This window comes from Ctenopharyngodon idella, chromosome 2 (genome assembly GCF_019924925.1).
Source record: "Ctenopharyngodon idella isolate HZGC_01 chromosome 2, HZGC01, whole genome shotgun sequence".
Taxonomy (NCBI): Eukaryota; Metazoa; Chordata; class Actinopteri; order Cypriniformes; family Xenocyprididae; genus Ctenopharyngodon; species Ctenopharyngodon idella.
In genome coordinates, this window is record NC_067221.1 from 35,582,221 (window position 1) to 35,725,609 (window position 143,389).

The 143,389-nt window shown below is 37.7% G+C and overlaps 9 protein-coding genes, 2 long non-coding RNA genes and 1 pseudogene across 24 annotated transcripts in view; 9 read left to right on the plus strand and 3 right to left on the minus strand.

Moving 5' to 3' along the window:
• The first annotated feature begins 5,265 nt into the window (after window positions 1–5,265).
• On the plus strand, window positions 5,266–6,207 carry LOC127523108 (E3 ubiquitin/ISG15 ligase TRIM25-like). The gene is made up of 2 exons (XM_051913554.1): window positions 5,266–5,863; window positions 6,080–6,207. The coding sequence occupies exons 1-2, from the start codon at window positions 5,300–5,302 to the stop codon at window positions 6,170–6,172; spliced, it is 657 nt and encodes a 218-aa protein (XP_051769514.1). The 5' UTR covers window positions 5,266–5,299; the 3' UTR covers window positions 6,173–6,207.
• Window positions 6,208–6,773: 566 nt separating this feature from the next.
• On the plus strand, window positions 6,774–8,676 carry LOC127501171 (NACHT, LRR and PYD domains-containing protein 1 homolog; annotated as a pseudogene).
• A 1,616-nt stretch (window positions 8,677–10,292) lies between these two features.
• Window positions 10,293–83,471, minus strand: gpsm2 (G protein signaling modulator 2). 5 transcript variants are annotated; one of them, XM_051913483.1, is made up of 15 exons: window positions 68,003–68,199; window positions 64,783–65,110; window positions 62,496–62,717; window positions 61,475–61,610; window positions 60,793–60,932; window positions 60,577–60,700; window positions 60,382–60,497; window positions 59,209–59,364; window positions 58,989–59,097; window positions 58,730–58,859; window positions 58,489–58,571; window positions 57,458–57,631; window positions 54,397–54,568; window positions 54,066–54,304; window positions 10,293–10,592 (listed from the first exon to the last, which is right to left on the minus strand). In XM_051913483.1, the coding sequence occupies exons 2-15, from the start codon at window positions 64,842–64,844 to the stop codon at window positions 10,443–10,445; spliced, it is 2,013 nt and encodes a 670-aa protein (XP_051769443.1). In that variant the 5' UTR covers window positions 64,845–65,110; window positions 68,003–68,199; the 3' UTR covers window positions 10,293–10,442. The 5 variants fall into 5 exon arrangements, with proteins under 5 accessions (XP_051769443.1, XP_051769457.1, XP_051769427.1 ...); XM_051913497.1 differs by lacking the exons at window positions 10,293–10,592; window positions 64,783–65,110; window positions 68,003–68,199 and adding exons at window positions 53,167–53,918; window positions 81,001–81,094; window positions 83,323–83,471; XM_051913467.1 differs by lacking the exon at window positions 10,293–10,592 and adding an exon at window positions 53,167–53,918 and having other exon boundaries at window positions 68,003–68,195.
• LOC127523124 (uncharacterized) lies at window positions 12,673–13,361 on the minus strand. Its single transcript, XR_007932821.1, has 2 exons — window positions 13,174–13,361; window positions 12,673–12,969 (listed from the first exon to the last, which is right to left on the minus strand). It is a non-coding gene; the product is annotated as an uncharacterized LOC127523124 (long non-coding RNA).
• Window positions 22,416–25,812, plus strand: LOC127523021 (NACHT, LRR and PYD domains-containing protein 1 homolog). The gene is made up of 4 exons (XM_051913451.1): window positions 22,416–23,073; window positions 23,312–23,386; window positions 23,655–23,805; window positions 24,062–25,812. The coding sequence occupies exons 1-4, from the start codon at window positions 23,011–23,013 to the stop codon at window positions 25,810–25,812; spliced, it is 2,040 nt and encodes a 679-aa protein (XP_051769411.1). The 5' UTR covers window positions 22,416–23,010.
• On the plus strand, window positions 26,179–35,108 carry LOC127523054 (NACHT, LRR and PYD domains-containing protein 1 homolog). The gene is made up of 6 exons (XM_051913508.1): window positions 26,179–26,299; window positions 26,415–26,489; window positions 26,652–26,792; window positions 26,891–27,046; window positions 32,857–32,946; window positions 33,350–35,108. The coding sequence occupies exons 1-6, from the start codon at window positions 26,199–26,201 to the stop codon at window positions 34,641–34,643; spliced, it is 1,857 nt and encodes a 618-aa protein (XP_051769468.1). The 5' UTR covers window positions 26,179–26,198; the 3' UTR covers window positions 34,644–35,108.
• LOC127523081 (PYD and CARD domain containing) lies at window positions 42,932–47,663 on the plus strand. Of its 2 annotated transcripts, XM_051913552.1 has the most exons (5): window positions 42,933–43,131; window positions 43,777–44,022; window positions 44,103–44,159; window positions 44,879–44,980; window positions 46,908–47,663. In XM_051913552.1, exons 1-5 carry the CDS (start codon window positions 43,095–43,097, stop codon window positions 47,429–47,431), a joined length of 966 nt encoding a protein of 321 aa, XP_051769512.1. In that variant the 5' UTR covers window positions 42,933–43,094; the 3' UTR covers window positions 47,432–47,663. The 2 variants fall into 2 exon arrangements, with proteins under 2 accessions (XP_051769513.1, XP_051769512.1); XM_051913553.1 differs by lacking the exon at window positions 43,777–44,022 and having other exon boundaries at window positions 42,932–43,131.
• Window positions 68,338–73,706, plus strand: aknad1 (AKNA domain containing 1). The gene is made up of 4 exons (XM_051913535.1): window positions 68,338–68,712; window positions 68,945–69,205; window positions 70,416–71,554; window positions 73,248–73,706. Exons 2-4 carry the CDS (start codon window positions 68,947–68,949, stop codon window positions 73,350–73,352), a joined length of 1,503 nt encoding a protein of 500 aa, XP_051769495.1. The 5' UTR covers window positions 68,338–68,712; window positions 68,945–68,946; the 3' UTR covers window positions 73,353–73,706.
• Window positions 73,831–94,029, plus strand: LOC127523011 (uncharacterized). 2 transcript variants are annotated; one of them, XM_051913430.1, is made up of 16 exons: window positions 73,831–74,018; window positions 75,031–75,090; window positions 75,241–75,374; window positions 79,120–79,288; window positions 79,627–79,733; window positions 80,412–80,546; window positions 81,042–81,135; window positions 82,080–82,174; window positions 82,948–83,283; window positions 83,367–83,543; window positions 84,408–84,484; window positions 84,867–84,998; window positions 85,090–85,227; window positions 85,486–85,606; window positions 85,840–85,981; window positions 86,750–94,029. In XM_051913430.1, exons 1-16 carry the CDS (start codon window positions 74,010–74,012, stop codon window positions 86,912–86,914), a joined length of 2,091 nt encoding a protein of 696 aa, XP_051769390.1. In that variant the 5' UTR covers window positions 73,831–74,009; the 3' UTR covers window positions 86,915–94,029. The 2 variants fall into 2 exon arrangements, with proteins under 2 accessions (XP_051769390.1, XP_051769399.1); XM_051913439.1 differs by having other exon boundaries at window positions 84,873–84,998.
• LOC127523135 (uncharacterized) lies at window positions 85,439–86,743 on the minus strand. The gene is made up of 3 exons (XR_007932822.1): window positions 86,133–86,743; window positions 85,818–86,003; window positions 85,439–85,599 (listed from the first exon to the last, which is right to left on the minus strand). It is a non-coding gene; the product is annotated as an uncharacterized LOC127523135 (long non-coding RNA).
• Window positions 94,030–95,245: 1,216 nt separating the features above from the next.
• Window positions 95,246–109,467, plus strand: fndc7a (fibronectin type III domain containing 7a). The gene is made up of 14 exons (XM_051913417.1): window positions 95,246–95,433; window positions 95,820–95,838; window positions 96,277–96,534; window positions 97,052–97,309; window positions 98,528–98,785; window positions 100,941–101,192; window positions 101,293–101,547; window positions 101,677–101,934; window positions 102,452–102,703; window positions 102,811–103,065; window positions 104,682–104,942; window positions 105,248–105,277; window positions 105,384–105,424; window positions 108,831–109,467. Exons 1-13 carry the CDS (start codon window positions 95,374–95,376, stop codon window positions 105,413–105,415), a joined length of 2,448 nt encoding a protein of 815 aa, XP_051769377.1. The 5' UTR covers window positions 95,246–95,373; the 3' UTR covers window positions 105,416–105,424; window positions 108,831–109,467.
• A 13,966-nt stretch (window positions 109,468–123,433) lies between these two features.
• Window positions 123,434–143,389, plus strand: part of fndc7rs1 (fibronectin type III domain containing 7, related sequence 1) — a 31,673-nt gene continuing 11,717 nt past the window's right edge. Inside the window, exons 1-23 of one of the 8 annotated variants that reach the window (XM_051912228.1) lie at window positions 123,434–123,680; window positions 123,815–124,075; window positions 125,304–125,908; window positions 127,012–127,272; window positions 127,456–127,719; window positions 127,848–128,111; window positions 128,521–128,784; window positions 129,508–129,768; window positions 130,457–130,720; window positions 130,849–131,112; window positions 131,736–131,993; window positions 133,645–133,914; window positions 134,068–134,331; window positions 135,287–135,547; window positions 136,243–136,506; window positions 136,635–136,898; window positions 138,013–138,273; window positions 138,454–138,714; window positions 140,437–140,703; window positions 141,358–141,609; window positions 141,827–142,087; window positions 142,408–142,668; window positions 142,754–143,017. In XM_051912228.1, the coding sequence (XP_051768188.1) occupies window positions 125,746–125,908; window positions 127,012–127,272; window positions 127,456–127,719; window positions 127,848–128,111; window positions 128,521–128,784; window positions 129,508–129,768; window positions 130,457–130,720; window positions 130,849–131,112; window positions 131,736–131,993; window positions 133,645–133,914; window positions 134,068–134,331; window positions 135,287–135,547; window positions 136,243–136,506; window positions 136,635–136,898; window positions 138,013–138,273; window positions 138,454–138,714; window positions 140,437–140,703; window positions 141,358–141,609; window positions 141,827–142,087; window positions 142,408–142,668; window positions 142,754–143,017 (5,413 nt within the window). In that variant the 5' untranslated portion in view covers window positions 123,434–123,680; window positions 123,815–124,075; window positions 125,304–125,745. Of the gene's footprint in view, window positions 124,076–125,303; window positions 125,909–126,727; window positions 127,273–127,455; window positions 127,720–127,847; window positions 128,112–128,520; window positions 128,785–129,507; window positions 129,769–130,456; window positions 130,721–130,848; window positions 131,113–131,735; window positions 131,994–133,644; window positions 133,915–134,067; window positions 134,332–134,786; window positions 135,548–136,242; window positions 136,507–136,634; window positions 136,899–138,012; window positions 138,274–138,453; window positions 138,715–140,436; window positions 140,704–141,357; window positions 141,610–141,826; window positions 142,088–142,407; window positions 142,669–142,753; window positions 143,018–143,389 lie in introns of those variants that run through there. The other 7 variants (XM_051912237.1, XM_051912247.1, XM_051912271.1 and 4 more) reach the window with 7 other exon arrangements.

A 143,389-nucleotide genomic window follows, 5' to 3' on the forward strand; every position in this document is an offset into this window, starting at 1 on the left:
TAAAATGGCAGTTGTCAAGCTCCTGAAAGGACAAATACTATAACCACTAGAAAGGCACCATAAAACAGTCCATATTCTGCACTACATTCTAAGTCTTACTTAGAACTTAGGACTGATTTAATTGTAGGTATTGAACTTAAGTTAAAGAAGGATGCCAGTCATATTAACGATAAGCATTTCAATAATAATAATAAAAAATAGCATTTATATTTCTGTATAAATAGCATTTATATTTATATGTTATAAAAAGTGGTGTAAAAAAAATTGCTCTGTGCATAATGAGTTGAGAGGTGACATCGAGCCTAACTCTGGTAAGTGACATCAATATGACTCTCAGCCGAGTGGATGATCAGAAATCAGTATGAACTGCAACAATTTGGAAAGAAGAACTAGCTGAAACAAAAGCAAGCAAAGTCGAGTCTAGTTTGTTACAACATGGAGAAATACAAATGCTATACCAGTGCCTGTCAACTTTGATAGGTTTTTGATAATAATTGGTGTGGTCTTATTAAAAACATTAAGAATGTGAATGCAGTTGAAGACAAACTGCTTCAGAAACAAATAATTAATGAAGAAATATATTCTGAAATTACACATCTGACTGAGAAGAAAGCATGAGAAAGATCGGTAACGCTTTAAATTACAGCCCGGAAAGTACTGCATAATTACAATGTATTTAAAGTGTAACTTCCAGTAATTATAGTGTACCTATAAAGTACATGTAAGTATAGGGGAACAATATGTAAAGTCTTGGGAATAAAGGGGTAACAACCAGGAAAATAACAAATTATTTATAGTGTAAGTATTTTAGAACTAACGGTATCTACTATTATGATAGACAACAATCTTACATTTGGGAGCAATTTAGTGAGAACATACACTGCACAACTTTTTGTAATAATAGTGTACAAATATATAAAGGATTTTTTAAAATTTACGGGGTATGCTACATATCAGTGCATTTATACAGTATTTTGTTTTTATTGCAAAAGTGCACTGATTTAAGCTGAACTATATAACTTTTTTGTGTTCAAATTTTACAAAATTTATATACTGAGCAAGTACATCATGAATCCATTTTCCAAACCATGTTTTTGTTTTATCCTGAATCACTACGGTACACCTATAAAAGGTAAACACCTTAATATAAGAATATAACCTTAAGAATATAAACATATTCTGTCATAAATGTCATCTCTAGCAGTAGACAAGTCCGAGGAGCTTCCATCCCCTTTTGTGAACGTTTCTGCACTTGTGTATGACCACAGCTACCTGCCAACCCGCTTTGGTAGCCTTGTGGACAATGCCCTTGTGTACATTTCTGGTTTTGTGGTGCGTCAGATTTTTAGAAAGCTTCCCTGTGGTGTGTGCCATGCTAGCTTGGTGGCAGATGCTATACCTGGTTTATTTGACCAGAACTACCACTTACTTACTTTGAAAAACAATGGAGGGCAGGAGCACATTCAGGAAACACAGTTTGGAATTGACAACTATCATTTTTCTCTCTTGTCATTACACTGTAAACCCGAATAAGTTGGGCTAACTCAAAAAATTTGAGGTAATCAGTTACATCAAATTTTTTGAGTTATGATGTTCCCAATTTTAAGCAAAACTATCAAGTTTTGTGTTTGTAGTACTCATGCATGTTAATTAGCTAACTCATACATTTTGATAGCAATTAATATAAAATATTTAGTTAATTAACTTTTTTATTTTGAGTTCTTACAAATCAAATGAGTTATTTCACTGTAGAAAATACAAAAAAAAAAAAAAAAAAAAAAAAATGCCAACTTGCTAATTTGCTAACATGTTAACAATAGCATGGTATAACACTTACTGAATGAGTACAGCAACTTAAAACATGTACTGTAAGTTGTCTGCTCTCATACTAAGCCGTATGCACTACTTGTCAACATTGATTGTAACTCTTCAAAAACCCACATTAACAGAAACTCTTCTAAATTAGCATAACAAAACATTAATCACTACTAAATCTCCCCTACTATTAATCTTGTGCAAAAAACATTATATAGCACTTAATTTTAGCATTTACTCTCCCTTTCGAGTGCCATGGGCAAAGCATGCTGGGGAATAGAAATCCCAGCCCAGTTTCAGTTAAACTTAAGAAAGTCTAAATTAAAAGAAATGAGTTCATACAACTTAAAACAATGAAACAGTTCAGTTTACTTGAAATATGTCAGTGCTGTGAACTCTAAAAGAAAGTTCTAAATACTCATAGCAGTTCATTTAACTGAACTAATTTGTTTAATTTAAGTTTGTCCTACTCAAACCAATTAAGTATTTTGAGCATTAGGGTTTACAGTGTAGTTGTGTCTGTCTTTCACAAACTATTTTTATTGTTGTCTATATTATTCTGCAATTGATATTACATTGTATTTGCTATTATTATTATTATTATTATTATTATTATTATACCAATACTATTATATTATACCACTTGAGATTATCAATCTATTATAGTTAGGTTGTTATATTATTGTCTATATTCTGTAAATGATACTACATATTCTATTGCTATTATAGTATTATTATAATATATGCTATTATCAATATATTATTATGATATTGTATTGTACTTATACTATTATATAATTGTACTATTCATTACTATTTCATTGACTGTATACTGTTTGTTTATTGACAATATTATATACTTTATTATCGACTATATTATTATATATACAACATAAACTATTTCTTATATATAGTGTATAACAAACTATTTACTATGCTCACTTTATCTTATATTTACTATTTGCATTGCACTGTAGTTGTACCATATAATATGTATTGCCATAAAGGATCCATCAATTATCTTTGTTGTTGTATGTTTTGGAGTATCTATGTGTAAATATCTGTATCATTTTAGTGCTATAAAAATACAGAAAGCAGCCTGTGTGATTTGTATTTGATGATTTGTTTCATTTTATCAATGGTGGTCAATTCTAAGCTCAAGAAAAGCTAAAATTGGGTTAAAGACAGAAAATGCCTTTTCCACAATAAGAAAACTTTATTTCATTTAATGTGAAAATTTTTATTTTTTTTTAGATATATTTTATATATCTAACTATAGAGATTTTAAGTAACTAGAACTTTTTGTACACCACGTACATTATAAACCACTGAAATCGGTTGATAAATGTAAACGTTATTTTTGTTTTAATCCAGAAAAACCGCAGCTCGCCCGTTTACTTGCATTTTTTACAGTGCAGTCTTGCCCCGCACAATATGGTGGACTCGTTGACGTGCCGCAGCAACAGTCCAAAGAGGCCAATAGGGCGTCTAGTGTTTATTATAATGTCTGGTTCAAATGACAATAGAGACAGCGGTCTAGAATAAAGGTAAAATATATGAAAAATATGGTGTGTTTTTTTTTTTAAAACGAAGCATTAAGACATGTTAAACTGTGCCCCATAAACACAATCAGGCCTAGAAAAAACAGTGAACCACCCCTTTAATAAATAGGTGAATGTGATTTAAACCCACAAGTGCAGAGAGAAATGCATTTATATATTTTATATATTTCATTATATAATGCTGAAAAGATCAGAAGTTCATGTACATTGTAAGAATGTTTATATGAGGAGTGGGATACAATGTACATCACCCCTCGATCTAGGAAACTTTTTTGTTTTATATGTATGTTTTAAAGGGATAGTTCACCCAAAGAAGAAAATTTGACGTTTATCTGCTTACCCCCAGGGCCTCCAACCGTTGCAGTCTGTCAGTCTTATAATGCATGTCAATGGTAACGAAATCTATGAGAGTAAAAAAAACATGCACAGACAAATCCAAATTAAACCCTGCGGCTCGTAACGACACATTGATGTCCTAAGACACGAAACGATCGGTTTGTGCGAGAAACCGAACAGCATTTATATCATTTTTTACCTCTAATACACCACTATGTCCAACTGCCTTGAGCGCGCGCACGGCATTCGGTGCGTGAGGTGTGTACGCGCTCTGGCGTAGTTTATGCAAGTGCTGGAAGGGATCTCTCGCGCGTATACATCACTCATTGTTTACACAGTGCACAAACATTGTAGGTACGACAGCTAATCAAACTGGTACTTACTTGCGCTTATCCAGATTGTTCAAACCCACTTAAAACTAAAAGATTACGTTCTCTCGCACGAACTCATTCGGGAGTGGTGACTTTCGTATTCCCAACTTCTGAGCCTGCTCGCCTGAAGTTATGGTTGATTGCTCTTCGGCTGGATATCAACACACCTGTTAACGTAAGTTGTTGAGGGTCTGCAGCGATCATTTTTCCCCTGATGATTTTACATACCCAGGAGAGGATCACGTACGACTTAAACCATCAGCTGTGCCAATGGTTTTTCCACATCCAACTGAGGTATGTGAACAAGATCTTTGTATGTGTCCTTTTTATTTGTAAAGCTGCCCTTATGAAAAGTAACAAAATAAAAAAGTTTTGATGTAATAAAACCATGTTTTTTAGTGGTTTACTTCCATTTGTATAACAACTGTTGTACTACATGCATCATGTTTAAACTACGCCAGAGCACCGGACACACCTCACACACCTCACCTGCGCTCAAGGCAGTTGGACATAGTGGTGTATTAGAGGTAAAAAATGATATAAATACTGTTCGGTTTCTCGCTCAAACCGATTGTTTCGTGGCTTAGGACATCAATGTGTCGTCACGAGCCGCAGGGTTTAATTTGGATTTGTCTGTGCATGTTTTTTTTACTCTCATAGATTTTGTTACCATTTTGTTAAGCAGATAAACATCAAATTTTCATTTTTGGGTGAACTATCCCTTTAAAGGATCACGCTGCCTGTAATTAAAAGGAGCACGATAAAGGTTTTAAGCATATTTTATTTATGTTATGTCAAAGTAATCATCTTAATCTAAAAATATTCAAGTTTTTAAACTACCAGTTTAACTTTTTTCAGCTCAATACATTTTTCTCTTTAATTCTCTCTTTCTCTCTCTCTCTCTCTCACACACACACACACACACACACATTTTCAAAATCATCAATTGTCAATAGTAGAATTGTGTAGTTATGGCATCTATTAGTAGGGACAGTCTTCTGAAGTCAAACCTTTAGTCCTTGGACACACCCATTTTGCCCACGTCTTAAGAATACCATTTCTGGAAACACCCAGTGACTGAACACATTTTTCAGGGAGTGTCTTACCGGGATTTACTAAGTATTTAAGTATAAAGCGGTGTTAGTTGCAATGGTTGACTGTGACAGTGTTTAGGCTGTTGTTTGTTTTGCTGTGTGCATTTGTGTTCACAGAAAAATGGCAGAAGCCAGTATGTCATGGCTTGAGGATCACTTCAGCTGTTCAGTCTGTCTGGATCTACTGAAGGATCCAGTGACCTTTCCCTGTGGACACAGTTACTGTATGAGCTGTATTACAGACTGCTGGGATCAGGATGATCAGGAGGGAGTCTACAGCTGCCCTCAGTGCAGACAGACCTTCACTCCAAGACCTGTTTTAGGTAAAAACACCATGCTGGCTGAAGTGCTGGAGAAACTCAAGAAGACAAAACTACAAGCTAATTGTCCTGTTTGGTGTGAGTGTGACGTCTGTACTTGGGATAAAAACAAAGCCATCAAGTCTTGTCTGGTGTGTCGGATCTCTTTTTGCCAAAATCACCTCAAAGAACATGACAGTTTCTTTCAACAACACGATATGACAGATGTCACGGGGCGACTGCAGGAGATGATCTGCTCTCAACATGATAAACCGCTGGAATTTTTTTGTCATACTGACCAGCAGTATATCTGTTATCTGTGTATGATGGACGAGCACAAAAACCATGTGGCTGTATCAGCTGCAGCAGAGAGGAGTAAGAAACTGGTATGAGCTGAATGTGGATATGACCTGAACACCTGAACATGTTGTTTCTCATTCATTTTTGATCACTTTTATCATATTAAAACTATTATCTTCTACAATATTTCTAGAAAGTAAATACCAAGTTTAGTCTAAGGCTGATTTTTTTTTTTTTGCTCACTGTCCATACATTTGGATGACTTTGTCATAGCTGATTATAACCTACATTGTTCCACACAGAGACAATTCCATCAGGATATCCAGGACGAAAAGGAGGGGGTTATGCGTTTTAAAGCAGCTTCAGCTGACGTGGTGAGTTTTGAAAAGATCTGAAAGAACAGTTGCAGAACTGCTCCAGTCAGTCAGTGAGGAATCCAGTGCTGGGCCACTTTAGTTCCTTTGAACCCCACTGGAAACAGGCTGTCTGAGGCACTGGAAGATCTTTTTACTCACTGAGTGAAAGGACTTAGTATAATTGTTAATTTATGTTTAACATATGATATTCCAAAATAATTGTTTGTATTGTATGTATTAATGTATCTCTGAAGCTTATTGTCTTTGTGAATGTATTTTTTCTTCATGTAGAGTTTCAGGCCTCTTATTTTCCCTTTTGGACCAGACTCACCGAGCACCACTGTCAGTTATCCACTCTCTTCTGATGCACATGCATCTGCCTCTCAGCCGAAAGGGAAACTAGATAGATGGCAAATAGAGAAGATATATGGAAAGGGTAAAGTTGTCATTGCTTATTGATATTTAGAAAGGAGTCTTGTATTGTACAATACTATTATACTGTTAAAACAATAAGGCTCCACAGTTCACAAATAACTACACAAATAACTAGTCATGAAAGTATCAGTTACAGCATTTCATTTTAGGTCTGTTGTTGTTGCATCAGATTTTTCTATTCACAAAGTATGTCTAGCATTGTTGCATGGAAAGGGAGAGTGCAACATATGCATTCAACAACTTCCTCATTCTACTTAATACGCCGCAGGGGTTTTCAGTGACAACATTCAGCGCACCTATTTTACCTGTTGTATTTTTTTCATGTAGATTGGAGCAGCATGAATCTTCAGTACAGGAAGACAGTGATTGACAGGTGCAAGTTTGTGACAGAGTATAACCCTCCATCTAATGAACGTGTGGAACTGGGCGCTCGTTACACTGAACCAGTGATCATTCAGAGGAGCAAAGAGCAGAATGAGAAATACTATCATGAACATGTGAGGTCTGCTCAAGCTTCTGAAACAAAAGCATCATCTCAACTGTTATCAAATGACAAGAATCACAGCATCAGAATAGACCAGCTGTTCAGTCCCGACAGTGATGGAAACACACCGAAAACTGTTATTCTCAGTGGTGATTCTGGAAGAGGTAAATCCTTCACGTTACAGAAGATCATGTTGGACTGGGCTTCTGGAGAACTTTACTCTGAAAACTTTGCTGTAGTTTTTCTGTTGAAGTGTGAAGAGTTGAAGTGTATTTCTGATGTGAAGAGCTTGATTGAGCTCTTGAGCTGCAGTAGCAGTTTTACATCAGATCAGATCTCACAGATACTAGAGTTAACACCAGAGAAAGTCCTCTTCCTCATTGATGGATTGGTTGAGTATGAGTCTTGTTCACTCATTCATTTCGTTCCTTCATACACTAATCCATCCAAGAGAGCGTCACCTATGGTTATTCTTAGGAACCTGTTGAGAGGAGTCTTGCTACCTGAATCATTCATGCTTGTAACTATGAGATCTATAGCTGCTGATACAGTGATGAATCTCCTTGAGGGACCTCTGCGTTTCACTGAGATTGTGGGCTTCTCTGAGAGAGGGGTGCAGGAGTACTTCCACAAGTTCTTTCAGGATGAGCAACCCTTCAGGAAAACATATGAAAGTGTGAAAGCAAATGAAACCCTCCTGACTACTTGCTCTGTGCCTTTGCTGTGTTGGATGGTATGTTTTTGTCTGAAGAAATACTCAACTGATAGTCAGGTTATGGTGAAAAAACTAAAGACAACCACCTCCATATATGTGCACTTTGTGTCCGCTCTACTGGAGCATCATGGCCAGAGTAAGTATGTCCTCGCCACGCTGAGGAGTCTAGGTCAGCTGGCACAAAGAGGAATACAAAATCAGCAAGTCTTTTTTGATGATAAGGATGTGGCAGAGACTGGCTTAGTTGCCGCCAAGTGTCTGTTCTTGTATAAAGATTATGTTAATGGAAAGAAAAACCAGAACCAGTTTTCAAGTTCATGCACTTCAGCTTTCAGTGGTTCTTTGCTGCTCTTTGGGTCTTGCTTGATGAAGAAGAGTCCTGGTGGAAAGTCAGTGAGCTGTTGAACTTGATGGGCTCAGCTATAGTTGAATGCCTATCTCTAGAAAGAAGATCAAATCCCATCCCATCAGTTTTGCTGTTCTTCTATGGTCTCTTAAATGAGGAGGTGATCAGCTCACTTTTAAAAAAAATCAAATTAACTGTCTCTCACACCATAAAACTGAGGAAAAGAAAACTGAAGAAAACACTGAAGCAAAGAATTCTTACAATGACAACATGGTATGGATGTGAACTATATGTTCTCCACTGTCTGTATGAGCTCCAAAATGTGGGGTTTGAAAGGAAAGTTCTGGAAGCTCACAGCTTCATGGATCTGTCTAATATTTCCCTGAGGAGCACAGACTGTTGGGTGCTGCTGTACTGTCTTCAGTGCTGTCCACACATCAGAGATGCAGCTCCTGTCAACAAAGGAGTGTGTTTTTGGTTGTGAGGGAAAGATCACCTTTTTCAGCTTCCCAAAGAACCCAGCGTTAAGGGAACAGTGGATGAAGTTTGTTTTTCCAGGGCAGCAACGAAGTTGTGCACGTATGTTTGTTGCTGGATTCTGTTGTTTGTTGCTGGATTCTGTAGGCAAGTGCATAAAATGTAAACAACACAAATGTTTTTGTTCCCTTCTTTTTATAATGATGTCACAGCTTGCAAACGATCTCTATGCAAAAGCTGCACACGCTCGTGACTCTTTAGCTCTGCCCACGGCACTGACGGTAGGCACGCCTCCAGGAGCTCGGCTTTTTTCGGAAAGACTCGGTACAGCGTATCTATCTTTTATAAATATGATAAAACTAAAGACTTTATATGAAGGATGCATTGTTACTCTATATGTACTTAAGATTAACATGAGATTGGCAGAAACTGTGTGATCCCCCCCTTTAATCACTTTAGCTTTAAAAAAAAAAAAAAATACAGCTTTCAACTTTATCAGTGTTAAAAGGAAAGATTCTCCAAGTCTTTAAAGAAGCAGGCAACAAGTTATTTATTAAATTACATGTTTAAATACAGGCAGTAGAATGGAACAACATACTGTGTAGAAAAACTTAGCTGTAACCATCAATGCACTGCTGTGCAGAAGAAGCAGGGTAAAGCCTTTCTTCTAGTATGAAGTTACTCACTAGTGTGCGGGAATAGTAGATCAGCAGTTAACTTTCCTTCTTATACCTTGAACAAAGGATTGTTAAACGAGTGCAATACAAACACCAAAACCAACTGACAGGAAATCAAAAGATAAGGCAAATGGGTGGTGATCAAGAGGGGAGAAAAGCATTGATATATTCTCCTCAATGCATGTTTAAGCAATAGTTCCTATATTGTAAATTAATATCTCTATTAGGTTCACCACAATTCTACACATTTTATCATTATCATCTCTGTTCTCTAGGCTGAATATCTCTGCTCCTGAACCTTCTGAGATGAATCTTCACTGTCAGTCTTGTGTTCACATTGTTGATTGTGATCAGTGGGTTCAGGTGGAGCCGTCAGTCTGTATAGATGAAGGAGGGTCAAAGTTCAGGATCAGCACTCCGGCGGGTCGATTCGAGCGCAGCAGGACCAGAATGCGATGGGTCTGTGCTGGTGACGTCACTCTCCAGTACCGTGCAGTGGATGGACGTTTCCTCAGTGCAGAGCTGAAGAGGCTTCAGTGTGAGCGAATTGGTCCAGTGATTGATGTGACCGTGATCTCAGGGAAACTGGAGGAGGCCCATCTGCCTCACTACGCCTGTTTAGCAGAGTCTGACCCCTCTCTCAAAGATGCTGTAAAGGTCCTCAGTTTTGAAAATGAGGGAATAACATTGGAATCAGTGGAGTTGACCTGTTATCATGCCAGAATACTCAAACCATGTTTTTCTCCTAAAACAGTACTTATGAAACTAGGGATACCAGTGAAAGTACACTGTGATCTACTAATCTTCATGATTCCATGTGTATTCTCCATGTGTATTTCTCATGGTTACTACTTTTGTGTGATTCATTATGGTGATCATAATCAAAGCAATACATCCTAAACTAAAACAACCTTTAAAATTCTTGCAAATGTACAAAGAGCTTAAATCCTGTAAAAAAAATTTAAATGTGTTATTTACATCAAAAGTATTTTTTGCTCAGTACAGCTGTACACAAAATGCCATCCATAATCATTTCGCAGACAGGATCAGTTCAGACTGATGGCATGTTACCTGACCATCATTGTGTATTACCAGCGTGAGGTTTGTAGCACTCGAGTGCATTAAAATGAGCTCATTTCTGCATATGAAGTTCAGAAGTGGGAGTGCATGTTTGATCAGCGGCAGGAGGGCAGCGTGACTCTCTGCTCGTCCATCCTCTTGGCCTGTGAGCGCATGATGAGGCTGAAGAAGTCTTCATCTGGGACGGTGGGGCCACGGGTGGAGGGCAGAGGAGGGGCACACCGCTGATCGTCCAGACGGGACCCCTCCCATACGGAAATGTAATATATGTGCATATATGAAATATCAATATATGTAATATATGCTCATATAAAGTAAAAACGTATATGAAACCTATTAGAAATTGGAACAATTCCATACGTTGACATATACATTTATCCCATATATTATATATGTTTATGTATGTGTAATACATATTTTAACATATGTCTCATATATGAAATGTCCTAATATGCTCATGTAGAGTAAAAACATAAATACACATATATGCACAGCTATATATGAAACCTATTAGAAATTGGAACAATTCCATATATTGACATATACATTTATCCCATATATGTTTATGTATGTTTAATACATAATTTGACATATATGTCTCATATATGAACTGTCCTATTATGCTCATGTAGAATAAAAACCTAAATACACATATATGCAGCTATATATGAAACCTATTAGAAATTAGAATAATTTTATATATTTACATCAACTTTATCCCATATATTATATATGTTAATGTATGTATAATACACTCCTGAACAAAATCTTAAGACCGGGGGAAACATTACAAGTATTCGCATTTTGCGCTATTGGATCATAACCAGGTTGTAAGTACTGCTTCAAAATGCCAAAAGAAGAAACAGGAACAAGAGACAAAAAATAGAGAGTATGCAATTTATTGAAAATTGCATTTAAACTTAAAGAGGCTGTTTATCAGCTGATCAAAAGTTTAAGACCATAGCCTAAAAACCCCCCACAACAGAACTAAAAGTGTCAAAAAAGGACACTTTTTTAGTGTAGCCCCACTGTTCTTGTTGATCATCTCAAACACTTGTTTCGGCATACTTGATGTGACTGTTTCCAGGAGGCTGGTGGGAGCCTTTCTCCATGTGGTGAAGATGGCTTCACAAAGGGCATCCACGGTCTGGAACTGACATTCGTTTTGTAAACTTGCCTGGCCATCCATCCCCAAACATTCTCAATGGGATTTAGATCAGGGGAACACACAGGATGGTCCAAAAGAGCTCTGGGAGAAATCCTTTGTCAGGCGGGCATTGTGAACTGCAGCATTGTTCTGTTGAATGACCTAGTCATTACCGCACAGACGAGGGCCATCAGTCAAGAGGGATGCCAGCTGCAACATGTCCACATAACCAGCTGCCATTTGACGCCCCTGCACAACATGAAGCTCCATTTTCCATTGAAGGAAAAAGCACCACAGATCATGATGGAGCCTCCTCCACTGTGCCAAACAGAAAACATCTCCCGTGGGATCTCCTTGTCATGCCAGTAGTGTTGGAAGCAACCAGGACCATCCAGGTTAATTTTTTTCTCGTCAGAGAATAAAACTTTCTTCCACCTTTCAATGTCCCATGTTTGGTGCTCCCTTGCAAATTCCAAACGGGCAGGTTTGTGGCATGGGAGGAGACGTGGTCTTTGAAGACATTTTTTGTTCTTTAAGCCCTTCTCTCGCAGAAGCATCAGTAAGGGCCTTAATTTGGGGCGAGGATCAGCCTGTGTCTTCACGGACAGCCCGTCGGATCCTCCAACCCAGTGCAGGTGAAATCTTTTTGGGTCTACCACTTGACTTTTTTGTCCTGTAATTCTCAGGATCTTTTAAGAAATGTAAAATGACCGTCTTACTGTGTCCAACCTCGGCAGTGATGGCGCATTGCGAGAGCCCTTGCTTGTGCAGCTCAACAATCCTGCCACGTTCAAAGACAGAAGGCCTTTTTGCCTTTGCCATCAGGAGATCAAGACAGTGTGAAGTCTGAAGGAGAATGACATGAAAGCCCTATTTTTGCACAGATTTTAACTTTTTAAGGCTATGGTCATAAACTTTTGATCAGCTGATGAACAGCCTGTTTGAGTTTAAATGCAGTTTTCAATAAATTGCATACTCTCTATTTTTTGTCTCTTGTTCCTGTTTCTTCTTTTGGCATTTTGAAGCAGTACTTACAACCTGGTTACGATCTAATAGCACGAAATGCAAATACTTGTAATGTTTCCCCCGGTCTTAAGATTTTGTTCAGGAGTGTACATATTTTGACATATATATTACTTATTGTCAGGTGAGGCAAGGGATGAAGAAGGACTCAATGATCCAGAGATTAAAGGGCTTTTTATTAGACTGCAAAAATACATACAAAGAAAAACAGTCCAAGCAGTGGCAGGACTGGTGCTCACACAGTATGACATAAGAACACGCAGCCAATGAGAACTCCCACTGACTGCATGTCCAAACATCACATGACATAAAAACACGCAGTCGATGAAAAACACCAGCCACATGCTACACAGAACTTAAACAACAAAAAGCATGCTGTTGTCCCTTTTTCCATTTATTAACCTTGTTTAACTCCACAATACACCTTATTCGACTCCACAACACCGTAAGAGCTGCAACAAACAAACAAAACAACATCAGTATTTGCAAGGAATTCACAGAAATGAAAAGAAACAATTGGCTATAACAACAATTTAACAAAAATTAGGACTAACATCAATGATAAACAACTTCAAGTTAATTATCCAAACACAAATAAGCATAAAAATAAGCATAAAAACAAATTATGCCATATATAAATGCTTAAATATACGTACCTGACCTTGTGCTAATTTTCAACCAGGTACTAAAACAGCCAAAGACAAAAATAAAACAACAAACAGCAACTAAATGTCCTAAATTTACGTTGAAACTGCCATTTAACACTCTATTTTTAACACTCTATGACCGCATGGTTCCATCTATGAGCGATCTCCGTGCATTTCTAGTGAGCTGCATTTCATAAAGTTTCTTCTTCTTCTGGATTTTATGGCAGTTGCAGACCAAACCAGCTTTGGTGCATTTCTGCCACCTACTGGGGTGGAGTGTGAAGCATTGATGTAGAAAAAAACAAAACAAAAACTAAATTCTTCTAATTAATCTTGTTTTCTTAAGATATTCTAATAATGCTGTTGTTAGTTTTGGATTATTATTCAGTAGGTTCTTTAATGTTATTCATTCTTAATTTGGTTAGTCATTCAATACGATACTAGAATAATAGGTCATTCTGTGTCATAATATATTTAAATCCCTCTACCGCACGCATTTTGATAGACCTATAGAAAAAAAATATTTGACTATTTTTCTTTTCTTAGAATGGTTTAACTTGGTGTTAAAAAAAAATGGAAAAAAATATTATTTTAATGTACTTTATGATATGTTGCCATATGGCAACAACATACAATAGTGGAAATAACTTAGAATAAGTGTAAGTATATATACAGTGGTATGCGAAAGTTTGTGAACCCCTTGCAGAATCTGTGAAAATGTGAATAATTTTAAGAGAGGTCATACAAAATGCATGTTATTTTTTATTTAGTACTGTCCTGAGTAAGATATTTTACATAAAAGACATTTACATATAGTCCACAAGACAAAAAAAATAGCTGAATTTATGAAAATAACCCTGTTCAAAAGTTTGGGAACCCTTGATTCTTAATACTGTGTGTGGTCACCTGGATGATCTACGACTGTTTTTTTGTTTTGTGATGGTTGTTTATGAGTCCGTTGTATTTTCTGAGCAGTTAAACTGAGCTCTGTTCTTCAGAAAAATCCTCTAGGTCCTGCAGATTCTTCAGTTTTCAAGGATTTTTTGCATATTTGAACCCTTTCCAGCAGTGACTGAATGATTTTGAGATCCTTCTTTTCACACTGGGGACAACTGAGGGACTCAAACACAACTATTACAAAAGGTTCAAACATTCACTGATGCTCCAGAAGGAAGCATGATGCATTAAGAGCCGGGGGGTGAAAACTTTTTGAATTTGAAGTTCAAGGTATATTGTACTTAATTTGTCTTCAGGGAAACATGTAAGTATCTTCTGTTGCTTCCGAAGGGCAGTACTCAATGAAAAAAATGATATTTCAACAAAAAAAGAAAAATTTGGACATCCGCATCCTGTTAAAAAGTTTAGTCCTTTCTTTTTTGCTGAATAATGCTGTATATTCTTTGCATTTCATTACATTTTTCATGAATATTATTTAAATTGCAAATTTATACAGTTAAAAACAAATATAATACTGTTCATCATGTATCATAAAACATTGACATAAAACCAAAAACATTGCAGTTCATGAAAATTTAACATTGCGCAATCTTATGAGAGGAAGATTATGAACATGAACCCCCCATAATCCTTGAAAGTTCACCTTTTTTCTGTACGAAACTTAAAAAAGCAGTTTTTTTCAGAGGTGAGGCACAGGTACACATCACATTCAGTGCACTTCACTCTAACAATACACTTACAGCCACTTGCACCTGCCTTTTTGAGACACCATGGTAGACCAGTGGTTGGTCTGGTCCAGTAGTACTGGCTGTGGTGGCAGTGGGCAGGCAGGTCTCCAATGTTGATTTAATCCATAATACAAATGCCATGGCAGCCCTTAACATACAACTAATCAACATTATATCACTAGCATTAGTGTTGTTATTGTTACAGCTTAACAGACTGCAGCTGACCTTTGATAGCTAGCTAAACTATTACAATAATGCCATTCCATTATTGCACAGTGTTGCCGTTTGGCAACACAGACATTTTATTGATTTACCAAAAACTAATTTCATAAAAACTTTTTTGAGTGGTGAATATGTCATCATAACTTATGTGAGGTGATGTTACCAATTTTTTTTGTGAATGTGACATGGGCTGGTCCTTGTTTGTTACTGACGTTTTATTTTGCTTTTAGCAACTTATCTTCTTATAGCCTATGCCATCTTTATGTAGAGCAACAATTCTTTTTTTCAGATCCTCAGAGAGTTCTTTGCCATGAGGTGCCATGTTGAACTTCCAGTGACCAGTATGAGAGAGTGAGAGCGATAACACCAAATTTAACACACCTGCTCCCCATTCACACCTGAGACCTTGTAACACTAACAAGTCACATGACACTGGGGAGAGAAAATGGCTAATTGGGCCCAGTTTGGACATTTTCACTCAGGGGTGTACTCACTTTTGCAGTCAGCGATTTAGACATTAATGGCTGTGTGTTGAGTTATTTTGAGGGGACAGCAAATTTACACTGTTATACAAGCTGTACACTCACTACTTTACATTGCAACAAAGTGTCATTTCTTCAGTGTTCTCACATGAAAAGATATAATAAAATATTTACAAAAATGTGAGGGGTATATATATATATATATATATATGGACATACTTTAGCAAATCAAAAATTGGAAAAAGATCTTGTGTTTTTCTGAAACTCAAGACATATTAAAGATATCTTAATATCCCAGGTGTACACTTCCATAATGTACTAAAAGTGGTCTATTTTCTCTGACTAATTTTGTACTAAAGATTCTTCTTTAGTACTTCTGAGGATAATCTTAAGAACATCTAAGTGTACTCAACTGTGTTTAAATACACTTGCAAATATAAATTAGACATATATTGATCACATACTGTATATGGTCTTAACATACAGTATCATATAAAAAGTTATCATATAAATAATTTTAGTATATGTAATAATTCTATGGTATAAACGTATATAAAATCCTATATAAGCATACTGAATATTTGCATACATGTTGTTTAAATATACTTGCATATATAATTTAGACATATATTGTTCACATATATGAACTTAACATACAGTACCATATAAAAATCCATCATATAAATAATTTTAATATATGTATATATAATAATTTAATATAATAATAAGTTTCTCTGTGGTCTCTTAAATGAGAAGGTGAGCAGCTCACTCTTTAAAAAGATCAAGTGGACTGTTCCTCACAACATAAAACTGAAGAAAGACCTACAGGATAGTATCTTTACCATGAAAAAACTACACGGATGTGAACTGTTTGCTCTTCACTGTCTGTATGAGCTCCAAGATGAGGTGTTCATGACGAGAACTTTGGCAGATTGGGTATCCATGGATCTGTCAAACATTTCCCTGAGGAGCACAGACTGTTGGGTACTGCTGTACTGTCTTCAGTGCTGTCCACACATCAGAGAACTGAACCTCATGTACTGTGATCTAACAGCTGATAAACTCAAGATTCTTCAGCCAGCACTCTGTATGTGTGAGACTCTGAGGTCAGTGTGATGCATGGAGAAACTCTTGTAGATTGAAATGTAATTATTGATTGAAACTTCCTAAAATACAAATGCAGAATATTTTTATTTAAATTACTTTTATGTCAGTGACAAGACATAATAATAATAATAATAATAATAATAAAACAGGAAATATAAAAGAGAGAACCTCTAAAGACCTTCAAAACTGTGGGTTTCTTAAAATATGAGACAGATATTTTGTCTCTGATGACATAGCAAGTTTAGTTTAGATTGTAGTTATTTTAAAATTTCATATTTATGAATTGAAAATATGAAATTGAATATGACAATAGTAATATTTGCAAAGACAGCTCTGAAAGCTCTAAAGATATTTATACATTACAACATACCTTAGTAATAAAAAAAAAACATAGATATACAGTATCAAAGTGCACACTCACTTGAACTCAAGTTGCAAGAATATGTTTTGCCTTTTTACTTTACATTTTTAGTCATTAAATCAGAAAATTTGCCAAAATTTTTGAAACCATGTGAAAACATAATGAATAGAAAGATGAGATTTCTATGCACAACAAGTTTAAACTAGATTTTAAATAGATTTCTCCTTTCCTTTATCTTGGACATGCTTATTTGACATTGACCCATTTATTATATTTATGTCATGGCTTAAATGTTTTACTCAGTAAAAGATTTAATTTCTAAATGACTTTTGTTTTTGGCTCAAGGTTGTCAGTGAAAAAACCTTCCAGAAGTTGGAGATTTGATCCAGATTCTTGGTGATTCAGAAATCTTGAAAAAACTAAAGTAATTTTAACAAACATCCTAATTCCAATAAAGCCATTTGAAATATTTAGAAAACTAATAAATTATTGAATTTAAGGGAATTGTTGAAAAGTTATCTGGTCCTATGACTTGGTAGAGTTCAAGAGGATGAATCACTTGCTGCATAAATGAACAGCCAGGGAATTGTGAACTGAATTGAAATATTAATTGAAAAATACATTAGCCTACCAAATTAACTCAAGATGACTTATTTAGTACTAGTATTTGTGCAAACTAAATAAATTCATTATTGAAATGGTCAGTTTGAACTTTGAACTTTGAACTGCTGAAATATATTTTATCGTCTAATAAGGTCATTGGATTAGGTAAATGGATTTTTTTGTTTTTTTTTTGTTCTGTAGTCGAGTCCTAAAACATGTTGCTGTATTGTACAGTATGACATCATATTGTTTAGTTACATTAATAGTTTATCTACTTCTTTTGTTTATTTTTTATTTTTGTATTTACACGTGCCTCAAATTTTGGTAACAAGTCTGAAATGCAACAGAAAATGAACAGACAAAAACAGCACATAGGCTATTAGCTGAACCTCCTGAGTCTGACTGTAAAGTGCAGACAGTTTGTTAAAAAGATGAATGTAATTTCCACTCTGTTAGTGCACTCTAAAAATGCTGCATTAAAAACAACCCAATTTGGGTTATTTGGCAACCCAGCACTGGGTAAATATTGCACAGAACACATGCTGGGTTATTTTTAACCAGCTTGGTGGGTTGTGTACATGAAACCATTTGCTGGGTTGTTTTTTTTCATTGCCTGTTTTATATAAAAACATTGGGGGAAAGTCTCACGTGACTTTCCCCCATTCATTCTCAATTACCCCCCACAAAATCCATCGCATGCTTTAGAGGCTCTGTTGATTCTCTTTGAGGGGAGAGGAGACACAAGAGATGCGGACTCCCACTGTAACTAGTGACTTATACACTTTTTAACATCACATTTTGTAATATTTGCGTTGTTTTATTTTTGTAATATGGATTATTTTCTCATCCTATGTTTTGAGGAGACACTGCACCTCGAGTACCTTATTGCTTTTATAAAACGGTTACCACACAATACAAATATTAAAGCCAAAAATATGTATCAATGCAACTTTCATGAAGTAAACTTTCACTAAAAGCCTTCCCTCTGCCAGAAAAAATAGTCCCTAACTGTGAACAGAATTGTGAACACAGAACAAGACGCAACTGACAAATGCTTTGACTAGTGCTGTCACGTGATTTTTTCCCCCAAACCATTTCAGCGGAAATCCCGCCCTGAAACCGATTCTAAACATTTAATTGGCCATGTCAATCACAATAACGATTGCCTACACCCAACCCTGATCCCTAAACCTACCTGTCACTGTAACCTGAGCCAATGAAATTGGTTGCAGGGCGGGGATTTCTGCTGAACCGTTTGGGAAAAAAAATCACGCAGCGCTGTCAGTCATGAGAAAACCCCTTAACTGTTAAAAGGACAAGATAATACATCAGACATTTATGGTGCGTTCACACTTGTCATGTTTGGTTCGATTAAAACGAACCCTGGTGCGATTGTCTGTTAGTGCGGTTCATTTGAGCATCTGTGAATGCTGCCATCCGAACCCTGGTGCGCACCAAACAAGCGGACCGAGACCGCTGAAAAGATGGGTCTCGGTCCGCTTCCAAACGAACTCTGGTGCGATTCGAATGATACAAACCCGATTCCAAAAAAGTTGGGACACTGTTCAAATTGTGAATAAAAAAGGAATGCAATAATTTACAAATCTCATAAACTTATATTTTATTCACAATAGAATATAGATAACATATCAAATGTTGAAAGTGAGACATTTTGAAATGTCATGCCAAATATTGGCTCATTTTGGATTTCATGAGAGCTACACATTCCAAAAAAGTTGGGACAGGTAGCAATAAGAGGCCGGAAAAGTTAAATGTACATATAAGGAACAGCTGGAGGACCAATTTGCAACTTATTAGGTCAACTGGCAACATGATTGGGTATAAAAAGAGCCTCTCAGAGTGGCAGTGTCTCTCAGAAGTCAAAATGGGCAGAGGATCGTCAATTCCCCCAATGCTGCGGCGAAAAATAGTGGAGCAATATCAGAAAGGAGTTTCTCAGAGAAAAATTGCAAAGAGTTTGAAGTTATCATCATCTACAGTGCAGAATATCATCCAAAGATTCAGAGAATCTGGAACAATCTCTGTGCGTAAGGGTCAAGGCCGGAAAACCATACTGGATGCCCGTGATCTTCGGGCCCTTAGACAGCACTGCATCACATACAGGAATGCTACTGTAATGGAAATCACAACATGGGCTCAGGAATAATTCCAGAAAACATTGTCGGTGAACACAATGCACCGTGCCATTCGCCGTTGCCGGCTAAAACTCTATAGGTCAAAAAAGAAGGCATATCTAAACATGATCCAGAAGCGCAGGCGTTTTCTCTGGGCCAAGGCTCATTTAAAATGGACTGTGGCAAAGTGGAAAACTGTTCTGTGGTCAGACGAATCAAAATTTGAAGTTCTGAAAGAGGACAAGGACAACCCAAGTTGTTATCAGCGCTCAGTTCAGAAGCCTGCATCTCTGATGGTATGGGGTTGCATGAGTGCGTGTGGCATGGGCAGCTTACACATCTGGAAAGGTACCATCAATGCAGAAAGGTATATCCAAGTTCTAGAACAACATATGCTCCCATCCAGACATTGTCTCTTTCAGGGAAAACCTTGCATTTTCCAACAAGACAATGCCAGACCACATACTGCATCAATTACAACATCATGGCTGCGTAGAAGAAGGATCCGGGTACTGAAATGTCCAGCCTGCAGTCCAGATCTTTCACCAATAGAAAACATTTGGCGCATCATAAAGAGGAAGATGCGACAAAGAAGACCTAAGACAGTTGAGCAACTAGAAGCCTGTATTAGACAAGAATGGGACAACATTCCTATTCCTAAACTTGAGCAACTTGTCTCCTCAGTCCCCAGACGTTTGCAGACTGTTATAAAAAGAAGAGGGGATGCCACACAGTGGTAAACATGGCCTTGTCCCAACTTTTTTGAGATGTGTTGATGCCATGAAATTTAAAATCAACTTATTTTTCCCTTAAAATGATACATTTTTTTCAGTTTAAACCTTTGATATGTCATCTATGTTGTATTCTGAATAAAATATTGAAATTTGAAACTTCCACATCATTGCATTCCTTTTTTATTCACAATTTGTACAGTGTCCCAACTTTTTTGGAATCGGGTTTGTATATGAACGCAACACAGACCGAACCAAAAACAGGAAGATGAGACCCTAAAAAGTACAGAATCCTCACGCATATCGTTTTTTCTTGTCATAGTCGCAAGTTTGCCCATCACAGGCATCAGACGTGCGTCTCCTCACAGCAGATCGTTTATCTCAGCACACAGCATTGTTTTGGATGTTCGGTAAGTTCTGTCTCAAAAAAAGCAATACGTCATAAAATCCGACCAATCAGGTTGTGAATGTATCCCTATGCCTTTAGGTTCGGTATCTTTTGGTTCGGTGATAAAATTGCCAATCTGAACGCTAATCAAACTAGGACTAAATGTTTTTTTTTTCTTTTTTGGTCCGGACCAAATGAACCAAACGAACCGAACTACAAGTGTGAACGCACCCTTAAACAGATTTTTTATTATGAACATAGGACTGACCTGAAAGAAAATGCTAAATCTAAATGCAGGTAATAAACTCGCTCACTCGATCTCCTTCTCACAATACTCTTCTACATAATACAGTACGTTGCTAAGAGTGGTTGCTAAGGGTGTTGTGTAGTGACACACAGAACCGTTGGGTGAATCGGTCATAGCCGTGTTTGATCGTGAAAAAAACAAGATAAAATAAGATATTTATAGTTTGTTAAATTCAAATTCAATACACTGATATGGAAGCTGCAATAATTCTTTCAATTATAATTTGACGGAGTGATTTATTTATATTAGATACATTGTACAATAAAATTTACTCTATTCTTCTCCCAGTTCACCAGCCACTTACTTTATTGTAGGCCTATTTCGGAAAAAATGGATGAATTTACGTGATGTAAATCAAACAGATTCTCTGAATTGCGGTGCAGACTCATTGTGCGTTATATAAACTAACATGATCATTATTAAGTGGTTAAAACGACAAAACACATTCACTTCCACATATGTGACAATCGGAATATATAATATAATGTATGATATCGTTAACAAGTTTGTGAATATTTTAAATAAAATAGGAAAAACTAAATATAGGCTACGCGATACACACCTGTCATAGTGTAGCTGCATGACACGTTGCCAAGGAATTAATAGCCGTTTTAAAATAATGTTCTAAAATAACGGTCGCCTTAAAAAAATCTTATAATATAGGTAAGTTATAATATAGAGCCCCTATATAGATACCCCAACACCACCATATCACCATATCTTTTTTTTTTGTCATGTATGTTTTTAGGAAAGGACCATCACATGCTGCCTATAATTGAAAGGAGCACATGAGAAAGGTTTTAAGCATATTTTATTCATTTTATGTCAAAGTAATCATATCTTCTAAAATCTAAAGAATATTTTTATGTCAATCTAAAAATATTTGTGTTGTTGAACTACTAATTTAACTTTTTTCATCTCAATATATTTTTCTATTTAATTCTCTATCTCTCACTCTCTATCACACACACATACACATACACACACACACGCACACACACACACACACACACACACACACACACACACACACACACACACACACACACACACACACACACACATTTCAGCAACAGAATTGTGTAGTTACAGGATCTACCAGTAGGGACAATCTTCTGAAATTAACAAGTCAAACATTCAGTCCTTGGACACACCCATTTTGCCAACGTCTTAAGAATACCATTTCTGGAAACACCCAGTGACTGAACACATTTTGCAGGGAGTGTCTTACTGGGATTTTCACTTTATTTAACAAATATAAAGTGGTGTTAATGGTTGACTGTGACAGTGTTTAGGCTGTTGTTTGTTTTGCTGTGTGCATTTGTGTTCACAGAAAAATGGCAGAAGCCACTATTTCATGGGTTGAGGATCCAGTCATCTGTCTGATCTGTCTGGATCTACTGAAGGATCCAGTGATCATTCCCTGTGGACACAGTTACTGTATGAGCTGTATTACAGACTGCTGGGATCAGGATGATCAGGAGGGAGTCTACAGCTGTCCTCAGTGCAGACAGACCTTCACTCCAAGATGTGTTTTAGGTAAAAACACCATGCTGGCTGAAGTGCTGGAGAAACTCAAGAAGACAAAACTACAAGCTACTTGTCCTGTTTGGTGTGAGTGTGACGTCTGTACTTGGGATAAAAACAAAGCCATCAAGTCTTGTCTGGTGTGTCGGATCTCTTTTTGCCAAAATCACCTCAAAGAACATGACAGTTTCTTTCAACAACACGATATGACAGATGTCACGGGGCGACTGCAGGAGATGATGATAAACCGCTGGAATTTTTTTGTCATACTGACCAGCAGTATATCTGTTATCTGTGTATGATGGACGAGCACAAAAACCATGTGGCTGTATCAGCTGCAGCAGAGAGGAGTAAGAAACTGGTATGAGCTGAATGTGGATATGACCTGAACACCTGAACATGTTGTTTCTCATTCATTTTTGATCACTTTTATCATATTAAAACTATTATCTGCTACAATATTTCTAGAAAGTAAAAACCAAGTGTAGTCTATGGATGATTTTTTTATTTTATTTTTTTTGTTTTGTTTTTGCTCACTGTCCATAAATTTGGGCGATTTTGTCATTAAAACTGATTAAAACCTACATTGTTCCACACAGAGACAATTTCATCAGAAAATCCAGGAGAAAAAGATGGGCGGTTTTCGTTTTAAAGCAGCTTTAGCTTTTGACATGGTAAGTTTTGAAAAGATCTGAAAGAACAGTTGCAGAACTACTCCAGTCAGTCAGTGAGGAATCCAGTGCACTTTAGTTCCTTTGAACCCCACTGGAAACAGGCTGTCTGAGGTACTGGAAAGATCTTTTCACTCACTGAGTGAAAGGACTTACTATAATTGTTAATTTATGTTTAATATATGATATTCCAAAATAATTGTATTTATTGTATGTATTAATGTATCTCTGAAACAGATTGTCTTTGTGAATGTATTTTTTCTTCATGTAGAGTTTCCGGTCTCTCATTTTCCCTTTTGGACCAGACTCACCGAGCACCACTGTCAGTTATCCCTTCTTTTCTGATGCACAAAAATCTGCCTCTCAGCTGAAAGAGAAACCAGATAGATGGCAAATAGAGAAGATATATGGAAAGGGAAAGGGTAAAGTTGTTATTGTTTATTTATATTTAGAAAAGAGTCTTGTATTGTACAAATAACTAGTCATGAAAGAGTCAAGTACAGCATTTAATTTTAGGTCTACTGTTGTTGCATCGGATTTTTCTATTCACAAAGTATGTCTAGCGTTCTTGCAAGGAAAGGGAGTGTGCAACTTCCTCATTTTCCTTATTACGCTGCAGGGGTTTCCAGTAACAGCATTCAGCACACCTATTTTCCCTGTTGTATTTTTTTCATGTAGATTGGAGCAGCATGAATCTTTGGTACAGGACAACAGTCACTGACAGATGCAAGTTTGTGACAGAGTATAACCCTCCATCTAATGAACGTGTGGAACTGGGCGCTCGTTACACTGAACCAGTGATCATTCAGAGGAGCAAAGAGCAGAATGAGAAATACTATCATGAACATGTGAGGTCTGCTCAAGCTTCTGAAACAAAAACATCATCTCAACTGTTATCAAATGACAAGAATCACAGCATCAAAATAGACCAGCTGTTCAGTCCCGACAGTGATGGAAACACGCCGAAAACTGTTATTCTCAGTGGTGATTCTGGAAGAGGTAAGTCCTTCACGTTACAGAAGATCATGTTGGACTGGGCTTCTGGAGAACTTTACTCTGAAAACTTTGCTGTAGTTTTTCTGTTAAGGTGTGAAGAGTTGAAGTGTATTTCTGATGTGAAGAGCTTGATTGAGCTCTTGAGCTGCAGTAGCAGTTTTACATCAGATCAGATCTCACAGATACTAGAGTTAACACCAGAGAAAGTCCTTATCCTCATTGATGAATTGGTTGAGTATGAGTCTTGTTCACTCATTAATTTCATACCACACACTAATCCATCCAAGAGAGCGCCACCTATGGTTATTCTTGGGCTCCTGTTGAAGGGAGTCTTGCTACCTGAATCATTCATGCTTGTAACTATGAGATCTATAGCTGCTGATACAGTGATGAATCTCCTCAAGGGACCTCTGCGTTTCACTGAGATTGTGGGCTTCTCTGAGAGAGGGGTGCAGGAGTACTTCCACAAGTTCTTTCAGGATGAGCAACTCTTCAAGAATACATATGAGAGTGTGAAGACAAATGAAAGCCTCCTTACTTCCTGCTCTGTGCCTTTGCTATGTTGGATGGTCTGTTTTTGTCTGAAGAAATACTCAACTGATAGTCAGGTTATGGTGAAAAAACTAAAGACAACCACCTCCATATATGTGCACTTTGTGTCTGCTCTACTGGAGCATCATGGACAGAGTAAGTATGTCCTCACCACGCTGAGGAATCTAGGTCAGCTGGCACAAAGAGGAATACAAAATCAGCAAGTCTTTTTTGATGAAAAGGATGTGGCAGAGACTGGCTTAGTTGCCACCAAGTGTCTGTTCTTGTATAAAGATTATGTTAATGGAAAAGAAAAACCAGAACCAGTTTTCAAGTTCATGCACTTCAGCTTTCAGTGGTTCTTTGCTGCTCTTTGGGTCTTGCTTGATGAAGAAGAGTCCTGGTGGAAAGTCAGTGAGCTGTTGAACTTGATGGGCTCAGCTATAGTTGAATGCCTATCTCTAGAAAGAAGATCAAATCCCATCCCATCAGTTTTGCTGTTCTTCTATGGTCTCTTAAATGAGGAGGTGATCAGCTCACTTTTTAAAAAAATCAAATTAACTGTCTCTCACACCATAAAACTGAGGAAAAGAAAACTGAAGAAAACACTGAAGCAAAGAATTCTTACAATGACAACATGGCATGGATGTGAACTATATGTTCTCCACTGTCTGTATGAGCTCCAAAATGTGGGGTTTGAAAGGAAAGTTCTGGAAGCTCACAGCTTCATGGATCTGTCTAACATTTCCCTGAGGAGCACAGACTGTTGGGTGCTGCTGTACTGTCTTCAGTGCTGTCCACACATCAGAGAACTGAACCTCATGTACTGTGATCTAACAGCTGATAAACTCAAGATTCTTCAGCCAGCACTCTGTATGTGTGAGACTCTGAGGTCAGTGTGATGCATGGAGAAACTCTTGTAGATTGAAATGTAATTCATGACTGGTGGAAACTCTTCTAAAAATACAAAATTATTATTTTTACTTATATTGTGACTTGCAAGTGTTTTTGTGGTATATGGGTCAGTGACATGACAACAACAATAACAGCAACAATGTTAACTGGAAATGGTTTGATTTTTTTAATTGACTTTTTTTTTTTACCTTAAATAAGAAAATTTGCTGAAATTTTCAAAAATCATATGAAATCAACATAAGATCTCTATGCAGAAGTATTTTAAACTAGATTTTTAAGAGATTTCTCCTTTATCTTGGACATGCTTATTTGACATAGACCCAAATATCATATTCATGTCATGGGTAAAACATTACTGAGTAAAAAATTCTAAATGAATTTTGTTTTTGAGTCAAGGTTGTCAGTGAAAAACCTTCCAGAAGTTGGAGATTTCATCCAGGTTTTTGGTCAACCAGAAATCTTGAAAAAACTAAAGTAATTTTAACAAACACATACTTCCAATAAAGCCATATGAAATGTTTAAACAACTAATAAATTATTGAATTTAAATAAATTGTTTGAAAAGTGATCTGGTCCTATGACTTGGTAGAGTTCAAGAGGATGAATACAGCGCTGAGAGTCCCAGATGGGCGTTTGATCTGTCAGTCACTCCTGGAGAAATCTTGTAAGAAAATATTGCACATAAACTATAATCTTTCTTAATCAAGAATAATTCATAGAATATACTTATATAATATAATTTATGTTTTGGAATACAACAGATATCCTTCATAGTGAGTGTACGCTGCTGTTATAAAATGTTCCTCTGTGTCTCTGTCTGTTTCAGGTTGTCTTTGAGCTCCTCAGTGAAGAATCCATTTCCAGCAGTCTTAAACATCAGTTTTACATGTTCACACTCAGAGATATCCAACACTGACTGGACACTCTTCTTACAGACACTCAGCAAGGCAGGAAAATTAGCAGAAGAGTAAGAAAATGTTAATTTTGGCATAATTCTCATCAGTAGCTATACTGTTATTAAAAAATTTTTGTGGAAATTTTTTGTTGTGGAACATATTTTTGCAGCTCTTCAGCTCTTGAGGATCATGTCAGTTTGCTGCTGTCTTCATTTCACTCAGTGGGTTTGAAGAAGTTGGATCTGAAGGTGTTCAGTCTGAATGAGAGCTGGGCTTCTGGGATCATTTCCCTCGTCCAGACCTGCACCAGTCTACAGGAGCTCAGGTAAGAGCATTTGCTGTTATTTATGAAATTGATGTCTGTCATGCCCTGTCATGTTGTGATACCAGGTACAGTGGCCCTAAAAAGATGCTGAAGTTCACACTTTAGTGGACAGTTGTGTTTGCATTTGATATCAACATGTCATCCTCTTTTCGTCTTCGGAGACTGTTATGTGTGAAGCACTATCAACTGGCAACGAAACGCACAGAGAAATCTAGAAGGTTTACTAAGTGTGTGGATCCGTGTCCTAGATATCTGACACCAGATGACACACACTTCTCTGTCTGGGGGAAGAGCACGCACAGGAAGTTCTCGAGGGAGCGGCCTGTGCAAATTGTGAGTGTTTTCCTTTAAAAAAAATGCTCGGTCGCCGGCAGATTCGGCAACTCGTGAGAGTGAGCTGAGTTTACTGAATCCTCTCAGCCACTCTGCCCCGCGCATGCTGAGCTGTTAGAGATTATGGAACGTGCTGCCGGCAGATTACAGTTGCTGTAGCAGCGTGTTAGGAGTGAGACTGCGTGTGATAAAAAGAGTGATAATCGTTTTCTCTCTGGCCATAATCCTACAGCTTCAGTGAGCCTTCCATTCCTTCCTGACCTCATACTGAGGTTGAGGGGGCATGGAAGAACCCATATTCTGCAAAAAGAAAAATGCCCTTTCAGGTTTGAAAGGGTGGTAGACCTCACATTTTCCATGGTGGTAGGTCGCCACACTGTGGCCGTAGGTGGAACTGTTCCAGGTATTTGTTAAACTAATAAAATACTAATATATATTTTTTGTAGACTGCTTTTTCCTGCGTAGGGTGTGTGTGGGGATTCATCTAAAAATAGGAAGGAATTTTTATTTCATCTACTTTGTAACGTTAGGGCCCTGAAGTTCCCTGTAGGTTGGCTAGAATGATTTTCAGAAGAGAGTACCATTTGGGTTTTCTTTGGTGAGTGTGCTGGTTTTGCTTATTGTATGTTCTCTGGCGAGACTACTGTTCTTTTGTATCTCTCTTATTGGTATCGAGTGAGCTGGCCTCCTCCTACGTTGGGAGTGGTTTTGGGGCCGCCGCTCTGTTTTGGGCTGGCCCTCGTCAGGCCTGCCTTGAGAGCCACCTCAGGGTAGAGTAGTTTGTCTCCTCTCTTACAAGGTTTGGAGGGCTGTTGTAATTAAAGAGACGAGAGCTTTGACTTCAGAAAGATTAAATGTCTAGCGTCGGCCCACAGGGCCACCTGACATTGTTACCTGGTTAGCATCACTCTTCTTAATTCTAATTAAGATAGCTAAGGCTTTCATAGTAGTTTTAGCCACCTTAGCGGTTTCAGATTGAGTGATTATGCCTCCTCTCCTTTAAGAGTTGTTCTGTAGAGGCTGCTGCTCCGAGGAGTGCCAGGTAGATCTATGCTTTGTGGGCTGGCCCTCACCAGGGCCACCCTGACAGCTGGCCTAGGCTAAGCGCTAGGGGTGTAAATCACCAGAGGCCCCACAATACGATATTATTGCAATTTTAAATATATTGCGATATTCTGCGATATATTGCAATTTATTACCAAATTATGTCCCCATCTATTTGCTGGCCTCCTCTCTATTGAGAGTTGTCTGACCAAGGCCCGCCCCTTTCTGCATTGGGGCATAATGCAGGTTGGTGTAGAGGCAGAATAGGTAGCGACTAGGGTTGTAGGCCGCTGGATAGGCCACCCCGGTGCAGTTGTCTCCTGGGTGGTCTTAGGCCCCTTTTACTTTGTGAGTAGAATGCTCTTTGCTGTGTCCCCACATTTCAGAAGCTAGTCTCTGTTAGGCCCTCACTAGGCTCTCTCTTAAGCCCGCTGAACTAACATTCAAGCGTTGGGTTGATTGTGGGTAGCTTTTCTATGAAACGCCCCCGTTCCCCTAGGGCTGAGTACAGATATAATTTTTGTCATGATAGAGTCTTTGTGGTAGGCCTCCACCCTGCAGCTTTCTCAGGGTCAGGCAGATAGTACTTCCTTGTAAAACAAGGTGTTATCTGAGTGCTTTGCTTATAGCTCTGTTTTTATGTGCCCTGCACCATCGTGACTCAGGTCGAGCAGTATTTGACCTTCACTTCAGGCTGGTCATTTAGCACACTCCCTTGTAGCCCGAGCATTGCCATGAGCCGACGCCCGTGTTCGCCTGGAGTAGTAGGCCCAGGTCGGCCTTTTACTGAGTACACTGCTTGTCGGCGATGTGATAGGTCCCAGGTTTAGGCACTGTTAAAACAGTCTATCTCTGCTACTAGACTTGCTATAAGGTAGCCGACCTTAGCAGGCCTCCCTTCAGAGTCCCCACCATGTTGGGCTCTTAGCAGCCAGCAGATGTGCTGTCGGGTAGCTGGCCTTAGCAGGCCTCCCTGTGAGCAGCCCGCAATAAATGGGTTTCTGGTAGCTATATTCATTGCCATCAGATAGTAGGCCTTAGCAGGCCTCTCTGTGGCAAGCCCCCATTAGTGTGGATGTTGTAGCAACAAGACACGCTCCGGGTAGCTGGCCTTAGCTTAGAGTCCCCAGCACTTTAGGTATGTGACAGCTAGCAGAAGTTTGCTGTCAGGTAGCAAGCCTTGGTGGGCAAACCCCCTATGTTTTGGGGTTCTTAGCAGCTAGCAATGACTTGCTATTGGATAAGTAGGCCTTAGAAGGCCTCTTTGTGAGCAAGTCCCCTATAGTGTGGATAATTTTTAGCAGCAAGACTTGCCCTGGGCTAAGGTAAGCGAGTCCCCATCTTGAGGCCTTTCTGAAGGCAAGCCCCAACAGTGTGGGTGCTGTATCTAGCCACTTAGAACTGGCTACCAGGCAGCTGGCCCTAGAGGGCCGCCCTGGAGGCTAGTCCCCAGCAATAATGGGTTTTTCTGGTAGACGTGCATAGATTTGCCTCAGATAGTAGGCCTTAGCAGGCCTCTCTGAGGGCAAGTCCCCAGCAATGTGGGTACCTGGCAGCTAGCGAATGCTTGTTCTCAGTTGTTGGCTCTAGCAGGCCTCTCTGAGAATTAGCAGGCCTCCCTGTGGGCAAGCCCCAGTGTTGCAGGCCCTGGACAGCTAGCTAGACTTGCTATCAGGTAGCTGGCCTCAGCAGACCTCCCTGAGAATTAGCAGGCCTCCCTGTGGGTGAGCCCCAGTGTTGCAGGCCTTAGACAGCTAGCTAGCAGGTAGCTGGCCTTAGCAGGCCTCCCTGAGAGTCAGCCCCCAATAAGCGGGTGCATGCCGGCTAGCAATGACTACTTCAGCCAGTGAACTTTTGCCATTGATGTGTTTGGCCTTACTGGGCCTCTCTGAAGGCGAATTCCCCACAGTGCGGGTATTTCTCTGCCAGTTAAGACTCGATACCAGGTAGTTGGCCACTGTAGGCCTCCCTGCTGCAAGTCCCCAGCAGTTAGGTATCAGTCAGCAAGGTCTTGTTGTCAGGTGATTGGCCTTTCTGGCTCCCCTGAGACCACACGTTACTATGTGTAGCTGGCTTGGCTTTCTAGTTCACCTTCGCATTCTAGCCTATAGCCTGATCAACCTAATAGGTCGAGCTTGTGACTCCCCTCATTCTGAGGGTGAATTTGAGTACTTAGCTCCCTAAGTCTGGTCAGAGGTTGAAGGCTTCTCTCGAGGCCTCCCAGTTAGCCCTCACTAGGGTCCCCTTTAGAGTGCACGGCCTCCTTAGCACCTTGAAACATAGGTGCTTTGTAGATCCTAGGATCGAGCAGATTAACTCCCCTCGCTTGCAAGGGTCAACAGCGCTTTGCTGAGTCCTGCTTTCCAGGATGCCAGTCTCTAAGATCTGGTCTGAGTTGGTGTACTGCCCTTTTTCAAGTCCCTCTTTCTGGATGTCTCTTTGTGAGACTTATGTATCTAGAGACTCTGTTTCTGAAGGAAACAGACAAGTTGTTGGCCAGACTAGGTTACTAGTAGAGTAAGAAACCAGGTCGGCCTCCCTGGTGGCATTCGGGGTTGACGATGTTCCCCTGAGAAGTGACTGGCTGTCACTGACAGCCTAATTGTGACTCATAGGAAGAGTGGGTCTGGCATTTCAGTTCAAATTGCTTGATTCTGACAGGTGTCACCACCAATCTTGGCATGCACTCCCCTCAGCATGGCGGCGTGGGTATATACCATTTGATTCATCATTTTCTTTTTGTTCAATGGAAAGTCAAACACGTCTGAAACTACAAATCAGTATGCTGCAATTCCACATTATATATTTCTTTATCATAATTAATAGTTTAAATCTGTGCTGCAGGGAAACAGAACAGTCACTAATTATGATTAAAGAATTCAATGTTTTGCTATGAAAGCAGTGCAAAACATTTTAATAGTGTTACGTTCTTCCCAGTCTAGGATGGGGAAGCAACATTATAGTAACGATAACTAAAGCATTAACATATAGGTAAAGTTTGGCTCCATAAGTTACATGCCAAAAACATAAGTGGTACAACAAGCAGGGGTGCCGTTGGGCCCTATGAAAGAATAAGAGGTTGGGCCCCTTACCGCACCCATTCTGCACCAAACATACAAGCCAACTTAGCTATCCAAAATCTTTGTCTGCAATTTAATAATATTGACGTATTACTTTTGCAATTGCTTTTGACCACTAGGTATCAGTATTTAGTCAGAGACCTACCATGGCTGTAGCTGGCAGATGATGTATTATGCAAATGTAATAGAAAAATACAGTACAGTAATCAAATATTCATAGAAACTGCAACATTCTTAAACAAAACCAACTGTTTTGTCAAAAATTCAAGAAGGTCCATATTTTAAAGTTCTTTCCAACTTGTACTCGGCCTTAAAAATAACAGTTCTTGTATTTGTATAACTATAGCATTTGTTACAATAAGGATATAATTACAGGTAAGACCATTGATGGCTCCTCATTACCATTTTTTCTTTCTTTTTATCTATATTTGTTATGAAAAATAGCAACAGAGTTAGACGCTTTAGCTACAACATGCCACAGTTGTAATATAAATCTTTAGTGAAAAATCTATTCCCTTAACAGATTATCTATTATAAATTCTACAACCAGTCAAAATTTGCCATAAATACAATAAAATGTGATGAATTCTAGTAAAAGTGGTCATCATGAGTTTAAAAAGCTTTTCCACTCTTTTCATCAGTCATTTTAGTGGTTGTTTTAGATCATGTTCAACTTTCTCCACAGTGTTTTACTTTTCTCAGTACAATCCAAATGGGTCGCACATTTTACTGTCAGCGTCGCATAGGAACGGCTTGTGCCAACACTTTTGGAGCACGCTGGTGAACGTGCCTAAGCTGATTCTATGTTTCGGTGTCGGTGCTCAGAACAGGCTGCCCTGACTATTACTACTAATAAAACTGATCTCCTAACTCCACCAAAAATTACCAAACTTTAACAACATTAGGCCAGATCCCTTGAGCGCAGCTGATGATGCTTTGAAGTGACGCTCGAGTGATCAAGAACATTCCAATATACAAAAAACATTTCCTTCGATTCCTCCGTCCTCGTCTTCTTTCCTTCCATCCTCCCCTCACATCCTATGGGGGGGTGGAGCTGAGATGCAATCGAGGAAAGGAAGCGAGGATGCACAAATAAGAAAAGAGAAGCAGCCCAGGAGTGTCTTTTTGAGGACCAGTCAGCAGATGATGAGCACTCTCACCTGGCTGTTCTTGCTCAGACAACGGAGAAGAAGAAGGGGGAAAGAAAACAACCACTACTGACACCTAGTGGACTAAGCCCCACATGACATACAAAAGAAAAAAATAAAAGATATTACATCCTAGGATGTAACAATAGCATGTTCTTATGATGGTTCTTTGCCTGTTGATGTTTGTGTAACATTAATATTGTAGTGTCAGTGTCACTGGATTGCTGCTTGAGGAGGGACTCGAGTTACTGCAAAAATCAATGACGGATCCACACTGCACTGTGACCATTGAAGGGTATGTGTGCTCAATGTACTTTTTTTCTAATGCCTTGTTTAGATGCATTTTTTTTAAAGTAAATTAAAACAACAAAACAAATGATAAATTACTTAGTGAGGATAGAAATTAAAAATCTACAGAACTTTTATTGCTGAAAATACAGTACATGTTATAATTTCAGATCTGTTATTTCATTTAGTGGGTATTGAGTTAATTAAGTCTTTTTAAAATTTAGTTTGTAAAATAAATGTGAATTATCCTTTTGTTATAGGTTAAGGATGATTTGTTACCAGCTATTTATTAGCTGTGATGTAAAGCTAATAGAGTCTCCATTTTAGGTTCACCAATTGCATATTTTCAATATCATGGTTTCTTAAAAAAAGATTCATTACTTATTCTGGTTTCCTGCATTCTTATCAAGGTGGAAGTGCACTAAACTCACTGACCAGTGCACAGAACAAGACTGGACACACAGCTGTAATGAGAAAGTGGAGATTCACTTCACACCATCATCATCTCTGTTCTCTAGGCTGAACATCTTTGACTCTGAACAGTCTGGACTGGATCTTCACTGTCAGTCTTGTGTTCACATTGTTGATAGTGATCAGTGGGTTCAGGTAGAGCCGTCAGTCTGTAGAGATGAAGCAGGGTCAAAGTTCAGGATCAGCACTCAGGCGGGTCGATTCGAGTGCAGCAGGACCAGAATGCGATGGGTCTGTGCTGGTGACGTCACTCTCCAGTACCGTGCAGTGGATGGACGTTTCCTCAGTGCTGAGCTGAAGAGGCTTCAGTGTGAGCGAATTGGTCCAGTGATTGATGTGACCGTGATCTCAGGGAAACTGGAGGAGGCTCATCTACCTCACTACGCCTGTTTAGCAGAGTCTGACCCCTCTCTCAATGATGCTGTGAAGCTCCTGAGCAAAAGAAATGAAGGAGTATCTTTACAATCTGTAGAGTTGACCCGTTATCATGCCAAAATACTCCAACCATCCTTCTCTCTTACAACTCTAATTATAAGCTGGATCATGAAGTGGGAAGAACACTGCAGTCTTCTTCTCTACATGCGCTGTAAAGATCCTCTCATTCTTCACATCTACTTTTTTCCAGTGAATGACACTTGTTCAAAAGAGAAAGTTGAGCATATTGAAAAATCAAGTCATCCGATCAGCCATCCCAGACCAAACAGACCATTTCGGATGAAAACACCGCACCTTCTTGAGGTTCCTGGTGCTTCTGTCCATCCTGTAGAAGGGATTTCATTTAGAACAGATGTTGATCCAAACTTCTTCAAGGTCAAACAGCTTCAGGATGGTGACGTACAAATGAATCTTATCAGAGAGGAGGACAAGAAATCTGTGTGGACTGCCACAATATGGAAAGACGAACTTGTTCAGTTAAATCAAAAGAAAGTACAAGATGAGCCGCAACTGAATTCTGAGATTGATAAAGCTAAATTTTTTGATAAACACAGATCAGCTCTCATTCAAAGGGTTAAAAATGTGAAGAGCATTGCAGATAAACTGCGTGAGCAGAGAATAATTCATGAGGAATTATATTCTGAAATCACACATTGTAATTTAAGCAGTCAGGATAGTATGAGAAAGATCTGTTACACAGTGCATTCAAGTGGTGTGATTGCAAAAGCTCAATTCATCATGATTCTTCAGGAAGAAGAGCCCTACCTCTCTGAAGAACTGGTGCGTTCAGATTCTTAATGATTCTCTTGGTGAATATATTGCTTTAGCTGGGCAACTGCATAGATGAACAGCCAGTAAATTAAATGATAAAATCACGTAACTGTTAAATTGATTTGTGAACTGAATTGAAATATTAATTAAAAAAAAAAAAAACATTACTAAATTAACTCAGGATGACTCATTTACTAGTCCTACTAGTATTTGTGCAAATTAAATTTATTGAAGATAAAGAACACATTGAAATGGTCAATTTGTACTTCTGGACTGTTGAAATATATTTTGTCATCTGATAAGGACATTGAATAAGGTAAATGGATTTTTTTTTGTTCTGTACAGATTTTATTTCTATAGCCTACAGCTGAGTCGAGTCCTAAATAAATTTTGCTGTATTGTACAGTTTGACATCATATTGTTTACTTACATTAATAGTTCATTTTGTAAACTGAATTTTGGCATTGCAAAATAAATAAATAATAAACACAATGCTATTTTATTTTTTATTTTTCTATTTACATATGCCTCAAATTGTGGTAACAAGACTGAAACGCAACAGAAAATGAACAGACGAAAACTGCACATAGGCTATTAGCTAAACCTCCTGAGTCTGACTGTAAAGCGCAGACAGTTTGTTAAAAAGATGAATGTAATTTGCACTCTGGAAGCATCCATTTACAAATACCGTTGTACTCTATAGGTTATCTTTGTGATAAATATCTGTTGCGATAAAACACATCAAATGAACACGTCCGTTCTGTCCTGTATTAAATGATTAGTTCACTTCAGAATTAAAATTTCCTGATAATTTAGTCACCCCCATGTCATCCAAGATGTTTAGGACTTTCTTTCTTCAGTTGAAAAGAAATTAAAGGTTTTTAAGGAAAACAGTCCAGGATTGTTTTCCATATAGTGGACTTCATTGGGGTACAACAGGCTGAAGGTCCAAATTGCAGTTTCAGTGCAGTTTCAAAAGGCTCTACACATTCCCAGCTCAGGAATAAGGGTCTTATCTAGTGAAACGATCTGTCACTTTCTTAAAAAAATAAAATAAAATAAAAATGTATATACATTTTAACCACAAATGCTCATCTTGCACTGCTCTCTTTTGCCTTTCTTTTCTTTACAAAGAACGATAATTTCTGTTAGTTTTCCACTGAATTATGCAATCTTTTTAAAAAATGCATTTAATGAGTTACTGTTCTTTATATTTATAAAATAAACCTGTGGTATTGAAGTTGTCAGTTCTATTTTTCCGAACATCTGCACAATTGCAAATGTGACATTGATTTAATACAGCAGTTCAATAAAGAACAAGTTATAGACAGTTGTGACAGTTGTTAACGTTCAAGGGCCGATGTGCATATGTGCATATTTTTCTGTCCGAGTGCATTATTTCCTTTTAAAATAATTTGATAAATTCATGACATATATAATTTTATTCTATAAAACCTATTTAGTTTGAATTCATTTTTAGTACATTTAAATAATAGGCTACATATTATTTTGTTTTGTTATCTTAAAATGTCAGGCGGTGCAACTGTCCGAACAAATGAAAAGAAAACTATTTAAAATGGTGTCTTAATAATAAAAAAAAAATGTAAAAAACGAAATATGGCATCATTTTAGGTTTGAAACCTTTCATATAGACACATTTTATAAATAGCTTGTAACATACATCGACTCGATGCACCCTGGACACATCATCAGTGATGTTACCTGGGGTCACTGAGTGTTTCGGGTCTTTCAAGCATCATACACTCTCACCCAGGCGACCCAGCTGGGGTTGATCAGGCCCCAGCTTGTGTCCAGGTAGCCCTACCCCACCCATGGTTCTCCTCTCCTTATCCACAGCCACCTTGAGGCAACTTCTGCTGACTCCGTGACCTCCTTGATGGCCTTTCGCTTACTGGCTCCTATGATGCCCAGGATGTTATAGGCCCTGCAGAGAGACTGGCCAGCAAACCCTCTGCATCCCACCTCGATGGGCTCACACCGAGCACCGAGTAGCATGTCAGGCCGCAGTGTTGAGGTGGCGACAGCTTCTGGGAATTTCAGTTGCTTCCCCAGGTCAACTTTCAACTCCCAGTCTCGTGCTGTTGCTAGCAGGCCAGATGAGGTGGCCCTGGCAGCTAATGATGGCTTCTCCCCAGCCCGGATGAAAGCAATGGTGTTCTTCACTGGGCGGAGGCGCTTACAGTGGCCAATTCCACAGCTGATGGTATTCGCTATGGCCTTCAGAACTTGGTCATGGCGCCAACGGTAGCGCCCCTCGCCCAGGGCCTTCGGACAGCAGCTGAGGATGTGCTCCAGGGTCCCCCTCTTTAGACAGAGGCTGCAGGCTGGTGACTCCACCAATCCCCAGCTGAACAGGTTGGATGGGCTCGGCAGTACATCGTAGACAGCCTGGATCAGGAACCGTATGCGATGGGGGTCTGCTTTCCACAGCTCTGCCCATGAGATTTTACGGTCCACTGCATGCTCCCATCTTGTCCAGGCTCCCTGCTGCCACATCCCAACCATCCTGCTGGCCCGCTCCTCCTCTACTGCTACCCGCACCTCTTGCTGCACCAGTGATCTCCTCTCCTTCCCCTGTGCCTTGTTGTAGCAAGATGTTGTGCCACTACCCAGGCCAGCTCTTCCACGAGTCACTGCTCCTATCAGTGCCCTGTGCCGTAGTCGTGACTCAGCCACATCCACCGCCTCTGCTGCCCTCCACTTCCGCCCTGTCCTCACCTCGATCCCAGCCTGGGAGACCTTCGGGTCTTGTGACTCTCTGTATTGCAGCACCTCCCTAGCACGGCTTACCTTGAACTCCTCATTCAAACTGCTGATGGGGAGCTTCAGCTTGTTGTTCTGGCCATACAGAGCAATGCTGCTCAGGCTTCGAGGTAGGCCCAGCCACTTCCGTAGAAACCTACTGACTCTCCTCTCAAAGCCCTCGATGGTGGAGATTGGAACCTCGTAAATCAGGAGGGGCCAGAGAATCCTTGGGAGGATGCCGTATTGGTAAATCCAGGCCTTGAACTTACCAGGTAGGCCTGACTTATCCACTACAGATAGCCAGCCTTCCAGTTCGAGGTTGGTTGCATGGATGGCTGCTGTATCTTTTAGGCTGCAGTCGAACACCTTTCCCAAGCTCTTCACTGGTTTCTCAGTGATTGATGGTATCTGGGTCGTGCCAAGTGTGAAGCGGAACTTGTTGGTAACCTTTACTTTCTTCAACACCAGAGATCTAGACTTTGCTGGCTTGAAGCACATACGAGCCCAGGTGATCATCTCTTCCAAGCCCTTCAGGATCCACCTGCCCCCTGGGACGTGTGGTGTTGTCACCGTCAGGTCATCCATAAAAGCCATCCATAATAGCAGTAGTTTTAAAGCTTTTGAGATCATTGAAAATCTTTTGTCCAGCAAGTATATTCTCAAATGTCACAACTGCGAACCTGGCTCTTTTGTTATGAAATGACAAGGTAATAACAACAAACATGATAATGCATCATCCAGAGGAGAATGAAAAGACTTGCAGATCTCTCTCAAATACTGGTAAAAACTGCTAATTTCAAGTAGGCCTATGGGTAGGCTGGTTCCATGTCAGGTGGTCCAACTTACAGTATACAAGGATTTGTTTTGTGCCCCACAGTCTATGTTGTACCGCCTGACATAAAACCAGTCAAAAAATGAATTTAAACACCCTAATACATCTTATGAGTCTTGTACTTTCTGCGCGAGGGCGCCCTCTGGCTTCGACTATGAATTAAAACATACTTTACCGCAATAATCGAATTCAGTTTTAATGATAATTAAAATGTGAAACGGTAACCTGGAACTTTATAGTGAAAGCGCCAACAGTTTCATCCCTATTGTAGTGTGTAAGACATGCCCTATGTTTCATGATTGAAATTTCAGTTAATTATTCATAACTATAGCCTATTTATTTTCAACCAAACCTTTTAACACACATTTACGTAAGTGTCTTTATCTTAGGCTACTTTAAATTTGAATAAAATGCCTCAGTTTTTCTACCTGTCGATAATTCTCAAAGAAAACGCGCCTGGAACCTAATGTTGCAATAGGCTATGCATATAACGCAACTTCCGCTCGCACCTGTTTTAAAGATAAACCGCACGCACTTACTTTAGCGAAAGGCTTTGTAAAGTAGGTTCAGCAGCGTTTAGTGAAAGAGCGCCAACTTTATTATTCAACTGAACTATTCATTAGACACACACTTGCTCTTGCGCCGTCCGTGCTATAAACCCACGTCTTTGAATGAGCGGTGTTTACATGGGTTCAATATATTTAGGGTGAATTCAGGTTGTTTGGGACACTTTTCACTTCATTTCAATGGCAAAAAGTGTCCCAATCACCCTGAATTCACCCTACATCAGAGATGAGTGACAGCGCAGGGGCACTTCAGGGGCTGGATTCCCGCATCTATGCATTAAACTGTGTATAATATGCTTTAATAGTGTGTACACTCAAGGTCCAAAATGAACACTCGCCGAACTCCAAATAAGATGGGCTATTTATTTATTATTTTTTTAAGTTACAAAAACGAGTCTGACTCTCGGTCTATCAAAAGCGTATGCCTACCGTTTCAGCATTTAGTAGACTAAAGAAAGCCAAATCATTTCTTATAGCCTGTAGGACCAAAATATAGCCTGTTTTAATGAAAATGTAATGTAAGTGCTGGTGAGAAATATTTAGGATATTATAGGTTATTCTTGTAAATGCAGACCCTTGACACTTACATGTGAACGAAACTCCGCCTGTCTGGAATTAGTTTAAAAACATTGTATGATTCTATTCTAGACCAAACGCAAATCATTCACTCTCTTATTTTATTGCTAGGCTGTATACAGTGTAGCCTAAATTGGCTACTAATATGTACAAAGCGTGATGCTGTATAGGGTGATGGTCTTATGGTATATAGGCCTACGCCCATCCCAAGTTATTTATGTTGAAAAGTGCTTTCGTTTTTCACGTCCGGGACTCCTGCACCTCTTTTTTTTTTAACGTGAAACTACTTCAGTTGAAATAGAATTTTGCGAACGCGTGTTCGATACAGCAGATTTAAAAAGTAAAAAAAAAGTTATAGCCTAAGTAGGGAGGCTGATCGGCATATTTTAATTCGCGGATCAAGATCTGTTGTTGAAAACACGATGAGCAGTTTTGGTAAGTGAAAGACACGGCGCAATCTGATACTTAGCCTATACCAAACTCAAATAGTTTTAAACAAATCTAAATCCCTATTTTGTACAATTAAACAATTAACCTGTTTATTTTTTTATAATAATGAGTTACGAAAACTTTGAAATAGGCCTATAGGCTTGCTTCTCTGTATTGGCTACAAATAACCGTAACCTAAGCTACAAATTGCTATAGGTTAATGCATTCTTTTATGTCCAGCGGCCCAGTTTGTGGATAAGAACGAGGCAGCGCTTATTCAAAGGGTTACTTCAGTGATGCCAATAGCAGATGAGCTAAAAAATAAGGACATGATACATGGTGAAAAATATGCGGAGATCAAAGCAGAAGTAACCAACCAGCGCAAAATGAGAAAGCTGTTTGAAGCACTAGAATCCGGAGGAGACAGAGTGAAACATGACTTTTATTATGCGCTGAAACATCATGAACCATTCCTCTTCAAAGACCTGGGTAAGAGAATCTACAGGCGGTATTAATTTGAGATTATAAACTCAAACTTGTATAGGTAGTCTAATATGACGTGTCCTGTCCTGTGGTTGATGGTAACAGGTGGTCGTGTGACAACTGAAAACACATGTGAAGTGGACAGCTGTGAGCAGAGCCTGCAGGAGAGCATGGAGCTAAAGTGATCTGGACAGTGAGTGTCAATTACATGGGATGTACTGTATTAATATAGGCCTATGTCAATAGAGTATATATATAGAGAGTTTTAGCCGGCAACGGCGAATGGCACGGTGGATTGTGTTCACCGACACTGTTTTCTGGAAGTATTCCTGAGCCCATGTTGTGATTTCCATTACAGTAGCGTTCCATTTAAGTTCCATTTGTATGTGATGCAGTGCCGTCTAAGGGCCCGAAGATCACGGGCATCCAGTATGGTTTTCCGGCCTTGACCCTTACGCAGAGATTGTTCCAGATTCTCTGAATCTTGGATGATATTATGCACTGTAGGTGATGATAACTTCAAACTCTTTGCAATTTTTCTCTGAGAAACTCCTTTCTGATATTGCTCCACTATTTTTCGCCGCAGCATTGGGGGAATTGGTGATCCTCTGCCCATCTTGACTTCTGAGAAACACTGCCACTCTGAGAGGCTCTTTTTATACCCAATCATGTTGCCAACTGAAATAATAAGTTGCAAATTGGTCCTCCAGCTGTTCCTTATATGTACATTTAACTTTTCCGGCCTCTTATTGCTACCTGTCCCAACTTTTTTGGAATGTGTATCTCTCATGAAATCCAAAATGAGCCAATATTTGGCATGACATTTCAAAATGTCTCACTTTCAACATTTGATATGTTATCTATATTCTATTGTGAGTAAAATATACGTTTATGAGATTTGTAAATTATTGCATTCCTTTTTTATTCACAATTTGTACAGTGTCCCAACTTTTTTGGAATCGGGTTTGTATTTTTGCTGGAGATCAAAGCAATTTATTTTATTTTTTTTACAGATTGCTGATATTCTGTCCTTGATGCTCAACAAACACTGCGCAAGACTTTCCAGACCTAATGTGAAAAAAAGAGAGAAGATGCAGCCAGAAAGAATGTTAAAAATGCAGTTAAAGGAACAGTTCACCCAAAAAAAAAAAAAAAAAATCAAATTGTCATCATTTACTGTCCACCGTTTCATGGTCATGTCATCAACTGACTCTTTTTATTTAATGAAACACAAAAGTATATCATATATTTTTAATTTACCAGAATTTGTAGGTTGTGTTTTATACATTTGAAATGTAAAGTTTGACCTTTTTGTTACATGGAAGAAAGTGTCATTCAAGCTTTTAAATTTTTAGGTAGCCTATATACAAATTAAAGTCTTTATATTAATAAAAATGATTTAAAAAAAGAAAAAAAGAAATAAGGAATGATTTTACAGTGCTTGCAAAGTAAATACATATGAGATTAAATTCTGAAAATCAATCATTAACATATGTCAGTGATGATGTCACAATTTACTCACCTTCATGTCATTTAGAGCTGCCTTTGATTGCCTTCATACTGTTCATTTCCTTTCACAACACATTGAAATAATTATTGTGCATCTGTTTTTACATTCCAGTTGGAAGGATTCTCTTCTCCTTGATAAACTGTTAACTTTGTGAATTGGTTTAAACTGTTCTTTTATTTCTTAATTTTGTAACTGGCATTAAACATTCTTACCTGACAAATAAATTTGATTATTCTGGACTCTGATTTTATCTCTAGAAGGTTACAAGGTGTCTGATGTTACAGCAGATCGATGCCCAAGCTAATTACATACTAAGGATTTGAATAAAGCAGCAGGCTCTTCATCTGGTAGATTTCTGCATGTCTTTCTCCTCATTTGCGTGATTGTGCACAATTGAGCAAGGTTAACCTCAAGCTATGTCTGTATTTGTGTGTGAATGGTTATAATCTTTTGCAGAAGTGAACAAAATAAACTGTGGCGTTCTGGGAGAAATGGGAACGCGGGGGGATCAAAGAGGCAGGGACTCAACCACCATTTCTACATTCAACATGGTTTGTTCTTCAGATATTCCTCTTTAAAAGAAAAAAACTATCAACTGTATGCAAAGTGACCCACCTTTGGGTTTTGTCCACTTAAAATATATAGCCCACAATTGACCATTTTTAGCCGGGGACCTCTGGGTGAGTTAACACGGAATGACCCATTATATTATAGAAGATTTTATATTTAAATACATCTGGAAAGTCATTGAAAGTAAAGAAGGTATGTTAATCTGAAACGATGACTTAGAAAAACTTTAGGATCATTTTATTGAACATACAGACACTGACTGTAGCCACAACCTGATGACAAAACTAAAACAAATCAAGTGACAAACAGATTCATCAAGTAGGATAGCGAATGTTATCTATTAATAGAGTGGATTGTGAGCGGAAGTAGATTCCTTGGAGCTGTTTACAACGGGTAAGTCAGCTAGCAAATTCACACAAATGAAACGTTAAACAACTGCTAGTTTACAACAATCTGCTTACATTCATATGCAGGCGATCTCTGTAAGTGTTTTCCCGAGAAACTCCCTCTCGCCCCAAGATTGGGAAACGCCCTTTTTTGTTCCGCAGAGACCTCATTCTCCGCAGATCACCTGGACCAATCATATTGTATTTTACCTTAAACAAAGCACTTTCGTTTTATTCGACTAAACTCCACTTCCTATACGTGAAACGAAACTTTGAAACGGGTAGTCTCGACAGGTTTACAAATTTAAACATTTTAATAGCCTATCATCTGAGTTCGTGTTTTTGGGGTTATCTACAAAAATGAGCGAGAACATCCTTGAGCGGGAGCCATGCAAAGGTAGCTCTATCTATTAAGATAAACTAAATTTGTATGTAAATTGAAATTGTATTTTTTTTTTTTTTGACAAAAAAACCAAAAAAACAATACAAACAAACAAAAACTACTGGCCTAATGGAAGTGCTTGTCAATAATGCTTTAGGACTGCTGAAGAAAACTTTTTTTCAATTTTTCATTGATAGAGGGAAGAAAATTTGGAGACATCAACATGGGTGATAGACACCAGTCTCAGATGCTGCATGTTTTTTCAATATAGGCTACTAATTATGTGTCACTAAACACAGGCTATTTCACTCTGATGTTCAGTTTTGTGGCTCCGAACTGTTTGGCTTGTTTGAGAAGTGGACTGTTTGCAAAAGAGTATTTTCATAAAAGAGATTTAAATAGAAGAGCCTGTGTGTGGGAAGCTGTCCTGTACATGTCCTGGGTGTTTTTGTGATCTCAGTCATATTTTATAGATTATCCACTGTATGTTTGGAATTCTATATGTATACAGTAACACAGTGTTTTACATTTTATCATTTATTTTAACATTAACTTTTACTATAATTTTTATTAAACATGTAAATACAACAACAACAAAGATTGCATGTTTACATGTCAGCAAAGGTTGTAGTGTAATACATTTTATTAATTTGTCACCAGAGGCCAAGTTTGTGGATGATAAAAGAGCAGAGCTTATTCAAAGGGTTACTTCAGTGATGCCAATAGCAGATGAGTTAAAAAGTAAGAACATGTTACATGGAGAAAAATATGATGAGATCAGAAAAAAAGAAACCAACCAGGACAAAATGAGAACGCTGTTTGAATCATTGAAGTCTGGCGACACGGTCAAAATTGCCTTTTATGAATTGCTGGAAAAGCATGAACCCCCCCTTTTCAAAGAACTGGGTAAGAGAACAGTTGTCATTTATGAAAGAGATTTATGAGCTCAATAATTCAGTAAAATGTGTAATCTTTGATATTAACAGGTGGTGTCAGCAGGAAACGCAAGCTTGCTGATCCTGAATCCCCAGTACCATATAAAAGTGAGCTTACCTTCTTATTGGTAGACATTTTCTTCCTGAATTTTTATTTGTGAATAACTTAGTAAACTGTGCCAGTTTTGCAAAAGAGTGATCTGTCATTTGAAAACAAATTTTTGCTAGCAAATCAGGCAAACATGGTAACATAATTTATTTACATATGATAATGATAATTTGCGATCCCATGCTGTATTGATAGTGGGACAATGTTTATCTGCCACAACTGTGAAAATGATGTAAAAATACTAAGCTGATACATATGCATACATTAAAATATTTGAAAGCAATCAGTACAAAATGTGTCTATAAGCCTAAAATCTTATGTAGCACATTACAACTGTCCTGGGCTAGTGTTTCAGACAGATAAATGCATCTCATGAGAATAAAAAAATTGTTGGATTTATGTAGTACAACAAAAAGCGAAAAATGATACATAATATTCCATAAAAACATCTGATTATTTTTTTTGTCTGGCTAGAAAGCAAGGCAAACATTTTTAGACTCCATTTATGATTGTCAAAAGCTATATTTGTGAACATTATGTTTTTCATAATTGACAATTATCACATTAAACAAGTCCAACAGTATTCATAATTATTATGTTCACAATACATTAATATGTGTAACATGAATGCTTACTTTTATAAACTGTACATAACAGTATTTATTCATGTGCAAGGATGCCATCATCAAGAACTGTTCATGTGTCTTCTTTGCCACAGGACTTAATACTGGGAGTAATGAACAAGACAACCTTAATTTTAACAATGCTAGTACCTCAGCACAAAGACCAGCACAAACCACTGTGTACAACATAGTTAATGGTAAGTAGGGATTTTGCATCTTCTGCTAGTTTATTTTGTTTTAGTCTCGTGTAGCCAGACCTTCAGACTGACGGTAGAAGGTCTGGATTCCATGGCAGCTTTCATGCATGGACCGCCCAAGAGGCCGTCTGACCGACATGTAAAGCAACCATCACAGTTCGTTTTGTTCAGTGTCATGTTTAGGGGCATGAAAATTTAAAGTTGATGTCCCTACAATAACAAATGGGCATGTAAAACTCTTAGACATTTTAAAATGTCTATACCATAAACTTTACATACTTTTGACAAACCAGTGGTTAGTTGTTCATTATAAGTGCTCAAGGGCTTAATTCTTCAATGAGGGGGTTTGGTGTAAAGAACGCAACACACACGTCTACCTGAAATCCTGTAGAATTCAACCAACCAATGAAACTCCTGAAGTGTTTTCAATTTTGTGTGCCATATGCACATTCAGCCGATGGTCTGTGGGTCTGAGCTCTAAGGCTGAGATTAATTTTGTTTAGTACTTTAATTTTGTTGTTATAATAAATGACAAAACATTAAAAAACTAATTATATCATTCATTTGTAATGTTACAACCCCATTTCCAGAAAAGTTGGGACATTTTGTAAAATGCAATAAATTGTTCGTTCTATTTAACCTTTATTTAACTGTCAAAAGTTCAAAGAAAATATTTTCAGTGTTTTCACTGACCAACTTAATTGTATTTTTCTAAATATAAACAAATTTTGATTTTGATGGCTGCAACACAAAATCAAAAGATTACCACTGTGTCACATCACCTTGCCTTTTAATTACAATTTTTAATCATTTGGGAACTGAGAATACTAATTGTTGCAGTTTTGCAAGTGGAATTTTTGCCTAATCTCACCTGAACAGTACATGGTCGTCATTTTCTGATTCTCTTTTTCATGATGGGCCATACATTTTCAATAAGAGACAGATCTGCAGCTGCAGGTAGGCTAGTCAAGCACATCCATTCTACGGTGTAGACTAGTGTCTTAAAAACCAATCTGTTGTAGCACATGCAGAATGAGGCCTGGCATTGTCTTGCTTCCCAGGAAAGATGTCATCTTGATGGCAGTATATGTCTCTATACAATCCCAGTATACACCTCCACCTCAATGGTATCTTCACACATCCGCTGTTTGTACTGATGCACCCCGTACCATGACCAACATTTGCTTTTTCACCTGTCGCTGATTAAAGTCTGGATGGTCCCTTTCATCTTTGTGACTGAGAACTGTTTTTCCATTTTTCCCAAAAAACAAGCTGAAACGTGGACGTATCTGACCACAGCACACATTCCCACTGTTTTTTTTGTTGTTGTTGTTGTTGTTGTTGTTGTTTTTTTTTGGACCATCAGATGAGCTCAGGCCCAGAGAACTCAGCAGCTTCTCTGCATTGAATTGATGTATAGCTTTCTTGCGTAACAGAGATTCAAGATGCATTTCTTGATGCAGCGACAAACTGTAAAGTGATAACAGTTTTCCAAAGTACTCCCGAGCCCATGCTATATAGCATGATGGTTTCTCTTGCAGTGCCGTCTGAGGGCTTGAAGGTCATACACATTCAACAGAGGTTTCCTGCCTTTCCTTACACAGACTGAGATTTCTCTTGATTCCCTCAATCAATTCACAATATTATGTATGCTAGACAGTGAACAACCTAAAATTGTTGCAGTCTTGCATTGAGAAATGTAACTTTTGAACTGTTTGACAATTCTCTCATGAAATTTGGCACAAAGTGGTGAGCCATGACCCATCTTTGTTGCAAACACTGAGATGCTCCTTTTATATCCTTTAATATATATTACAAAATGACCTAACTTTTCTGGAAATTGGGTTGTACACCATACAATTGTGATGTAATTTATGTGCAGACACAACTTAAATATCATCTTTGTGCTTTATGTTATTGATGCTAGAAAGTCCACCTTCTTATAACATGGAAAATATCCGAAACTCCACTGTACCCAAAACTGAATGGAAGCCTGTCAAGCCCCCTGCACTCAAGAAAGAGAAGAAGCCCCCGGCACCCAAGAAAGAGAAGAAGCCTCCGACACCCAAGAAAGAGAAGAAGCCCCCGGCACCCAAGAAAGTGAAGAAGCCTCCGACACCCAAGAAAGAGAAGAAGCCCCCGGCACCCAAGAAAGTGAAGAAGCCTCCGACACCCAAGAAAGAGAAGAAGCCTCCGACACCCAAGAAAGAGAAGAAGCCCCCGGCACCCAAGAAAGTGAAGAAGCCTCCGACACCCAAGAAAGAGAAGAAGCCTCCGACACCCAAGAAAGAGAAGAAGCCCCCGGCACCCAAGAAAGTGAAGAAGCCTCCGACACCCAAGAAAGAGAAGAAGCCCCCGGCACCCAAGAAAGTGAAGAAGCCTCCGACACCCAAGAAAGAGAAGAAGCCCCCGGCACCCAAGAAAGTGAAGAAGCCAGCTGGCCGAAAATGAGGGTATACAAAAAATGCAGAGAAAAAAGAAATTTTTTTGGTTCATTAAAACATTTTACAAAAACTTCAGCATATGTTTTAAAAGCTCAGATACTATATAATTATAAATGCAAAGAATTCTATGTTGCTAAGCTTGAAATGATCATGCTGATCTTACTGAACTTTAACTCTTGTTATTTTTACTGAATGTCTTCTGTCCATGTTACTCAAAGTAAACTTCTTTAAATTAAAAATGTGTTTTCAATGTTTCACAAGTTTTTTTTGAGTCAGAGTAAGTGATATGGCTGAAGAAGGTGAATAAATACAATGCAGAAAGGTCCCTTTATGCACACCATATACTGTAGCTGATATGAGACAGACAATAATATTCTTAAGAGTCTGCATGGAATGTGCGACTTTTATATTGATATAAAGTAGCTACTCGCCAATAGCAGATTACAATAGGACAATATGTCTGTTGTTAGCTTCAGAGCTATTTTGAGATGTGTCTGAAGTCTGCAGTCTTTTGCTTCACATTTAATAGCGCTCCATTATTTGCCTACCCCAGAATTCATTGCAAGCCAGCTACAACAAGATTTTTTTTTTTAAGAAATTGCCGAATTACACATTTAGACATACAGTAAGTATTGGGTTTTTATGTGTGCTGAAAAAAAGGAAGCAGGCGAAAAAAGAAGGGAAAACAGCTTGAGGTATGCAGTTTTACGCACCATGTCGTGTTGATTTCATGTCGCATTTTTATTGGCTGGTCAGTAGACGTAGGTCGTAGCAGCAAACACACTGTGCGATGATCATGCTGAATTTCTGACACTGTCAGAAAATGATCGTAGGCTATCTTTGGTCGCAAGACCGGGAAAACAGCCGTCTTTGAACCTCTCTCACTGTACGACATAGGACCACAGATTAAGAGCCACGATCACAGAAATCGCCACGATTGTTTCACGATGGCAATCTTTCGTCTGGGACAGCCAAAAATCGTGCAGTATATCCCGGGCTTTAGGCACAACATTCATTAAACCTTATTTGATTTTTTTTTTTTTTTTTAATGAAAGTGACACTGAGACAAGTAAAAAAAAAAAAAAAAAACAGGTGGGAGGGAGGGGGCGCCTCCACTGAACAATACATTCTAATAGATTAATAGAAAAATATTCAAATTATTGTAACAAAATATATATTTTTTTAAATGCATTTGCAATTATTTGTAAAAGTAATGAATCTTGTACATATTTCACTGTCATCTTTCACATCTTTCCCACAGTCGAATCAAAGACGTGTCAAATCGAATATTCCTGCTTACATGTATGTGAAGAGTGTGCTGATTGTGCGAACCATCTAGAAAGACTCGTGGGACTACCAGTTCATTTGCCTCGGGTTTTTCTTCTCGGCTCCTGTTTTGTATTTTTCATCTGGGCAGACTTCAAGCCCTCTGACAGACGTTAACAATGGTCGACTGTTACGCTTAATCTGGACTGGAGATTTCTAGGATTTAAGTTGTTTTGCTGTGTGCATTTGTGTTTGCAGGAGAATGGCAGAAGCCAGTATTTCAGTGGCTGAGGATCTGGTCATCTGTTCGATCTGTCTGGATCTACTGAAGGATCCAGTGACCATTCCCTGTGGACACTGTATGAGCTGTATTACAGACTACTGGAATAAAGAAGATCAGAAGAGAATCTACAGCTGCCCTCACTGCAGACAGACCTTCACTCCAAGACCTGATATATAAACATCATACTGGCTAAAGTGGTGGAGGACCTCATGAAGACAAAACAAAAAACTGCTCATCCTTTTCGGTGTTATGCTGCATCTGGAGTTGTGGAGTGTGGCGTCTGTATTGAGGACACAGACAAGTTATGTCTGGTGTGTCTGAACCCTTAAAATCACCTCAAAGAACATGACTGTTTCTTTCAAGATGAGAGACACGGTATGAATGTCACTGGACGACTGCAGGAGATGATTCCGGTCCAGGGGGGTATGATGGATGAGCACAAAAACCACAAGAGTGTATCAGCTGCAGCAGAGGGTGTTGAGGTATGAATTGAAAGTGGATATCGTTCTGCTAGCACCTGAACATGTTGTTTCTCATTATTTTGATATCTTGTATCATATTAAAACTAATGTCTTCTACAATATTTCCAGAAAGTAAACCAAGTGTAATCTATGGCTGAATTCAGAATAGCATGCTATCTTAGTACTCCTACTATTTCAGCCATATCTTGTAATATGAGTAGTATTCTATGCTGTTTAGGCTATATAGCACAGAATCTGGCTACTCGCAACTAAAACAGCTACCACTATCTACTGTGAAACAACATGACAAATATTTTCCACCTTTAGGATGTGCACAACCACCAAAGATTGAACAAAAACTATACTTACATCCTTTTATTGACACAAAGCAACATGCATAAAAATCAAACCTTCTGAGACCTAATTCTCTTGATTTTTTTTTTTTTTAATGACAAAAGTAAAACAAAAAGATTTCCATTGTTTTCACTGACAAACTTATTTGTATTTTGTAAATATAAAACAAATCTTAATTTTGATGGCTGCAACACACTCCAAAAAAGTTGGAACGGAGGCAAAATAAAAGTAAAAAGATTATAGAATTCCCTCAAGATTAACTGTTTTGAAAAAGTCCACAATAAGCAGGTGAATTGGTAATAGGTGAGGGTATTGTGATTGGGTATAAAATTGGGGCAGCTGTGGCCTAATGGGTAGAGAGTCGGACTTGTAACCCGAAGGCCGTGGGTATTGGCAGGAAATGTAGGTGGGGGGATTGAATGAACAGCGCTCTCTTCCACTCTCATTACCTACAACTGAGGCACCTACCCCCCAATCACTCCCTGGGCGCCACACCTAAAAAAAAAAAAAAAAAAAAAAGGCTGCCACTGCTCTGGGTGTGTGTTCACAGTGTGTGTGCTCACTACTCATTGCTGTGTGTGTGCACTTGAATGGGTGAAATGCAGGGCACAAATTTTAAGAATGGGACACCACCCTTAGCTACATGTCATGTAACTTTCTAAAATGCAAGCAAAGATGTGTCATGGTTGGGTCACCAAATTGTGCCAAATTTCATGAGAATTGTCAAACAATTCAAAAATCATATCTTGTTGCTAAGTATTTAGGTCTTTCACTATCTAGCACACATAACTTTGTGAAAAGTTTCAGGAAAAAAAGAGAAATCTCAGTTTGTGTAGTCGGGCAAGGCAGGAGACCTCCATTGAATGTGTGTGACTTTCAAGCCCTCAGATGACAATGCATGGGAAACCATCATGCTGCTGTGTTAAATATAGCCACATGGGCTCAGAAGTACTTTGGAAAACAGTTATCACTTTATACAGTTTTCTGCTGCATTAAGAAATGCATCTTGAATCTCTGTTAGGCAAGAACAAAACTACATCAAGAGATGCTGCTGAGTTCTTTGGGCCTGAGCTCATCTCAGAAGGTCCAAAAGACAGTGGAAATGTGTCCTGTGGTCCGATAAATCCATGATTCAGCTTGTTTTTTGTGAAAAATGGAAAAACAGTTCTCAGTCCCAAAGACGAAAGGGACCATCCAGACTTTCATCAGTAACTGGTGCAAATGTTGGTCATGGTATGGGGGTGCATCAGTAAAAACAGAGTATGTGTGAAGGTACCATTGATGTGGAGACATATATTGGGATTGTACAGAGACATATACTGCCATCAAGATGAAATGGAAGCAAGATAATGTCAAGCCTCATTCTGCATGTGCTACAATAGAGTGGTCTCTTAGACACTACACCGTTGAGTGGATGTGCTTGAATGGCCTGCCTGCAGTCCAGATTTGTCTCTTATTGAAAATTTGTATTCTAAGCAGATTATCTTTGTGAATGTATTTTTTCTTTATGTAGAGTTTCCAGTCTCTTGTTTCCCCTTCTGGACCAGATTCACCAATACGTGAACAAAAATCTCTGCCGGAAGACAATAATCATACAGTGATGTATAAAAGAGGTAAAGTTGTTTATATATGTTCAGAACTTTTTTTCAGTTTATTTATTAGTTGCAATGCACAGTCTCTGGGGTCCCTATTTTAGGGTCACCAATTGCCAATTTTGAAATACAGTCACCATATTGGTACAAATCTAACAAAAACATGGTTTGCAGTATTCCCACCACCCCGTGTTCAGTCCAGAAGTGACAACTATGAGAATGTGGGGACTCACTCCATATGATTTGGTAGACCTTACAGAGTGAGATCATTTTATTCTCTGAAAAAGCTGTGTATATGTTTATCTTTCATACATTGGTCATTTCATTTATCATTATCATCTCTGTTCTCTAGGCTGAAAATCTCTGCTCCTGAACCTTCTCTGTCAGTCTTGTGTTCATATTGTTGATAGTGATCAGTGGGTTCAGGTGGAGCCGTCAGACTGTACAGATGAAGGAGGGTAAAAGTTCAGGATCATCACTCCGGCGGGTCGATTCGAGTGCAGCAGGACCAGAATGCGATGGGTCTGTGCTGGTGACGTCACTCTCCAGTACAGTGCAGTGGATGGACGTTTCCTCAGTGCAGAGCTGAAGAGGCTTCAGTGTGAGCGAATTAGTCCAGTGATTGATGTGACCGTGATCTCAGGGAAACTGGAGGAGGCTCATCTGCCTCATTACGCCTGTTTAGCAGAGTCCGATCCCTCTCTCAACGATGCTGTGAAGCTCCTCAGTTTTGAAAATGAGGGAATAACATTAGAATCAGTGGAGTTGACCCGTTATCATGCCAGAATACTCAGACCATGTTTTTCTCCTAAAACAGTACTTATGAAACTAGGGATTCCAGTGAAAGTGCACTGTGATCTACTTATCTTTATGACGAAAAAGAACCCCATCATTCTCCATGTGTATTTTTCCCCATCAGATTCCATTTTTGCAAAAAAAATTAAAAGAAGAAAAGCTAAGTCATCAAATCAAGTGTTTAAGACCAGAAACCCCACTGCAGATGAAGAAACGACACAGTCTTGAGGTTCCTGGTGCTTCTGTCCAACCCAAAGAGATCAAGCTTCTTTCAGGTCAAACAAACTCGATGGTCGATGGCATCAATATGACTCTCACCCGAGTGGATGATCAGAAATCAGTATGGACTGCAACAATTTGGAAAGAATTAACCAACATCAATCTAAACAAGCAGAGTCAAGTTGTTTTCAAAATGTACAAAAACATAAAGACACCACAAGTGCCTGTCAACTTTGATGAAGCTCAATTTTTTGATAGAAATTGGTCTTATTAAAAGCGTTAAGAATGTGAACGCCATTGCAGATAAACTGCCTCAGAAGCAAATCATTTATGAGGAAATATATTCTGAAATCACACATCCTAATTCAACCAGTGAGGAAAGCATGAGAAAGATCTGCAGCATCGTGCGTAAAAGCAGTGTCACGGTGAAGGAAATTTTAATCTCTGTTCTTCTGGACTAAAATCCCAACCTTTTAAATCATCTGCCTTTATCTGACTCTTAACCTTTTTTGCTAATGACTGTACATGTAGTATTTTACATGATTTGTGAAATGACATGAAAACTACATGTGATCACTGCACTTGAGAAATCACTCTACTACAGCTTTTAGAGAAAAGTATTTGTCAAATCATGTTCGTTGTTGGAATGAAAGAAAATGCAAATGTTCTGCTTGCCTGTAAAAATCGAGGAAAAAAAAAAAAAATCACCTAGACTGCTGCAATATATTTTCTTGTCTGATAAGACCATTGAATAAGGTGAATGAATGCAAAAAAAGTTTCTGTACAAGTTTTATTTCTATACAGTTGTGTTGTAAATTAATCTCACTGTATCATGCTTTGACATTTTAGGTATCATACTTTTGACATTTTAGGTACCTTTTTAGTTTAACCACTTCTTTAATAAACTAAATGTGACTACAAAAAATAATACAGCGATATTTGTGCCATAATTACACATCTCATACTAACTGGAAGGTAACTAGTGGTAGTAACAATGTTAATTCAATAAATACAAACAAACCTGCAGTCTTGTATCAAAAGATACATTTGTGTGATTCACTATGGTGATCATAATCAAAGCAATATATCCTAAACTAAAACAACCTTTAAAATTCTTACAAATCCAAATGTACAAAGAGCTTAAATCCTGTAAAAAAAATTTAAATGTGTTATTTACAACAAAAGTATTTTTTGCTTAGTACAGCTGTACACAAAATGCCATCCATAATCATTTAGCAGACAGGATCAGTTCAGACTGATGGCATGTTACCTGACCATCATTGTGTATTACCAGCGTGAGGTTTGTAGCACTCGTGTGCATTAAAATGAGCTCATTTCTGCATATGAAGTTCAGAAGTGGGAGTGCATGTTTGATTAGCGGCAGGAGGGCAGCGTGACTCTCTGCTCGTCCATCCTCTTGGCCTGTGAGCGCATGATGAGGCTGAAGAAGTCTTCATCTGGGACGGTGGGGCCACGGGTGGAGGGCAGAGGAGGGGCACACCGCTGATCGTCCAGACGGGACCCCTGAGAGAGACAGAAAGAGATAATGAGACAAATGGCTTAACTGAACCAATGAACTTCCTTTCCTACAGCTGCAATTTTTCCCCTCATTCATTTATTTATTTTTCTATGAAACACTCATCTCTAGTTAATACAAACACATCGTCTCACCTGACACTTGACGAGCATGTCAAAGAACTGGTCGTCGGGTTCGGTGGCGTCTGTGCTGGCCATGACCTGGCTGAGGATCATCTGTCTGCTGCTAGTGCTGCTGTGTTCGGATATGGTGCGCAGGCCAGGCAGACTGTTTCCTGTTCCTGCCCTCTGCTCGTCCAGCCTCCTGCCCTGAGCACTCGCCAACAGTCTGAGAAATGGCTCCTGACCTGGAGTTGCAGCTGACTCTGAGAATGCTAGAGAGACAGAAAATGTCATTTTAATTGCCACTTGATTATCGAATTAAAAAATAAAATAAAAAATAAATATCGAAAGAAGAGTGCCTAACATTTCCTGATGGTTGTGGGAGGGGTGGTGGGTGGAGAGGAGGAGCTAGAATTGACAGAGAGATGGCTCCTCCGATCCTGTATTGCACACCGCTGGTCATCCATCCTGTTGCTCTGGAAACGACTCAGTAAGTCAAAGAAACCCTCGTCTCCTAACATGTCTGTACTTCCATGCTGAGGGCAGAAAGATCAAAGGTTAAAACAAACAAAAATCTCTCTGCCCTCTATGAAGAACTGAGAACACGTGTGCAATTTTGTAACCAGAAATTTCAAATTATGAACAAACTGTTCCCTCATTTTAACAATTTAACAAAGAAATATTACATAAACTCCACATAAACTAGACATTGAAAAGACATTGGTTTCCTTCTTAAATATACATAAAAAAAAAAGTTGTAAAAAAAATTATTACAATCTGTTTGCTAATTGAAATAAATCTGAAACAATCTAAATATTATATAAAATCTAAATATTAAACTTACGCTTGAATGAAAATTATAAATGAAATATAACATAAATGACAAACAAAATCACTAAAATAAAAAAGAATTCAAAATATGAATACAATAATAGTAAATGAATAATACTAAAATAACACTGCTACCCACAAGGCTATCACTCTGACAATATGACAAAAAATTTCTGTAGCTGATTGTATTGTGAAAAGTGGGTGTTCCAAACCAGAATGGAAACCTTAAAAATTGAATGTGAGTTTGTGGTTTACTGTGGTCGACTTAGGTTATCATATAGTCTATGTGATGTTGATTTCTTTGGAATAATATGCACTCATGAATCATACTCAATAAGATCAGGAATGTCAATTAAGAGGGTAAATAAAGTCATTTTGGTGTAGGGATCGAGGAAGACCCAGACAAATGAATCTTTCAGATGATTCTTTCAAATCATAATTCCAGAGGCCCAAATCAACATTGCAGGACCCAAGCTCAGAGAATCTACTTTTTGGCCAAGTCCGTCTACAAAACAACCCCCTGCTAGGTACTTTTATGACCACACATGCTTCCTGACTGAGGAGAAAGGTGGCAAACTTTAAGCCATTTGTAGAAACCAAATGGTTGAAAAGACAACGCAACTGGAGCCACAAGAAGATAAAGACTCTTTGATCTCCAGATCAAAAGAGACAGAGAGACAATGCAGGCCTATTTCTTTTAAGTGACCTCTGAGTTAAGGCCACGAATTATATTTCAAACAAAACGCAAAAATTTTGTTACTGAGAAGAAAGTGCACGGCACATATTTACATATTCATCTAAACGCCGCTCTCAGCAGTGTGGGCGGCGTCAGATGTTCGTTTACAGTATATCGCTGCTCACGTATTTCGAACTTCGTTTTACCCCTAAACGAAGAACGAAAAAGAACTTAGTTTGAAGTATACCGGGGCCTTAACAGTTGAAAATCCACAAGAAAAATCACAGAGACTGTGATATAAAATAAACTGCATCAAATTGTTCCAAAACAATTTGAAACGGACATATCAAACATCTTTCAACTGCATAGCGCTATACCATGTCTACACATTCTACATGTGACCAGTTGTGCTTAGAACACCCACAATTCATGTAAATGTGGTAACTTTTGAATGATTGATTGAAAGTGTGCCTTGTTTGAAATTAATTTAAATCTCTATTTTCAACTCATTGTGGCTTGAATGAAATCTGTGTAAAATGTATCATTCTGTTTAATAGAAATCATGTCTAAACTGTACTCTCTGTATTCTCTGCCTGAGATAACACTTAGTTTATGATCATGGGAGGAGGAAAGTCACCTTTAAAACAAAGATGATACCTGATTGGTCAGAACTCCTCAAAGAGGTGGGACAAATACCTAAGGTTAAATAGTCAGATCACTTAGACAAATTCAGTGTAATTCAGAAGACAAAGGTGTAATATGGCTTAGACAAAGAACAGACGATGAAGGGCAGACAAAAGCAGTTCATTTAAGCCATCCAAATTCTCACTCACGTTCCTTTTCTCCTACTTTAATTTTCCTTTCTTTTTACGTCGAGAGTCGTGTTCTAAGTTAAGTTTTGCCGCAAAGATCAACCAACAACTCTTTTGCCGCCTCAACTTCAAACTTCAGCCACCCATGAGAGACTCCATTTGTTTGCCAGCGACATCAATCCGGACCTGAAAGGACTTGCAACAAATCAACTAACTCGGAAAAACCCTTTTCTCCAACACAAAGTATGCCGACAAAGGGAATCCGCATTCAAAGACAAACAACAAGCAAGTACCTCCAGATTCTACAGCTGAACTGGTGCATTAAATTAATGATTCATGGTTCGTTCAGGTCATTTTGCTAGAAATCATGCTCATCATTTCATTTTCTCTTAAAACTCTGTCTTTCTCACTTCTTTCTGCAACGTGTATGAATGTGTGTGTTTGTGTGTGCATGTTTGTGTCAGAAATTAGTTTGTGTAAGAATAATCAATAAAGTCTCCTGTAGATTTTCAAAAGAAGTGTCTTGTGTTATGTGCTTACAAAATTTAATGTCTTAAACTGCCGATCTAATGTTACCTCGCTACTAAACAGTGTTTTCATGATAGTTGGATATTCATATCAGCTACAAGAGCTTATTACGGCCCGAGCAAATGAACGCTGGACGATTCAGTTGCTCGGTCGTAAGTGACTTTTATAATTCCCTATAAATTCATTAATTATTTCATTTGAGCTGATTTGTCTTACATTGGTAACACTTTACAATAAGGTCTCATTTGTTAATATTAGTTAATAAATTAAGTAACATGAACTAACAACAAACAAACTCTTTTTACAGCATTTGTTAACCATTGTTAATGTTAATAAAAATGTTCAGGTTCACGTTAGTTCACAGTGCATTAACTCATGTTAACAGATACAACTTTTAATCTTAAAAATGTATCAGTAAATGTTCTGATTAACATTTACTAAGATTAATAAATGCTGTACAAGCATTATTAGTTCATGTTAACTAAAGTTGTTTACAATAAGATTTCATTTGTTAACATTAGTTAAGTGTTACCATAATTTGAGTATTCTATTTGTTTTAGTAAATGTGTTGAAAGTACTTTGTTCTGCTGAGGTTCCCGTGTGTTGCTAGTATCCTGCAGGATTTTACTGGAGCCGCTCTGAAGTTTGTGCTTTTTTCCTCTGAAACGATTGACAAACGAGAGCTTTGAGGATGACTTGGCCATTGTGGATTTGGACTGCTTGAAGAGGATATCACTGGTCCACTTTTGACCCTGCAGAACAGAGATTCAATTACTATATGAATCCTGATGCTGAGATCCGAAAACATGGAATCCCTGAGAATAGGGAACTTACACTGCGTCCCCTAGGGGTTGCTATGGGGAATGCCTCCAGCATTACCAGTGTCTGAAGCTTGAGTCTAACCACGCCAATGAACTCGACACTGGCAGGCGTCAGCTTATGACGTCATCACTGGTGCAACCGTGAGTATAAAAGGGCACCTGTGAAATACGTCAACCTCTTTCTTGTCTTCAGGATACCTGTTTGTTTGAACGCATCTAAACTTTAGACGGTGTGGTCCTCCGTGTCAGCTTTATCTGACACCTGACGACACACACGATATGTGCGTTATGTGCATGGGTGACGAGCATGCACACTCAGTCCTCGAGGGGGCTGTTTGCATGCATTGAGAGCACCTCCCCATGAGAAAGCTTTGCTCTTGTCTGTCCGTTTTGGCTTCGTCTGTCCATGGTTCCTTGAGAATAGCCATGCTTCAGGCATTCCTGCACACATCTCCTTCAGACAAGAAGTGGATGACGTATTTCACAAGTGCCCTTTTATGCTCACGGTCACACCGGTGGTGACATCATAGACTGCTGCCTGCCAATGTCAAGTTCATTATTGTGTTTAGACTCATGCTTCAGACACTGGTAATGCTGGAGGCATTCCCCATAGTGACCCCTAGGGGACGCAGCGTCTCCTTCCCTAATCTCAGGGAACCATGGTTACATGCATGACCTGAGGTTTTTGCTTGATGATGACTATACATATAGCTTATGAATCAGATAAGTAGAATCTACAGATTGAAGGGTACAGCACAGGAAGGATTGAGACATTCAACTGCACTCACATTCATGTTGATCTTGTCAGGTGTGAGTTTCAGCAGCTCTAGGTTCTCCATACTGTGCCGTCTGCTCATCCTGGGTCTGGCTCCTGGGAAAACAACAAACTTGGTTCTGATTCTGATCAATCAATCAGCTAAAAATTCTTAAAGGCAATGTCTAAACATGTATATTTGTCATCACAACTTTACTGTGGAGAAAAACTATACAGTAGAGCCTGAGATACTACTTCTGAAGAAAGTGGTGTACCATGCAGGTTGTAGTCGATCTCTTTGTTCTCTGACAGGACTGAATTGTTTGTGCTATAACTGAGGCCAAGCACCATCTGAAGATCAGAGACATTCATGCGAGCAGTGAGCTCACCGCTACGATCTCCAGTCTGTATAAAAGACAATCAGGGCATTTCTTTAAAAAAAACCCCATCACTCTGGCTATCATTGTGTTTGCTTGTAGTTAATTGACAAAAATCCTAATGTCTAGCTACCAGTGGGTCTGTAGCTGTATGTACCTCTTTTGAAATTTCTAAGTGCTTCTCTGCAAAGTGCATGGCCTGGTCATGATTCCCTAGTGCTGTATGTGCGTTTCCCAAACTCCAGCAGGCCCTGCCTTCACCGATCCTGCAGAAAACACATTCTCCATACTTAGCATGACAATGATTACACCTCAAAGATTAACAATTGCAATTATTAATTCCTAATTCTTCTACTACCACTAATGTGTGAAAGCACCTGTCGTTGAGGTCCTGAGCGATGATGAGATGTTTGAGATGGTAGTCGATAGCTCTCTCATAGTCCTGCAGCAGTGTGTATGTGTTACCCAGACTATAGCAGGCCTGAGCCTCCACCGCCAGATCCTTCAGCTGCCGAGCCAACTGCAGAGCTTTCCTGCACTCAGAACACTATCACTGTCAGGGCTCAACCACAACCACAACACAGGGTTTTTAAAATCAAATGTAAGACTTTAAGACTTGCACAAATAAAATTAATATTGTGTGTTCATACGAAACCCATACAATCTCAATAATCTATCTCAAACTATTAATTAGCGTAGATGCTTCTTATAGCCACTGATCAGTCCCTGAATTCTGGCTGCTGGTATTTTTCACCATTTTCCCTGCAAAATTTCTCCAGTTTAGTCAGGTTTGATGGCTGCCGAGTGTGGACAGCCGGTTTCCAATAATTTCACAGAATTTTTGGCTCGTCATTTTTGTAACGTCATGATTGACAGCTGTGATCATGATTGACTCTACAGGAGTGGGAGTATGGGCGGGACTTTGATACCTAAGGATCACTACTGTGCAGACTCGGGCTCCAAATGACGGAATTGGCAGCAACCATTTTTGGGATATTTTGGTTTCATTTTTCTACAGTGGAAGGAAGAGATGTCATCCATCTTTTTTTACAGTCTATGCTTTTTATCCGAACCCGCATAAATTAATTTTTAAAAAAAGAAAAAACCTAAAAAACAGGCCCTATAAAATTAGACCCAGACTAATACAGAATATGTATTTGTTTTAAATAATAAAATATTGTTAAATTCTTAAAAACAGTAATGGAAAGTTGGCATTTTTTGTAAAGAATTAGTGTTTTCTACCATTTAAGTTACACCATGTCTACACTGGACGCAACAGTGCTGCAACAGCTTGAGGCTGACTCTGGACGCAACAAAGCGACCATTGCAAATCTAATCTAAGTGCGTGGTATATGTCAGAAATAGAATTTGGGCATCAGTTTATTGTAGGGAATTTGTAGTGTCGCGTTGCATCCAGTGTATCACTGATTATAATGGGTTTTATTTTCTTCTGCCGTGTTGCGCTGCTCCTGTACAGTCCTGTACCTCCTGAAATGCTCTCTCTCTCTCTCTCTCTCTCAAAAAAAACCAAAACAAAACATTGCCCTCACCTGTAATGTTCTGCAGCCCTCTCAAACTCCCCAAGGAATATGCAAGCATTTCCAAGATTGCAGTAGGCTCTCCTCTCTGCAGACCGGTCACCAAACTCTTTAGCGATAAGCAGACGCTGGAAGACAAATGTTTCACACACTGCCTTACACGTTATTGGCAATTACATAAACAAATTTATGACACAGAACACTCACCTGTTCATGAGAAGCCACTGCATCCCTGAAGTTTCCTAGCAGGTAGTATGTGTTCCCCAGGTTTCCATAAGTTCTCCCCTGTGCTGCTCTGTCTCCAAGCTCCTTCACAATACACAGGTCTGCCCTGAGCAATTGGAGAAAGGAAAGAGGATGTAAAAACTCTGTACCACACATGCAAACAATGTCCACTTATGTGAGTGTTGGTGGGACATTCACTCGTAGTATTCAGCGGCTTTTCTAAGTGCCGTCATGACCTCCTCAGGGAAGTCTCCAGGTTCTGCTCCGCTCCAGCAGATGCTTTTTCCCTTGGCGTGGTACACATTTCCAAAATTATAAAGTGCTCTGGCCTGCCCCACCTTTAGGAAAAAAGCAAGTAAAATAAGAGAAACAAACAAACAAACAAACAAACAAATTTGTAATAAACCGCTTGATTCATATGGATTAGTTTTGCGATCTCTTTATGAACTTTTTGAAGCGTCAAAGTGGTAGTTGAGTAGCTGTCTATGGAGGGGAAGAAAGCTCTCAGAATTCATCAAAAAGATCTTCATTTGTGTTCTAAAGAAGAACGAAAGTCGTGCGGATTTGGAACGACATGAGGGTGAGTAATTAATGACAGAACTTTCATTTTTGGGTGATCTATCCCTTTAACCAGATCCCTGTCTGTATCTGTTCATTTACTGACTGTTAACACATTTGATTTGTTTGTCAGTTTGCAAGCTCATTGCAGCACTAATATTATTGCCTCATCAGAAGGAATTGCTAGTTGTAGCGTTTTTCATTTGCAAGTCGCTCTGGATGAAAGCATCATTGAATAAAGCTAAATGAATAAATGTAAAATATAATATATTCCATTATGGTAAGGTAAGGTCTTATTGTGTAGATTAAATACAACACTCACCTTGTCGCCCAATTCCCTGGCAATATCTAAATGCCTCTGGCAGCAGACCACTGCCTCATCAAAGCGTCCCAAAACCTTTAATGTGTTCCCCAGGTTACCGCTGGCTTTGGCCTCACCAAGCCGATCCCCTGTGGTCCTGAGGGAACAAATCAGTACTTAGTGTTGTCATTAACATTCAAAACAAACATTATACAATCATCATTAAAAACATTAATTATTTGGGGTTGATAAGAATTCTTTTGTTTAGTTTTTGAAAGAAAACCAAGGCTGCACTTGATCAAAAATACAGTAAACAAGTAATCAAAAAATACAGTAATAAAATAATTAATTATAAGATAACTGCTGTATAAATTAAATATACATTAATCCTTATTAAAGTTACAAAGGTTGTTTAGTCTTTCGTTGTTTAAATTAACATTTAAACAGACAGCAGCACAGCAATATTAGTCTGCTGTCACTTTAAGTGCTGCACAGATACAATATACTGATACAACCGTGTGTTTTATTTCTCAGCTGTTTGCATCAACTTAAGCCATAACCGGCTGTGTTTATTAGAATAATCGCCAAGATGGGCATTTTGATATAATTGTGCGAATTAGTCTGTTTAAGCGCAAGAAGCAGCGAAAGAGAACTCAATTCAGTAATCGAGCTGTCTGGGCACACGCTTTGGATGTGTGCACACACAAAACTTGTACCAAATTGAGTTCTCATTCGCATCTTCTTGCGCTTGAATATTTAAATCGGCAAGGCTTAAAAACAAGTGCAAAGGATAAACTTTTGTGGCGATGCAGCACCGGCCCGATCACCGGGCAGTCCGTATTGTCGAGCCTTGCTATATTTTGTACAGGTTTCATTTTGTTTTGGCAAGCGTTTAATTATTTTACCCAGAGAAAAATGTTCGATTATGGAACAGACATCATAGAACTCAGTGCCTTCATGCAGTTAATTAATCAATTATTACTGACTGTGCGTAGTATAGGTCTCTGGATACTACAATTGCTAAAAAGTTGTGCGAGTATACCTAGTAAGTGTAAGATCATGGTGGTGGAACTCCAGAGCTTTACTGTAGTCTTGCAAGTGGAAGTAGGCATTGCCCAGCTGACTGTAGATGGCACTTAGAACCTGCAGGTCTTCTGTGCCAACCTGCATGGCGGCCTCAAAGAAAGAAACGCCGGCGCCATAATCCCCGACCTTGCACAGACGCTCCCCCTCCAGAGCCAGGTCCAAACAGGATGCCTCCATCCTGCAGAGGGCAGCACAAACTATTTTTTGAATGGTTGACAAGCTTTTTAATGTCTCTGTATGAACATCAGTAGAAATAAAACAAGGTAGGATGCTGTCATTATGGAAGCACAGTGCAAAGGACCAATGCACCATTTATGAATCTGACACGTTCATAATCAAACAGAGGGAAAATTCAACTAGATGACATGAAATGGCTGCCAGGCTATTGATTCCTTTGTGCTGGAAAAGTCTCATCATGCAAGATCTATTTCTATTTCTTATGCAAACGAAGGAAATATAAAATGTAAAAAGTCTGAAAATTATTTTTTGTGACCTTATAATAGGATATAATTCATAAATCTAAGAATAACAGTAAGTTTTTGCACACAATTTCAGGCTGATATTGTTTTCATATTTCATTAGTGCCACTGATGTTATGGTATATATATGTTATGGTGAACATCATACATCCACGAATTACTATCATGTTAGTATTATTAAACTAACACTGGTCAGCATAGGGACCTTAAAAATCCCTGCAACTTAATAAAATCCAATAAGTAAAATGTTAAAAAGACCCAACAGAAAAATCCTTCAACAATCAACCTGATACTGCATAATATATGTGGCCTTGCAAATATTTAACCACTATTTCATGGTAGATTAATCCCTACACATATAATAACTAGTCCATTAGAGTTTGTAGGGGCCCTACCTGGTGCCTCCCCGCCTCACACAATCAAAGAAAACTGGACATGTAAAAGGCATCTAAAATGCTTCGTTGTCTCCTTAAAAAGTCCTCTGATGGGGCTGTAATCTCCAAAACCAACCGTCCCAAACACACATACATCACGATGAGGCTGCCAATCAACCAAATTCTTCAGCAGGAATTACACTACTACAAACTCAAATGATTTTAAAAAGAATATTCTACACAGCAGTTGTCCATCACACAACGTCACATTAGACGTCTTTGAGGGCAGAGGTTGAAGATGGCTTTGGCAAAAACTGTCATGCTCAGCACTTGAACAGCTAATCTGATTGTGTTTCTGCTGTCCACTGTTGTGTGTGATTAGCGCGCACACAGAGAGGAACGCTAGCGAGATTAGACCCGCCGCGTTCTCTTATGATGTCATGAAAATCTTCAATGCAGCACTCACACAGCTCATGTGACTGATCAATACACTACACCATTTAGATTCGAGCGCATTCATCTAGAACATAAAGGAATCATTTGCATAAAAGACACTTAGAAACAGTGAATGTAGTTTGTTTTTAATGACAAACTAATCTAAACGCAAATTAGTATGATTATTAATAATCTTGACGTAAGTCATTTCACTCACAAAATCCATTTAGTTTGTACCAGGGTTTCACTAACTAAATAAGTGTGTATTTATGCTCTTAGAGATGGTCTAGGCTAAAATTAGCTTAATTGCTATACAAGTGACAGATGTTAGAAATGATAAAAACCAACCCAACTCAAAGGCTGCAGAACAGAATATAGACGATCATCATAAATGATTCAAGCGTTATTAAATATTGATTAAATTAAGGCACACCTGCTTTCTCTCTCACACATACACACAAGACACAACACAATAAAACTGCCAATTTACACCACCTTGGAAATGTTAAAACCTTTTGTTTTGGATCCAACATATGGTTTTATTTTACCACTAGCTCTTTTTTTTTTTTTTTTTTTTTTTTAAACAATAAAGTCTGACATTCAAATTCAGTCAAACACCTTCCTAATTACAACTTCTTTTTTAGACAAAGGGAGATGAAGTTATGGCAAGCAATTAGCAATGACTTTTTAAATTATTGAACAGTTTAATTTACTTATATCCTTATTTTTTTTAGGTACTAAAACAGTGGAGACAAATGTTTGTACCCTGTTCAACTAATACAGTGCTAAGTAAAAACTCGATGATTATGTGGTATGTAAACACAATTGTGGTCCACTTCTGATCCCATGCATGAAAAAGTGTCTTTACGAATGAGTTAATGCTAGACAAACTCCAAAGACCTTAAAAGGCACATTACAACTAGAAGAAAATGTAATTCAAGTGTTGCTTGCCTACCTGTAATGGACAAAGGTTCGGTTCTCATTCTGCATGCTAACCACTGCACTGCTCACAGCCATTGAAGAGCATTATGAAGTACTGATCCAAGCCAAGTAATCCATCAGAGAAGAATAGTGAATTGAATCCCAGAGGAAAAAAAAAAAAAAAAAATTGGAACTTAAGTTTTTGCAAACACTTCCAGTCTCTCTGACGATTTCCAGTGGTGGAGTCCAGTGCGCTACAGCAGTTGAGCTTATCCAGACTTATATTCACCACAACAGTGGGTCTGGGAAGTGTGTGTTTGTGTGTGTTGTGTGTTTTGTCCAGGATGCTCTTCCGGAGCTCTCTGTGAAGAGAACACAAGATGTCGAGTGTGAACCCTCATTCTGTACGTAATGCCATGGCAACACCCACTGAGCGGCAGGCACATGCAAGGGAGGCAGATATTAAGTGTGTGTGTGTGTCAGCAGCATTGTGTATGTGAAAGCTAAACCAAGGGGGCCCAACAACAAGAGAGAAAGCAAGAGTGATCAGCCCATAAACACAGCTGATTATCTGCCATGCATGCAGGCCAGTACCAAAGCATGAAACAACGCATTCAAGTTTGTGACAAGGAAAGAGTTTTGTTCACCCTTCTCTTACAAATTCACACAGACGTAGAAGAATTATAGCAAAAACAAAAGACCATTTTCAACTCTAATGGTGACTGTCAGTCACTTTCAAACATTTTACACCTCTGTGACATTTGGAAAGCTGGTTTGTCATTGCTGAACTAATCCAGAAACAAGATAATCAGCTTGAGGAACCATAGAGACATGTTCACTAAAACATTCTTCAGTCTATATTTCTATTTTTAGATAGACATAATTTGGAGACATCACTTATGCAAATAATGCACAGTGTTGTTGTGGTTTGTCATAATTTTCTTGTGCATATTAAAGTCACAATGAAATGGAAGTTGCAACAGATCTTTCTTCAGTAATGTGACAATTTTGAGTGGAACAGATTATTGTAAATGAAAACAATTAGGACAGGGACATGGTTGGTTGTTGATTGGATATTGAGATGTGGGTGTTGCACTCAAAATTTAATGTGCACCTTGCGGTAAATGGTGGAGAGGCAAGGTATAAGCAGATGAAAAGATTGGAAAAGTCCGGCATACGCCACCACAGAGAGAAGTCTGTTATTTTCCTCCAAAGATTGAATTATGACATTTTGATTTAAAATTATGAGGTCAAGTTTAAAAAAAAACAAACCTTTGAATCATTCACAATAAGATATACAACATGCATTTAAAATAGGTGAATTTACATGTCAAGCAAACTTTAATGTGTTAAAATCAACATGAAACATTTCCTTTCATAATGTGACATTTCAGAGGAAACTGGATATTAAATGAGAAAAAAAGTAGGGCAGGACTTAAGTGCAAAAGTTTACTTCTGGAAGTAAAAATACCATTATTTTCTCCAAAGGGAAATTGATTTTTAAACTTATAAACCATTAAAGACAGATCTACTGTAAGCTACAAGGTTGTTAGTCGATGATATATGCTTTTGTTGAAGCCATCAGCCTCCATTATTTCAACTTATTTTAAAATAATGTTTAACAATGGAATCCTGAAACTAAATTACCAATGATTCTGCAAAGAAATCTCCACCAATCAGAGAATTGAGACAAGCAAGTCACAACAAAAGACATCTTTAACGCTAACCCATTCCCATGAAGCACTGCAAATGACGTAATCGAGTCAATCTCCCTATGTTCTCAAACCACTCTATATTTATGCAATGCTTCATGGGATTGTAGTTCTTTCCTTCATCAAAGCCATTAAGTACATGGTCCCATTTTCAAATATTTCAAATATTTTTAAGTTAGTAATGTTGCGATTCACCTCATTGTTGGTCATTTTGGTTCGTAGCTTATAACTTTTTAATGGCAAATTTCAAAAACAAAAAAAAAACAAAAAAAAAAAATCCATTTGGAAAAAATTCTTCTTGGACCAAGGCTGCCAAACATTAATCAGAAACTGATTAGATCAGAAACACTGAATTAAAAGAATAAAACTCTCAGACTAAAGTCTAAACAGCATGAATCAGAAAAAGATAATACCTAGTAAATGCTGAACTGCAACATTTTCTTGACAACAAAAAATAGAAACACTCAGTCTTAATCTAAGATTGCTAATAAACTGCCTGCTAAAACATGTCTTTGGCACAAGTGTTGTGACCTTCAAATCCATTGTATTCTCTTTCTTCATTCCTCCAAAACATAGTCGGTTACAAAACTGGTTTGTTTGCCATAATTCTAACAGAAAAACACATGTGTGGTTCTCATAGTACCTCAGAGGCAGGTTAGCTTGACAAGATGAGACATGAATAGAGGTTAGAAAGCAAACATACACAAGCTTCACCTTCCATGACACATAGGAAGTGATGACTTCAAAGTCATCAAAATAGACGACTGTCACTTGACAGCTGTTACAGAGGTAGCTTTTAAAGACCCTTTATACACACATAAAGTGTGCCTTGTAAGCAGTTACAAGTAAACATTTGTCAAATTCAACGAACAGTTTTCCATTGAATTGTGCCAGAAGGGTAGGTGTGTGCTCACAGAGCATTTTGAATAAGATTGTCTGATAGATAAATATTGTCAGATAGATAGATAGATAGATAGATAGAAAGAAAGAAAGAAGTAAATAATCAATAAAAACTGTACTGTATGCCAATACAAAACCTATAATTTCTGGTAAAACAACAGCAAAAACACAAGCCAATGTCACGGTGTGAGTCGTCATTCATAAAGCAGTATAAAGTCTCGCCCATGTCTCACTCCCAAAGCAAACAGTAAAAGAAAGCCCAGGATTAGGCAAGAAAATTATTTATACAATCCATACTGAATGTATAAAGCACATAAAACACCACCCTTGAATATGAGCAACACTAACTTCTGTACTGTACAAACCTAAACAAATCCAGAGAGGAAAAGCACAAACATTACAATATTGCTTGTAGAATAATCCAAATGTATCACCATATTATCATTCTAGGGCACGGGAGATAAATAATTTTTAAAAATAACTAAAAACAACCCATTTTCCATTTTAATGAAATCATAAATATTCAAGATCTCCGCGCGCGGTTAAGTTTAAATTTCTGCTTTTCAGTTGATATGTTCATTGTGTTGTGTCGCGCAGCTCTGTCTTAACGGCCGTGATGGGCCAAACTTCAGTCATACTCACTTAAACTCCTCCGATTCCCCACCAATCCTTCTCTCGATTCCTCGTCTTACAACAAACAGAATCAATAACAAATCAGTTAAATCCGAACGTGTTTTAAGAACCGATAAACTAAAACTGTTCGCGTTTAAACGAATACTTCTGACTCATCGAAGCGGTTTAGAGAAAACTTTACACAAACCCGGACAAAGGGGGCGTGCGGATGTAACTCGACTGGCCAATCAGAGCACAGGATTCAAATATAACCACTCCCCCTATGAATCGCCAATGAAATTTGAATGTTTTATCGTATTCTATGACGAAAAACACTTTGTTTTATATAACTCCTTCAACACGTACGTTTTTACAGGGGCCATTAAAATGAAACGGTAAAATAAAAAAACATTATCTAGCTATTTTAACTCGTCAAATGAATGAAACGGTTTTGGAGCAGGGCTGACTCTGACTGACATTCACGTTCCCATATCAACCACCCTGCTCTCCCCACCCCCGTGCGCGTGTAGCACCTGCCCAAAGAATCAGCATCAGATACGGCATTTATTATTTAAAGTGCTCAAGATGATCCTGCGCTATAGGCTTGAGAAACTAGACAGAGCCTTCATTGTACCTTACCAATAGGCTGTTATGTCATTCATTTATGAAGACAGCGGAACACAAGCAAGAGGAGTGCAGAAACTCTTGACCCCTAGAAACCCATGGAACAGGCATAAAAAGTAAGTGCCATGTCATATTATTAGAGTAACTTAGCGTTGTAGTGTTCATTTTCTAGTTTCTTGTTATTTACTTATTTAGCCAGCAAGATAAGTCATGAATAGCCTAGTTGCAAATAATTCGGTCATTAGCCTATCATTTATTATAAATAAAACTAGCTAACAGATATAATTGAAAAACACAAATGCACTTGCATTTGTTACAGTTTACTTTTTGTGTATTCTTGTTGCTAAGAAATGAATAGAGATGCGCGGAACACGCGCACGAGCGCACGGAGCAGGTTTGATGAAGCGTCAGCGAGAGACGCAGAGGATATGGACGGAGAAGATGACGATCACAGCAGACCTTCATCAGTGCTGTGGGAAAGACATATTGAGCAAAGTATATTTGTGGATATTAGTGATGATGACAGCCTGCATTTCAGTGACATGCAGGGCGCCTTCACTGTCCACCTTTCACAGGACACTGGTGCACCTCAGAGCCCGCAACTTACTGGTAAGATATACTTAGATCTGTATAAAATCCCTAGTGTTTTTTAAAGGGTTAGTTCACCCAAAAATGAAAATTCTGTCATTAATTATTCACCCTCATGTCGTTCCAAACCCGTAAGAACTTCGTTCATCTTCAGAACAAAAATTAAGATATTTTTGATGAAATCCGAGAGCTCTCTGACTCCTCCATAGACAGCAATTTAACCACTGGCAAGGCCCAGAAAGGTAAAGACATTGTTAACATAAGTCCACGTGACTACAGTGGTTCAACCTTAATTTTATGAAGCGACGAAAATACTTTTGTGCGCAAAAACAAAACAAAAACAACGATTTTATTCAACAAATTCGTCTCTCCCCAGTCACTCTCCTATGCTGTTTATGTTCAGGGCTTCCAGGCTCTCTGGAAACCTATGGAAACTCTATGGTACCGTGGAAATACCATCTTTTTTTGGACATGTACTATGGCAATAACACGTTTTTTTGTTGTCACTGATAAAAAAAAAGTACCAATAGTTTTAGTACCATGGAGTATCATGTAAATACCATGATATGCAGATGCAAATTTGGTCAAAAATACAGTAATTATTGTGAACTATTATTACAACTTAAAATAAGTGTTTTCTATTTTAATATATTTTTACTCCAGACTAGTCTTCAACGTCACATGATTCTTCAGAAATCATTCTAATATGCTGATTTGGTGCTCAAGAAACCTTTATAATCAATGATGAAAACATTAGTGCTGCTTAATGTTTTTCTGATAAATAGAAAATTCAAAAGAACAGTATTTAAATTAGAAATCTTTTGCAAAATTATAAATGCCTTTACTGTTTGACCAATTTAATGCATCCTTGCTGAATAAAAAAAATAAAATAAAATAAATCTTACCCCCAAACTTCTTAATGGTATTGTATGAGTATGGTAATCATTCAGAATTTATGATTTAAGTTATACATCTATGATTTCAGTTATTCCGTTATAAAAAACTCCCACTAACTTAGACTGAATGCGTTTAAAAACTGATTGCCAGCAATTATGTCATAATGATGACCTCATGTCAGATGAATCTCCTCTAGAGTTTTGCCAAAAAAAAAAAAAAAACTTTAACACTGTTCTTTTGCCTTGAAATGTGTCTCCAAATGGCTTAAAATTATAACATTTCACCAAGATGTGAAAGATTAACCAAACCACTGTCTTTTTTTGTGAGTGTACAGATAATGCAGAGCTGTCAGAGTCATTTGAGACTGAAGAGGGCTCATCTGAAAGTGTTGAATCAGTCAGTAGCGAATGCACAGAACATTCAAACACCAGAAGCAGGAAAGGAAACATAATCATGGCGCCAATGCAGAAACTCACCACTGCATTAAAGCCAAACATTGGAGTACATGAGGATGATGCTGTCAACACCAGTGATGAAGAACATGAAGAGCTCCCGTATGATGGTGAACACACCAACAACAAAACAGAGATGAATTTAAAATCATCTCCGTGTGACATGGTTACTGTGATGCCCAGTCAGGCCTTCACTGCGCTTGATAAGTTTAGTAGGCAAATTAGTAATGCAAAAGAAACAGGGGTTTGCCAGTCTAATCTTACTCATGCTCTTCTATCTAATCATAAAGCAATAGAGGATGTGGCTCCTCTCTTAGCCACACCTATTCAACCTGCAGACCACATCACTGACTTCCTGCTCAGACACTTCTCCCAGGAGGAGCTGCTTAACTCAAGCAGGATCATTGAAGCAGAGACCCTACCCGAGATGTCTTTAATGGACAGCATTGATGAAACCGTGCTGAGTAGAGCTTCTTGGGCTCCACAGATCACCATAGGAGAGAGAGAGAAGATGGATGTGATGGAGGAACCTGATCCCAGCACTTCTGGAAGTCATGGATTGGTTGAAATAAACATTCCAAGTGAGTCAAGCTCATCTAACAAACCTGGAATGACTAGCTTCATTGATGCAGCATCTGCTGGGGATGATGATAAAGAGCTTCCTAAATGCAGTTCTAACTCTCTAGATATATCTAAAGCAGATGCACAGAAGACTAAGTGCTCCTTCAGCAGGACCAGGTCCTACAGTGAGCTGAAATATGGGCAGGGAAAGGTGCATTACCCCCTACCTGACTTCTCTAAAGTGGCACCTAAAGTCAAAATACCTAAAGGTAATGGAAGCGTTAAACCCATCAGCCAGTCACCAGCTATGGCCCGAGCCCAGTCGTCCCCAGGCATTCTGGGTAAATCCACCTCCTCTTGTAAAGCTACAGCAGATATCATCAGCAGGGTTTTAGAGGACTCCATGCCACCAGCGAAGCATAATGTGTTTACAGAAAAGGAAGTAGCGCATCAGTTACAGGTGACTCTATATTTTATTTTGAGTGTAAATGAGAGGTATTTTACTGAAGCACAACACCAGTTACACTGCTTAGCAGAAGACCTTTCACATAAGTCGAGTCAGGGATTTAACAAGCATCAAGCTGTTTTGACCTTAATATAAAAAGCGCTGCAGTTTAACAAAAAGGCAATCTTACGAGAACGTGAAAAGTGTATAAAGTAAACTGAAAATAGTGAAAACAAAATAAAGAATGTATTTGATTTTAAAACAGAACTCAAACAGCGAATGTTTTGCTACATCATGGAAAAGAAAAAATAACTCATCAAATGTGGGTTTGCAAACCTTTAAGGCCTGTTCACACCAAGGACAATAACGATAAAGATATAGTTATAAAAATCATTCTAAATTAAAAAAAAAATTAGCAGAGTCTACACCACAACTATAATGGCACAGAGGAACATTATCTTTGGAATTGCTTTTAAAAAAAAATTGCTTTCAGCTTGTGAACGATTGACAGCAAATCAGAATAGTTCAATCAAAAATTGCTCACCCTCATGTCGTTCCGAACCCGTAAGACCTTTGTTCATCTTCGGAACACAAATTAAGATATTTTCAATGAAATCCGAGAGGGTTTTTTTTATCTCCCATAGAAAGCAATGAAATTACCACTTCAAGGTCCAAAGAAGTAGTAAAGACATTGTTAAAATAGTCAACGTGACTGCAGTGGTTCAACCTTAATGTTATGAAGCGATGAGAATACTTTTTGTGAGCAAAAACAAAACAAAAATAACGACTTTATTCAACAATTTCCTCTCTAGCCTGTCATTCTCCTATGCAGTTTACGTTGAAGACACATTGCAGAGCTTCCGTGTTCTACGTCAGAAAGCCGACTCTGTATTGGCCGGCTTCTGCGTCAGCATCACACACATGCGTCGTGGTGCTCACGTGAACAGCGTCGGTCAATACCGAGCCGGCTGTCAGACGTAACCACGGAAGCTCTGCGTTCACTGCGTCAACTGCGTAGGAGACTGACAGCGAAAAGGAAAAATTGTTGAATAAAGTTGTTATTTTTGTTTTGTTTTTGTGCACAAAAAGTATTCTCGTTGCTTCATAACATTAAGGTTGAACCACTGTAGTCATGTTGACTATTTTAACAATGTCTTTATTACTTCTCTGGACCTTGACTGTGGTAATTTTGTTGCTTTCTATGGGAAATTAAAAAAACCTCTAGGATTTCATCAAAAATATCTTAATTTGTGTTCCCAAGATGAACAAAGGTCTTATGGGTTTGCAACGAAATGAGGGTGAGTAATTAATGACAAATTTCATTTTTGGATGAACTAACCCTTCAAAGTGCTTGAGCATTTAAGGTGGCATACGACAAAACTGCTTATAATAAACAGAATGTTATCGTGCATTGGTGTGGATGCTAATGTTGTTATCGTTCTTGGTGTGAACGGGCCTTTTATCAGGATTCTTGGTACTGTATGTGGTGTCGTTGAAGTTGAGATACAGTAGTCATCATTTGAAGTGCGTCAAAAAAGTTCATCAAAGTTGTCCTAAGAAATAAGTTGTCCTAAGAAGAAGGTTTTAGGACAACTTTGATGAAAGGTTTTGATCCACTTCAAATGTTGACTACTGTAGCTATACACACAGTATCAGTATTCATCAAAAGGTTCAAACTTAAATCAGTGACCCTTTCATTTGTTTACAGGCTGAATATGACAGATTGCTCGCTAAATACACAGAAGCCGAAAACCTAATTGGTCAGGTGAGACTCAAGAGGTTTTTTATAGTTGGATCTTCCAATAATGTTTAAAACACTTCTTTAATGTATAGATGTTTATAATAATACCTGTCCTCACATACAGATATGATTCGCATTTCAGCATATCCTCATTTTGATTTGTAGTCCAATTTGAGTGGGTTATATTGTTGCTTTCTTTTAAGCAGCAGATTCATGCTTCCAGTGAGCCATCTGTGTCCATCGACTGGAACGATGCAACAAGCAACAATGAAAACACCAAAATGACAGCAAATAACCCACAAGCACCAGCCGCAGGCAAGAAGCCATTGTATTTCTTTCTCCAGCTTAATACTGTAGTACAGTGTAACCCTGGCAGCAGAGAAACCCTGCCAAGGAAATTTGAGCTGATTTCTTCAGTATTAAACAGACCTCCTAAGAGAGTGAATCAAGAAACATTAACAGTTACTAGGTGGCTTATACTCAAGTCCAAAATGCTAAAAAGTGCTATAAGATACATGACTTGTGTTTAGATATTTTACACTTACATTTATGTAAACAAATAAAAGATGCATTTGTGTCCTGTGTCCTCACACCTCGAGTACATGTTCAGCAGGTCCAAGTGAGAAGCAGTTTAGTCTTCACAACTCTCTACCTGTGCAGACTGAATCACAGAGTCCAACAGATGGAGAGAGACTGACCTCTGAGCTCAGAGACATCATCAGATCATTTATGCAGAAGGTACAGACAAATACCACAAGTTAGCAAGACCTGTCTTTAAAGGAACGCTCCACTTTTTTTGAAAATAGGCTCATTTTCCAACTCCCCTAGAGTTAAACAGTTGAGTTTTACCGTTTTTGAATCCAGCCGATCTCCGGGTCTGGCGGTACCACTTTTAGCATAGCTTAGCATAGTTTATTGAATCTGATTAGACCGTTAGCATCTCGCTCAAAAATGACCAAAGAGTTTCGATATTTTTCCTATTTAAAACTTGACTCTTCTGTAGTAACATTGTGTACTAAGACCGACGGAAAATGAAAAGTTGCGATTTTCTAGGCCGATATGGCTAGGAACTATACTCTCATTCCAGCGTAATAATCAAGGAACTTTGCTGCCGTACCATGGGTGCAGCAGGCGCAATGATATTACGCAGCGCCTGTGACCCCCTGTTTGCACAGGGAGCGTGCCTTGCAACCATGGAGACATGTGTGAGAGGCGCTGCGTAATATCATTGCGCCTGCTGCAGCCATGGTACGGCAGCAAAGTTCCTTGATTATTACACCGGAATGAGAGTATAGTTCCTAGCCATATCGGCCTAGAAAATCACAACTTTTTAAATAGAATAGAAAAATAGAAATATTAGAATATTTAAAAATAGTAGAATATTAAATAATTTAAATATTTTAATAATTTAATAATTTAAAAATAATAGAATATTTTAAATAGAAAAAAAATATTGAAACTCTTTGGTCATTTTTGAGCGAGATGCTAACGGTCTAATCAGATTCAATGAACTATGCTAAGCTATGCTAAAAGTGGTACCGCCAGACCCGGAGATCGGATAAATGGATTAGAAAACGGTAAATCTCAATTGTTTAACTGTAGGGGAGTTGGAAAATTAGCCTATTTTCAAAAAAAGTGAAGTGTTCCTTTAAAGATTTGCCCTGTGCCTTATGTTGTGTTTATAGTTCTCTTTAACATGCATTTAGCTTTTGCATTATGGTGGTGCATCTGTATTTTTCCTCTTTTCCAGGTGGATGAATTCAACACATGTGTCACCACCATGTCAATGAATGTGGAGGAGCAACAGATGGTAACTGTACATACTTAATAATGAATTGAACAAAACCATTTTCATAATACACTGTTTGATCAGAAGATCAAAATTCAAATCACGCAGTTGTAGGTTTATAGCCCCCAAATGGGAAAAAAGTTTAATCTTGTTTGGTGGATATCTCCACAGATGCTGAAGAGCATGATGGAGGCCCAGGATCAGCTGGAGAGAAATTACCTCACAAAGAGGGAGGAGCATCGTGCACTGGAAATGCAGAATTACAGGGGTCTAACCAGAAACACAGGAGAGTTTGACCCTGACAGGTAGACATGTCATTTGATTGGACTGTATTTTACTCCTAACACACAGCATGATTTAGAAACCTCACAAAACTAGAATACTCTTGTTATAACCTACAAGGCTGTTTAAATTATAAGCAAGTGATGGTAAATTCAATTACATTTAAGTCATTAAGTCGATATTGTATGGTGGCCGAGACAGCTGAACACACTGAAAACACAACTTAAGAAAACACATGCAAATAGAAAAAACACCAGCAAATTAATAAAATATCTTCATCAGTTTGACAACATGTGTGCTGCAAATATTCACAACGCAACTAAATACAGAAACATGTTACAAATACTCACAACGCACATATTATCAGGATGTTAAAATAAATTAAAAAAAACAAATCTTTCAGGTCATCGACAACACCACTGATGAGTGGACACTGAACAATAAGCATGTCCCAGCCAGGTTCGTCACTTGTTGGGGTCCCCTTGAAACATTTCCGTTGTGGTTGTGAGTATTTGCAATGCGTTTCTGTATTTGGCTGCGCTGTGAGTATTTGCAACACGCTTCTGTATTTTATTGTGTTGCGAGTATTTGCAACATGTTTCTGTATTTGATTGTGTTGTGAGTATATGCAAAGCGTTTCTGTATTTAATTGTGTTGCGAGTTTTTGCAACGTGTTTCTGTATTTGGTTGCAAAGTATTTGCAACACATTTCTGTATTTGGTTGTGTTGCAAGTATTTGCAATGCATTTCTGTATTTGGTTGCAAGTATTTGCAATGAGTTTCTGTATTTGGTCGCACTGTGAGTATATGCAAAGCGTTTCTGTATTTAATTGTGTTGCGAGTTTTTGCAACGTGTTTTTGTATTTGGTTGTGTTGTGAGTATTTGCAAAGCGTTTATGCGTTTGGTTGTGTTGCGAGTATTTACAACGCGTTTCTGCATTTGGTTGCATTGTGAGTATTTGCAAGGTGTTTCTGCATTTGGTTGCGTTGTGAGTATTTGCAACGTGTTTCTGTATTTGGTTGCGTTGTGAGTATTTGCAACGCGTTTCTGCATTTGGTTGTGTTGTGAGTATTTGCAGTGCATTTCTGTATTTGGTTGCGAGTATTTGCATGAGTTTCTGTATTTGGTGGCACTGTGAGTATATGCAAAGCGTTTCTGTATTTAATTGTGTTGCGAGTTTTTGCAACGTGTTTCTGTATTTGGTTGTGTTGTGAGTATTTGCAAAGCGTTTATGCGTTTGGTTGTGTTGCGAGTATTTACAACGCGTTTCTGCATTTGGTTGCATTGTGAGTATTTGCAAGGTGTTTCTGCATTTGGTTGTGTTGTGAGTATTTGCAACGTGTTTCTGTATTTGGTTGCGTTGTGAGTATTTGCGACGCGTTTCTGCATTTGGTTGTGTTGTGAGTATTTGCAATGCATTTCTGTATTTGGTTGCGAGTATTTGCATGAGTTTCTGTATTTGGTGGCACTGTGAGTATATGTAAAGCGTTTCTGTATTTAATTGTGTTGCGAGTTTTTGCAACGTGTTTCTGTATTTGGTTGTGAGTATTTGCAAAGCGTTTATGCGTTTGGTTGTGTTGCGAGTATTTACAACGCGTTTCTGCATTTGGTTGCATTGTGAGTATTTGCAAGGTGTTTCTGCATTTGGTTGCGTTGTGAGTATTTGCAACGTGTTTCTGTATTTTGTTTGTGTTGTGAGTATTTGCAACGTGTTTCTGCATTTGGTTGTCTTGCGAGTATTTGCAACGCGTTTCTGTATTTGGTAGCGTTGTGAGTATTTGCAACGTGTTTCTGTATTTGGCTGCGTTGCGAGTATTTGCAACGCGTTTCTGTATTTGGTTGAGTTGCGAGTATTTGCAACACATTTCTGTATTTGGTTGCGAGTATTTGCAACGCATTTCTGTATTTGGTTGCGTTGTGAGTATTTGCAACGCGTTTCTGTATTTGGTTGCGAGTATTTGCAACGGGTTTCTGTAGTTGGTTGTGTTGCGAGTATTTGCAACGCGTTTCTGTATTTGGTTGCGAGTATTTGCAACGCGTTTTTGTATTTGGTTGCAAGTATTTGCAATGGGTTTCTGTAGTTGGTTGTGTTGCGAGTATTTGCAACACGTTTCTGTATTTGGTTGTGAGTATTTGCAACGCGTTTCTGTATTTGGTTACTCTGTGAGTATAAGCAAAGTGTTTCTGTATTGGAATACTCAAATACTCACAACTTATATTTGGTTCCACTTTGAGAATTTCCAGCACGTTTCTATATTTGTTTGCATTGCAAGTATTTGCAACGCGTTTCTGTATTTGGTTGTGAGTATTTGCAACACGTTTCTGTATTTGGTTGCTCTGTGAGTATAAGCAAAGCGTTTCTGTATTTGCGTTGCGAGGATTTGCCGAGACAGCACACTGCAACTTAAGAAAAGACATGCAAATAGAAAAAACACCAGCAAATTAATAAAACATCTTCATCAGTTTGACAACACATGTGCTGCAAATATTTACAATGCAACCAAATACAAAAACGCGCTTCAAATACTCACAACACAAATAAGGTCAGGATGTTAAAGTAAACAAAAAACTCACCTCTCAGGTCGTCGACAACACCACTGATGAATAGACATTGAACAATAAGCATGTCCCAGCCAGGTTCGTCACTTGTTGGGGTCCCCTTGAAACATTTCCGTTGTGGTTGTGAGTATTTGCAGGGAGTTTCTGTATTTGGCTGTGCTGTGAGTATTTGCAACACATGTCTGTATTTGGTTGTGTTGTGAGTATTTGCAATGTGTTTCTGTATTTGGTTGCGTTGTGAGTATTGGCAGCACACGTGTTGTCAAACTGATGAAGATGTTTTCTAAATTGGCTGGTGTTTTTTCTTTTTGCATGATTTTTCATTTGCAGCGCATTGAGCTTTGTGCCATTTGCAGTGCAAATGCGTGTCTGTATTTGGTTTCAGTGTGAATATTTGTAGCACGTGTTGTCAAACTGATAAAGATGTTTTCTTAATTTGCTGGTGTTTTTTTGTATTTGCGTGTGTTTTCTTCAGTTGCAGCATGTTAAGCTCTTTTCGCCAACGTAATGTTGGCATGAAATGAAAATTTTCCCTATTTTGTAAACGCATGTTATTGTGAATGATCTGCTATTGTGAGTTTTATTTTTAAAAAATTTAGGCCTTGAAATGTTTAATCAAATTATCATAACTTGTTCATCTGCTGAATGTGTTTAGTCCACTCAAACCCCACCCTCCACAATTGACCGCAAGCTCATATTCATTACTGAGTGCAACAGTTTCAAAAACTTATCAAAAACTGCTGGTTTAAAATCCCTGCCCTACATTTTTTCTTTTTCGGCAATTCATTACGCTTAGATGTACGCCACAATATGGAAGAAAACATCTGTCGCTACTTCAGTTTCACCGCGACTTTAAATGTAATGGCTATATCTTTTTGCTTTTGTAAATATAGTTCGCAATCGTAAATGTTGGAGTGCTGCCTACAAAGCTGTCGACTAAAAATTTTTTTGTAAAAATAAAATTCATACTGTACATAGACACAATTTATATTTGTTTATAAAACTAATTTCAGTCATACACTCTCTGTATATGCCTTCAAAAACCTTCAGAAACAAATTCGTTCGAGTGTATCCAAACATTTGACAGGTAGTGTAATTGTAATTAGACTGATTCCTGTAAGTCTAAAGTCTGTCAGAACGGGAGAATGAAACTGCCATGGGTCACAGGGTCAACCTGAAAGTGTTGTGTATTCACATTTCTGTTTTAGGGAGGTCGAGGGGCAGATTTTCAGGATAGGCATGCACCTGGAGGACATAAAAGAGCAGATCGACAGAAATGTCTGCCATGTTTTCTATCCTCCTTCGTCATCCTCCACTCCCTCTCCTCCACCTTGTGAAAATATCCCCCTCTCATCATCCCATCCATCACTGCATGAGGTAACACTACATTTTAGATGACATTTGAACAAAAATTCATGGCATTAGACAGTACTTGAGTGTCAATGACACTCTCTGACCACATTATTACCCTTCACTTTTCCATTCTTCGTTCATACACAAAATGTCAAAGTTAGCTTATGCGATTTCTGCTGAAACAACTAAGAGTCAGCAATTATTAATGCTCATGTGGACACGCACAGCGAAGTTGATATTGTTGTGTGCCTCATATCCGTTTGCATGTCTTGTTTTGCTATGTAACGTGAGAACTGAATGACTGAGCCGCGGTAGGTTTTGTGGATGTTGAGACTGAATCAAAAGCATGTGTCATGTTGCAGGAGTCGGTCTTCAGCATCTCCTCTGTCAGACACAACATGGAGGACAATGAAGATCACAGAGCTGATGAGCCTCTTCCAAGCAGCACAGAAAACAGCTTCTATCTACAGTACAGCCACATTTTACTCTTTATGTTTTTGCCTATACAACGCTTTACATAGGCATCATTCACACTTAAGCATGCGACGTATCACGATATCACGATAATTGCTGAAGCGTTTATCACAGTATTGATTTAAGTTAGAAAAACTTACGTTTTGCCCTTTTAATAACAAGTTTTAAACTTTTTTTATAACAAAAACAATTTACATACATTTACATACAAAAAATAATACACAAAATTAATAGACTAAACAAATGTTTCAAACAGATTAAAGTGCAAAAATGTTTAGGTGTAAACAAATGTTGTGAAAATAAATAGCTATTAAGTAAGTCTGTAAGTATTATTAGGTATTTAAATATTCGGCGCTGTGATAAACACCATAGTGAATACAAAAATCTGAATGGCTGTTTGAAACATTCTTCTCCGAATGATTCACAGTATTTTAAAGTGCCTACGATAGCAATACAGTGTATGTTCATTACCGCAATATACCCAGTCCCTTGTTTAGTTCTTCTCTGAAAGATCATTGATGTGGGTTGTAAAAGGAGAGAGCGTATCGTGATATTTAGCACAGTTCACTCGCGGCTGATCGGGTTACAGGTCAAGAGGAGGGACGATGGAATATCAGTTTCATTATGGAAACACTTAGTTCCCTCTGTCAGTTTTTCTGTATCTTCCTCTGAGGTATTCCACCTTCTCCACTGAAACGCCTGGCACTGCCAATGAGGAAGAGGAGGACAGACTGACAACAAGAGAGGAAGACCACATCCTGGCACAACTGTCCACCTCAACTTCATTAAAGCAGCTGACACACGATAGGTCAGTATTTACTTACAGATTTGTTATTTTGCTGTGCATGCTCTGCAATCTGGTGCATTCTTAACTGGGATGGTATGTTGTAATTTTAGAAGGTTTTTTTTTTTTAGATTTTTAGAAATTTTTACAGGAATAGATGGTAAATCAAAGGTGCATGATTCAGGGTTATTATAGTTAAGTGAAATTAAAACCATAAAAAAAAAAAAACTTTTTTGTTACTTGAAATAAACATTAATGAAATGAAATTAAAAAAAAACTCAAGATTGTAAATAACTCTCAGATGAATAAAATAACTTTATACAACTTTTGAGAGAAGTTTTTCTTGTTGTGTTAGACCAGAAAATTAGATCTATCCAGTGATCCTTTTGTTGCATTAACACTGAACATTCTTAGTTTCAATGGTGCAAACATTATCAGTGTCTTAAAAAATTAAAACTATTGTGAAAATAAGAAGAACCTTGGTTTTGATGGCTGATGTGATCGTCATTCCTCTCTCAGGTACGAAGAGAAGATCAGACCCAGTGAAGCCTCCTTCTCTTCTGTAGAAGTGTCTGCTGGGAACTCTCCTCAGCCAACCACAGACAAAACACAGGTACAATGCAGACGGACAACATGGAGAGAGAGATTAGGTTTGTCTGTGAGAAAACAAATCTGTTTTACATGGACAAGATAGTCAAGAATGTCAACAGTGATAATAGGCCTGTTGGGATTATTGATTAATCATCTGATTGTGGTTAAAACACTGCCTGCTGTAAAGGTCTTTATATGAAATAGAGGCTTGTAAGTTTAAACAGACTGCATTATATTATATTATATTATATTATATTAATCATAAATAATTATATAAATATTATAAATCATATGGGCCTATTTTATTGCTGAATATGATTCCAAGTAAAATATATAAAAAATAATAATGTATTAGAATTACACTGTAAGTGACATGAACAAAACAATAAAATTGTTAATCACAATTATTTATGACAAATCTTCAGAACAAAATTCAGGATCATGGCAGGCCTAGTTGATATCAATGTTGATTGTTAAGGGAAAAAATCATCACATTCCCTCATGGATTAATACACTGTCAGAATTTTTTTTTTGCCAAAAATTGTATCTTTAGGCGTACAACAGCTTGTTACTGGGACAGCACCCTTAAAAGAACAACTTTGTACCTTTTCTACTCCTAAAAATGACACTAATTAAGTAGGTACTAGTAAGGTACTACTATGAACCTTATAAGGTAATTAAGTTACAAAGTTGTCCCTGCCAGAGTGACAAGCTGTTGTACCCCTAAAGGTACAATTTCAATGACAGTGTATAATTACCAGGGTAAACAATACATTTTGTGAGATAAACAGAGCAAATGACATGTACATTTTTTTTAATCTATGATAGATACAGTACAAAAACGTCAATCCCCAAAAATTTCGCTATTGCTTGAAGGTATTTGTTGCTACTGTGTGTCACTTGCAGGAGGTTTGGGCTGTTCCTTCAAAAAACAGAATGACAGAAAGAGTGTTTGTGTTCTTTTAGAGTTTATTAGGTCCAGAAACTGACAGCGGCTTTGGCAGTTTTGACCTGAGCCGTCCAAACACAGGACTGTCCCAAACCTCTCCTAGTGCTGTGAGGTAAATCACACACACACACACACACACACACACACACACACACACACACACACACACACACACACACACACCTGTTGGGCTTCCATGTTTTAAGGGGAATTTCCATAGACATAATGATTTATACTGTACAAACTGTATATTCTATCCACCAATCACATCACAGAAAACTTTCTGCATTTTTAGATTTTCAAAAAAACATTACTTAATATGATTAGAATCGGTTTTCCTCATGGGGAACAAAAAATGTCCCAACAAGATCAAAGTATTGCTAGTATTGCCATATGGGGACATTTTGTCCGCATAACATAAGGAAATACCTGAACCACACACACACACACACACACACACACATTTACAATTATGCATTTAGCAGAAGCTTTTATCCAAAGCGAATTACAAAAGAGGAGCAAAAGCAATTTGTCTAAGAGTCAGCAATATTCGTAATATAAAATGCCAGGTTTATTAGATAATTAGATTAGGCACTGGCAGCTAGTGCTTTAAAAGGAAGGGAAGCACAAATGTCAAAGGAAGGAAAAATATTTAATTTTTGTGTCTAGTAAGGTACTGGTCTAGTCTAAAAAATTGTGATTGCGAAAAGGATTAAGCAGACAGTATATATTTGCAATATTTACAAAATTGAAATGCCAAAATACAAGATTACAAATGCTAAATATGTTTTTGGATTATAAACTGTATCTTTTCAATGAAAAATGCTCTGTAGCAGAACTGACATTTTTTAAAAAATGTAACATTTTATCTGATGCGCTCTTTAGTTCTGGTCTCCTTGATGATGTCATTAGCATGGCGAGTATGAGCGGTTCGGATAGTGGAGCCTCCCACTCCAATGTACGAACAGCTATATCAATGGCACCAAGGCCTGTGCAGCCCACAGTGAACCACCTGGAATATGAACAGCTGGTTCCACCAGGCATGAGAGCAAGAAGCATTACCCAGAATGCACCTGTTAGAGCTCCAAAAGAGAATGTCACCTTAGTAGGTGGCGCCACTCCCATGCATAACCAGGTGACTGAAGGAAGAGAAGACGTTCAGCTGGGAAAGAGTCATTCTGCAAGTGAGACACACTCAGCATCACACTGTTCATGCCATAAGTAAGTATTAAAGGAAGTAGGTAATCCTAGTATTTATACCTGCAGTTTGTGAAACCATCATATTTCCATTGTCCTCTTCACAGTAGTGAGGTTATCCTCGCTCTGCAGTATGAGGTGTCTCGCCTCAAGAGGGTGCTAGAGGACAGCCTTGGTCACTTGCCTCATGTGAGCAAGAGGACTGATTATCTGAATGACAGGTGTCCACTGGAGAGGAAGCACAAGGGACAGACCCGTGGCCAGAACAGAGCTGCATCCAGCAGGTACTTCAAAGTTGGAGCTGAAGAATGGCTACCATCCTATTAGTGTCCAAGGAAATTTTCACTCCTAAAATTAAAAATAAAGATCCAAAAGAAAGGTTTTTTTGTTTGTTTTGTTTTTTTTGCAGTAATGCCATACAAGAACCTAATAATTGTGACTTTTTATCTCACAATTCAGATTTTTTCCCCCTCACAAATCTCCCATTTCTGACTTTTTTTCTCTGAATTGTAAGATATAGTCCAATTCTGAGGGGAAAAAAGACTGACTTTATATCTCACAAATCTGACATTAATTGTGAGTTATAAAGTCAGAATTGCTTTATATCAAGCAATTCTGACTTTATAACTCACAATTAAAGTCAGAATTGTGAGATAAAAACTCTCAATTCTGAGAAAAAAAGTCAGTCTTTTCCCCCCTCAGAATTGGACTTTCTTCTGAGAATTGTGCGTTTATATCTCGCAATTCTGACTTTACAGTATAACATGCAACTGCGAATTTATATCACGCAATTCTGACTTAATAACTTAAAGTGTTAATAACTTAATGACTTAAAGTTTATATTATGTAATTCTGAGGAAAAAAATTTCAGAAATGCGAGATAAAAAGTCACAATTACCTTTTTTATTCAGTGGCAGAAACAAGCTTCCATAAGAACCATTTTAGGTTTCCCAAATAACCATTCAGTGAACAGTTCCTAAAAGTATTTTCTTCTTAGTGTAAAGAACATTTTAATAAACACTTTAATGCAATGGAAAGATTCCATAGATGTTAAAGGTTCCATAGATGCCAATAAAGAACCTTTATTTTTGAGAGTGTTGGTTCTTCGAAGTTTGTAAAATTAATGTGCATTCTTACTACATCATCAGACGTGCAAAGACAGACTCAGACCCTCAGAAGATTGAGGACTGGATCTCTTCTGATATGGAGCTCAGCAAGAGCAAAGGTGACAGCATCACAACCTGGTTCACACTTGTTTCTTTAGCAATACATCTGTGATAAATGTGGTTTAAAACAGTTCAAGGGATAGGTCACCCAAAAATGAAATTTGTGTCATTATTTACTTACCCTCAAGTTGTTCCAATGGTAGTCAATGGGGGCGAGATCTGCTTACAAACTTTCTTCCAAATATCTTTCTGTATATACAGCAAAACAAAGAAATTTATACAGGTTTGGAACAACTTGAGGGTGAGTAAATGATGACAAAATTTTCATTTTTGGGTGAACTATGCCTTTAAATATTGGCGTTTGCTAAAGTTGTGTTTATATAGTTTTAGTGAAGTGAAACTGAAGAGAAATTGAAGTAAAGGGAATTTGTGTATTGTCAGTTACAGACGGTGAAGATTCAGATCACACTATGAGTTTTCAGAGAAACTTCAGTCCATCTTACAGACAAACACGCACCTGCTCTGGTGCTCTCGTTGAGAAGAGGTCACATGACTCCAAAACCTCATCCAGGGGTATGATCCCTTTTAATAAATAGTATTTTTGCTGCAGTCCAGCACATAGTAAGATAAAGGTACTTAAATGTTCTTCTTGTGATGGTCACAGCCTCAGCGGAGAGCTTTCCTGTGGACACATCTCAGTTCAGCCAGTCTGGAAGCCATCGGAGAAGAGCCAGCACTGGGCCAACGATCCACAGCATCAACACTGAGCCAACCAACAAAAGTGCCAGCTACAGACCTGCAAGTGAGGAATCACTTTAATACCCATATTAATACCCATATTTATATTTATATTAGTTTTTAATGACTCTACAAGTTCGATTAAACCATCAAAATATGAGGAAAATGTTATATTTAAAAAAATACTTTGAATATGTGGGAAGAACACAGAACATTCGTTCATACACACATACATTAGTTTATTTATTCTGTATGTCATAGAAAGTGAATGCTTGCAGCAGTGGATAGCAAAGTATAGAAATAGTGTCCTTTGTTGTTTCAGTGGGAAACTTGGGGAATTTCTTCTTAAGTAGCACACATCCTGCCCCTTCTATTCCTGCTCATCCATCCTATAAGCCTCTGCTGCAGGTCAACTATGGCTCCTCCTGTAGTCTGCCTGCTGGGTAAGCAAATAATCAGTTAAAGTCAAACAATCTATTAAATATGCACCCAACAATGATGTCATTACATGTCAAACACACCATATTACCAAAGGACAAATGCAGTTTGATGTGTCAAGGATAATAGATTATAAACTGTACACATAAACGGACCACTGAGTCACTAAGTGATATACTCTGTGATATATATTGAAAATTGATAATAGTATTTGACCTCACGGTGGCTGTTTTCCCAGATTCAAAGTGCGAGATCAAGTATCTGAACCAGTGTCCAGTAGGAAGCGCTCTACTCAATCTGACTCGGCACTGCTTCCCAGTAATGTCTTCTTTCAACGGACCTCGCCACGGACCAGTGGAAGACGACACCACACAAGCAGAGTCAGTTTAGACTGTCCTACAGCTACCATTCACACAACAAAATGACAGCACACAATTTTATAATGCTAACATTATGGATTAAAAGTGGAAAATGTTAAGAACTGCAAATAATGTTGATTATTTAGAATATAATCCCAAAATATTAACGTACACTATTCAAAAGTTGGGGTCAGCAAGTTTTTTTTGGAATAAAACAATAGATAAAAAAGATAATTGTGATTTTTTTATCTCAAAATTCTTACTTTCTCGCAGTTACGAGTTTATTTCACAATTCTGACTTTTCCCTCAGAATTTTGAGTTTATATCTCATAATTCAGACTTTTTAAAATCACAATTCTGAAAAAAAAAAAAAAAAAAAAGAGTCAGAATTGTGAGGAAAAAAAGGTTGCAATTACCTTTTTTATTTTTTATTCCATGGAGGAAACAAGCTTCATAGTTTTCAACATTGATCACAATAAGTAATGTTGCTTGAGCACCAAATCAGCATATTAGAATAAAGGATCATGTGACACTGAGCACTGGAATAATGATGCTGAAAATTCAGCTTTGACATCTCAAGGATAAATTTTAAAATACATTAACAAAAAAAAAAAAAATGTAAATTGTAATAATATTTCATAATATTACTGTTTTACTGTAAAAAGGAGCCTTGCTGAGCATAAGAGACTTCTTTCAAAAACATTACAAAATCTTACTGACCCCAAACTTTTGAAGAGTATTTTGTAATATATATTAACATACAACATGTATGTGTTTCATGCTTATCAGGAGGAATCAATACATAGGACTCTGGACAAGGCCTTGCAGGCAGCTTTTCTAATGAAGCAGACCACGGACAGGATGGCGGACGCTCTCTCTGCTGACCTGGCCAAGGCTCAGCTCCAGAGGAAGTTACAGGGCCTACATCCTCTCGGCAGCCGAGCGGGCAGTTAGCTGTGCTGTAATTCACTCTTTAGACAACAACAATGACATTAAAAAACATTAAAACGATGATTCCTTTCATACATGTCCTTTTACACATCGGTTTAATAATGTCTGGGGGTTTTGCATTATCATCAAATAAAAAAATAGCTGACCTGAAAGTTTGTATTTTTCTATTTCCAATGATCAATAGGGGGCAGAATAGAACCTCTTAATGTAACAATACAACCCAATACTATCAATGTAAGTGTGATGCAACTATAACAGCACAATACCATAATGCCTGTCTCCAGTATAACATATCATAAAACGCCTAAAGATTTTCCTCCCTGACTTCCGTCAACACATACCATCACGTCATTAAGGAGAAGGTAAGTTTTATTGAAACTAGGGCTTTTTAGTGTTAAATTCCCATAAATGTCCCTCAGTTTCGAAGGACTATCACTTTTTTAGCCATATCACCCACTGGCAATCACAAGACCGATAAACGACACCGGTCGAGTTTCTGCCAGTGTGTGTGGTAAGCCTCTGGTCATTGCTGTTGTTCGTGTAAAGCAGCTTATGCCCTTTTATTGGTGTAGAATAAACGCTCTGTTGGACACAAACAAACATCTGTCACTGTGTAATTTAGAACCAGAGTGTAACGTAATGTCTGAAAGGATGAAACTTGGGGAGACTGGGGTGCCATTATATTAGCATATTTTATTTTTATTTTTTTTGTCACCAACTTGAAGTAACAGTACTACTAATATACGAAATTTACATTGATAAACACTAGATAATATATTTGATTTTAATGAAACAAGTTAGTGTTACAACTGTAACACCTTAATCATATTAATTAACTATATGAAATCTCACAGGATAGTTTTCACAATTAAATGGCACAAATTCTTTATAAAGAATACATATCTTTCCATTTAAGGAACAAATGAGTTTGGGAAAAGTTTGGTACGATTTTTCTAAAATGTTTTTGAAAGAAGTCTCTTATGCTCACCAAGGCTACATTATTTAATCAAAAATTCAGTAAAAACAGTAATATTGCCAAATATTATTACAATTTAAAATAACTTTTATTTTATATATTATAAAAACACACAAACATGTCTGGACTAATTTTCACCTGAGGATACAGTAGAAATTTGTTACATTAATCTGTCTGTGTAACCTGATGTAAAACGTTTCCGCAGGGTGACTCTCACTATGACAGCTAAAGCGACTGAGGAAATCTATGACATAGTGGTGGAAAAGATGTGTAAACTAATCTTCCAGTCCCAGCAGTAGAAGAAAGCTGAATGAAACTTTTGAATGGTCTTAATAGCACTCTAGCCCTTAAAAATACAGAAGTAAAACAGTGTAATTTGTGTCCTATTTGAGTCCCTATGATTTAACTCTGAATTAAAAGAATAAAATCAAATGCTTATTAAAATCATGAATTTCTTTGTAGTATGTTTTTTGAGAGAATACAGAATGTACCTTTTTCCATTCCATTGTGCTGTTACGTTTCCCCCTTTAAAAATAATGCTTCGATCTTCAAGATATCAGTATTTCCGTAATTAATCATTAAAATCATTAGTCATTAAAATAATTAAAGAAAAAATATTGACTGTGAATAATGTGAAAGAAATGGATCTATATCTATAGATCTATCTATAGAGAGAGAGATGGAGAGAGAGAGACGTATTATATATAATCAGTTCTCGTAATCAACATGTTGGACGCAGAAGAAATGGGCAGGAATAAAGACCTGAGTGACATTGACAAAGGTCAAATTGTTATGGCAAGGCAACTGGGTCAGAGTATCTCTGAAATGGCAAGGCTTGTGGTTTGCTCCCGGTCAGCAGTGGTGAGAATTTACCAACAGTGGTCCGAGGAAGGACAAACCACAAACCAGCGACAGGGTGTTAGGCACCCAAGGCTTATTGGTGCACGAGGGCAACTAAGGCTATCCCTTCTGGTCCAAGCCAACAGAAGGTCTACTGTGGCAAATGTCACACAAAATTTTAATGATGGTTATGGGAGGAATATGTCACAACACACAGTGCATCGCACCCTGTTGCATATGGGGCTGTGTAGCTGCAGACCAATCAGAGTGCCTATGATGACCCCTGTCCAACATCGAAAGCGCCAACAATGGGCACGTGGGCATCAGAACTGGACCTTGGAGCAGTGGAGGAAGGTTGCCTGGTCTGATGAGTCCCATTTTCTTTTACATCAGGTGGATGGATGTGTACTTGTGTGCTGTTTACTTAGGGAAGTGATGGTACCAGGATGTACTGTGGGACGACAAGGTGGTGGAGGGAGTGTGATGCTCTGGGCAATGTTCTCCTGGGAAACCTTGTGCCTGGCCATTCATGTGGATGCAAATTTGACGTGTACCACCTACCTTAACATTGTTGCAGACCAGGTACATCCCTTTTAGGGACAGTCATGGCCTAATGAAAGTCAGACTGGTAACTTGAAGGTTGCAGGTTCAATTATCATTACCGACAGGAAATGACTGAGGTGCCCTTACCTAGGAAGTAGAAGATGGAAGTGGCCTCTTTCAGCAGGATAATGTGCCCTGCCACACTGCACACATTGTTCAGGGATGGTTTGAGGAACATGATGAAGAGTTCAAGGTGTTGCCCTGGCCTCCAAATTCCCCAGATCTCAATCCATTTGAGCATCTGTGGGATGTGCTGGACCAACAAGTTCAATCCACTGTGGCTCCACCTCACAACCTACAGGACTTGAAGGATCTGCTGCTAACATCTTGGTGCCAGAAACCACAGGACACCTTCCGAGGTCTTATAGAGTCCATGCCTCGAGGGTTGGCGCCTGTTTCGACAGCACTTTAGATTAGGGTCCAGTTTTCACTCTTAACTAACTATTGACTATGACTTTTGCCTCAATAAACTCCTAATTACTGCTTATTCATAGTTAGTAAGGTAATTAGGTTAAGTTTAGGTATTGGGTAGGATTAAGGGATGTAGAATATGGTCATGCAGAATAAGGCATTAATATGTGCTTTAAAAGTACTAATAAACAGCCAATATCCTAGTAATATGCATGCTAATAAGCAACTAGTTAATAGTGAGAACTGGACCCTAAAATAAAGTATTACCATACAGTACCTATAGAAAGTCATCATACCCTCTGGAAAATCTTTACCTTTTGTCACATTTTTTAGCTGTATGTACACATTATAACTCTCATCATCAAAGTGAAAATAACATTGTAAAACATTCTGGAGGATTGGTAAAGTGATCAGCCCCTTAGGATATACCATTATAAACTTGCTCAGGCACAACCAATCAACTTCCAGATCAAACACCAGGCTAATTGCCCCACCTGACATCAATTGCAGTGGTTTTGATTACTTCAGAATAAAACCAGCTGTTTCTTGAAGATTCCACTGTTAGTAGTGCATGGTAGGGTTTGGTGATGTCTACCAAATTGGCATCAAACTATGTCTACAGTGAAACATTGCGATGGACGATGCCGGCTCAACATCGTGATGTCTGTCAGCCATCAGTGATGGAACATGGCATCGTCTATCGGCCCAACCCCAGTGCATGGTACTGCAAAGAATTTACCATGGTTGGGAAAGTGCTTTCAAAAGGCCTGTGGGATAAAGTTGTAGAAAGGCACAAGTTAGGAGAAGGCTACAAAAACATTTTGAAGGCTTTAGCTATCCCTCTGAGTAATGTTCAGAGCATCATTAAGTGGAAAGCGTATGGCACAACTAGCACATTGCTAGATCTGGCCGTCTATCCAAACTGGATGACAGAGCCAGGAGGACATTAATCAGAGAAGATACCAAGAGGCCAAAGGCAACTTTGAAGGACTTACAGAGCTTTGTGGCTTGGACTGGGCGGTCTGTGCATGTGACAACTATCTCACAAGCTTTACACAAAGCTGGCCTGTATGGCAGGGTAGCAATAAAGAAACCTTTCCTGAAAAAGTGCCACACTCAGTCTTGTTTGCGCTATGCAAAAACACACCTGGAAAACTGATGCCATCTGGCAAAAGTTGCCATTGTCTGATGAGACCAAAACTGACCTTTTTTGACTGAACTCCAAGCACTAGGTTTGGCAAAAAGCAAACACAGCACACCACCCAAAACACACCATACCTACTGTGAAGCATGGTGGTGGCAGCATTATGTTGTGGGGGTGTTTCTCTTCAGCAGGGACTGGGCGATTGGTCAGGATTGAAGGGAAAATGGATGCTGCAAGTACATCCAAATTCTTCAGGAAAACCTGTGTAGACAGCTGACGATAGGCAGGTTATTCAACTTCCAACATGACAATGATCCTAAACAGACCCCCAAAAGAACAACGCAATGGCTTAAGAATAGGAAGGTGAATGTCCTTGAATGGCCAAGTCAGAGCCCTTACTTAAAGCTGCTGTCCGTAAATTTTTTGGGTTAAAAATAACCAAAATCAATTTTTGAGCAAGTACATAACTAGTTAATGTTCAAAACTATCTCCTTACCTTAGCCCAATTCACAACGGCAAGCTTGTAATAATGTTTTCTAATTCAAATGGTACTGGTGGGTTTCCGCTGGAAATTCGAGCATGCAGCCGTTCGTCTTTATGTCATTATTACGGGTTGGGTATCGAGAACCGGTTCCATTTTAGAACCGGTTCCAATTTCCAAAGAACCGGTTCCAATTTTCAAAGAACCGGTTCCAATTTTCAAAGAACCGGGTATTTGATACGATGTGCGCATTTCGATTCTGTTTATCGATTCCTGACATTTGTCATTCTCGCACAGTGAACAGCAGTTGTATCTATCTGCTAGGACCTGCAACAAGGACCTTATCTCATCACGCACATACGCAGTTCATTACAATCAGCACTGACTTGTGCTTCAACACGGCATTAATCTGAAGGAATGCACCGTGTTTGGGGCCGTTCACATGTCGCGTCTAAAAACGCGTGGAAAGCGCGGCTGCCCCACTTTCTCCTCCTTTCCAAAGCGTTTTCGCTCCCGTGGCGTCTGTCGTTGCTATGTAACCATGAACTGCGCTCTGCAAGATGACGAGGAAGTATCAAGGATTAATTGATTTCTAGCCCTTGCATTAGCTTTACTAGATATATTTATGGAGATGAGAAATAAAACCCAGCTGAGCTTTTGATGTTGTTACGGAAAGGCCGAAGCTGATCGGTTGGTTCTTGTCACATGACCTGCGGTGCACTTGAGGCATTCTGAAAAGCATATAGGCGCGTCTGGAAACATTTGAAATAACGCGCCTACATAATAACGAACTTGCGTGTGCAAAAGACGCAATATGTGAACTCTAACCCAGCCGCGAGTCCTAAAGCACTAGATACAGCTAATATTAGCAATAGCAGCGTCTCACATTCAGGTACAAAAACAGTTACAGACTACTGGTTATAGCCTAAATGTGGCAAGAATAAAAGGTAAAAACGTTATTTTCTCTCCATAAAAAAATATTGGAATCAGAATCGAGAATCGATAAGAACCGGATTCGATAAGCAGAATCGGAACCATTAAAATTAAAACGATACCCAACCCTAGTCATTACATTACGTCTGTATACATAAAGAAGGAGTCCCCACACCAATGTGGTGACTGACAGCAAACATTAGATTCCTCCGATGCACAACCCACGTAAAGATGTTAATTCCGCAAATAATTGCAATTGCAGGTTTTAAACAGAGATGGCGACAAAGAGGCAAAACTTACGGACTGCAGCTTTAAATCCGATAGAAAATCTGTGGATGGACTTGAAGAGAGCAGTCCATTCATCATGGAATTTGACTGAACTTGAGCAATTCAGTAAGGAAGAATGGGCAAATATTCCCCAACCTATGTTTACAAACCTAGTACAGACATATCCAAAAAGATTAATGGCTGTAATTAAAGCAAAAGGTGGCTTTAATACGGAGTATTAAATCAGGGGACTGATGACTTTTCCAACCCTGTTATTCTAATTTTTCAGGGTTTTTTTTTTTTTTTAATTAATTTTCAGAACTGTTGCCTTTTTCTTTTCTTTTCTGTTGTTGTATATAATATTTATATTCCTTTGGCAGATTTGTTTCAGTTGTAGCATGCAGGTTCTATGCTTCTCTATAGTGGAGACTGAGAAACATCACAGGTGTGATTCTAGTATTGTATAATGCCACCTTCAATGTCTCATTGGAAGAGTTACACTGTAAACAATCTCCTGTAGCAATTTCAGTGTAAAATACACTAACTTTAGAGACACTTAAAATGAAAAGGTCAAATGAACCTATCAGATATCCTTCTCCCATAACTCCCATGAATATGCTACAACTCTGATGCTCCGTTCTCTATTGAAAACCCAACAATGCTGAGGCAAATGCAACCTATCAGTGACCCAGATAAGTGTGATTTACAGGGTGGGATTTTGAGTTGTCTGCCATCAGCCCCCACTCCCAAACTAAATGAAATAGATACGCTGTTCTTTCTTCCTTTCTTTATTGACCCTTTGGCCATTTTTTTTTTACATATACTTTTTTTTTTTTTTTGCTGTTGTAATGAGGTTAATACAAATGCAAAATGCATTCTGATGTTGTTTACAAAACATTTAATTAGACTTCTGAACTAAAATACACCATGACACACTTTTGTTTGCTCTGACAGTTAAATTGTGGTTACACACAGAAAAAGTTCATATGGCACCATGATACTGTAGCTGCTTAACCGGAATCTCATTATCAGATCTGGCTTATGAGTACCAGTCTGAGTACAAGTGCAGCTCTTTTTCTAGCTTATGTCCTTTCCCAAAGTGATGCCTTTTCCATGATTTAAATAAAAGGAGGAAAAAAAAAGTACAGTACCATTATAAAGTTTGGGGTCGGGAAGATATTTTAATGTTTTTGAAAGAAGTCTGTTATGCTCACCAAGGCTGCTTTAATTTGATCAAAAATACAATAAAAAGAGTAATATTGTGAAATATTATTACAATTTCAAATAACCATTTTCTATTTAAAAAAATGTAAATGTAATTTATTGCTGTGATGGCAAATCTGAATTTTCAGCATCATTGCTCCAGTTTTCAATGTCACACGATCCTTCAGAAATCATTTCTAATATGCTGATTAAGTGCTCAAAAAACATTTCTTATTAATATCAATGTTGAAAACAGTTGCTTAATATTTTTGTGGAAACCATGATTCTTTTTTTCAGGATTCTTTGATGAATGGAAGGTTCAAAAGAACAGCATTTATTTGAAATAGAAATATTTTGTAACATTATAATTATCTTTACTGTCAATTTTAATCAATTTAATAAAAGTGTCAATTTCTTTTAAATAAAAAAATGAAATCTTACTGGCCCCAAACTTGTGAACGGTAGTGTAGTATCGTCTGACATGTTTCTTACAAATGAGAGATTCGAATGAATTCCCGAAGCACTGGCTATAGTAAAAGCAAAGCTGCATTGTCAGTTTTGGAAATTTTTCACGATACATCAGTCATGTTGATGGCTGTATACATGACATAATATAATATAACACCCTTAAGCTGGAGCAACCTAAGCCAGCACTAATTTGTTGTGCTATACAACTTGAATTGACAGTTTGGTTTCTGCTTTGGTTTTGAAATTCCTGTATGTCCCATAGAAAGAAAAATTAAGCTCTCTGTAAAATATATATACTATAGCATGTCATGTTACACTGACACGAATCAACCACAGATTTATGGCTTTTATATTTCCTCTAGTCATTCAGCTACATGGATCTTTTGACACTGATATTACACATATGCATTTCGTCTGAGTCTGTCAAAATAATCTATGTTCTTTAGTTAATAATATCACAAACTGTTTTAGGCTTGCTAAGACATGCGCTAGAAAACAGAATCTCAATATGAAGTCTCAATGTTAACTCAAATATTTTCATGAAGTTCTTCCAACATAAAATTATCTAAGATATTCATTTATAGCTCCTATATAGGCAACAATAACAATTTTAGGTCAAACATCTGGGACAGTACTAAAACAAAACACAACCTGAGCTGTGAAAGGCCAACCGCTTAGAGTTGTCATGTAATATGATAAATGCCTCTTTTCAGATTTGTAGCGTACTTCCTCAGTTCATAATAGGGATTAATATCATTGATACCATTTTATTCTGAAGTATTATCTTATATGAGTTTATATTTAAAATAGAACATTTGATGTCTTGTGTATTTGATAACAATAGAACAAGAAATGCTGAACAGCCCATTCAACAGGCAGAGTGCATCTTTGTGTCTACCCTCAAGTGTATTGATGTGTACCTGTGTCGTCCTTCAGTGCTGATAGGTCCTCTCTCTCTCCCTGACAGAGGGAGGGAGCAAACGTGAACACTCACTTCTCCCAGAACAATAAAATACCTGTTGGAAGGTAATAGAAAAAAAAAAAAAAAACAGAACTTAAGCCGCAGCCATTGCCCAGAAATAGAGAGTCAAATCGAGTGTGCCCTAAAGGCAGCTGAACAGCACCAAATTTGAGGCATGGAATCAAAATATTTACATATTTTTAATATTGTCATATTGATTATCATCGTGCCACAGGTAAGAATAAAAATTCTGCTTTCTTTATACAAATGAGTTATGGTTTAACTGTGCCTATAGTTGGTGGAATAGAGTTTAAAAGCATAATAAACAGTTATATTTAAAAAAAAAACAGGTTATTTGTATTGCATAGAATAATAGTCTTTTTTATTACACTACTGTCATATTTGTAGTTGTACACTTTCATGCTGGATAGGAAAAAAATAGCTTTGGATCTAAAATCTGTGCTGAGTGATGCTCAAATAAGCTTCCTTGGCCACTAATGGCACATAATACCATCTGACAGAGTAATAGTTGCCCCTGAAATAAGCAAGGAAGAATGGATGCTTTCTAATGTTTTATATATTTTAAAAATGATTTGCTGTATTTCTGCTCTTAATTTACAGATATGCACAGCACAAAACGGTAGGAGATCTTCAATATTTGTCCTATTTAGGTCATTCCATTAAATGGGTGCTTTTGTCTCACTCAGAAACTGTAAAAGATGTTTTTTAACAATGAATACTTGACTGTAACTTTTATTATGTTATTTTTCTTTCATTTTTTGTATCCCATGGGCCTTTTAGGTCTGTCTCCAGTCATGTATTTCTAAATTGTTCTAAAATTATATTTGAAATAAAAGCTTTTATTTTAGATTATAGGGGATGTAGTATTTAAAAAAGAAAGAAAGTGTATACTCCTTAAAAAAAAAAAAAAATCCTTTCAGGATCCTTTCAGCTTTCAAAATTGACAAGGCAACCATTTTGTGGAATGAACGGGTTGTGTTTTCATTTTCTAGATGTAATGAATTTTTTAAACAGTATTATGATTATTATGATATCCTAACTGCTTCCCTCTCTGTAGACATCACATTATCCGTGTTCACCGTCACCTCTAAAAGCATGACGGTGCGCTGGAGCGGACATACCGGCGCGAGCTCTTACAAAATCACCGCAACGCCGAAAAACTCCCCAGAGCCGTCGGTGTTCGCGCAGTTCAGCGGCAGCACGGTAATGGGCTCCGTTAGCTCCTTGTCCCCGAACACTGTGTACAGGATGCGAGTCGAAGCCATGGACAACGCGGTGAACGTGCTCAGCAGCGCCGAAACGGAGGAGACTACAGGTGACCTGACCTCTGACTTATTCAAGTTTGTCGTTGGACACGAGGTACCATGAAAAATTACAAATGAAAAGTTCAATCTTGACACCAATGCAAAAGGCATCAGTGCCCAGAGAGGGTTTTTTTTTTTTTTTTTTTTTTTTTTTTTTTTTGTAGTCTGACAGGTGACTTTTTAATTTATCTTTTAAAATAATAATTTAAGAATTAATTTTATTGGATACATTTTAAATTTAGTTAAATATTAAAAATATTAATTTGAATATTTATATAATTACATATAGGCCTATTATATATATATATATATATATATATACATATATATATATATATATATATATATATATATATATATATATATATATATAAATTCATAATTAATAATTAATTGTAATTAATAAGTATTGTTATATTTGTTATAATGTTATATTTGTTATAATATTATATATATTATAAAATATTATATTAAATATACAATAATAATTATTATTATTGTTATGTTTTTTGTATTGTGTCCCATCAGCTCCTGAGGTTCCCTTCATACAGCAGGCTTACTCCAAAAAAAGTGACAGCATCACAGTGGAGTTTGGTGTGGTGGATGGTGCCACCAGCTACATCATCCGGGCAGAGAACGAAGATGGGTTCTTTTCTGAAACCCCGGTGGTAAATTCCCCTGGCATAGTGACCAAACTGCTGCCTTATACCCAATACACCCTCAGCGTGATGTCTGTCAACACTGGGGGAAGGAGTCAGCCTTCTCTGCCCGTGAGCGCTAAGACAGGTAAACTGACTCCAGACTTAAAGACTTTAATTAAACCATTTTCTGCTTGATTTAAAATGCCTTTCGATTAATATATTGGCTATTTTTTTTAAAAAGGGCTAACATCCCTGCTGTTTTGTGGCAGAAAACAAATAGTATGAACCATCCTAAGGTGGTTTGCTGGTCTTAGATGGTTTAAGTGGTCTCTAAACCTGAGGAAACTAGTGTTCAACTGATTTAGCTGGTCATCCAGCTGCTCTCCCAGACTGAATACCCAAAATAACAAGCCCCAAACCATCAAACCAGACCTGGCTGACTCATAGAAACTAGTTTGGTGGCCAGCTCAAACCAGCAAACCATTTCAAAGTTGTTTAATTTTTTCAGCAGAAATAAATAAAATGGAACTAGTTTGAGATGTTAGTTCAATACATACATTATTCAAAACAAGTGTAAGTTATGCAAGTCTTTAATAAAAACAGTTTACAGCCATATTTTACTGACTTAATATGGGTTATGTAAAGTTTTACCCTCAAATGGCATAACACTAAAAAGCTTAAATAGAAAGTGTCGACCAAAACAGACATTTTTATATAAAGCTCATTTACTAAAGATCACACAAACCATAGAATTGAGTGAAAACTGAGCTCTACTCCCTGTTTGGTTGACAATGAGTTGGTATTTAAAACCTGTAACAATAACACAGTATTGTCTACTCCGGCTATTGTGCAGAGTTGGTACCTCTGGCTCGACCGACTGTTGACAGTAACTGCATCTTTAGCTGGACCTCATACCCAAAACTGTATGAAAAGATAAACCATGAGAACTAGGCTGTCGCCTCTCCCCAAGGAATGGCTTGATGTAACATTAGAGGGATGATTTTCATAAAGTTTCATATATAACAACAAAACATTCTCTTTATCCCATTTCACCTTACAGACACGCTGCAGGTTATTTCCATCTCAAGATCCTATATCTGTCCCTATAAGACATTTATACTAGTATCATTTTAAATCTAATAAAATATTTTATCAAAAGATTAGCATTGGCACATATCACAAAAAAACTAATTCGACTAAACATTCATAATTTAGTGTATTAATTGAGGCAGGATGTTTTAGCTGTAATGATCGAAACTCACCACCAGAGGCGGTAATTGTTTAGCTCTCTGACTGTTTTAACTCTTTCCATTCATTTTGTTCATTTGTAAAAAATACTGATTTATTTTTTCTCTCTTTGCAGTGGTGGCGGCCCCAGATCTGCGTTCCAGCTCCCCTAGCAGTGACACCATTGTAATCAACTGGAATCCAGTGAACAATGCTGTGTTGTACAGCCTGGATTTGATCATGCAGGGTTCAGACACGCGGGTCAGACGCAACACGTCTGAGACCAACATGACCTTCACTGACCTTCAGCCTGGCACCACCTACTACATCAAGGGCAATGCCTGGGATCCTGATGGTAACCAAGGAGATGACATCACCATCAGCCAAATCACACGTAAGGACTCGTTTATAGTATTTTGAACAGGGTATATTGCCAATAAGCCTCTTGGCTCTTTTAATTGAAAGAAACAGGACTTAAGGCCCGTTCACACCAAGGATGATAACTATAACGATAAAGATATACTTTTAAAAATCATTCAAAATTGAAAACAATAGCAGAGTACACACCACAACTATAACTATAATTGCACAGAAGAATGAATCACTTTTTTCCATCTGATGAATGATAAAAACATTGACAGCTAATCAGAATCCTGCTTTAAAGAGCTCGAGCATTTAAGGCGGCAGGCGACAAAACTGCAGCACGCACTTATAATAAACAGAACGTTTTCGTCTGCTGGACTGGTGTGGACACTAATACAAAGTTCTGTCATGAAACTCTAGATAGCACAGGCTAATAGGTCCTTTAACTCAACCTGCTCGCAATCATTATCATTCTCTATAGGACACAGCTGATTGGTTCCTGCTGTATCAGTAGCCAATGAGCTTGCGTGCTCAACCTTCAAATACATGAGTAGCATATGCCTTAGCAGTGCAGCGCGCTTTCAGAAACACTCCACTTTCCCCAGTTCCACCTCAACCATTACAAATTTTCCCATTTAGTCTTTAAAGGGAAAAACAGATTTTTAGAAAAACAAATCCATCTGTGTGAATCCATATAATGCAAGTGTATGGCTTCAAAAAAAATACAAATTCATACAAACCCAGTTCATGAATCAATGTCTTCTGAAGCTAAACAATTGGTGTGTATATTTTCTTATAATTAACTATATAAAATTACACAAATATACTTTATGTATTTAATCTCTCTTTATTAACCAATGTCGATTAGATTTAGAAATAAGAGTGTTGAACTTCCTTCTCCTGTGTCCTATTCTTCTTTAATTCAGAATGGCAGCACAGCTGTAAGGTTTGTTTGAGCTGCGCCCTCTACTGTACAGGTGTAAATATGCATTTCCTTCAGCCTGAGGCTTATTCATTTCACTTTTGGTGTGAAAGGGTCTTTACATTTGCCAAAAATAGAACTTTTTTTGTTGTTGTTAAAAAAAAAACATTAAGCAAGCCCAGCCCATGTGAGAAAAAGTAATGCAAAAGTAATGTAACACATTACTTTTCATAAAAGTAACTAAGTAACGCAATTAGTTACTTTTTTAGGGAGTAACACAATATTGTAATGCATTACTTTTAAAAGTAACTTTCCCCAACAATGTGAACTGCTGCGCGCTTCGGGTTAATGCGCACAGAAAACCGCACTGAATAGAGCTCTCTTTTGTGTTGTTTTTTCAGATCTATCCATATGTCTATTGCCACATTTGCCACATATGCCACATTTTTGAAAGTTTAATGCATCAAGCATATGCCAACTTATGTCCCACCGGGTACATCTATACGTTACAATTCAAATGTGCGCATCTACCACGTAGGATATCGGTTCTGACTGGATCTCTTCCCAAATTGTCCCTCCCTTTTCGTCTTGTTTTTATTAATAAAACATCATAGTTTTTGTCATTCAAAACTGATTTTTATTTAGTTATCGCCTCATTTTCTTCTGTGAAAAAATGTAGTTGGTGAAAATAATGATGGAAATTATACATCAACGAAATTAACACTGCACACAAACCTATTGTTTTGCTTCAGAAAACATTGATTCATCAACTGGGTTCGTTTGGATTACCGCCATGTTCATTTTGTGTGTTTTTTTAAGTGTCAACTTTGAGGGACCCATTTTCTTGCATTATATGGACTCACAGATTTGGATTTTGGATTTTTTTAATCTCTGTGTTAAAGGATTAGTTCACTTTTAAATGAAAATTACCCCAAGCTTTACTCACCCTCAAGCCATCCTAGGTGTATATGACTTTCTTCTTTCTGATGAACACAATCTGAGTTATATTAAGAAATATCCTGACGCATCCAAGCTTTATAATGGCAGTGAACGGGACCAATGAGTATAAAGCTGAAGAAAGTGCTTCCATCCATTATAAACATACTCCACATTTTCATTTTTGTGTGTAGAGTGTCCCTTTAACCAAAGTGTTTTATCTGACTCTATGTACAAGATAAGCTCTGTAAAATATGTAAAATGTAACTAAAATTATGAATCAAACCTTAAATTCAAAACTTCTTTTTCTCTGTTCCACTCTCTACAGGTCCTCCTGTCCCAGGAGATGTGCAGGTTCAATTGACGCCGGGTCGCTCTATCGATCTGGCGGTGTATTGGCAGTCAGTCCGTGGCGCCGACACATACACTGCTGTAAGCTCAACGGGCCAGAACTGCAGCTCCTCAGACCTCTACTGCATAATCAGTCCCCTCAGCTGCAGCCAGAACCACACCATCATCGTCGTAGCATCGAACGAGGCCGGAACCAGTGACCCTTCAAACCCAGAGGACCTTCTGACCTGTATATTTTACTCACACTTGAATGCACACATGACAAACCACACATACATATTAATAAAGAGTTGTGCAGTTGGTTGTCATCTTCTTTGAATCATTTTCAGTCCCATGTCCTCCTGACTCGGTATGGATTGAGGAGATGACCACTGGGAACTGTTCGGTCATGTGGTCTGAGGTTCCGTGGGTGGATTACTACATCGCCTATGTGAAGAGCGACGATGGCTTAGAGGAAAACTGCAACACCACCAGCACGGCCTGCCACTTCCAGTGCAAGTGCGGCTACACGTACCTCTCGACTGTATTTGCTTACAACCAGGCCGGGTCCAGTCCACCAGGACAAATAGTCAACTATACTACAAGTTTGTACTATACACAGACAGATGTATATTTATTCATTTATATATATATATATATATATTTTTTTTTTTTATATATATATACTGCTAAATGAAATAAAATATGAGAAACTTCTCTCTCTCTGTCCTCAGTCCCATGCTGTCCAGAGGATGTGTCCGTGTCACTGATTTCCACAGAAACTTTAGAGATCTCATGGTCGGCAGTTCGAGGAGCTGAGTTATATGAGACGATCGCTGCAGATGGAAGCGAATGGATCCACTGTAACGACACAGCTCCTGTGTGTGCTCTCTCTGATCTCACCTGTGACAATCTGTACAGCGTGGTGGTGCGGCCCTGCAGTGAGATACAGGGATGCAATAACACCTGTAGTGCACATACACGCCGGACAGGTACACACACACAAATGCTTATTTGCACATGAGCCCACAAGATACTAGTGTGCAATATGCCACATACAAAACAGTGCCGTGGTAATACTATGTTTTGTTGTACATTTATACATAGTAGTACTATGGTATTATTTTGGAAGTACTTTGAGTACCATGTAAATAGAATACTTATACTACTACTACTACTACTACTATAAATTATTATTATCTTTATTATTATTATTATTATACCATGGTATTTTAGGAAGTACCTACAATAATTATTATTATAATAATTAATATAATCATAATAATAAATATTATTATTATTATTGTAAGTACTTCCTAAAATACCATTGTTATTATTATTATTATATTAATTATTATTATTATACCAATGGTATTTTAGGAAGTACTTACAATAATTATAATAACAACTTCCAAAATACCATGTTGTAATAATAATAATAATAATACTTATTATTATTATTATTATTAATGATATTTATATAAAAATTCTCTTTTCGTTCTCTTTCAGCTCCCTGTGCCCCTGTGATCCTCAACGTGACTCAAGTGAACTCTTCCACAGTGGAGGTGTTCTGGACAGCTACAAACACTCAGGCCAACTACAGCGTGATCGCCATGGGTCACGCCGACGCACTCACTTGCTCATCCAGCGGCACTTCCTGTTACCTCAGCGTGTCCTGTGGATCTGTATATGAGGTCAGCGCCTACGCCACCACCACAGCCGGACAGAGTCTTCCCAGCTACTCCATTCCCCTGGAAACAGGTGCAGTAATGAAGATGGAAAACATCTGGAGACAGATATTTGTAGTTGAACATGGTCAAGCGATATTAAAATGTCCCCCCCCTCTCTCTCTCTCTCTCTCTCTCCAGGACCCTGTTGTCCAGAAACTCTGACTGTTGAACAGGTGACCCAGTCCATGACGAATGTCACTTGGTCGTATGCCCCAGGGGCGGGGTCCTATGTCACGTCTTTGACATCCCCCAGAGGTCATGCCAAATGTCACACTATGGACACCCACTGCCTGTTGGGATGCATCACATGTGGCACCAGCTACAATGTGTCGCTGGAGGCCTTCAGCATTACTGGACATAAAGCAGAGTGCAGTTACCATGGTTTCTCCTCAAGTGAGTTTTTCTCATGACAGATTTAATATACGCAACTACATGACTGGTTAATGATCATTTACTCTAGCAGGTGCTTTTGATTTAACCTGGTGTCCTTTTTCCTATTGATTTATATTTTAAAACTCAACAAACTTGAAATTGCTTGTGCTCTTATTTAAAAAAAAAAAAAATTATTAATATGATCATAGATATCAATGGTATTCATAAAAATGTTAATATTTCTTTTTATATATAGCACTATTAAAGGTAGCTTCTCAATGCACTTCACATAAGAAAACAAAAAGACAAAAAACAAGATATGAAAGTAAAAATAATAAAGAATAATTAAAAATAAAAAAATATAAATTAATTAAAAAAAAAAAAACTAAATTAAAAGTCAAGCTTTCCTAATAAAAAAAATAATAATGTGATGGGGTATAAACAATTCAATTGTCATTCAGGAAACAACAAAAATACATAGTTATACAAGTTATGTATGCCATATACAAAAAAGTACGGAATCCCTGAACTGCATAATAAAAAAAAAAAAAAGAAAACTTATGGTGGGAAAAAAAAAGAAAAAAAAAACCTCGTTATTAAAGATAAGTCATTATTTTGACATAATAAGTTGCTATTTCAACATAAGTCATTATTTCGACATAACATCTCATTATTTCGAGATATTAAGTCGTTATTTCGAGATATTAAGTCGTTATTTCAAGATATTAAGTCATTATTTCAACATAATAACTCTAAAGGCAGATTCGAACCTGCGTCGATCATGGTAAAAGACAGAACTGCGAGCCAACTGTGCGACTTATATCGAAATAACGACTTATTATGTTGAAATAACGAGATATTATGTTGAAATAACAAGTTATGTCGAAATAACAAATTAATATCTCGAAATAACTAGTTATGTTGAAATAACGAGTTATGTCGAAATAACGAGATGTTATGTCTAAATAACAAGATATTATGTTGAAATAATGAGTTATGTCGAAATAACAACCTAATATCTCGAAATAATGAGTTATTACGTTGAAATAGCGAGATAAGTTTTTTTTTTCCCCACCATGCGGTTCAGGGCTTCCGTAAAAAAGTACCATGGTAAACACAAAAAATATAAATCAATCGCAAAACCATTCTTTCATAAAGCATCACTTTCAATTCAATATAAACATTCTTAAAGGGATAGTTCATCCAAAAATAAAAATTCTGTCATCATTTACTCACTCTCAAGTTGTTCTGAACCTGTGTGAGTTTCTTTCTTCTGCTGAACACAAAAGATGTTTTGAAGAATTTTGGTAACCAAACAGTTGCTGATCCCTATTGAATTAGACATAGTATTTTTTTTTCATACTATGGAAGTCAATGGGGACCAGCAACTGTTTGGATACCAACATTTTTCAGGATATCTTCTTTTGTGTTCAAACAGAACAAAGACTCATACAGGTTTAGAACAACTTGAGGGTGAGGAAATTATGACAGAATTTTTACTTTTGAGTGAACTATCCCTTTAAGAATGGATTTATAAATAATTTATGCAGAAATTTATTCAGAGCCTTGGAACAAATAAGCACACTTAATTTCTGCATCTTCCACATCTCATTTTCTTTATCTGCGACCTCTCTCAGGCGCGTGTTGTCCATCCAGCGTGAAACTCTACCGCATGGCTAATAACACTCTGCGGGTGTACTGGCGCTCTTCTCCTGGCCTGTACAACTACACAGCCGACCTGTACGGCACCAGATCCAACTACACCTGCAGCACCACACAAGGGGCTACCAGATGTGATGTCTCTGACATCATGTGTGGGGAAGTGTACACCGTCGTGGTTGCTCCCTTAACACAGGAGGGTTCGAAGGTCACATTCTGCCCCAGAAAACTCTACTCAGGTATGAAAAGATGTTGATTTATCTTCCAAAGACCTAGAAAATCATTGTAAATGAAAAATAATATTTTAATATTGTATAATGACAAAATATCATTTAAAATATTAATTTACATTTTAACCAAAGCGACTTGTATTGCATTCAAGGAACACATTTTATCAGTTCTTGCTTTCCCTGGGAATCAAACTCATGACCTTGACGTTGCTAGTGCTTCAGTTACAGGAAGGCATTTCAAATCAGGAAAATTAAGGCTAGAGGCTACATGCAAACTGTATATAGACTGACTTCCATTTTTCATTGTCTTTCAGTATCCTGCTCTGGAAACACAGTGGGAATGGGTGTGTATATATATTAATATTTATTAAAAATATATATAGTTCTCCTAAGCACGTTCCTTATGACTCAGTGCTACAGTACATAACTGTTCTTTCTGTGTATCTGCAGTGATCTATCGAGGCCGGAGGAGCGTGGACTAGAACCCTATTGTGAGTTATTGTGATCACACATAAATTATGAACGTTTACATAACTGTCATCACTAAACACACACACAGATGCAGAGTCTCATGGGACAGATTTACCCCGGGCATTTGAAACTGGAGTCCTTTGTGTCCACCATAAGATAAAGCATATCATGTCAACGTGGACATCTCAGAAAGGTTTACTGCTGTACAGTTGGTGACAATAAAATATGACACTTGCACTCTTCAGAATCCAGGGGCCAGTTGCATAAACTGCTAAGACTAGTCTTACAAGTTAGTCATAATTTTTTTTCTTTAAGACTGTTCATAACTTTTTTTTACATAAAAATATTGATTGATTTAATTTGATACTGAAAAGTACCCCTAACTAACCTAGTTGGTCATACTAATTCTTAAAACACAGAGCCTCATTTATAAAATGTACTTAGAGTGTGTGTACGCTAAAAATTAATCACATGTACGCACATTGAAGAAATTATCATAAGATCAAAAGTAGGACGGTTTTTACTCAACATGTTATAAATGAGGGCTGCAGTCTTAACATAATAGCTATGTTTATGCAACTGGCCACAGATGTGCATCTTAGTCAAAACGTCTTCAGATATGACAGATGAAGTGACAGGTGTCTTGTTACTTGTCTTGAAAAATGTCTTGTAACCTACAAAATCTATCAAAAATATGTTCATGTCACCTGAAAAAATTTAATTATTTTTTAAAAGAAATCCTATTTTAAGTATATGAAACAAAGTACAAAATAATTCTTATACGACCTTCAATTGATGGTGTTTTTAAAGTAAATGAATCATATCTGTGTCCACACAGGACAATAGTAATGAGAAAAACTGAAAAAACAAAAATCATCGAGAATGTGAATTACAAACCAACTTTCTCTCTCTCTCACACACACACACACACACACCTTGTGGACGTATTCAAGCCCCTTCATTTTTTTCACATTTTGTCATGTTGCTGCCTTATGTTAAACTACATTAAATTACTTTTTTCCACATCAATCTACTCCATACACCTTATTGACAAAGCAAAAAACAGATCTGTGACAACTTTGCAAATTTATTAAAAAGGAAAAACTGAAATAAGTACATTGCACAAGCATTCAAACCCTTTTCTGAGACACTTGAAATTTAGTTCAGGAGCATTCCAATTTCACTTGTAGATGTTACTACACTTCGAGTGGAGTTAACCTGTTGCAAATTCAATTGACTGGGTATGATCTGGAAAGGCACTCACCTCTCAATAAAAGGTCTAACAGCTGAAAATGGATATCAGAGCAAAACCAAGCCATGAGGTCAAAGGAACTGCCTGTAGGGCTCAGAGACAGGACTGTAAAAAGACAAAGATCTGGGAAAGACTACAAAACAAATTCTGAAGGTTGAAGGTTCACAGAAGCATGTAGCCTCCATAATCCTTAATGGAAGGACTTTGGAACAACCAGAACTCTTCCTAGAGCTGGCCTCCTGGCCAAACTGAGCAATCGATGGAGAAGGGCCTTGGTTAGAGTGGTGACCAAGAAGCTGATTGTCACTCTAGTTTAGCTCCATGATCATATATGGAGATGGGAGAAATTTACAGAAGGACAAACATCACTGCAACACTCCACCGATCTGGGATTTATGGCAGAGTGACCAGACTCAAGCCTCTCCTTGGTGAGGACACATAAAAACCCACTTGGAATTTGCAAAAAAGCACCTATCAGACTGTGAGAAACAATATTCTCTGGTCTGATGAACCTCAGTTCCAAGCATTATGTCTGGGGGAAACCAGGTACTGCTCATCACCTGCACAATACCATCCCAAGAGTAAAGTGTAGTGGTGGCAGCATCATGCTGTGGGGGTGTTTTTCAGTGGCAAGGACTGGGCGACTCGTCAGAGTAAAAGTAAAGCTCAATGCAGCAAAATATAGAGTTAGCCTTAATGAAAAACCTAGTCCAGAGCATTCAGAACCTTGGACTGGGCAGAAGGTTCACCTTCCAACAGGACAATGACCCAAAGTACACAGCTAAGACAATGCAAGAGTGGCTTATGGACAACTCTGTGAATGTCCTTGAGTGGCCCTGCCAGAGCTACTTTGAAACTGTAAAGGTGCTTAGTACTTAGTTAAAGGGTTAGTTCACCCAAAAATGAAAATTCTGTTTTTAATTACTTACCCTCATTTCGTTCCACACCCGTAAGACCTTCGTTCATCTTCAGAACACAAATTAAGATATTTTTGATCTGATAATCCGATGGCTCAGTGAGGCCTGCATTGAGAGCAAGTTAACTTAGATTTTCAAACGCCTAGATTTAGGTACTAAAAGGTACTAAAAACATATTTAAAACAGTTCATGTGACTACAGCGGTTCAACCTTAATGTTATGAAGCGACGAGAATACTTTATGTGCGCCAAAAAACAAAATAACGACTTTATTCAACAGTATCTAGTGAAGGGTGATTTCAAAACACTGCTTCATGAAGCTTCGAAACTTTACGAATCTTTTGTTTCGAATCAGTGGTTCGAAGCGCCAAAGTCACGTGAACCATTGAAATTTCTAAACACTTATGATGTAACAAAGCCTCGTTTACTGAAATCACGTGACTTTGGCAGTTTGAGATAATTTGATAAACGCTCCGAACCACTGATTCGAAACAAAAGATTCGTAAAGCTTCGAAGCTTCATAAAGCAGTGTTTTGCAATCGCCCATCACTAGATATTGTTGAATAAAGTCTTGTTTTTTTGGCGCACAAAAAGTATTCTCATCACTTCATAACATTAAGGTTGAACCAATGTAATCACATGAACTGTTTTAAATACATCTTTAGTACCTTTCTGGGTGTTTGAAAGTCTAAATGAACTTGCTCTCAATGGAGGCCTCACTGAGCCATCGGATTATATCAAAAATATCTTAATTTGTGTTCTGAAGATGAACGAAGCTCTTACGGGTGTGGAACGACATGAGGGTGAGTAATTGATGACAGAATTTTCATTTTTGGGTGAACTAACCCTTTAGTTAATGGTTGAATACTTGTGCAATGTACTTATTTCAGTTTTCCTTTTTAATAAATTTGCAAAGTTGTCATAGATCTGTTTTTTGCTTTGTCATTATGGTGTATGGGGTGTAGATTAATGTGGAAAAAAGTAATTTAAAGTAGTTAAACATTAGGCAGCAACATAACAAAATGTGAAAAAAATGAAGGGGTTTGAATACTTTCGCAAGGCACTAAAAAAATATATATGTGTGTGTGTGTGTGTGTGTGTGTGTGTGTGTAGCATGGTTACATGAAACTAAAGAGGATCTTGTACTTGACGTGACATGAATGATGTAGAGGCCATATACATTTTCAGTGTGTATATGATCAAATTTGGGCCACCCACAAATGTCCGGTTCTCATGTCTTTTTGTCTTCTGTTAAAAGGCACAGATGAAAGCAGATGGAGCTCTGACGTCATCAACACAGACAACAGCGCATTCTCTTCTCACCGCTTTCATCTTGCCACATTCTTAATGTTTGCCAGAAATAGCAGTAACAATTGGCTCAATGTGAAAATGTAATTGTATCTTTAAGAACAAGTGAATACAAAAAATATATATTTCAATCAAATTGTTAAACATTTCTAAATGTGTCCTATTTTATATATACACTTGATGTTTTGCATTTAAGCCCAAATGTTTATATGTCCAGAAATTAATGAGTAATGTCATAATGTCACAAGAAGAATTGATCTCGCAAGTTAAAAATCTTTATATTAATATAGCGTAATGATTCAAACAACACCTTAAGCATTTGTAGGAAGTCCCCTAAGCAGCAAGCCTCCAAAGGAGTGGACCAGTGTCATGTGTGCTACATAGGGCGGACCTCTTCTGAAGTAGGTTATTGAGAAATATGAACAGCACAAGTTTCAGGTATAGTGTCCGCCCCAGGTCATACGTGTCCTTTGGATGATCTATTACATTGAATTTGCATAATATGTATGTTTTCTTATAGCCTACAGCCTGAGAACCTCGATACAATAGCAGCCTTTAGCACTCTTAATAAACAGCATGAAGCATTACGTATTGAGAATATATTTTTTTATTAACATTTCAGTTTTCTTAAATATTTTTCAACATTTTCCAGATATAGCCTAATTTTACAACTATATATATATATATATCTTACGTACATTTTTTAGGGCTGCTAAAAAATGTTAACTATATATATATATATATATAATTACATACATTTTTTAGGGCTGCTAATCTAACACATTAATTCTTCAGACTGACTACATATGTTTAACAATATTTAATTTATTATGCACAGTTAATGTGCAGTCACACACACATTTATCAGTTGATGATGCAGAAACTTTTTCTGTATTTGTAACGAAGATAGACATGAGACTCTGTATATCTTTGTATCTATCTAATGGCACATCTATTTATAAATGAAATCCAGATGGGAAACTTTATCATTTAACCTGCAAAATACCTCAATGACATGGCATCACACACAAACACATCTACGTCATGAACATATTGTTCTTGAGCTGTTATCATCTCCTTCATGAAAACCAACACACCAGAGAATATTATATTCTCTTACATAACACCATATTTAGTGACACTTGCTAAGATCATCATTGAACACACCCTAAATCATAAATATTAAACCTCAGTAACTCATCTTGCACCATCTGTACTATGGGCATGAGTGATACCTCAAATCAGGTGAAAACATTCCTTAGATTTACATTGAAGTCCAGAATATCATAATGGGGTGTCTATTTATACCATGTGCAAATAGTCCACCTTGTTGGCAGAGGCTATTTACACTAACTCCGCCCACCATTGTCTGATTGAGCCAGAGAAAATTACAAAAGACATCCTGCTGATAACAGGAGCAGTGGTGTGGAGAGTAAGGCCGGTGGCATTAGTTTTTGATGCGATTGACCCAAGTTCGAATTCGCCTTTTTCCAAACTCATTCTCCTCCCTTTTCCCATCACATATCAGCTCAGAGAGGCACTTAGTTTAAATAAAAACTAAGAAAATATTTGAAAAGTGGAAATAAAGGGTCTAACAGGTATTTTAGAGAGGGAATAAAGTGTTTAATGGGTAGGGTTAGGGGTGAGTGCAGGGGTGGGCTTAAGGGATAGGGACCAATAAAGCATCATCTATTTATGATTTTAATAAACATACACTGAATATGTTATCACATACTGTTTTGTAATATACCACAATACATTAAGGTGCTAAAAGTATCTGCCACTATTTACATTAAGTATAAATAGCATCTACTATTTACACTTAGTGCAAAGAAAATTATTTTTGTTGCTATTTACACTGGTTATCAACAGTCCATAAATTCCTAGCAACCACTTAACAGCTCTCTTAAAAACTACCCAGAATTTAGCATTTAGCAACCATATAGCAACATCGTGGCAAATACTGCAACAATCCAGCTTTATAGCAATAGATTTTACAAGGGCAAGAACCACTCACATTTTCTTTAGAAAATGTATTATATTCTTTGATTAGAAAATGTAAATATCTGGGGCCATATTCACAAAACATTTTATCTTACCACTAAGAGTTCTCTTAAATGGCAGTAAAAGTTCTTAGCTAAGAGTTTTCTCTTAAAACCTATTCACAAAGCTGCTGAGACCGACTTTTACTAAGGAATAGAGAGAAGTCTTAAGCTAAGAGAAAGGGCGGGGTTGACCTCGTTGCTATGGACTATGCCCACAGTGATTGGCTGATGGGGGAGGAGACTCTGTCAGCGATTTAATCATAGAAATAGTGTAGAATGAGGTATCATGTTGCCATATACAAATAAAGGTTTTAAAATAAAAATGTTGCCATATTCAATTAAAGGTTTTAAAATGTAGGCTAAGTGTCACTAATTAAACTAGTATATGTTCTGCTAATTGTCCGCCACTTACATGTTTGCATCTCGAGAGAATGCAGAATTCAAGCGACAAATTATGTTTTATAAACAAAGTTTTGGAGGCGCACATTCAAACGGTCTATCTAATCAGCTTGAGTGGAGCTATATATGCACAGACGAGAGCCGACTCACATAGTTACCTCGACAGTTTTCTGCATCCCTCCGCCAACCTGTTCCTCACTGGCTAGGGATATGGGGAGAACTCTGGATTTGGGCAAAATTCCAAGCTTGGAGCCCTCGATCACCTTGGACAGCACGCCAAATACACTTATTATATATATATTTTTTTTTACTCTATTTGATCATTTGTAAGTGTGAACTAGTGAAAACAACTGCCACAGGTAATCAGGCATTATTATTTATTTATTTATCTATTAAAGATTTATTTTTGGCATTTTATCGTAGATTCAAATCTAAATCAAAATATGTATTGCATTTATGAAGAAGAGGCTCAGCGCACAAGGCTCTATCGCTATTGCCTCATTGGTGTACAGTGTCTTTAGGTGGACTGCTAAGGCGGATTGGCACCAACCATCATTTTAGGACTGTTTTTGATTTTGTCTTAGTGACTTAGGAGTCCTCTTGACTACTTCTAGCGTTTCACAGATGTAGGAGCTAGTTTTAGCGCTAAAATGCCTTGTGAAATAGGACTAAAATTAGGACTGCACGCCCATCATTTTTAAGAGTTTCTCCTAAATCGGCAAGTTAGGAGCTACTTTTAGCCTTAAGATGTTTTGTGAATACGGCCCCAGGTCTACATCTGGTCTTATTTTACCATTAATAAAAAAAAATAATAATTTAAAAAAGATTATTGCATTTTTACATCTTCCACAGGTGGAAATTGCAAGTTTAACAACAAATAATAGCACAAGATGTCACTTAATTAGAGGCATCAATTCCTCACAAACATGCTGCACATCAGAGTTTAATACTTTTTGGGTTAGTTAGGATGTGATGTGAACTACAGTAGAAAACTGACCAAACAACAAAAGTGTCAGCCAAATGCATAAATTTAACAATAACCTTGCTGACAGAAGCACTGATAGAGATTCCTGCAGCATGTGGGCAGAATGTGAGCCAGACATGTCATGTCTTGAACATAAAAAACATGCCACAAACGTGAGCATTGTATTGCTTCTGATAAAAAAGATGTGCCTCAAACACGTGCCATACAATGGAACTGGTAATTCATCCCACGGGAAAGTATCTTGATTACACTTTACAATAGCAAGTAAATAAATACTTTTATATATTGTTTCTCTGAGAGAGTAAAGATATTGGTAACACTTTACAATAAGGTTCATTAGTTAAACATTAGTTAATGTATTAACTAACATGAACTAACCATGAGCAGTACATTTGTTACTGTATTTACTAATCTTCTTTAATGTTAGTTATTGAAAATACAGTTGTTCATTGTTTGTTAATGTTACTTCACAGTGCATTATCTAATGTTAAAAAGATTTTAATAATGTATTAGTAAATGTTTAAATGACCATTAACAAAGATTAATAAATGCTGTAGAAGTGCAGTTCATTATTAGTTCATGTTAACTAATGTCGTTAACTAATGTTTACAAATGAACCTTATTGTAAAGTGTTACCAAGATATTAAATAAATGTAAACCCTAACGTTCAAAACAATATATATATTTTTTTTAGGTGGGGCAACTTCAAATTAAACAAGTCAAATCAAATTACCTTTTATGAGTATTTAGAAATTTCTTCTTTTGAATCCATGAAACTGACACATTTTTAAATAATCTGAATTGTTTCATTGTTTTAAGTTTTATGAACGTGTTTCTTTTAATTTAGATAAACTTAAATTTACCTGAAACTGGGCTATTTCCCATCATGCTTTGCCATGACACATGAGAGGGAGAGTAAATGCTAAAATTAAGAGTTATATTAATATTAAGTGGGAGAATTAGCAGTGTTTAATGCTTTGCTATGCTAATTTAAAAAAGTCTTTGTTATGTGGGTTTTTTTGGGGGGTTACCATCATGGTGGAGCTTGGTTTGAGAACAGGTATATGTTAAATGTTCTATATTGCCATGCTCTTTCAGCAATTGCTATGCTAATGTTATGAAAACATTGTGTTACTAATTAGCATTTGCTGAATTAGCTAGTTATAGCTAGGTAAATTTCAATTACTAAAATACTGAAATTACATGATAGTTTGTATTTTAAACATATGAATTAACTTACTCAAAATTTTGAAGTTATGAGCAATTAAAATGTATGAGTACAAAATTTAAATCTGCCAGTTCTGCTTACTTAACGGATTAGTTCACTTTAAAATGAAAATTACCCCATAATTTACTCACCCTCAAGCCATCCTAGGTATATATGACTTTCTTCTTTCAGATGAATACATTCGGAGTTAATTAATAATCACCCTGATGCTCCCAAGTTTTATAATATCAGTGCACAGAAACCACCTGTTTGAAGCTCAAAAAAAGTGCATCCATCCATCATAAACATACTCCACACGGCTCCGGGGGGTTACTAAAGCTTCTGAAGTGAAGTGATGCATTTGTATAAGAAAAATATTGTAACTTACGTACATTAGGACGTACATTATACATTGCATTATGCATAATACCAGTAGTATGCTTTAGACGCAAGTAGAATCCGTTTGGCCGGAAGCTAGTTATTTTACAAACCCGATTCCAAAAAAGTTGGGACACTGTACAAATTGTGAATAAAAAAGGAATGCAATAATTTACTCATAAACTTATATTTTATTCACAATAGAATATAGATAACATATCAAATGTTGAAAGTGAGACATTTTGAAATGTCATGCCAAATATTGGCTCATTTTGGATTTCATGAGAGCTACACATTCCAAAAAAGTTGGGACAGGTAGCAATAAGAGGCTGGAAAAGTTAAATGTACATATAAGGAACAGCTGGAGGACCAATTTGCAACTTATTAGGTCAATTGGCAACATGATTGGGTATAAAAAGAGCCTCTCAGAGTGGCAGTGTCTCTCAGAAGTCAAGATGGGCAGAGGATCACCAATTCCCCCAATGCTGCAGCGAAAAACAGTGGAGCAATATCAGAAAGGAGTTTCTCAGAGAAAAATTGCAAAGAGTTTGAAGTTATCATCATCTACAGTGCATAATATCATCCAAAGATTCAGAGAATCTGGAACAATCTCTGTGCGTAAGGGTCAAGGCCGGAAAACCATACTGGATGCCCGTGATCTTCGGGCCCTTAGACGGCACTGCATCACATACAGGAATGCTACTGTAATGGAAATCACAACTTGGGCTCAGTAATACTTCCAGAAAACATTGTCGGTGAACACAATCCACCGTGCCATTCGCCGTTGCCGGCTAAAACTCTATAGGTCAAAAAAGAATGGACTGTGGCAAAGTGGAAAACTGTTCTGTGGTCAGACAAATCAAAATTTGAAGTTCTTTTTGGAAAACTGGGACGCCATGTCATCCTGACTAAAGAGGACAAGGACAACCCAAGTTGTTATCAGCGCTCAGTTCAGAAGCCTGCATCTCTGATGGTATGGGGTTGCATGAGTGCGTGTGACATGGGCAGCTTACACATCTGGAAAGGCACCATCAATGCTGAAAGGTATATCCAAGTTCTAGAACAACATATGTTCCCATCCAGACGTCGTCTCTTTCAGGGAAGACCTTGCATTTTCCAAAATGACAATGCCAGACCACATACTGCATCAATTACAACACCATGGCTGCGTAGAAGAAGGATCCGGGTACTGAAATGGCCAGCCTGCAGTCCAGATCTTTCACCCTTAGAAAACATTTGGAGCATCATAAAGAGGAAGATGCGACAAAGAAGACCTAAGACAGTTGAGCAACTAGAAGCCTGTATTAGACAAGAATGGGACAACATTCCTATTCCTAAACTTGAGCAACTTGTCTCCTCAGTCCCCAGACGTTTGCAGACTGTTATAAAAAGAAGAGGGGATGCCACACAGTGGTAAACATGGCCTTGTCCCAACTTTTTTGAGATGTGTTGATGCCATGAAATTTAAAATCAACTTATTTTTCCCTTAAAATGATACATTTTCTCAGTTTAAACCTTTGATATGTCATCTATGTTGTATTCTGAATAAAATATTGAAATTTGAAACTTCCACATCATTGCATTCCTTTTTTATTCACAATTTGTACAGTGTCCCAACTTCTTTGGAATCGGGTTTGTACTTTATAACGTGTTAAATATGGACATTTTTCTTACACAAACGCATCGTTTCACTCCAGAAGGCCTTTATTTACCCCCCTGGAGCTGTGTGGAGTACGTTTATGATGGATGGTTGACTTTTTTGAGCTTCAAACAGGTGGTTTCCGTGCACATGCCTTTATAAAGCTTGGGAGCAACAGGGTGTTTAATAATAAAACTCTGATTGTGTTCATCAGAAAGAAGAAAGTCATATACACCTCGGATGGCTTGAGGGTGAGGAAATCATGGGGTCATTTTCATTTTAAAGTGAACTAATCCTTTAAACTTTGAGGCCAGGTTTCACAGACAGGGTTTAGACTAAACCAGGATTAGGCCTTAGTTCAATTAGGGCATTTAAGTAGCTTTTATAAACGTGCCTTTTAAAAAACATTATTAGTTTACATATTGAGACAAAACAATGGCACTGACATATTTTAAGATTTGTCAGTGGAAGTTGCTTTCAGTTAAAACAACTCAAACATGCATTTTAGTCTAGGACTAGCTTAAGCCTTGTCTGTGAAGCTGGGGGTGAATTTTTTAATTTAAAAAATGTGGTCTAACTGATTACCTCAAATTTTTGGAGTTTTGCCAACTTATTCAGGTTTACAGTGTAGAGAACGTTTATGCCCCCTGTTTCCTCTGAGCAAAAGGTAATCTGAATCAGGTAAATCTCTACAATGCCTCAAACTGCGCAGTGCAAAGCCTGCAATTAAAAGATGTTTTCATTTTTGAACATTTCTCATGAATCTCTTCTATGACCAAAACATCTGAGCTGCTACAGGCATTAATTCTATAGCCCTATACTCTTTATGTCAATGCTTGTCTCATTTGTTTCAATTTTTGTATATATTCAACATTACTTAGATCCAGCGGCACCTTTCATTATAATCATGAAGGTGTATTCCTGTTTGAGTCTAAATCAAGTTCTTTCTCGGATATGATTCGGTGCTTCCACAGAAGACCTAAAAGAAACAAATGATTCTCATTCACTGCAGAGAAACAGGGGGAAAAAAAAAAAAACGGATCAGACCCAGGCTCCACCTGTGTTAAAGCAAAGAAAGCTACAGTATAGCATTAAAGACACTGACCTTAACCACCATACAATTTGAGCTGGCTGGACACAGGGTTGGGTGTATGTTTCAGGCTCTGAATTGAAGAGGCAGATTCACTTTCCCTCATAGCTTCTTGCTTCTGGGATCAGAGAGACCCAGACAAAGACATTCTAATCCTTCATTATCTTTCTCAGCACATACTGTTTTAGACGCAATGATGAAAGTGAAACATTCTGATGCTTTCGTCATTCTCAATGCAGATCAGTAAACACTTGGAAGATCTCTTACATTTTGAAGTAACAAAGCCATACTCTGGCTCTAGACCTTATAACATTCAAAGAAAATAGGTGTAGCATTAGCAGTTAAGTTTAACCCAGGTGTGACCCACTTCCTTACAGGAAATTTTAAGTTAAAGGCTCTATGGAAGAGAGAAAAAAAAATGAACAAAAAGAACTGCTACGATCCAGAAACATGAATGACATAACAAATTATAATATATATATATATAGAGAGAGAGAGAGAGAGAGAGACCCACATGGTGAACGTGATTTTACCAAGTACAACATGTTCCTGGATCAACATCTTTGTTGATCCTGGAACAACATTCCCATCAACCAATCAGATTTGAGGGAAAAGTTTACAGTTTATGTCAAGTTTAGGCTTACAACCAGGGTTAGATGCTTCTACGTCAGTGTTATTCACCTGTCATTTCCTTCTGATTTTAGGGATAAATTATGGATAGGGATAGGTTTAGGGGTAGGAATAGGGTTATGACTAAATTTTCAGACAAGAATGTTGTTCCAGGATCAACAAAATATGTTGATCCAGGAACATGTCTTATTTGGCAAAATCACGGTGACCATATACACATACACACACACACACACACACACACACACACACACACACACACACACACACACACACAAAAGACGCGTTTTAATGATTTACAGAGTAGAGCTGAAACTCTTTTAAAAGCAAATTTTTCTACTTTAGAAAATAAGTGTGATTTTTGTATCTTTGGCTACTAGTTTATTGTCATTTATATTAGCAATTACACAGTTTAAAATGTAGCCATTTATAATCTAAGGGTTAAAAGCAAATGCAAAAAAAACTTGCCTATACAAATAGACCAAAAAAAACAAAAGCCTAAAAGTTTTCTAGTTTTTAAAGAAATATTTACTTGTATTTAATATTAAAACATTGCTGTAAAAAATAAGAACTACACTAGCTACACTAAAACATATCTCCATTTATCTCCATTAACTTCTTTTCAGTTAATGTTGAATTCAGTGAGCGGTAACTGAATAGTAAATGATTCGCTGAAAACAGTCATTCAATTAAATTGCAACTGTACATATGAGTCAAATATGCAAATTTGATTTCAATCAGTTTTCATGTCATTTACTGAGAACATATTCTAACAAATTCAACATCATCATTAGATAGGATAATATTAAACTAGAATTAAGGTGAAATGAGAGGGGAAAATGTGTGTTTGATATGCAGTAATTGAATCGTTCTTTAACATTACACCAGACTGCTTGAGGCAGGCCAGTACAAGGATGGGAATTTCACTCTGTCCATTATTCTGAGCTTGTTTTCCTGAAACTTAATGACTAACAACCTATCCTATATCATTTCCCACTCAAAAATAATCCTAACACACCAGTATGTTCTTCATTTAAGCACATGATGTTTTTCAAATAAAGTATTTATTATAATATAAGGCTGATTGTCTTAGAGAGAACTTAGTGAGAACTTTAGTTTCAAAATTTGTGGTCTTAATGTGTTTAACAATAACCCTTAGACCCCCAGCCTAGCCACACACACACACACACACACACACACACACACACACACACACACACACACACACAGATACTTGGATGATGTCTTCAGCCTAAAGGCATCCACCCATCCTCATTTTGGATGCACTGATTGGTTCTCACAGAGAAGGTATACTTGCTCCATGCCACAAAACATTTCAGATTTCTCTCCTTATTGCCAAGTGTATGTACCTTAACTTACCTGTAACTTATTAGCACCTTACACATCAATCAGAGATGCATCTTCCAGGGACACTGTGCGTCTTTGTAACACTGTTTTCACTGACACAGGTATTTATTATATAATCTGTTAATGATTTATTGTTCATTTCTATGTTTTAAGATCTTATGCTTAAGTTGACTATCATATGTTTCTTTGTTCTAAGGTAAAGGAAGCTTCTGCAGGTATGTACTATTAATTTATATGTATTTATTTTAGTAATAAGTTACAATATCATAAATTGTCTATTTCATAGAGATTAGAAGACAAAACATTTTTTAACTAAATATTTAAATAGAGCAAAAATAACAAATAGAAACGTTAGAAATGTATTTACCTAAATATATAGTATTAATACACACTATAAAATTTTAAAGTGACTAACTAAAAGATACTAATTATTGTAATTTTTTTTGTCTCCTCCAGGCTGTGACACAACATCAATATCATCAATATCATCACCCACTGCATCGTCTCTCCTTGTAAAATGGAGCAAATATCCAGGAGCAACAAGCTATGTTCTGGAAGCCAAGGCTGTGGATTCAACCAGCTTACCAACTGTTTTTACTGGATCACTCTCTTCGTCCACTTCGGAGAAAGTGGTCCAAGGCTTAAAAGCGGGATTTAATTATACAGTGACTTTAAAAGTGTTTGTGTTGAGTTATGTGACGTGCATCATCTCCCAGACAGCACAGACAAGTAAGTTATCGACCCAAAAATCTCTTGGCAAACTTTAGGACTTGTTTCATTTTTTAAATTCATGAAATTTATTTTATTTTTTTTTTACTTGCAGTTCCTGCCACCTCGCAAATAATAAATGCGAAAGCAATATCGAGCACCTCAATCAGGTTTGAGTGGTCCAGTGCGCAAGGAGCCGATAGATACTTTTTGATAGTGAATGGAACTTTCCACAGTGAGACACATAACCTCACATTCACCACGACAAATGGACAAGTAGACAACCTCCAGCGATCCACCGCATACAACTGTTACGTTTACTCCTCTAATGCTGCAGGACTCGGCGCCAAGAGTCTTACTAAAACCATCAGAACGTGTAAGTCTACTTGGTTCTTCCCAGTTTTGTGCTATTTTCAATACTGCAGCTTTGGTAGCCTGACAATGCAGTCTTACCTTTCTATAACTGACGATTAAGTGACCATTCACATAACTGTCTTGTTCTACAGTGGTGCAGCCACCAGGTGGTGTAAACGTGACGGAGTTAACCCAGAGTACGGCTCGCGTATCATGGTTCAGTGTCCCAGGTGTCCTGCTCTACCAGGTTTCTTACATAGCCAATAATAAGCCGGGACTTGCCCCTGTTCTGAAGAACGCCACCGGTACCGCTGTGAATATCTCAAACCTGGAGCCGTGTTTAACATACACAATAGGGGTTGCATCCATCAACATGTTCCTGGAACCAGGAGAGTCCACCAACATCACCTACACAACTTCCAGTGAGTCGCACCTAAATAAGGATGAAGCAGAACATTTCAGAGTGAAACCTTTGAATGAAACCATAAAGATAAAACAATAGATTTATGCATTGATATGTGTTGAATGCTTCTAGACTAGCTTAACCAAGCCTTTTTTAAAGAAAAAGGCTATTTTCTAGATCAGAACCAAGAGTAAATATAAAAGAGCCTAGAAATCAGTGCTGGTCTTTTCAGCATCTGGATTTGCAGAACTCTAACATGTTACTTCTTGTTCTTCTTAGCCATTTCAGCAGTTTCCTCCATCTCTGTGGAGTACAGCTGTGTTACCACTATGGCATCGGTTAGTTGGGTTGCAGTGTTTGGAGCCACGTCGTACCGTGCGGTCATAACAGATGGCCAAGGCCGGTCGCTTAACTGCACATCCACGGACACAGCCTGCCAGATCCCGGAGCTGCATTGTGGAGAAGTATACTCTGTTCGGATTATAGCCATTGCTAACTGTGAAAGCACCTCCGACGGCAGCTACTTCTTTGAGACAGGTAAAAATGCCCTCTCTCAAAGGTCACTCTCACACCTGATCCAGTCCTCTGGGAAATGAGTTGGAAATCCTTTCATGGTGTAGGAAGTCTGAGGAGGAACACACCCAAGAATTACTGTCATGTAGATTAAATGAGCTCTTCGGTCTATTGAGGCTGAGATTTAATGGGAGGTTGCGTGGTATCAGGTGGCAGAATTGTTCTAGTTCCTGCATCAGTCTAAGCCCTTAAGTTAGTAAATCTACCTGCCTTCTTTAAGGTTGTCTTTCTCAGGTTGTGTTTTTATCTGCTCTCAGGCCCTGTTCACACCTGGTGTTAAGATGCGTTTTGGTCGATCGGATCACAAGTAGACGAGGAAGACATTCCCGTTTACACTTGGGGTTTTAATCTGTCTCTTTTGTCCACTTTCAACCACTTCTGTCCTGATTTCTTTAAGGGGAAGGTCTATGGGCAGGTAAATGTGTTTTTTTTTTTAGATCTTTAAATTTAATGGACAAAATATGCTTGCACAATTTACATATGAACACACCCGGAGGTGACGGAAAAGCATACGGAGAGCATCAGCTTTTTTTTCTGCTCTGATAGACGCAAGACCAGAAATCAGGAATGGGTGATCGGTACGTTTTTCGTCTTCAAACCAAACGGTGGTTTCCAGCCGACAAAGTTTAAATCTTGTCTGGCTAGCGAGCATCCCATAATGTTACGCATCAGGTGAGAGGGCGGAGATTAGGTGGTCTTTTGTGGCTGTTCGAACACATTTGAACACATGAGCCTCTACGCTACGAAAGCAATCCGGTTGAATGTGTTTTCGACTGCCTCTGGAATTGGTTGAAAGTGGACAAGCTCAAAACATTTTAGACCCCATTTACAATTTTTTTTGTGGTCAAACAAAATGCATCTTAATACCAGGTGTAAACACGGCCTCTGTCTCTCTCTTAAAGGTTCACTCAAAAATGAATATTCTGTCATCTTTTACTCGCCTTGATGTCGTTCTAAACCTGTATGACTTTCTTTCTTCTGCAGAACACAAAAGAAGATATTTTGAAATGTCGCAGTGTGTTTTGTCCATACATTGAAAATCAATGTCGCTTGTTTTGGACCCCACTGACTTTCATTGTATGGACAAAAGCAGTGGAAATATTCTTCAAAATATCTTCTTCTGTGCTCCAAAGCAGAAAGAAAGTTGTACAGGTTTTGACATGAGGGTGTGTAAATGATAATGATTTTTGGTTGGACAATCCCTTTGAACCAAAAAGAAATAGCATGTTTTATCAGTAAATTAATTTCTCTCCCCCATCTCTCAAACAAACACACAGCACCCTGCCCACCCAAAGCACCAACTCTGTACCGTGAGTGTTCCAGTAATGTCATCTTGTTCTCATGGAATGCCACCAACAACACGGCTTATTACCATGCCATTGCTGTGGACTCAGACAGACAGGTAATTGATTGCATCACTGTGGACACCTCCTGTTACTTCACTGACAGCGTCTGCGGTAAGGGCTACAGCTTCTACGTCAAATCCATCTACTCCGGAGGACTAGACTGCGACAGTGGATACACAGAAGGAGTGGTGATCAGAACGGGTGAGTTTTTTTGCAAAATATCAGTAAATATTTTTTTTTTTCATGATACGACACTGTTAATGTGTAGGCCTAACTTGTAATATGAACACTGTAATGAAAGTGCTATCGGTACTTCACAAAAATTAGAATGAGAGAAGCATGATTCTGCAGTTGTTTCTGATCGTCTGTTTATTTTGGGATTTAAAAGACAATTAATATTCAGCACTAACTTTGCAACATTGACACTGTTATTTATGGAAGCTTGTTTCCGCCATGGAATAAAACAATTTAAAAGATAATTGCGAGTTTTTATCTCACAATTCTGACTTTTTTACTTGTAATTGTGAGATATAAACTCACAAATGCGAGATATAAACTCCTAATCGCGAGTTATAAAGTCAGAATTGTGAGATATAAACTCGCAATTGTGAGTTATAAAGTCAGAATTGTGAGATATAAACTCGCAATTGCGAGAAATAAACATTTGAGTTTATATCTCACAATTCTGACCTTTTGTCTTGCAATTCTAACTTTTTTTGCAATTGCAAGTGTATATCTCACAATTCTGACTTCTTTTCTCAGAATTGTGAGATGTTAACTCGCAATTGCGAGTTATAAAGTCCAATTCTGAGGAAAAATAGAGTGACTTTTTTCTCAGAATTGAGTTTATTTCTCACAATTGCAACTTTAGATCACGCAATTCTGACTTTATAATTGTGACTTGTTCAAGTTCATATCACAATTCTGAGAAAAAAGTCAGAATTGCAAGATGTAAACTCGCAATTGCGAGAAATTGTGAGATAAAAAGTCGCAATTATCTTTTTTATTTTTTATTCAGTGGCTGAAACAAGCTTCGATAGTTATTGGACTGAACTGAATCAACACTGAATTGACTTGAGCTGAATAATGACACATATCTTCTGTAGAGCTGCTTTCAGCTTGTTTCATAGTTGATGAACTTTGGAACATTGACAGCTATTGAACTGAATTTAAAACACTGAACTGACTTGAGATGAAAAATGACACTATTGTCTTCTCAAGAGCTGCTTTATGGCTAAAATTGATTTTGTTTCATAATTGATGAATTTTACAGCACTTATTTTCCTGTTTATTACAGTGAAGCTTCTTTGAAATATCTATATTGTATAAAGTGTTATATAAATAAATGTAACTTCGCTTGTTCTAAATATAATTTTTAATTTTGGCCTCCTCTGTCACCTAATGCATATAGGCCCATGTTTGCCACAGAATGTCTATACAACTGCAGACTGTAATAGCACCAGCACTGCCGTCACTTCTTGGGACATGGCTGAAGGAGCCCACACCTACACTGTGGAGGCCCGCGGTAATAGTAAAGATTTCTACAACTGTACGTCTCTAAACTCAAGCTGCACACTATCAAATCTGGAGTGTGGAGAGAGCCTGAGCGTGTGGATTGTTGCCACTGATGGTGACTGTACTACTGATCCTGTGATGGGAGAGACGGCAGAGACAGGTGAGCATGTGTACATACACATTTTGGGTACTGTGAAATATTGCAATGTAAATACAATGGTAAATGAATATGCCCTTACAAAAAAGTACCGTGGCATGGTAGCAGATGTTAATACTCTTTATCTTTCACCGTAGTTCCCTGCACACCTCAGAATGTGTCCGCTGTGGAGAATTGCAGTTCAGACTCTGCCTCTCTCACATGGATCCCTAGCAACGGTGCCATTTTATACATCGGAAGTGCGAGACACGTGGATGGCACAGTTCACACCTGCACTGCCATGGCGACAGAGTGCACATTCCAAAACCTGAGTTGCGGCCAGACGTATGATGCATTTGTCATAGCAACAAACCTGCAATGCAACAGCTCTGAGAGTCAACATGTCACCCTACAGACGGGTACGTACACAAATGACCAAAAACAGACAAATAAAAGGTACCTTATAATAAAAATGTAAAATAAATTATAAAGTAAAATGAAAAAATATATAAACAAAAGTAGATGTATATAAGTGACCAGATATTAAAAATAATTGTTATTTATTTTTCTGGTTTATTTATAAATTAATGTGAAATCTAAAATACAAAAAAAAAAAAAAGAAAAAAAAAAAGAGGATAAATAGTCCAGATATGTACAATTAATACATTGAAATAAAAATGAAAAGGTGTCAGATATTTAAAATGTAAAATAAACAAATAAAATAAGAGGATGATGAAAAAGGGCCATATATTTAAAATGTAAAATAAAAATAAATAATGTAAAACAGAAAATGAATGAATTAAAGATGCCAGATATTTAAAATGCGAAATAAAAAGGGGGTGGATAAAAGAGAACAGATATTTAATATGTAAAATAACAAATAATTTAAAACAAAAAAGGGATGATTAAAAGGGCCATATATTTAAAATGTAAAATAAAAAGAATAAAAGTGATTCAATATTTAATATGTAAAATAAAAAATTATGTAAAACACGCCAAAAAAATAAAATAAAATAATAATAAAAGGGGATAAATAAAATGCCCCAGATATTAAAAATAAATTTATATATTTATCTGGTTCATTTATAAATTAATGTAAAATCTAAAACAAAAAAATAATTAAGGGTCCATATATGTACAATAAATACATTTAAAAAAAGTAAAAGGGGTTGGATATTTAAAACATAAATTAAACCTAAATAAAATAATAGGGGGAAGAAAAAGGGCCATATATTTAAAATGTAAAAAAAAAAAGTAAAATAAAATAAATAAATAAAAGGGGATGAATTAAAGATGCCAGATATTTAAAATGTGAAATAAAAAGGGGGTGAATATAAGAGAACAAGAAAGAAAAAAATAATAATATAAAACAAAAAAGGGATTATTAAAATGGCCAATATATTTAAAATGTAAAATAACATAAATAAAAAAAATAAAAGGGGATGAATAAAAGGTTCCAGATTTTTAAAAATGTAAAAAAAAAAATTAAAAAAAAGTAACAATAAAAAATAAAAAGGGATGAATAAAATAAGAAGAGATTAATAAAAATGGAATGCAGTGTTTTTTATATAGATGCTGCCCTTTTAAAGGTAAAACAAATTAATTTCTGGTGTACACAAAGTAAATCTCATACATTCTCCTTTACAGCCCCATGTGCTCCAGTCAGCGTGGTGGTGGAGACCAGAGACTGTGCAGCGAATCGTGCGACAGTAAGCTGGCAGACCCTTCATGCTGGGGGTCTGTACACAGCAGTACTGCAAAGTGATCATGGAGCCACGGTTAACTGCAGCACCAGCTTAAACAACTGCACAACAGCAAACCTGCTCTGCGGAGTGAACTACAACGTCACAGTCACAATGAATGATGGTCACTGCAGAAGTCTGCCATCCACACCCATTCAGATACAGTCAGGTAACAGTCATGTGAGCATGCACACTTTTTCAAACAGTAACAGATCTTTGAAGCTAACTATGTATCTCCTTTAGCTCCATGTGACCCTCAAAACGTCACAACCGTGCTCCAGTGTGACACCAACGTGGCTAACGTGACATGGGCTGCCAGCGCAGGAGCAAATCATGGGTACACGGCAATGGCAACAGATGTGCAGCAGCAACGCTTAGGTTCTTGTCACACTATGGGGACTTCCTGTCAGCTGACCTCTCTGCCATGTGGGATGAGACTAAATGTCACTGTCCAAGCTGATGGAGCCTCCTGCAACAGCAGCTCTCAACCTAAAGCTGCAGTAGTAACAGGTGTCAGCTCTTGTTAATTTTTTCTGATTTAAATTAGTCATAAAAATATTGTATAGAGAACATTTTAATTTGAAGTGGCCCTACACTCTAAAAAATAAAGGTTCCAAGAGGGGGTTTTCGCAGTGATGCCATAAAAGAACCATTTTGGTTCCCCAAAAAAACCTTTCAGTAAACAGTTTCAAAAAGAACCATTTTTTCTTAGTGTGAAGAATATTTTAATAATCTAAAGAACTTTTCTTTATGGAACCATTGATGCCAGTAACTAACCTTAATTAATAAGAGTGTAAAAATACATAAAAAGTATGAATTTTTTTAATGCATTAGATCACCTTTTCACCTTTTGTTAACCAAATTTTGGTCTTTTATATATATAATGTTCATCACATTAACTATGAACATAACCAAACTAACCAATGTTTGGTAACCACAAAGAAATACTTGACAATTATTGTTATTTCATGACAGTCATTCATTTTAACAATTACTTTTTGGAGCCACATGTATTTCAAACAAACAAACAAACAAATACCATTCAAAAGTTTGAGGGTGAGTTTGTTTTTAAAGAAATTAATACTTTTATTCAACAAGGACACATTAAACTGATCAAAAGAGACAATAAAAATATTTATAATGTTACAAAAGATTTTAATTTTATTTTTTAATAATTCTATCCATCAAAGAACCCTAAAAAATGTATTACAGTTTCTACAAAAATATTAAGCAGCACAAATGTTTTCAACATTGATAATAAGAAATGTTTCTTGAGCAGCAAATTAGCATATTAGAATCATTTCTGAAGGATGATCATGTGACATTGAAGACTGGAGTAATAATGCTGAAAATTCACAGGAAATTACATATATTAAAATAAAACCATGTATTTTAAATTGTACTAATATTTCACAATATTACAGTATTTACTGTATTTTTTGATCAAATAAATGCAGCCTTGGTAAGCATAAGAGATATATTTCAAACATTTTTTTTTTTTTTTTTTTTTACCAACCCCAAACTTTTGAATAGTATGCACTTTTTAAAAATATATATTTTTAAATATATATAGCCTATTTTTTTAATACAACTTCCTCCTCTCCCTTATCTAGCACCCTGCATTCCCACCCATGTCACTGCTGCTCTAAACTGTACCTCTAACATTGCTTCCATCACCTGGTACAGTGCACTTGGTGCCACTTGGTACTTGGTAAAGGCAGAAGGAAGCCAAGGGTACAAGACGTCCTGCAACAACACTGTCACTCGCTGTGATATCCCAAACCTGCAGTGTGGCCAGGAATATTCCATCACAGTCATGGGCGTAAATGGTGACTGCATAGGCCCGGCTAGCCAGCCTATCACTCTTGTCTCAGGTACTTGAACTCATCTCATTAGTGACAGGTAGAGAACCACAAACCGTTCTTTTCACCTGAGCCATTAAGAAACTCTATAAAAACCTCCCAGAAGACCCATATACCAACATCCTAACAGTTTTTGCATGACAACCACCATTCTGCAGTTTTGTGAGTTAACATTTTTTTTTATATATGTTGCAGCACCATGTCCAAATACTGGCATTCAGGCCAAACTGGATTGTCGCACCAACTCAGCACTCATATCTTGGACACCAGGCAATGGTGCACTAAGTTTCAATGCAACACTGCAGTCTTTCCAGGACGCCCAAAAGCACAGCTGTTTCACCAACGGCTCCTCATGCAACATCACCTCATTGCCGTGTGGTCAGCACTACAACGTCAGTGTTACAGGATACGGCCAGAACTGTTCAACCTGTTCTAAACCCCTGGTCACTCTAGACACAGGTATGACATCAAATAATAATTCAAAGCGTAATTAGCTTAGACCCTAATTTAAACTCTTTCTTATGGCATCAAATAATCTTTTGCTTTAAAATTTTGTGCAACACATCATTTGAATCTTTTCTTTCCAGCTCCATGTGTTTCCACTCAAGTCAATGTGTCATTATCCTGTGGGTCTGACACTGCGTCTGTTTCCTGGGCAGCATCTAGTGGCCTTGTTTCGTACTATACAGTAACAGCAGAAGGTGATAATGGAATTACGCTAACCTGCAACTCCAGCAGCACTTCCTGTAACATCAGCGGCCTGACATGTGGTCAGGCGTACAACGTGTCAGTCACAGCTATGAGCGGCAACTGCACTGGGCAACGTAGCGAAGTTCGTCGTGTCAGTACTGGTAAGTATTTCCTCTACAGTATAACCTTATAATCATTTTGCCGTCAAACTAGTGGAGAATTTTGCATACTACAAGTTTGTCTAGTGTTTACATGCAGAACTTTTAAACTATAGTTATAAAGTCAGAAGTGCGAGATATAAACTCACAATTGCGAGTTATAAAGTCAGAATTGTAAAATTTCAACTTTTCCTTTTTTAAATAGTCTTTTTTCCTCAGCATTAGACTTTATAACTCGCAATTACGACTTTATATCTCAATTCTTCTAAAAAGGAATTCTCACAGACTAAAATAATATATATATATATATATATATATAAACGATAGTAATGAAACTTAATTTATGCTCTAATAATACACTCATATTTAATAATCTGTGTTTCCTTTCACCCTTTTTTCCTGTTACTTTCAGCTCCATGTGTGCCGGTTCTGAATGATGTGGCTCTGAACTGTAGCTCAAAGTCCGCTGTGGTGAACTGGTCTAGTTCAGGGTCGAGTCTAGATGTGTTTTCAGTTAGCGCAGTGAGCGCTCAGGGTGAACGGCTGGGCTGTGGTATCTTCAATAATCGCTCTTGTGTGGTGGATGGACTGCAGTGTGGACAGACGTACACGTTCAGTATGAATGCAACGCAAGGCCAATGCACCAGTGCTAGCAACACGCTACAGAGGGAGACAGGTAACAAAGCCTAGTTTGGCCAAACAATGGAAGACATTAAAGAAAAAAGAGAGAATCTTTAGACAGATGAACTGCAGTGTGTAGTAAACGTTACATAAGACATGGTAGATTTCAGTGAGCTGTACTGTTTCTTTCAACATACCTTCTACTTATCATTCTTGTTTATTTCATGCTATAACTAGTAGTAAAGCGGAAGCAATGATCGGTTCACTTGCGCTCCACGCTGCCACTTCAACTGAGACGGCTACACTGATCTGTCACGCCACATTACAGACCATCAAAAATGACATTGTTTGAATTTTGTGATAAAATTGACAGAATTTGAAAGCTTAGACTTGGTTTCTTATCAAAAGTAACAAAGCGCAAGGCTAGTTGCGATTATTGGTTTTATTCAGGTATCAGGAAAATCATGAAATAAGCTCTGTAAGATATCGTCAACTTTCATTGACAATGAATGACTTTAGGTAATTTTGTTGCTGAAAATCACTGTCAGTACTCGTGCCCTAGTACCTGTAGTGCAGCACAGTGAAACCCACTCCAAACACTTTAGAATCCATATACACTATGTAAAAAATAGGGCACAATGTAATGTATTAAGTTGATGGAATTTTCTGTATTTATTTTTTAAAGGTGTTTTACCTGTATTTTGAATTTTGCACTTCATTGCGTTGTGTTTTAGGGTTAACGGAAATGTCTGTAAAAATTATTTTCTTTTATCTTCAGCCCCATGCCCTCCACTGAATATCCAGTCCAGAATGAACTGTGGCAACAACACAGCGAGTGTGTCCTGGTCCCGTGGCAATGGAGCACTGTCCTATTTGACAACATTGGAATGCTCTAATGGACAGACGTATATGTGCAGGACCAATGAAACAGGATGTGACATCACTAACATGACGTGTGGACAAACTTGCTCAGTTAAGGTAGTGGCAGAGGGACGTTCATGCAACAGCTCTGTAGGCACTGGATCACCTATCGTAACAGGTAAGAGAAACAGATGGTTAAATCAAACCTTGTTATATTTAAAATGCGATATACACTACCATTCAAAAATTTGGGGCCAGTAAGATTTTTTTGAAAGAAATTAATACTTTTATTCAGCAAGAATGCATTAAAAAAGTGACAGTAAATTCATCAAATTTCATCAAAAATCCTGAAAAAAAAAAATGTATCACTGTTTCCTCAAAAATATTAAGAAACACAACTGTTTTTAGCATTGATAATAATAAGAAATGTTTCTTGAGCACCAAATTAGCATATTAGAACTATTGCTGAAAATCCAGTTATGCCATCGCAGGAATAAATTACATTTTAAAATATATATATAAAAAAAATATCAGTTATTTAAAATTTTTTCACAATATTTTACAGTATTTCTGATCCAATAAATGCAGCCTTGGTGAGCATAATAAACTTTTCAAAAACATTAAAACTTTTGAATGGTAGTATAGATATTGAGATATGATATGTTGGTTAGTGGGTAGTTAAAGGGATAATTCACTTAATATAACAGCCAACTATACACTAATTTTGTTTTATTTAATTTACCCAGCTCCTTGTGTTCCACCAAACCACATAAAAGTGCCGTAGCAACCATATGGCAACACCCTGTCAACCATCCACCATGTAAAAATACAGCATTTTGATGTGTTATCATTTTTTCAACTTGCAGCAACATGTCCAAATACTGGCATTCAGGCCAAACTGGATTGCCGCACCAACTCAGCACTCATATCTTGGACACCAGGCAATGGTGCACTAAGTTTCTATGCAACACTGCAGTCTTTCCAGGACGCCCAAAAGCACAGCTGTTTCACCAACGGCTCCTCATGCAACATCACCTCATTGCCGTGTGGTCAGCACTACAACGTCAGTGTTACAGGATACGGCCAGAACTGTTCAACCTGTTCTAAACCCCTGGTCACTCTAGACACAGGTATGACATCAAATAATAATTCAAAGCGTAATTAGCTTAGACACTAATTTAAACCCTTTCTTATGGCATCAAATAATCTTTTGCTCTAAAGTTTTGTGCAACACATCATTTGAATCTTTTCTTTCCAGCTCCATGTGTTTCCACTCAAGTCAATGTGTCATTATCCTGTGGGTCTGACACTGCGTCTGTTTCCTGGGCAGCATCTAGTGGCCTTGTTTCGTACTATACAGTAACAGCAGAAGGTGATAATGGAATTACGCTAACCTGCAACTCCAGCAGCACTTCATGTAACATCAGCGGCATGACATGTGGTCAGGCGTACAACGTGTCAGTCACAGCTATGAGCGGCAACTGCACTGGGCAACGTAGCGAAGTGCGTCGTGTCAATACTGGTAAGTATTTCCCCTACAGTATAACCTTATAATCATTTTGCCGTCAAACTAGTGGAGAATTTTGCATACTACAAGTTTGTCTAGTGTTTACATGCAGAACTTTTAAACTATAGTTATAAAGTCAGAAGTGCGAGATATAAACTCACAATTGCGAGTTATAAAGTCAGAATTGTGAGTTATAATGTCAGAATTGTGAGATTTCAACTTTTCCTTTTTTAAATAGTCTTTTTTCTTCAGCATTGGACTTTATAACTCGCAATTATGAGTTTATATCTCAATTCTGAGAAAAAAGTCAGAATTGTGAGTTTATATCTCACAATTCTGACTTTAAAACTTGCAATTGCGACTTTATATCTCGCAATTCTGAGAAAAAAGTCAGAATTGTGAGATAAAAAGTCACAATTATCCATTTTTTTTTTTTATTCCGTGGCGGAAACAAGCTTCCACAGTTTTCTAACATTAACTGTAAGTGGGTTAACGTAAACGTATTTCTCATTCATTTTTATAAACACTGACGTAATTGATATCATAGCACAGATTCTATTAAGGAAACTTGACGTTTGTTATTTGGAATATTCCTTTAAACATGCTAAAGTAATACTTTGTTTAACTTTGTCTCCCAGCACCCTGTGCTCCTCAGTCTGTGGTCAGTCAGCTCTTAGACTGCCAAACAGGTGATGTTCAAGTTAGCTGGCAGCCGAGTAAAGGGGCGCAGGTCTACTATGCTCAAGCAAAATCTTCTAGCAAGATTCTGGTGTGCAACTCCACCTCCACATCCTGTGTAATCCCTGCTACTGGCTGTGGGCAGACATACAATATCACTGTGGCTGCCGAGGGCAACGGCTGTAGCACCAACAGTGTGACCAGTCTGGTCATGACAGGTGCAGTAACATTTTGACAAAGTTGATGGCTACCATTCTAAATAATGAATCCCACCAGTTCAATATCTATATATTTAAAGCCAACATGAAATCAAAATCAATTATTTGGTCTTTGTTCATTTAACATTTCTATTAAAACAACCGTCAAATATTAAATGTTTAACTACTTACATCTTAACTTACATTCTTTAGCCATTAAAACTGAAGTGTCACGGAATTAATGTTTGGCTTCTGTGAATAGTAAAGCTCATCTTTGATTTAACTGTCCATCGCAAATATTTTGACATTGGCGAGCACTATTTTTGCCATTCTTACAAAATATAGAGTGGAGTGCAGGCGAACAGCATCAAGACTATCAAATATTATTATCAATTAATAATATTTAGTGCTGTCAAAATTAGTGCGTTAATGCATGCGATTAATTTTTTCAGTTTAACGTGTTAAAAATATTTTTTTCCATCATGATTTGGCTAGTGTTTCATTATATGATCAAGCTCTTATTCACACAAATGCCTTTAAATGTTAACCAAAATCCAACAATCCAAGCTGTGAATGTCATGTCTGTGTGACACACATACGAATCGTGTGCACAGAAAGACGAGTTCTCTTTCATGCTTGAACAAACAATAACACACAGAATTATGCCAAAATGCCCGTTTTGTTGAGTATCCTCATAAGAGCAGTCTTAAATGAGTTAAATAACGTCTTAAATTAATGTAAAGAGTTGTGAGAAAAAATGCGCATCAGATCCGCATCATGTTCGGCAGTGGCAGCTCTTAAAGTGACAGCAGCCTAATAAACCAGTTGCTGTGATGTCTGTCAATAATGTTTATCAAAGAACAAAGGTAACAGAGAAAATTGTAGCTTTAATAATGATTAATCTATATTTAATTTTAATTTATGCAGTGAAGACTGTAAAGTGTTTGATAACTTTATTAAATTTCTGTATATTTCCAAGGCCACAGGTAAATATGACATTTAGCCTATTATAATAGGTTTATGTTAAGATTGTTTTAAGTTCACTTAAATTAAAAGGTTTTTTTTAGGCCTAATAATCGATTGATTATTCAAATCGAAATCGATAGCTTTCAGTTATACTGTAATGTTGAATGTCTATAATTATTGTTTAAAAAAATCAATTTCATTGAGACACTATTAGTATCAGTGATACGGACCTTCATCCATAAAAAGATGCCATTAAACAAATATTTAAAATATACTGTCTGTCTTTAAGTTGTTTGTACATTAATTTGGAGAGTAACTGTGAAATTATTACAATATAAAAATTACAAAAAAACAACTCTGTTTTTAAACGTGATTAATTACAGAAAAACTGTGCAATTAATTGGTTATTTTTTTAATCGATTGACAGCACTAATTATATTACTACAATATCAATATCAATAATATCAGTTTGGCCATATCTGATTATTGGAGGGGACTGATTATTAGCCCCCTGAATGTTTATGGTGGTTACTGCCCTGATTCCTCATATTAAAGTCTTATTCCGATTTTTTAACTTAGGGATATGTCAGGATACTGAAGTACAATGAGTTGCAAATACAGTTTCATGTTGACTTTAAGACTTTAAATGCGTACTACTGGAGACACACAGAATAATAGTATCTGCATATATGTTTCTCTTCTTCAGCACCATGTCCACCCAGTTCTGTCGCCGCTGTTTTGGACTGCTCTACAAACACAGTCTTGGTGTCCTGGAGCTCCTTGAGCTTTCCTGGGGTTGGGTACACAGCAAGAGCCATTGGCCCATCAGGGCCCTATAGTGGTGTGGAGTGTAACACAACAAACTTGAACTGCACTATCACTCTCCTGCAATGTGGCAGCCAATACAATGTCAGTGTCACCGCTTCTCAAAACAACTGTACTAGCAAACCCAGCACAGAGTTCTCCTTCAATACAGGTTAGGAAGCAGGAATTCTCACAGACTAAAATAAAATATATATATATATATATATATATTAATGATAGTAATGAAACTTAATTTATGCTCTAATAATACACTCATATTTAATAATCTGTGTTTCCTTTCACCCTTTTTTCCTGTTACTTTCAGCTCCATGTGTGCCGGTTCTGAATGATGTGGCTCTGAACTGTAGCTCAAAGTCCGCTGTGGTGAACTGGTCTAGTTCAGGGTCGAGTCTAGATGTGTTTTCAGTTAGCGCAGTGAGCGCTCAGGGTGAACGGCTGGGCTGTGGTATCTTCAATAATCGCTCTTGTGTGGTGGATGGACTGCAGTGTGGACAGACGTACACATTCAGTATGAATGCAACGCAAGGCCAATGCACCAGTGCTAGCAACACGCTACAGAGGGAGACAGGTAACAAAGCCTAGTTTGGCCAAACAATGGAAGACATTAAAGAAAAAAGAGAGAATCTTTAGACAGATGAACTGCAGTGTGTGGTAAACATTACATAAGACATGGCAGATTTCAGTGAGCTGTACTGTTTCTTTCAACATACCTTCTACTTATCATTCTTGTTTATTTCATGCTATAACTAGTAGTAAAGTGGAAGCAATGATCGGTTCACTTCCGCTCCACGCTGCCAATTCAACTGAGACGGCTACACTGAACTGTCACGCCACACTACAGACCATCAAAAATGACATTTATTGTTTGAATTTTGTGATAAAATTGACAGAATTTGAAAGCTTAGACTTGGTTTCTTATCAAAAGTAACAAAGCGCAAGGCTAGTTGCGATTATTGGTTTTATTCAGGTATCAGGAAAATCATGAAATAAGCTCTGCAAGATATCGTCAACTTTCATTGACAGTGAATGACTTTAGGTAATTTTGTTGCTGGAAATCACTGTCAGTACTCGTGCCCTAGTACCTGTATCGCAGCCCAGTGAAACCCACTCCAAACACTTTAGAATCCATATACACTCTAAAAAAAAAATCTGTAAAAAATAGGGCACAATGTAATGTATTAAGTTGATGGAATTTTCTGTATTTATTTTTTAAAGGTGTTTTACCTGTATTTTGAATTTTGCACTTCATTGCGTTGTGTTTTAGGGTTAACGGAAATGTCTGTAAAATTACTGGATAATATCCTGGTAATTTTCTGCCAGAAAATTATCAGTTTTTGTTCTTTTTTACAGTGTAGCAACATCCTAGCACTAGTCACATTATCTTAAAAAAAAAAAAATAAAAAAAAAATCTGGAAACGCCCCCAATAAAATCCCATTTCTTTTTACAAATGTGTTTGATGCCCCTAGTGGAGTAGAAATTACATACTTCACCTTTAAATAGCATTATTTTCTTTTATCTTCAGCCCCATGCCCTCCACTGAATATTCAGTCCAGAATGAACTGTGGCAACAACACAGCGAGTGTGTCCTGGTCCCGTGGCAATGGAGCACTGTCCTATTTGACAACGTTGGAATGCTCTAATGGACAGACGTATATGTGCAGGACCAATGAAACAGGATGTGACATCACTAACATGACGTGTGGACAAACTTGCTCAGTTAAGGTAGTGGCAGAGGGACGTTCATGCAACAGCTCTGTAGGCACTGGATCACCTATCGTAACAGGTAAGAGAAATAGATGGTTAAATCAAACCTTGTTGTATTTAAAATGCGATATACACTACAATTCAAAACTTTGGGGCCAGTAAGATTTTTTTGAAAGAAATTAATACTTTTATTCAGCAAGAATGCATTAAATAAGTGACAGTAAATTCATCAAATTTCATCAAAAATCCTAAAAAAAAAATGCATCACTGTTTCCACAAAAATATTAAGAAACAAATGTTTTTAGCATTGATAATAATAAGAAATGTTTCTTGAGCACCAAATTAGCATATTAGAACTATTGCTGAAAATCCAGCTATGCCATCGCAGGAATAAATTACATTTTAAAATATATATAAAAATATATATATGAAATCAGTTATTTTAAATTGTTTCACAATATTTTTACAGTATTTCTGATCCAATAAATGCAGCCTTGGTGAGCATGATGAACTTTTCAAAAACATTAAAACCCCAAACTTTTGAATGGTAGTATATTGAGATATATGTTGGTTAGTGGCTAGTTAAAGGGATAATTCACTTAATATAACAGCCAAGCTATACACTAATTTTGTTTTATATAATTTACCCAGCTCCTTGTGTTCCACCAAACCACATAAAAGTGCCGTAGCAACCATATGGCAGCACCCTGTCAACCATCCACCATGTAAAAATACAACAGCATTTTGATGTGTTAGCATTTTTTCATGTTGCAGCACCATGTCCAAATACTGGCATTCAGGCCAAACTGGATTGTCGCACCAACTCAGCACTCATATCTTGGACACCAGGCAATGGTGCACTAAGTTTCAATGCAACACTGCAGTCTTTCCAGGACGCCCAAAAGCACAGCTGTTTCACCAATGGCTCCTCATGCAACATCACCTCATTGCCGTGTGGTCAGCACTACAACGTCAGTGTTACAGGATACGGCCAGAACTGTTCAACCTGTTCTAAACCCCTGGTCACTCTAGACACAGGTATGACATCAAATAATAATTCAAAGCACAATTAGCTTAGACACTAATTTAAACCCTTTCTTATGGCATCAAATAATCTGTTGCTCTAAAATTTTGTGCAACACATCATTTGAATCTTTTCTTTCCAGCTCCATGTGTTTCCACTCAAGTCAATGTGTCATTATCCTGTGGGTCTGACACTGCGTCTGTTTCCTGGGCAGCATCTAGTGGCCTTGTTTCGTACTATACAGTAACAGCAGAAGGTGATAAGGGAATTACGCTAACATGCAACTCCAGCAGCACTTCCTGTAACATCAGCGGCCTGGCATGTGGTCAGGCGTACAACGTGTCAGTCACAGCTATGAGTGGCAACTGCACTGGGCAACGTAGCGAAGTGCGTCGTGTCAATACTGGTAAGTATTTCCTCTACAGTATAACCTTATAATCATTTTACATACAACAAGTATGTCTAGTGTTTAAATAGAGAAATTGTAAAGTACAGTATATCATAGTTCGCAGCACTTTTGAAATTTTGTCTCAAAGAATATGGCCAGTTAAATACAACTTAAAGGAATAATTCACCCAAAAATGAAAATTACCCCATGATTTACACACCCTCAAGCCATCCAAGGTGTATATGACTTTCTTCTTTCAGACAAATACAATCGGAGATATATTTAAAAATATCCTGGCTCTTCCAAGCTTCATAATGGTAGTGAATGGGGGGATTTTGAAGCCAAAAAAGTGCATCCCTCCATCGTAAAAGTACTCCACACGGCTCTGGGGGTTAATAAAGGCCTTCTGAAGCAAAGTGATGGGTTTTTGTAAGAAAAATATCCATATTTAACACTTTATAGCTTCCTATACTGCGCAAGTCTACTTGCGCCACAAGAGTAACCCGTGACTCGATGTACGACATAGGAGTAGCATAAGCTTAGACGCCTCTTGCGATTTAAACAAATAGGGCTGGGCAACAAACTCAAGCTCCTCTTCTCTTATATCGAAATCCTCCGACAATTCTCTTTAAAATTTCTCATTTTAGACTTCTTATTCATGACCGGTGTTTTGTTTTGCTCTATCCTCTGCGCTTCTGCGTTCGTCATTACGTCATGCATCGCGTCAGGGGTTACTCTTCCACCACAAATCGATGTGTACAGCTGTCTGCTGGAAGCTAGTTATTATAGATTATAAAGTTTTAAATATGGATATTTGTTTTTACAAAATCCCATCGTTTCACTTTAGAAGGATATTTTTAAATATATCTCCGATTGTGTTTGTCTGAAAGAAGATAGTCTTATACACCTAGGATGGCTTGAGGGTGAGTAAATCATGAGATAATTTTCATTTTTGGTTGAACTAACCCTAAGCTCCATCACCACATTGTTTCTTTGTAGAAACGACCCAAAACACATAGTATTAAACTTATTTAGCATTCAAGTGGACAGGACTCTGAATATTCTTAAAACAAAAATTTAAAAAAATTAAAAGTTAACCATGTACTTATTTTGTTTTCTGTAATTCACCCAGCTCCTTGTGTGCCACAAAACGTATCGGCCAATGTCAGCTGTAGTAGCAACATTGCAACAGTAACCTGGGGGAGCAGCCAAGGGGCGGAGCTTTACTCAGTGACAGCCAGTAGTGTTAATGGCCTCTCAGCTAACTGCACCTCAGCCTCCACCTCCTGTGACCTTTTAACTTTGACCTGTGGAGAGTCTTACACGATCACAGTGAAGGCGAAAGGCAGCAACTGTAGCAGTGGGAACAGTGCACCTGTTCAGGTCCAAGCAGGTAATAAAATATGACATATAGCTGAGTAACACAATCAGAACCCAATCAGTTTATTTCCTATTCCATATCATGATTCTTTCTAAAGCTGAGGAATGTAATTCAGTCTAGGCTAATAAAACAGATAACATAAAAAGGATTGAATTAAGACATAATGTTTTTTTCTTGCTTTTTGTATTCTAGTGCCTTGTACCCCATGGAATGTTCTGCCCACCGTGAATTGTTTGACAAATGCTTTAGTGGTATCATGGACATCTAGTGCAGGAGGACAGCAGTACACAGCCACCGCGCAGGACAGCAATGGACTCTCCACCACCTGCCAGTCTACGGGCTCACAGTGTACTGTGACTGGGCTCAAGTGTGGTCAGCTGTACCACGTCAATGTGATGGCATCAGATAATCTGTGCAGCAGCCCTCCAAGTGCTACAGTGAACACTAACTCAGGTATATTCAAACATATTCAAGCATATGTAGGCACAGAGGCCCTCTGCTAAATTAATTATGTTCGGAACTGCTTTCTGCATATCGTGCAGTAAATATACACTGCACTGTAAAAAAAATACTGTGTAAAATACATTATGCAACATTTCAAACAAGCTGTAAACAATTGTATGTTACTTTCTTGTTATATGACCTGATTACTTTGCAGTGCACATTTAATTCAGTGAGTGGCATTCGGTTATAAACGAAAATAAATGTTAATTTTGTGTAAAATCTCAAATTTTGTGTAAAAAATATCTTTGCACTAAATTAATAAGACAAGAGTTTGTCTGGACGAGCGCTATGCATTGTAGGACACAGCACCCAGACTTCTATGTTCTCATTTTGCTATTCTATTCATATAGAAATTTTTTGTGATAAACTACTGTTCAAACTAAGATTTTTTTTCTCAAAAGCAATTAATACTTTTATTCATGCATTACATTGACCAAAAGTGACAGTAAAGATATTCATAAAGATTTAACAATATATAACAGTTTTCACTAAAATATTAAACAGCAAAACTGTTTTCAACATTGATAATAAGAAATGTTTCTTGAGCACCAAATCATCATATTAGAATAATTTCTGAAGGATCATGTGACACTGAAGACTGGAGTAATGATGCTGAAACTTCAGTTTTGCCATCACAGGAATAAATTACATTTTAAAATATATTAAAACAGAAAACAGTTGTTTTAAATTGTAATAATATTTCACAATATTACTGTATTTTTGATCAAATAAATGCAGCCTTGGTGAGCATAAGAGACTACTTTCAAGAACAAAAATCTAAACAACTCCAAACTTCAGAACATTTCAATCTTTGTTCGCCATGTTACCAATGAAGAACCAATCAAAGGGTTAGTTCACCCAAAAATGAAAATAATTTCATTTATTACTCACCCTCATGTCGTTCTACAGCCGTAAAGACCTTCGTTCATCTTCCAAACACAAATTAAGATATTGTTGATGAAATCCGATGGCTCAGTGAGGACTCTATTGAGAGCAAAGCCATTCAAACTCTCAAAGTCCATAAAGGTACTAAAAACATATTTGAAACAGTTCATGTGAGTTCAGTGGTTCTATCTTAATATTATAAAGCGACAAGAATACTTTTTGTGCGCCCAAAAAAACTAAATAAAGACTTTTCAACAATATCTATATGGGCCGATTTCAAAACACTGCTTCAGAGCTTTACGAATCTAATCAGTGAATCGGAGCGCCAAAGTCACGTAATTTCAGCAGTTTAGCCGTTTGATAGGAGATCCGAATCACTAATTCGAAACAAAAGATTCATAAAGCTCAGAAGCTTCATGAAGCAGTGTTTTGAAATCGGCCCATATAGATATTGTTGAAAAGTCATTATTTTGTTTTTTTTTGGCACAAAAAGTATTCTTGTCACTTTATAACATTAAGATAGAACCACTCAACTCACATGAACTGTTTTAAATATGTTTTTAGTACCTTTATGGACCTTGAGAGTTTGAATGGCTTTGCTCTCAATAGAGGCCTCACTGAGCCATTGGATTTCATCAACAATATATTAATTTGTGTTCTGAAGATGAACGAAGGTCTTACGGGTGTAGAACGACATGAGGCAATAAATGACATTATTTTCATTTTTGGGTGAACTAACCCTTTAAATGTTATCATTCTCAGTGTCTCTTCTGCTTTTACCCATAGCTCCCTGCACAGCCAGCTCCATCAAGGCAGTGTTGGATTGTCAGCTGGGTACAGCCACTGTGTCATGGCAGTATGGTGCAGGTGCTCAGGGATACGTTGTCTCTGCCTTGGCACCGCTGGGCAACAGGGCTAGCTGTACATCCAACAGCTCCATCACGCACTGTGAGCTGGGCAACCTGCAGTGTGGCAATGAGTATATGGTGAACGTACAGACTTTGGGATCCATGTGCAATTCCAGTGCACAGATGAATGGCTCCCTGATCACAGGTGAGGTTTAGTGAATCGGATTCATTTGTGATCAAATAAGAGTCCTCAGCTGAGACTGTCAAATCAGTTTTGCTAACTTCCACAAGACTGAACTAGTAGACGGTTCAATTCATATATATATATATATATATATATATTTATACAGTCAAACCAAAATTTATTCAGACACCTTGAACATTTCATTCATTATTACAGTTTATTCACTATAGTTTAAAAAAATGGTAATAAAATATGACAAGATCTCAGAGTTAAACTGTGTCAGAAATAATTTATCTTAATTATGTCAGATAACACTTAAACAAAACATGGTCAGGTCAAAGTGTCTGAATAATTTTTGGTTCCAAATTTTTATCAGTTTTACTGGTAGTCCACTGTATGAAGAATTTTTGGGTATAATATGTCACAGTTTACTTTATTTTGCTATCCTCACTATAGTGTCCTGCACCCACTAGTAAAAATATATAAAAAATGTCTGAATAATTTTTGATTTGACTGTATATATAGTAAATATTATATAATATATAATTTAAAAATTATATATAGTAAAGTGAATAAGTCACACTTAATTGTACTACACAATTTGTACATGAGGCTAATGATAAATTATACTTTTTAAAAAATGAATAAAACTAAGCCGTTATCATACCATTGCAGGTCCGTGTGCTCCTCAGCATCTGATAGTGCAGTACAGTCCTTCCACCGCTCTGCTCTCCTGGGATGTCACAAAAGGTGCCGCCAACTTCACAGCAGTGGCTGTGACCGCTGAGGGCCTGACCGTGACCTGTGAGACCTCTAACACAAGCTGCACCTTGCCAGGCCTGGGCTGTGGTCAGATCTACAACATCAGCGTGACGGCTCGCAACAGTGTCTGCAATTTCACTGCGACCTATGATCCAATCAAGACAGGTTAGTCATGTGACCATTGATTTTAAAGGAATATTCACTCTTTCTTCTGTGGAGCTGCTTTTTTCCGAGCTAAAAAAGGGACAAAAATTTAGTAATCCATAATATTTGTGTTCTATATCCAGATCATTTGAAGCCACATTATAGCATTGTGTGAGGAGCAGATTGAAATTTAAAGTGTTCATCTTGAATCAGTCTTATTTTCTTCATGTCATTTCAGAACCCTGTCCTCCTCAGAACGTCAAAGCTAGCATAAACTGCACCACCCTCAATGCTACTGTTTCCTGGGAGCCTAGCCAGTTTGCAGTGGGATACATTGCATTCCTAGAAGGTCAAAATGGTCATTCCACTTCCTGTCGAACAGATCGTACATACTGCAGTGTACCTGATCTCAACTGTGGAACAGTGTACTATGTCAGAGTCCGTGCCATCGGAGAGGTGTTCAACAGCTCTGACAGCACAGGGGTCAACATGACATCAGGTCTGTGAGGACAAAAAAAAAAAAATTTAGTGGTTCCCATCATGGGATAATTTTATGGATTTAGTTTTAATTATTTTTGCTTCAATTCATTTTTAATTTTAATTAAATTCTATGAACTAAACAGTATTATGCAATCATTTAAAACATTTCTCCTTATTTAGAACCATTTTGGTATAAAACTTAAAATTGATTCAAGAACTCTAATGTTCTATATAGATCCCCAATTAAACTTTTTTTTCTAAGATTGTATATAACTGTGTTAAATAAAATATGTACTAGTAAAAAGGAAATATTAGTGAATAATATTCTTTATTTTTCAGCACCTTGTCTGTCCACCAGTGTGTCTGCCATCGTGGACTGTGCTACAGATTCAGCTCTAGTGTCCTGGAGCGTCATGGTTGGGGTGGAGAATTACACTGTGATGGCTTTGGGATCAGGAGGTCAAAGGTTCTCTTGCTCATCCCAACAGAACCATTGTAACATCTCGTCCCTGCAGTGTGGACAACTCTATAACCTCACCTTCACCTCTACGAACCAGCAGTGCCAAATCACCTCCGCCACCAATGTCACGTTCCAGTCCAGTGAGTTTGCAATCCATTACGGGTCGAAGGGGTTAAAAGTTAATTAGGCTAATTAAGGTCCAATCTTTCTGTGACCACTCCGCAGGACCTTGTGTGCCACTGCATGCGGCAGTCGATAATGTGTGCGGCAACAACACGGCCGTGATGTCTTGGGAGGCGAGAGAAGGAGTGGATTACTACACTGCCCGAGCTCTCAGTGCAGGAGGAGTACACCAGGAGTTTTGCAACTCCACCTCCTCCACTTGTTCCTTCTCTAATCTGGGCTGTGGAGAGACATACACTTTTACTGTCACCGCTTACAGCGGCCGCTGCCAAAGCAGCGCCAGCGCACCTGTATACCTCACTACAGGTATAGCATTTTGCAGTGAAAAAGACCCTCAGATATCTCATCTTGGGCCTTTAATAAAAAAAAAAAATGTGGAAGCTACACACCCTTCACACACTCTGTGCCTTATTTTTTTTAACACTAGTTTTTTTAACCCTCTGGGCCTCTTCAGTCAGAACTGACCAAAAAAATTTACATTTCGAATTTTTTAAATGTTTTGCTTCATCGGAATGGGATGACACTTGGTGACTTTTGTCGCATTAGCTATGTGGACACACAAAATATCATGGACATGATGATATGTTTAAACGTCGAAAAATAAAAAGTAACACTTGGTACCTTCACGGTCAAAAATGACCAATATAGGAATTTTTTTTTTGCGTCATCGTAATGGGA

Bases quoted from the DNA above. Each gene is read 5' to 3' on its own strand.
- LOC127523108 (XM_051913554.1), top strand. From the start codon at position 5,300: ATGGCAGAAGCCAGTATGTCATGGCTTGAGGATCACTTCAGCTGTTCA. The intron at 5,864-6,079 runs GTATGAGCTGAA...TGTTCCACACAG, and splicing joins CAGAGAGGAGTAAGAAACTG to AGACAATTCCATCAGGATAT.
- LOC127523021 (XM_051913451.1), top strand. From the start codon at position 23,011: ATGATGGACGAGCACAAAAACCATGTGGCTGTATCAGCTGCAGCAGAG. The intron at 23,387-23,654 runs GTAAGTTTTGAA...TTCTTCATGTAG, and splicing joins CAGCTTTAGCTTTTGACATG to AGTTTCCGGTCTCTCATTTT. The intron at 23,806-24,061 runs GTAAAGTTGTTA...TTTTTCATGTAG, and splicing joins GATATATGGAAAGGGAAAGG to ATTGGAGCAGCATGAATCTT.
- LOC127523054 (XM_051913508.1), top strand. From the start codon at position 26,199: ATGAATTTTGTTTTTGAGTCAAGGTTGTCAGTGAAAAACCTTCCAGAA. The intron at 26,490-26,651 runs GTAAGAAAATAT...TGTCTGTTTCAG, and splicing joins GTCACTCCTGGAGAAATCTT to GTTGTCTTTGAGCTCCTCAG. The intron at 26,793-26,890 runs GTAAGAAAATGT...ATATTTTTGCAG, and splicing joins GCAGGAAAATTAGCAGAAGA to CTCTTCAGCTCTTGAGGATC.
- LOC127523081 (XM_051913552.1), top strand. From the start codon at position 43,095: ATGAGCGAGAACATCCTTGAGCGGGAGCCATGCAAAG. The intron at 44,023-44,102 runs GTAAGAGAACAG...TGATATTAACAG, and splicing joins CCCCCTTTTCAAAGAACTGG to GTGGTGTCAGCAGGAAACGC. The intron at 44,981-46,907 runs GTAAGTAGGGAT...TATTGATGCTAG, and splicing joins TGTGTACAACATAGTTAATG to AAAGTCCACCTTCTTATAAC.
- gpsm2 (XM_051913483.1), bottom strand. From the start codon at position 64,844: ATGGCTGTGAGCAGTGCAGTGGTTAGCATGCAGAATGAGAACCGAACC. The intron at 58,860-58,988 runs GTACATACAGCT...TCTTTTATACAG, and splicing joins ACTTAGAAATTTCAAAAGAG to ACTGGAGATCGTAGCGGTGA. The intron at 57,632-58,488 runs GTGAGTGCAGTT...TCTGTTCTGCAG, and splicing joins CTGACAAGATCAACATGAAT to GGTCAAAAGTGGACCAGTGA.
- aknad1 (XM_051913535.1), top strand. From the start codon at position 68,947: ATGAATAGAGATGCGCGGAACACGCGCACGAGCGCACGGAGCAGGTTT. The intron at 69,206-70,415 runs GTAAGATATACT...GTGAGTGTACAG, and splicing joins TCAGAGCCCGCAACTTACTG to ATAATGCAGAGCTGTCAGAG. The intron at 71,555-73,247 runs GTGACTCTATAT...ATTTGTTTACAG, and splicing joins AAGTAGCGCATCAGTTACAG to GCTGAATATGACAGATTGCT.
- LOC127523011 (XM_051913430.1), top strand. The intron at 81,136-82,079 runs GTACAATGCAGA...GTGTTCTTTTAG, and splicing joins CAACCACAGACAAAACACAG to AGTTTATTAGGTCCAGAAAC. The intron at 85,228-85,485 runs GTGAGGAATCAC...TTGTTGTTTCAG, and splicing joins TGCCAGCTACAGACCTGCAA to TGGGAAACTTGGGGAATTTC.
- fndc7a (XM_051913417.1), top strand. From the start codon at position 95,374: ATGGAATCAAAATATTTACATATTTTTAATATTGTCATATTGATTATC. The intron at 98,786-100,940 runs GTAAGGACTCGT...CACTCTCTACAG, and splicing joins CACCATCAGCCAAATCACAC to GTCCTCCTGTCCCAGGAGAT. The intron at 101,935-102,451 runs GTACACACACAC...GTTCTCTTTCAG, and splicing joins TGCACATACACGCCGGACAG to CTCCCTGTGCCCCTGTGATC.